This window comes from Mastigoproctus giganteus, chromosome 14 (assembly GCF_048544385.1).
Source record: "Mastigoproctus giganteus isolate SK-2022 chromosome 14, ASM4854438v1, whole genome shotgun sequence".
NCBI lineage: Eukaryota > Metazoa > Arthropoda > Arachnida > Uropygi > Thelyphonidae > Mastigoproctus > Mastigoproctus giganteus.
Genome location: NC_143588.1, coordinates 69804720 through 69926615, shown reverse-complemented (window position 1 = coordinate 69926615; position 121896 = coordinate 69804720). Strand labels below are relative to the sequence as shown.

The window sequence follows — 121896 nt, the reverse complement described above, 5'->3', positions numbered from 1 at the left end:
TTTTCTTTTTTTAAAAGGCTTAATTTTGTTTCATATATGTGATAGTTGCATTGTTTCTCGAAGTACAAATTCGTTTTTCTACATAAAAATGTAATCAATTGAACGAATATTTATTCAATTTTCGAACTGCTCACAATGTACAGTCTCTGGTCACTGCGCATGCTCATGATTTTGATAGTTCACCAGATGAGATGTTGTGGTTCAAAAGTTTAAAATTCACATTTAATGCACTTATAAAATTAGGATTAAATATTTATTAACTGCGATGTATTTATTTTTGTATAAAGTATAGCAATTAAAAATTGATCACTGGTAACTAATTAAAGCATAGTTGTTTAAAAGATGTTTTTTTATATATAACATAATAATAACTGATTTTATTTGTATAATTGGATAAAATTCGCCTATGTACTTCATTAAAATAAGTTTAAATGAATCAAGTGAAGCATTTAACTGTTTTCTGTCTCATAATGATGCCGTTATTTTATATTTACGCTATGAATGCTGTTTGCTCCTCATCAATAGCTGTCATCCATCTTTAAATATCAATAGCCTAATTCCTGTTTGGTACCATTCGTGATACTTTAATATAAACAGATTTAATAATTTAATGACTGGCACTGATAAATATTCGCTTCTCTCTGATGTAATAACAAACTGAGTTGCAAAGTTTTCAAATTAAAATGATTAACGTACGCCATTGATGTTTCCGTATAAGGGCAATTATTTATAACCCTCTGTGCTTTGGATGAAACCATTATTCCAATCGGGTCAATTCGTTGAATTGATCAAAACTTTGAGTTTATCAAAGGTTCAAAGTAACGCTTCAAATCGATCTGGGACCGCTGATAGATGTGAAGGGATAGTTCTATTGACACTTCAGTCACGTGGGTAGGCAGTTATCAACAGATGCTACTTGACGAAATAATTTGTTAAAGTTTTCGGAAATGCACGAAATATTAAGGGCACCTTCATCACCTGTTGAGGGATGAAAATTGCGTCAGAGCAGGTTACCACATCATCCATCTCTGTTTCTCTGACTCTTCACCCGTGTTTGTTCATCTATTTATTTACTGTGGGCACTCACCATTAGACTCCATAACATGTGTCATTATATATGATAAAAGACTAGGGTACCTCTCTAAATATTGAAAACGTGATATTTCTCATGCCTCTGGTTAATATTTGTCCATCAATAACACGCTCGATACAAACTAGCTGTGTGTTTCTCAAATGCCCATCAAAATGCCATCAAGAACGCAATCCAGTGATCAAAGAGTCCCCTAGAAATAACCTCGCTACCCATCCTTTAAATCAACTCTAATAACTGAACTTCAAAATCTTATCTTATATTTTAATAAGGCAAAAAATTACCACAAGCAGTCAGTTTAATCTAAAAGCACAGTATGTCTAATTCAAATAGACATTTTTAACCAATCGGTGCTCATTACTGGCGGATGTATACAACAAGGGTGAAATGGTTTGTTTATCTCACCTGGTATAGTTGTTCTGAGTAAGGGAATTTGTTCAATACAATTTTGGGATGGACGTGTATTTAACAGTTAATCCGGGGCTTTTGTCAAATACGGAAATGATCAGGGGATGCTAGTGAATTGGCAGCAACGTAGTTTGGGTCTCATATGGTTAACATAACGCCAGTAAATATAAATTGACAACGCAAACTTTAACAACTGAACCTTCGGATTAGAGAGAACATTAATAGAAGGTGCTAACGTACAGCACGCGAGATTAAGAACGTAATTAACTTAATGAGAAGCTGTCCTTTTGTGCGTGTGACGTCATTTGAAACAAATTAGGTTAGCTGTAGAATTTACCGTCCCTTGTATTGACTTAATTCATAACCACTGTTCAGCTACACCTGGAGATCAGGTGGGTGACTTCTGGAAGGAGGGCACCTAACAAAAAAAAAAAGGCAAACTCTCTTCAAATTGTGGGAGATGAATTTTCTTTCATGGAATGCGTGCATTCTTTTTAGTTCATTAAAAAGTCTTTACAGTGGAAAGTTGGAACACTAATTAAATTGCGCGCTGAATTAGTACAAATGATGGTCTTAATCCAATGCTACTTTAGGCTTGAGAAGTGGAACTCCATAAATTTTGTTAAGCATGAAATATGTCGTGTCCAAATAAAATTCATTTGTGTTTCGTTTATTGTTTTTCAGCAATTTTCTACCGAACGCAAAACACTAAATCTTTTTAGAATTACTACGTTTGACTACAAGTAATTTTTCTTACGTCCCCAAGGAGTAAACAAAACTGAAGCGAATTGCTGAAGAATATTTGTATTAAAATATGCGAGAATCATCAACATTTATTGGTTGGGAAACGTCCAATAAAATTAGGAACGGCTATGGAAATTTATTTACTTTTCTCATTTAATCACGATTTGTTTTGTCCCCTTAAATCCAATTGTGTGAGGTGCATTTTGAAAATCACGAGTTCATTTTTCACAGGGATTCGAATTGAGGTTAGTATTGAAGAGAAGGTACGTTAATGGTCACGGTGCTGTCGTGTAATATTCATAAACGACATGAATTATATGGTTTTTAATAGGGTGCAATAAAGTTCTGATATTTTCTTTTCCTGCTCAGTATTATGTTTCTTAATACATAATTTGGAGAAAGACAATTGGCGGCTACCACAATTTGGCGTATTACACAGAGATCAGAAATTAATAAAATCAGTGAAGTGAAAGGTTTATGAAACAAGAGAAGATTATTTATTAATTTTTTTAACATACCTACTTAGTTGAATCCTATGCTTTTCCACGAGCATCAACTGGTTGAGGGTTGGGAAGCTAGATAAAAATTATGGAAAACCCCTTAGCCCATAAGAACTTCGCCGGCCCTAGTGAAAACGCCTCACTGGTCCCAGAGCGTTTCTTCACGTAAGGGACTCGGCTCGAATTTCGATCCCAACACAATCTCCATTCTGGAGCTATTTCTTTGCGTAGAGCAGAAAGTAATAGGTAAAATCCAGATCGGGAATGTAGGGCGACTGTGGAGGAACAGGTACTTCAAGCTTTGCTGAAACTAAAATATTCTGGCCCTTTAGGGTGGGTCTGTGGATAGTGTTGCTGTTTTCGGGTTACTATCACTGTCGTTTACACAGTGTGGGAAAGGACTGGGTTCGTAAACGTGGGAGGAATCTTTATGGTTTTTTTTTTTTTTCACAGTGGCAGAGTTAGCTAGCCTGTCTCTGACAAGAGTTTGAGCATTTTTCATCCAGAAAAACAAGCATACCAATCACAGAATGCATGAAATTTACAGACGCAGCCTCAGTTGCCTTGGCGCTAATAGTTTTCTGAAGTTTTTCTCCAAGAACTCAGCTTTTTCATTTCGTAAAACATACAATCAAACAACAGAAAACAGTTTACTGATGTTACGTTGCCTCACGTCCTTAATTACTTTGGCGGAGATTATAAAGAGCCCGCATACTCAATGTGATGTAGTCTTTCGGGTACTGTAGGTCACTTCTCCAGAAGTGAACTCAGCAGTGGACGTTGTAGAAATATTTCCACGTCCAGCGCAACCTTGCCAAGGGACATGCGAGTTTAAGGTCGCTTAATCTGCAAGCTGGGTCTTTGTCTTTCACTGTATATCACTCATCTAGAGTGAACGACTAAGACTGAAATAAAATAGAGAAAAGACCCAGCAATGATCTGGGATTAGACATGCACCTTACCGAAAGAATCGATGTTTAAAAGGATTTAAGAAGAAAAATTTTATTAAGATATGGTTTTCTCAAAATCTTCAAAGACCTAAATTTATTAAGATCCACTCTCCCATCTTGCATTTGAGTGGTGGTGTTCAAAATTTCAACTCTTAGGAATCAATCAACCACGTTCACCGTGTCTTCCAAACAAGGATAATTTGTAATTCTCATATTTCAAATTCAATCACCTCTTTTAATAGAATTGGATTTTTATATCGATTTTCTAAAGGACTAAGCAATATTTGATGAAACGGACATTGCATCAGATCATTCAAATGCCATCTTCATTTTGTTTTCCAAAATCAATTGAGATATTAGTATACTAGCGATATAATCATGGTTTCTTTAATCTGTGCCTCTTTATATTAAAAAAAAGTTCATCGCTGAACGAAGAATCAAGATTATACGAAGCTCATGTGTAACTGGAGATAGCTTATCGAATTTTTCCATTACCTCTGCTCCATCACCGGCTGTCTCAACTACATTTTCTAATTCAAAATATACATTTTTTTTGTTTCAGCAGAAACAGCTTTTTGGCTTTGCATTAACCATAAATTCTTATCAGTCTTATATACTGTATATCCGACCTTTCAAAAACCATTAATCATTTGAAATACTAATTTCATGTTTTAGTGTACTTCTCTCAATACTTTCAAGTTTAATTTGCTCATATCTGTTCTAAAAAAAAATCTCTCTGATATCCATGATCAGAAAGAAGTTTTGGAAATTTGAAGTCTGTTTTCAATACATTTTCTTAGACAACTCACGATCGTGACTCTAAAATTATCATAAATGTTGAATTAATTTTGAAATTAAACCAATTTTCTGAGTACATACACATCCCTACCATAATATTAGAAAAGGTACTTAATAGGACCTATTTCCACCATTAGTGGAGATGTCAGTGGGAGAGTTTTTAAAGACTTTTTTTCAAACTGGTAGTTAGCGGGCCCCTGAGGGTAGTCCTCCCGAAACACACGGGCATTTCATCCAGCAAAGTATTCAATGCACTGACATCTCAACCTTGACGTAAAAGCAATAATCATAGCCACTGTCTGCATCGATACATGGGTGAACTCCGCTACTGATTATAAATAGAGACTGGGGGAATTCTTAAAAGCCTCTTCATTCGGGGCCAGCCAATCTCAGGTGGAGAGAATATAGTTCACCCCAATGAATTATTCTTGGTTTTTCGGCCAGCATAACACGCAGATCGATCTGTGTACACACCTTTTGTAAAACTCACACAGTGCAACATAGTCTTAGATGCTAATAAGCTATTTAAGCCAAAATAATAATCCCAAGACCGCCGTTTCTGTTGATATTATCTATTCTTCTGTTCTGAGTCTTTTCTGGCACTCCACACTGTGGTAATTAAGTCAGAACCTCGATTATATAGGACTGTACAGTAAAATCTTATATAAGATTATATTCTGACTGTACAAAATATCTAATAGGCCAACTTTTACAGTCCCTACTCGGCGTGGTATGAATTCTTCTAGGTGTCTGAGGAAGTTTAGCTTTACATTTGACCATCCTTCTATCAGGATAATTGTCAACTAGTGCAATGCGGGAAACCTTGGGAACATTCCTCGAACCATTCAGATACAATTCGAAAGAAGCCACAGCAATCCGAGATAAAATGGATGATTTCATGGTCCGATACGACAGAAAGATTCATTGGAGATAACACGGCCTTCTAAGGGTAGAGTGGACTCTGTCTGTATTAACAGAACTCCACTCCATCCGCTTGGATGGTAGACACGAGACAGTCTGGATGCGTGATTTTGAGGTTCATGCCACACTTCACTCCATCACTGGTACAAAAGGGTGGACCCGTTGTTTTTTTTCTGGTCAATGGATGGGTATAATAATTATAGAACTTTGGTACCCATATATTGAACATAATAAACAAAAGGTCAATGAACCATTAGACCTGGACCAGTGTTACTATTATTTTTTAGAGTCTAAATAAAAGCAACACTTTTCAAGCACCCGCTAGAAGCCCATGTTCTAATACAGCCTTCGCGATGTATCTATTGTATATTGAACATTGGATGTTGGTAAATACATTGACATCGTAAAACTAATCAATGCGTCAGGCGTTGATAGATGAGTTTAAGATAGCCCCAGGGACCGTTGCTTATTAAAGGTCATCGAACTGCGTTCTGCTACTCCGTCTACCGTTGAATCTGTCATTTAAGATCAGACAAGAATCCGTGGAGCTCTGTTGCCATACGAAAAACACGCTAAACTTCATTCTCTATTTCTGATGTTGTGCTCTTCCGGTCTATCAAAAGATGCCGTTATGGATCGCGTAAGATGGTACGGGATTAAGATTGTCTGCGAAGAGTTTCCACGGCAATCAAGATTTAATTAATGCAGCTCCCTGAGGAGAAGAGATGATGCACTGCTTCAACTATCATTAACCATTTTCATTATATAGATTCCACAAACATTAGCTTTAATATAGTCGTAGATGCAGACTGGAAGGATTTAACTCGACTTTCTGGTACAATTTAAAAAATGGGACTTCGTAATAATCGTTAGCCGTTGAGTTTGTCTCTCCAATATAAAGTTTAATCAACGCGATCGGCCAGTTCAAGTTTATGTTTCGTGTTAATTACGAAGTACGATTCATTAAGGTGTACGCTTTCAAATCGAAGTGTTTCCTAAATTATTCGGAAGATGTGTGGGACTTTGAAGATGGAAGACAGTAAGTGTAAGGTGGTCCCCGAAGGATTAAAGCAACACTGAGTTTCCTTAAAGAGAAAATTCGATCTTTCTCTGATATCATTAGCGAAGTGTCAAAGCCTAAGCTGTGCAGCATCGACTGCTGTGGAATCTAGTCCACAGGGTAAGTTGGTGAGAAAATGATAGCGAATAGTTTTCTTTTCCAGATAATGGGAAGACAATAAAAAAAAGTGAAGACTGAAGACGCGTTTGTAGATGAAAGATGGAGCCAAACATTGATATTGATTTCCAATGTCAATTCCCAGAAATCCTTTTTTGTAGACCGATAAAATCAATTTAATACTAATGTCAAGGAAAATACCGGCTGTTATTAGTCAATTCTTGATTAAAGAGGATGTTTTTCTGCTTTCTTCTTGAACTTGGAAACCCATATCGCTGTCTGTGCGATTTGTAGGCTGTTTCTGTTAGAACAAATTTTTATACCTGAACGGTCCTCCACACATTGGCTAACCTCAATCAATGATTACAACTGCAACTTTTCCCAAAGCTGGTTTTACGCATGGGCCTGTAAGGAACTTTCCAGGTACCTTGGTCTGATTAGAGGCCCCGTAAAAATAATGTTGTTGTAGTAGGGTTTTAGGGGCATCAGCGACTAAGGCCATATTGCTCCGTGTGTATTGTCTGTAAAATGCGTGTGTTCTAAGGTCGATTTTCTGTTTGCTGGATGAAAAACACGAGTTTCAAGGAGAAAAAAAACCATGCTACCCTCGCTTGAGACCGCAAACTCAGCCACGTTGTGAAAAAGATCAATAAAGATTCCTTCATCTCCGGGACTCGAACTCAGGTCTTTTCCACCTGGTGTCGGGAGGACAGCGATCCTACCAACTCGAGGGAAAAATCGTAATTAATAAGTTTCAAACATGTAGGGATACGAACGATGGTAACAATTGTAGTTTTATTATCCGAAAGGGGCCCCTATTGTGTACTATAGCCAAGGGCCCTCCATTAGTCTAAAGACAAACTTCCTTCACATCGCCGGTTTTTCATCCCGCAAAACAAAACTGACCACAGAATACGCATTTACAGACACTGATATTTTACTACCTTAGCTATCTGAGTACTTATTCTAAACCAACATTGTCCTTAGGTTTTTCTCAGTTCTGCGCTTCTTTCCTCTAACTCAAAACTTGGCATATTTCTGCTAAGAAATTTCCCTTTTGATCTTTTTCTTGGACTTTCATTTTCAAGTTGCTCCCACTTCTCCAGACATGGTTTTTGTCTACATTTCTTAGCTCTTTAATAATGTAGACGACGCATCTCACCAGGTCTGCAACTAATCAAAATTTAAAATATAAATTATTTAACTTAAAAGTGTTTTTAGTAATATTTAAGGACATTAAAAATTAGTCGAATCTACAACGTCTTTCCTAAAGGACACGAGTCGACCCATTATTAATGTTTTTTCTCTCTCCAAGCTTCTTAGATTCTTTTCTTGCAAACATAATTTAATTTATCTGAGTTTCTTAATAATTATTTTATGGGGTTATTAGTTAATGCTAACAGAACTTCCGAATTGAATTTTTCCACAAAAGAGCAGTTCTTTGTTCAAGTACCAACCATCTCCTTTGCTTGTTCGATTCTGTTGGCAACTTTTTTAAAATATAATCTAATCTAACGCTGTACATAACGCATATGATTAGGTTTTGGATTAGGGGAGAATGCAAGTGGATGTTAGAAATATTGTGATCCCAAAATAACAGTTCCCTGCTATCCTTTCAAAATTCTGCTTATTTTGGCGTCACACCAACTGCTTTTCCACACACTTTTCTTGCTTCTTCTCCTAATAAATGCTCCTTCTCCTACACGAACAAAAACCAGTGTCAGCAGCGAATAAAAATTAGAAATTATTCCCTGTCAGACTTCTTAAAAAAATAGAAGTAAAGAATGAGTCTCTTTTTGCACTCAGTCTTGGCTGCAGTGATGAATTAGTCCAGTTGGAACTCGCTCGTACTTGTAACGTATACTCTAGCTTAACCCAAGAACTACCAATCTTATTTTTAATAGCGAAAACCACCGAGGAAGAAGATTATAGAGAAGAAAGTGGATAATGGATGAATCAGTCATACTTTAACATAAAATACTCCTCAGTAGATGTATCACCGCTCCGACAAAATCCATCACGACTACAGTAGTCTCTTAGACACCCCTTTGTTTTGATTTCAGTCCTCGAAAACAAACAAGAGCGCATTCACACCGCTTGCGAAACACGATTTCCTTTCTTTTCTTCTCCAAGATAAACACGACTCATATAAGAGAGTGACAAGACAAAAATGGGTTCGTCGACCGAATTATCGATTTAATACTTATTATATTGGAGCGGCTGGTAACAAAATGGTAGAATTTATTGGGAATTTCAAAATCTTGAAGGAACCACATCGAGAAATACCTTTTTGTTGTGGCTACCACCACCAAACAGTCACATTATCTTTGTAGATGCGCAGTAAACATTATACACTCCCAGGAGTGTTAAGATAATCCTACGACCGACAGTAATTCCTATTGAAGACAAACCCTCCAGCGAAAACAGCAATTAAGGGTGGTATCAGCAGTTAGACAGTCGGTTTGCGAGAAACCATCAATAGAGAAAAGTGTGTGAACGTGGAGGTCCACTGGAAGTGTTATCTGGATACATTCTAATGGTGTTTTAGACACGCAATGATCAGATAAACGATCTACAGTAATGGAATCTTATTTGCTGGGACTTTATCAGTCAATTTAAGGAGGATTTGTAATTTCCTTTCAGCACGTCCATCTGGACATCAATTTTAATTAGACAAGAATTAATGAATTTCACAAATGAGGACTGTTCTTTTGAATGAACGACTTTATACAGAAGTTTAAAAGAAAGAAGAAATATTCCAGTAATTCTTTTGATATCTTATTAAATTTCAGTGTAATTTATTTAAAGTTCGTTGGGTTTTACTTAATTTTTTGAAATTTCTTTCGTAAAATTTTAACTTAAAGCAAAATAATCTGCATTTTTAGAGTAAATCATATGTAAAAGTAGCCATTGTCACTTCACTGGCTATTCTTTCAATTGCTTCCTTTCCCGGTAGCACGTATTTTACGTCACTTCCTGGCTATTTCTTCAATTGCTTCCATTCCCGGTTTGGTTTCTTTTCTTCTCGCTTGATCTGCTCATTAACAAGAAGGCTTTAAATATAATTAAATAAAAACTTACCCAGTTGTTTAATTTGCTATTTTAAATATTAATTAAATAGATTTTGTTTTAATTTTCACGTTTAAAAATGAATTTAAAATAAGCGTTTTAGTTTATAAAATTTCAAGGTTAATTTTTAAATTTAAAAATTTAAATATATAATTAAATTAAAAATGTTTAATTTTTAGGCAAAACTAGTTTGTTATTTTTATTATTGTTTATCATCCTGCGTCACAAACAAAGACCCCCCCCCCCCCCATCCCTTTTTGCTGAGTATCTGTTGGAATCACAGCTGGTATCAGCCATTATGAGCTTCTACCCTTTGGCTAATCAATATTGGCGATTTTTTTCCTCCAATCAGTGCACGCCAACAAACAATATCCAGTGCTTCACCTACATTTATACGCTATATGGATAGCCTATGATATGAATAAAATAATAATAATAATAATTGTCAGATTTCTATTGATTAAATTTTAATGAAATTTAGGCTACTAGACAAATATTTCTAAACTATTTAAATATAAGATTTCATGAAAATGCATCCATAGAGAGTAGAGTTATTACATGCGGATGAACGGACGGACATGATGAAAACAATAGGCTGTTTTTCATATATATGTGAAGAGTTCTAAAAAAACAGTTGTTGCGTGGAGATTAAAGGTGTTTTATTGTGAAGGGATCAATCAGATAGCATCAAATAATAAACAAATGTGGGATTCTACGTATTTTTCAGTGCAAGTTGTATGGAACTGGGATGGCTGTTTGGGCCAATAGATTACAGGCCAGCGATGAAGTTTTTTGTCTTTGTTCGTTAAAAAAAAATCTCGGTTTTCTTTTCTCACTTAAGACGTCTTCCACACCTAACAAGTGTTTACTGGTTGGTTCCTTGAAAAGCGTCTTATCAGGATGTAACTGTACATAATTAATATACAGCACCTTATGTTTAAAGAAAAGATTGAACTGTTTGCTTACCATTTCACAATATTTGGATCAACATTTACTCTCTTATCTCAACGGCATACCTTGACTTGAAAGCTAAGGACAGAAAAAGAACTCGTAAATATTTACAAGCTTCAGGTGTTGACGAACAGCTTATCTAACTGCTACAATTTGCGTTTAAAACGCAAGTAGCAATGTTTATTGATCAGACCATTAAATTGAAGTTCTTTGATGAAAAGAAAAATCATCCTTTACAGTTAGAGTCGTAACCACTCTTGGTTAGAACTGTCCGAAGCTCTACTACAGTCTCATAGGTTGAAGAGTGCTCAGAATATAAAACAAACATGAACTAACATGTCCAGACAACACTGCATTACCATTAATATCAGGACATTCTTCATTTCATACTTGGTCACGTTCTTCCCCAAGTACAACGTGCCAGACACAGCTATAAATGTACTCTTAGGTTTTAGAGGGGACAGTACTACGATTATGAATGCATGAGGCCGAGTCCTCGTGGACTAGTTGGTATAACCATCGTCCTTCCCACACAGGTTGGTAAAGACCAGAGTTCGAATTCTGTCAATGACAAAAGCAATTTTTATGGGCCTTTTTACGGTCTTATGCGAGGGCAACATTGTTTTTCATCCAGAAAACAGCAAATCGACCACAGAATACACGCAATTTACAGGCATAGTATATACGGCGCACTATGGCCTAAGTTTCTGATGCCCCAATAAGTTTCTGGAACTATTGGCAGACTTCTTCGACAATAATGCATTACCAACATTGTGGCAGCACGTTGGGGAAGATCCATTCCTATATCTGTAGGACATGCTTCATGGTCTGAGGCATCAGAAAGTTAGACTGGTCAACCTAGACCCTTGGCTTTAATCCTCCACCAGTGCAAATATCGAAGGATATTTGCGCTGGTGAAGTGTGTTCCATGGAGATTAGAGGTTGTCATAAAGTTTGAGCAGACGTTATTGGTTTTCCTGTAAATAAAGGTTATTTGTAGATATGCAAGCGTCCTGATATTAATGATAATGCAGTGCTTATTCAGCAAAGACATCTTTGCCCAACGTTCTGTATTACTGATCCACGTGTTCATATTGGAGCTTTCACTGTGTTATAAAGAATTAAAAATAGCCGCACTACACTAATTAAATATTAATCAAGTGTAATAAATCTCAAGAGTGGTTTAGAGAGACATAAATGTTGCGAAATTTTGAAAACAAGTCAACATTTCACTTTGAAGTGATTCTGTGTAATTTTAAGTGCATTAATGGTGTTGTTCCAAGTCCAGTTAAATACCACAGTTTTTTACAACCATTTTATTTTCTAGGAGTAATTTAAAAGGAGTCGAAAAGAAATACAACAGCTTTAGGATGGAATTGTATAAAGGCTGGGAATCATTGGACCAGCTTCATTAGGGCCATCATTAGAGCCCAGAAATTTTCTGAAAGATGAACCAGCCGTAATTAGCCTCTTAGATTAATTACTTGGGAATCATATTCTCGAAGAGAGCACGGAAAGCCGCTTTGTTAGATGCCACACTAAAAATGTAAGGGTGGTCTCAATTTTTTTATTTTATTTCCATGGTTCTATTGAAGTCTTAGAGGTGACCAACATCTTTCTCTTCTCTCTAATTTCGAGACTTGAACAAGATGGGATAATTGTTCTCAACTTGGTTTCCCACAACCTTCTCGATTCTAACTCTTATCATCTTACCAAGGCCTTTATACCCTGCCGCTCTTTTTGATGATCATTGTACGGAAACTGAGTGACCTCCGTAGCATCGAAATCTTCGACAAAAACTGTAATTAACACAAGTATTTGAAATCCAAGTTCCAGGCTGTCATTAAAGGGAAATGTCTGGAGTAGCTGACACTTCGAACTTAACTAAAACTCTTCTTCACCAGTAAGAGTCCTTAAGAAGTTAAGATTCGAATATGCTGTATATCTTAATGATAACGCAACAACAAGTCTTCAGTTTCTTTAAGAAAAATGTACTTAATCTTCAAAAAGTATTAGCAATTTACGAACTCTGTATCTCAGGAGTTTCTATCATATTTATGAAGTTTTTTTTGGGCCCCAGTGTACATATAGTGATTTATATTTCAAAAAACAACATTTCGAAGTGGTTTTGTTTCACATTCGTTCACTCGAAATGATTTCTTAATGTGGAACTCGCCAAGTGTTTTCCACCTAAGGAGGAAGGATAAACAATTTACCCACACATAAGGAATGTATTTTGAAACATCATTTTAGCTTCGGTTCGTGGGTTGGAAGGCGGACCTGTGACAATAAATAAAACATTACCAGGAATTCTTACAATCTTAAGAAAATATAATTTTCTTAGAAATATATTTTTTTATTTGTTGAAGAAGGCAAAAACTTGCCCAATAGTCCTCGAAATAGTTGTCTATTATACTGGAAGGTCAAAATCAATCCATCGTTCTGCGTGTTCTCGCTAGAAGGGTAGTTATAGCCACAAACATTACTCAGCACTTTCGAGAATCATCTAAATATCCAATAGCGTTCATGTGTGTAGAAGCATTCCACTATCAGCTGTTTAATGAACACCCCATGATTCATTGTCAATACTTGCAGTTGCCAGAGAAGTCAAGATATGTTCATCACACGCCAAAATACGTTTTCTAGTTTAATCCGAATACTGTTTGAAATTTCATCTGTGGATAGTTTCTGCCTTTAGAAGAATCTGACTGCACTCCCTAGCAAAAGAAAAGGAACACTCCGATTTTCCTATCTGTAATCAAGATTTATAAATAGCTTAACGTTTAAACCAAATTTTAATCAATTATTTATGAGCACTGAAAGCTTCTAAAACCCAACTACAAGCTTGTTGTAGTTGGGTTTTAGGAGCATCAGCAACTAAGACCATATTGCTCCGTGTATATAGTCTGTAAATTGCGTGTTCTGTGGTCGTTTTTCTATTTGTTGGATGAAAAACTCGAATTTTTGGGAGAAAAACCATGCTCCCTCCACCGAGACTGACTAACTCAGCCACGTTGTGAAAAAGACACATAAAAATCCTTCCCATCATCCACTGGTCTCGAACTGAGGTCTTTTTCAACCGGATGGGGAGGACAGCGAATTCTACAAGCTTTATTCCTATTGGGATATAAGCATAATGTGCATATTGTTGTCCTTTATGTCCGTTCGTCCGTCCTCATGTAACAATGGGACTCCTGGTGAAGGGATTTTCAAGAAATTTTATATTTTGGTCATTTCGAGCCATCTGAATTTAATTAAAGTCGAAGCAATAGAAATCGGACAATTATTGTTTCCTTCACCATCCGTCTGCCTGCAGTAACTGAACTCCTTGTGAATGGATTTTCATGAAATTTATATTTCCCTCTTTAGAACGATTTGTGGATTCTTCCCAAATTTCATTAAAATCGGATCAATAGAAATCCGGAAATTAGTCTCCGTTTATTGAAGCTGAAGTTCTGGATATTGTTTGTTGACATGCTTTGGTTGGAAGAGTGAATGGACAATGTGGCCGTTCTATCTCCTTCCTTTGTCTACCCCAGATCCTCCGTTCAATAGATTTATGCAGTCTGGACCAGAGAACCTGTGAATTTACGACACCTGTTCTGTGGAATTAGACTCGACTCCTTCCTTTAATTGGTCAAGATGACCTGCCACATCTGTCCGGCGTTTCTTCTTGCTAGCTGGACTGGAAGGTGGACTAATTACGGCAAGACATTAGTCACTTTCTTGACCTGATTTTCTTAAACAGCCCCTCTTCCTAGAATATAATATCCGCTTGTTAATTCCTCCCTAGTTTGCATATTAATCTTTTTCCTATTCATTCAGGTAGAGTGAACTCTTACAACTTCATTATGGACTCGTGGCTCATTATGTGGCAAACTGTTCGTCCTTTATGTGTCATCAATTTACCAAGCATGGCAAAGTAAACAAAATTTTAATTTCTTTACAAATATTTCTGCGGCTTTTGTTGAAACTCATTTTAATCTCAAAAGGTTTTCTCTTCGAATAATTTTTTTTTACTGACTGATGGACATGTAATTTTGCCACAAAAATTGGATATTTCTGTTTTTAATAAGTCTTGGCTTAACTCATTATCTGCCTTGTTTTCAGCGATCTTTTTTGTTTTGTTTTTCAATATACCGTATTTTTCGGACTACAAAACACACTCGCCTAAAATTGTCTTATGGTCCAAATATATATAAGGTGCACGCAGTACAGTTTTTTTGTTTTAATCAGGTTATATTTTTGTTACCTAACACATCCCACTTTTATTATTTAAAATTTAAAAAAAAAATCAGTAAAATAGTGCCACTTTCTAAAAATCTCAAGTCTTTCAAGAAATAGGCCATGTCCTACATAACACTGAACGCGATGAACTCTGAGAAAGATGGACGGCTTAGACTATAACATCTGTAATGAAGAGTGGGATTATACAGACTTTTTGAGACGCTAAGACAAATTAAATTGGTACTACACGGATATTTTGTTTAATAAACACTTTGATTTTGTGTTTCAGATATATTCAATAAAATATCCGTTCCCAAAATTCGCCTTCTACTTGGGTGAGTCTTATAATCCGAAAAATACGGTAATTCTAATCTCTCCTTGCGCTGATGTGTAAGTGTTTTTATTTTCTTCTAATAATTTAAATGATTTTTCACTGGTCAGCTATTTCTTTCTCAACTTCCTTTCATGCGTGTTTGTTTTGTTAAATCTTCACATGGTTCGAATTCTATACCTTCTGAATCTCCTGACTTTGAAGTTTCTTGATGAACATCTCGGTTACAAATTATCCATTGTAGATGATTCTGTACGGGGATATTCTTCTTTTTGTTTGGTACAAATGAAGGATTTCAACACTCAGGTGTTCTGAATTCTTAGTGGGCAATTTAATTTTCATCACCGTGTACATATCGTACTTTTTTAAAATATTGGCTTTGTCATTTAGAGTGCTGTAACTAATGTAAAATAATTTAATAACTTAATGCGATGCAAGCTGGTGCACTTTATGGTTTTACTTGGAATCCATCTTCCAAGGCCCAGTTGCTTTGTTAGCTTAATGCAAACCACTTATCTGATATAATACGTTTAGTCCGGTGTCGATACTTAATAAACTAGATTCGTTATGTTGAGAGAATAAATGTATTTTCTATCGCTCTTAAGGCAATCAGCTTTTAAATGAATTCGCACTTGTTGAAGAGAAACTTGGTTTCTCGACGTGTGCCACCAGTGTGGTAACTTCATAACCCCTCTTAAGTATGTGCAAAATGCATGGCTTATAGCCAGGCAGGGCCGTCCACTGCACCTTTGTGTCCTTCTATATTTTGTAGCAATAAACACAACTCATGTTTATGCATAATGATATGGAAATTTGGTTGTTTAGAATTGGCGACAAGGAAACTTAGGCCACGAGGTGTCGATATATAATATTTGTAAATTTATTTTATTCTGCGATCGGTTTGCTTGCTCTGCCGGATTTAATACCTGAGTTTCTGGGAGGAAGGGACCACCCAGCCCTTGTTTCAGACTAACTAACTCGGCCACGTGTTAAAGATTTCCATAGTGGCAGTTCACTTGATTGCTGTCAATGACGTGAGGATGAGGATTTTTATGGACCTTTTTCACAACGTGGCTGAGTTAGTTGGTGTCGAGCGAGGGTGGTATGGATTTTTCTCCCGGAAACTCGGGTTTTTTGTCCAGCAAACAGAAAATTGACATTATACACGAAGCAACATGGCCGATGCTCCTAAAACCCTACTACAGCAACAACAACAACAACTTGCTGCCACATGGCAAGGCATGGATGGGCTCTAAAAGCCTTCTGAATGTTGCAGGAGGTATGTTGTATCATTCGCTTAAGGATTAAAGAAACTATCACACCCTCTTTGATTGTGTTGATGGCTGCTCTGAAGTTGCGAGGAAAAATGTTACCCAATGGATTAAGCTGCTTCAGGTCTGCAAATTTCTTCCCACCTGGGAAGCGTGCGGCTGGAAGTTCTAAAGTTGAGCGGGTTAATGATCCAAAACTTAATTTTCGGAACTAGTCCTTGGGGTTATCGAGGTGTCATCAAAATAAATGTGAATTTTTGGCAATTACGCCAACAAAGGCTTTATTGTTGGATATTCCCTCAGTACATATTCGCCAATGTCCCTTGTTTCTGCCTGTACATCACTGATACTACGAGTCTGCTACTTCAATCCACGAAACTTGTTCTGGAGCTTCACGTATCCAAAAGAAAGGTCGAACACATTGTGTCAGTTGTCACGTATGTGGAATGATCTCGATCCGATTCTTCTGTCATTAGTTTGGGTGTACGTTAAGGGCCGAAGCAACTGATGCCGAGTTCTTTGGACTTGCCATCTGCCTAGAAAAGTCCAGTTATATTGTTGTTATGTAGTAAGGTTTTAGGAGCATCAGTGACCAAGGCCATATTGCTCCGTTTATATTATCTGGAAATTTCGGGTGTGTTCTGTGGTCGATTTTCTGTTTGGTGGATGAAAAACCAGAGTTTCCAGAAGAAAAAAACCATGCTATCCTCGCCTGAGACCGACTAACTCAACCACGTTGTAAAAAAGCCCCAAGAGACTCTTGAAGCTCACTGGTTAACACAGAGAAGTGTTGTATTTAAAATAAATAAAATGAAATAAACAAAATGAAATTAAAATATCTTTTTATCCACTACATCCTCTCTCCACTATCTTCTCTTTAACTTTCCCTTGTGGTCATGTATTTGGCAATTCTAATAGCGTGTAATTAAAAATATGTTTGTTGGGTTTTCCTTGGTTTATTGACTATTGGGGTAAGTTTAAGCCACCGATGAGTGCTGTCTGGAGAAGCCCACGCACAAACGCTCCACACTTCGCTGACCAACGTTTGATTAAGTTTGTTTAGCGGGCTGGAACGAAGGATTTTTTTTCTTCTGTCATCTTACTCTCAATGGCCTTTGGGCAAAACAAATAGAAAATGACTGCAGGAAGGACATTCACATTACTGCGCTTAGTAAAGTGATATATATATAAAAAAAGAAGCAATGCGTGGTCGAAAGGGCCGGGAGGTATTTATTACGTTTATAACTTCTGATAGTTTGTGATCGTGGCAATAATATTTAATCCCTTCTCTCTATCGAAGAGATTCGATAGCAAGTTCTCTGTTTAAACTAATATTCTACTAGTAATGAACAGAAACTTCAATTTCTGTTTATAGGTAGTGGAAGATTATTTGGTTTAGGGTCCTTATAACTTTTAGGGTGTTTTTATGGTTCAAAAGTTCCTGGGAGGGTAGCTCCATAAATATAAAATATGCTAATATGACGATTATCAGAAGTAAGTTGAAATTCGCCAATTCGGATAATCGAATTGTTCGGATAATCGGTTTATTCGTTGAAATACGAGGTCAGTTTTAAGTATTTGCGTATAAATGTAGCCATTATTATTCTCGATATTGAATAAATCGCGAGCTAAGTCCCTAGAATGAAATATTTTAACGAGTTTCACCCAAACAGAAATCCCACCATGATGGGTGTGATTTTTTTGGAATATAACCCACGCTTCTTTTTCGTATGATGGACCACGAGGCGTTAGAGTATCGTGTCTGTAAATCGCGTGTATTTTTCCTGTTTGGTGGATGAAAAACCTTCAGTTTCTAGGAGAACAAAACATGAATTCTCGCCCGAAACTGGCTAAGCTCAATGTGTAAAAGTCCATAAAGATTTCTTCCTGTCTAGAAAGGATCCGTACCTGGACCTTTTTCTTCTATCGCAAAATCAATTTGTGTCACCATTGCTTGACGCAACAGGTTATGGTGTCGTGGTTGGAAAAGTTTGGTTTTCTTCCTCTTTAAATGAATTCAGTCGAAATTTCCAATTAAAAATACCAAGAACGAACCCCCTAGGACCTTGAAAACAACACACAATTTTTAAATACTTATTTATTCTCCTGGAAAGAAAAAAAAGCGTCTTTTCATCTTATAACGACCAAATTTTTGAAATCTCTAACCACCTGAGAGATACATTCTCCATTTGAATAACAAAAACTTGACCATAAATCAAATAAATAACTCGCGAATGACCACCCTTACATCTCTAAACCAAAAGAATCCCCACCCTTTACTCTCTCAATAAATCTTGACAATACAGAATTTACTTTGGAGTGAAATGTTCAGGAAATCTTAAATTGTTAGCGAATCGCTTAAAATTCCAACCATCCTTATCCCGATATCAGTATTGAAGGCGTTTATCCACAATCGCTACTCCTCTGGAGTTTCCAGACGTTCCGTTGATGGAAAATTATTATCGTCATCTTCCCCGCGCGTTTATCATCGCCTCCATTTGTTTACATCCCATAAATATGGTAGTCCACCAACTGTCCACCGGAACCTAGCCCCACCGAGGAAGACGAGGCGGTTTGTCACGAACCAACGGCAATTTGAAGCCTAAACATTGGCAAAGAAAACGTCACGGCGGTTCTAATTTTGGACCGAAGGTTTGATAGGTAGTACGCATGCGTATGCGGACGTGCGGAAGCTATCAAAAACTACGGTGAACTAACAGAAGACCGTATATAATGAACAGAAGAATCTGGACTGATGGGAGAGAGCGACTGTCCAACGTAAGCTTATCCCACAATCGGAAACTCCTTTTTTCCACCATCCCCACGCTGTTGTACGGACCTCGGTCGTGACTGCCCCCGTAATGGATCTAAAGGTGTTAACGGACAAATCGATTTCGACTTTGCTCGCGATTGCCATGGCTACTGTGTCGTTGATGGCTCGTCACACACGCGGTCAAGGGTAAGTTTCGTTATTCACTTATGAATATTATAAATCGCTTGTTGCGACGGGATCGTGAGCGAGGAGAAGGGGCTGCGTCAGTAACCTCCGACTAGGCCTAACGTTTTGCCGTAGAAACTCTACCGGCGTCGCGAACGGCCGTAGAGAATCTACGATCCGATCCGCTTTTTTTCCCCGTGTGTTGTCTGTAGCAAACGTATGTGCGTGACGTAGTCGATGTTGTCCGCTGTTTCTTGGGTGGAAAGAGTTCAAATGTCGGCGTAAACGACCTGTAGATTCGCTCGTTTCGATCTCTTTCGCTGGTGAATTTTAAGATGACATGTATCTCAACAACTTCCCTTTTCTGTCTATTTTGAGGATTCATTTTTAATGTATATTCAAAGTTGCTCTAAAAGTATAGTAAAATAAAAATATTCTCCTAAAATGGTAGATATAAAAACATGCTCTGAAATGATAGTCAAATAAAATATGCTCTGAAATTTCAGTAAACATGAATTATGCTCTAAAATGATGTAAAATAAAATATACTCTGAAATGATGTAAAAATAAAATATACTCTGAAATGATGTAAAAATAAATTATGCTCTGAAATAATGTAAAATAAAATATACTCTGAAATTTCAGTAAACATAAATTATGTTCTGAAATAATGGTTAAAATAAAATATGCTCTGAACTAGGGGATTGTAGTTTTGCTTAGTAATGTGTTTTGCAAACTACGAAATTTCAGTAAACATAAATATACTCTGAAATAATAGTAAAATAAAATATGCTCTGAAATGATAGTAAAATAGAAATATAGTCTGAAATTTAAGTAAACATAAATTATGCTGTGAAATAATAGTAAAATAAAATATGTCTAAACTAGTGGACTGTAATTTTGCTCAGTAATGTATTTTACAAACTACGATTCAGTAAACAAATTATGCTGTGAAATAATAGTAAATAAAATATGCTGTGAAATAATAGTAAAATAAAATATGCTCTGAAGTAATAGTAAAATAAAATATGCTCTGAAGTAATAGTAAAATAAAATATGCTCTGAAATGATAGTAAAATAGAAATATAGTCTGAAATTTCAGTAAACATAAATTATGCTTCCAAACAATAGTAAAATAAATTATGCTCTGAAATAATAGTAAAATAAAGTATGCTCTGAACTAGTGGACTGTAGTTTTGTTTAGTAATGTATTTTCCAAGCTACGAAATTTCAGTAAACATAAATTATACTCTGAAAAAATAGTAAAATAAAATATGCTCTGAAATAAGAGTAAAGTGAAATATGCAAAAATGATATTAAAATAGAAATATAGTCTGAAATTGAAGTAAACATAAATTATGCTGTGAAATAATAGTAAAATAAAATATATGCTCTAAACTAGTGGACTGTAATTTTGCTCAGTAATGTATTTTACAAACTACGATTCAGTAGGCAAATTATGCTGTGAAATAATAGTAAAATAAAATATACTCTGAAATAATAGTAAAATAAAATATGCTCTGAAGTAATAGTAAAATAGAAATATACTCTGAAATTTCAGTAAACATAAATTATGCTCCGAAATAACAGTAAAATAAAATATACTCTGAAATGATAGTAAAATAGAATATAGTCTGAAATTTCAGTAAACAAATTATGCTTCCAAACAATAGTAAAATAAATTATGCTCTGAAATAATAGAAAAATAAAGTATGCTCTGAACTTAGTGAACTGTAGTTTTGTTTAGTAATGTATTTTCCAAGCTACGAAATTTCAGTAAACATAAATTATAATCTGAAATAATAGTAAAATAAAATATGCTCTGAAATAACAGTAAAATAAAATATGCAAAAATTATATTAAAATAGAAATATACTCTGAAATTTCAGTAAACATAAATTATGCTCCGAAACAATAGTAAAATAAAATATGCTCTGAAATGATAGTAAAATAGAAATGTACTCTGAAATTTCAGTAAACATAAATCATGCTTTGAAATTATAGTAAAATGATTATGTATATAGGTGGTGGTTGTGTTCATCTCACTCTTGAATAAGTAAAAAGATACGTGCGGAAATAAACACATCCAGCTGCTAATTGGGATCCATTATCTGACCTCATTTAATGGATCCCAGCCGAACAAGTTTAGGGTTTGTTTCTCTTCCACCTTTTCTTTGTCGCCCTTTAAGTTACGCACGTGTGCATGTGGTCTGTGCATGAACTGAAGCTGTTTTGCTTCCTTCATCAGATGTTCTTAACTCTCTACAAGCTAACTGCGTGGCTGATAGAATTTTCCCAACAAGAAACGACCTCATTGGTACAGTTCTTTTGAAAGGTTCTGATGGAATCCAATCGTTCAGAAACTTCCGAAGTTCGTATGGATATTCTCCAAGTATGTTGAACAATCTCAAAGTCTGTATCAAAGTTGGTAGAACTTGTATCTGCCCTTAATGAACTACAAGCGGGCTGTAGTTTTGCTTAGTAAAGTAGTTTACAAACTATAAGTTCATTTGGTGATTCTAGCGTTCTTGGGGAGAGTCTGAAGAAAGATTTGCCTTTTCGTTCATTATCAAAAGGCTTTAAAAGCTTCAGGCATTGCTGTTGATCCTCGAATGAATATCTTTTGATCTTGTAAGATATTAAGCAAGAAGGTTAAAAAGAAATGTTTGTGGAAATGAGTTGCGATGCAAGTATTGATAGTTTAAAATATCACATCTGATTCGGTCTGGTCACCATTTTGGAGAAGTTCTGTTGAAGGATGTAGTAACAAGTATTTGTGTTTTCCTTTTGACATTCTTCGAGTGCTATGAATCTGCAAGAGTTGCAAAGTGTACGAAAATCACTTCCCAATTTATGGGGAGTATTGAGGAAAAATATAATTTCCTAGCTTGTTGCATTGCTGGTCATCTTAACAGATTCAGAAAAAAATGTCTACGTATTTACTGCTAATCCGATTTTGTATTTCAGCCTTTGTTCCACATAAACGACTTTATGGGATGAAATTTGTTGGCAACCTAATTAGTGAGACAATATTTTCCACGTAACCTCCAAAAAAACTCCCCGGGAATTGCTAACAATTTTTAATTATACACGAATCTCTGACACTACTTTATATTGGAGGTTTACGTCGGATTATTTAATACAAAAAAAAGCTTAGAAGAGAGAGAGAAGCTCTTTTTTAAACATACCCAGTTTTTACGATTGGGCTGAGAGGAAACGGGTTTAATCTTTTCTTAAGCTCCGTTCAAATACATCTTAAAATGTCTTCGCAGATGGCTACTCTGGACAATGCTCTATTTTTACCCTTTGACAAGATGGATGGATCTACGCAGAGGTATTTCTTAATGCGGGTCATCCCTGAAAGAAGAGGAGGAGGACACTGGGGTAGATTATTTTGAGATCAACCTCACATTTGAAAGTTCCTGTAGGAGAACATATTAAAAAAACTCTTTGAAAGAGTGGACAAAGTTGGAAACAGTATCGATTTCCTTTCTTTTTGTACTCCAGCAAAGAATCCGATGCTGGACTTCAGAGATAAGAAGCAAAAACGGAACGAAATAAAGAACTTTGTCTACTTGAAGTCAGTAACCTTTCGCACCATAAAGACCGCTAATATCCAGTGTGGATAAGCAGACTACATTAGTTTCTCTAATAAGAACAGAATCTTTTCACCTGGTGGCAGGCTTCCTGTAGCGATTGGAGATTGCAAAAGACAATGGTCCGTTTACGAACAATCCAAGTTTATTGTCACTTAGAATTTACCCATTGGTGTCTCAGCACGATTCCACATAATTTGATTCTTGTATTTGTTTTTCCCAAGATTTAGTGATTTTTACGCTTTCCAATGTCGTTTTAAAGTACACGTGGGTTCCCTCCCTAAGGAATTTCTTCTTCATCTATCTTCAGTAAATTGCCCTAGACGTCATCTTGGAAACCTTGACCTTTCAGCCTCAAGGTTCCTAAGATTTTTCACGTTGATTCATTGAATCTACCAGATGAAAAAAGAAGGGGGCCTGTTAACTCGAACTGAGACTGTTGATTTTGGAAGAGAGAATTGAAACGTGTTCAAAAGACTATTTAGAGAAAAGCATCAACTTCTTGCGCTAATTTATTTTCCTTAAAACAAATAGGTAAAAATAAATACTTTAACTTATAAGAAAGAAAGGAAACCGGTTGTTAAACTTCCTCTGATCATATTGCTGTTTCAAAGTATGAAATAAAGTAATAAATAATATTAATAAAAGTTAAATATTTGTTTATTAATAATCGTTCTCGGACAGAGATCGGATATGTTCATCTCCGAACAGTAGGACTTTTCATCCAGCAAATTTAACTAATAGATCATAGAATCGAACAAAAACAAACAATAACAACAAAACCTCGTGGTCTTAGTTTTCTTGGAGTAAAATAGAGTAGAAATAGAACTTCGGTCAATTCTTTCTAATTTCGATTAATAAATAATACACAGGATAGGATTGGTACCTTTATAGATTATCTGCTGAATTCAAAGCACATGTGGTTAATGCTAATCTGTTTTCCTCAATGGAACCAACATTTTTCATTACTCAAATAAAGATCTTGGATTATCCAGACGAATTTCTGTGTCACCCCAATTACTGAAGCCTGAATAAACGAGCTGTTGTTAATAGAGAGCACTGTTTTAGTGTGAAGACAATCCACCAAATGCTTTCTCTAAATTGATAAAGCGATCAAGTACCATATATTCCACCAGGAAAGAGTTTTCCTCACTTCCAAGCAATAAAACACAGTTCAGAGCATTTGATATTAATATAATACAATCCGGTGTGTCAGCCAGTATGGGTATGAAAATCTTTGCTACAATTTCAGTTCGCTCTTAGATACATCCCACAAATTCCTCTTATCTAGACAACCATCCTTTAGCAGAAGCCCAAGAAGAAATAAATTATTATCATCTGTGATTTCACTACGTTCCAGACACTGCGTCGAGGATGGATATTGTCAGGATAGTCGTTGGAGAAAAAATACTTGGAATGTTAGGAATGTAATAAGAAATGGGTAACACCATTCACGGATATTAATACAAGAAAGTTTGTCCCGTGCTTAGGTCATAAACAGCGTCCATGATAATCACTAATCATGTGAAACAAGCTTGCCAATTACTGCATGTATTCAATTACAGAAAACAGATTTCTCAACTTGTTTGGGCTTTGTTGTGCATTGACCTTTCTTATTTTGGACAGTGATTTCAGAAAGGACCGACACCTTGCGGCGGAATGTACAACCACCAATAATTACCACACCAGGAATAGTTTAGATGTGGATAGAGTTACGAGTATGGTTATTTATCTGTATACTGCCATGGATTCTTATCTTATCGGCAAAACCGATAAATTTTGCGCGACTTGGCTATATCAGTTTTAGATGCAAGATTTTCAGCAACGTATTTCCTCAAACAATTCTTCTTTTTCACTCAATAGAAAGCTGGACACAAAACAAGCAGTTCCCTTTGCCTGCGTTGGTGGTGGTATATATCCCTTTTACGCTAACGTGTTTTGGCTCTGATGATACTGACTAGTGAGTGTACCAAAGAAAATAAATCCCGTACAATTTGGGTACCAAAATAGCCCCCAACGGCCTCGTATACTTGAAGCTTCACTCTGTTCAATGTTTACATATCAATCAAATAACTTACTTAACAAGATGTTGATGGAATTCCTTATAAACAGACTGGAACTTGCAACTCCTTGTTATTTATCGTATAAATTAGAACCACCTCTTCCTGCACAACGAGTGGTTTGGGTTTGTAGGAAGAGTTGGCGCTAATTTATACGATTTCTGCGATATTTTCATTGATTTTTCAGTAATGGTTGAAAGGAATATTTTCTTAACATGATCAAAAGCAAGTCTTTTTACATACGTTTCCACTCTGCACTTCATTTATTTTTCATAGATGTTTTTGCACATTCGCAGCCTTTTAAAAGAAGTTCTCAAATATTTAACAGAAGAATAAGAAAGAAATGACGCTTCCGAGAACATTAAAATGAAGATCCGGAGGTAGAGCGATGATTGAAATGAAGAACAGAGAAACAAATGAAGAAAGCAGGAAAAAGTTTTGTTTGTCTTGAAAATGACTGAGGGGAGCTGCCTGGTGTTACATCACATCGATTTTACATTTGGAAATGCTCAGATAAACATGGAAGTTCCATGGAAAAAGGGAAGGATTACCGGTAATAAGGAAAGACGGGTGGGAGGAAAGCAGATCGCATGGATAAATTAACTGGTGTAGGAAGGGAAGATAAACGATGCTAGTGTTGTCAGATAAGGGCGAAAGTTTGCAACTTATTTTTCAACTGAGAGTCCTCTACGTTTGTTTTTTTTTGCCAGTTAACTATCGAAATATTTGAATTCTCTTTTTAGCGGTTTTCTTTGGAGTTCAGGAGAAAGTAAAGGCGGATGAAAAGCATGAATCGATGATCGAGATATGAGTAAAGAAAAAATATAATTTACAACTGTACAAGCTCCATAATTAACCATTTTATTATAGGTGATTGGTAGGTGGGGTATTTACAAATATCTGACAAAGAGAACCCATTCCTGGACTTGGGCGTGGAGGGTTCAGAGAGGAGATTTTTCTTTTCTGACATTTTAGACACGTCTTTTCACATATTATCTACACTAAGCTATCGATGGCTGTTATTCAGGTATTCCAGGATTGGAGATTTGAGAAGAAAAAGAAGAGAGACAGATATGGCAGCAATCTAGGTTGACTGAAAGACAATGGGTTTGTTAAGATTAACCTCCATAAAATCAGCGATACTTTCCCATCAATACGATATGACCATTCAATTCCGCTTTGGGAAGTTCATTTATTTCAATGTCCTACCTACGACCCGCTACCTGTTGGTAAATTTCTCGAGATCCAGCCTTCTTTTACTTCCTAAACGTTTTATATTTGTGTCCCTTCCGGTTTTTGCTTCACCTAGTGAGAACGTACCCAGCACGGCCTTATACTCCTAACCCAGTCTTCTCCTTTAAGATGCAACATGCGTCACAGCAGTAAACTGTACGAAGAGTGAACCATCGTTCTATTACATGATTCTAATGAAGTCATCAGTCAGTATATACGTAAATGTGCAATGCGGCGTTTTTTCCAAATCAGTCTTAGTTATTTCTGGGCATTTTGTCACCACCAGGAAGGCGATCACCTGGGAACCCTGGTTCCCAGGTGATCGCCGTAATACGGCAATCATCCTGATTGTCTTATGCCAACCACCAAACATGATGGAGGATAAATAATGGATTGGGGAGCAGTATCTTGGTATTCTTTAGGTCCTATAATCACCTTGAAATGGCGAATTACTGCCACTGATTGTCTTGATATTCTGAGTTACTTGGTTCATCCCATGGTGCAAACATTGTTTCCCACAAGTGATGCCATATTTCAAGATGATAATGCTCCAATACCCACGGCCAGATGTGTCCACTCTTGGCTTGAGAAGCATGAATCTGAGGCTAAGCATATCCATGAATTGCACAATCACCAAACTTAAAACGTTATTGAGCTACTGCGGGCATATTTGGAGTTGAGAACCACATTTCGTCCACTTTCATCACTTATGGAAAGTTTAAACTTTCCTCCATGAAGAATGGTCCAATGTTCCTCTAAAGACAAGAAGATTTATTTGAATCTATCCCACGTAGAATACAAGCTGTTTTAATGGCGGTTCAACACCATATTAGTGCATATCTGCAAATCTTATCACGGATTTTTCCAATATTTTGTCCCTTACGTGACTGCCCGCATCGCTCAGTAACTCTGTGGTATTGGAATACTTTTGTGGGGATGGTCTACTAATGAATATGAACGCTTTCCCTAAATTAGTTTCGGCTGCAAGTTGTGTCGGAGTGGGTGAACTTTAATCGCCCTGTTTCTCCAGTTGGTTGACTAACATCGAATTTTTCCTCTCCAAATGAACTGATGAAGTCACCGTATCTGACACTGTAGGTGTAATACAAGGAAAACGATTCAGAGGGCGACACAGCTTATTTATTGGAGAAGGTCCAAGTCCAGTCTATTGAAATGTCTTTTAGCTTTTCCAGGCAAGGCTTTTCCTTCTTTCACTTGTAAGAAGAGAAAGAACTATATATGAAACAAATTTTACATCATTGAATAATGGTTCTGTTGACTTTCTGGCTTGTACCAATGCCTTCCCTGTCCAGAAACTGGATATTGGCGAAAAGGCGATATGCAAACTATCTTCAAATCTGATTCTACATTTAAAATCCCTCTAGCGAACACTCAGTTCGAACCCAGACTTTGGAACAACAGCGACATAGCCACTGAGAGAACTTGAAATGACCGCAAAGGTCATATACGATATCATGGACTATAGCTATGACACCCAGATCGATAATCCAAGACCACACTAGAATGAATACCGCGGCAATGTATTCCAACCTAACGATATTCAAATTCTGAAAGCGTTTGAAACCTGAGTAATGTAAACAACCCCTAATTTATCGCTAAAGTATAGTTGAAAAGCCAAACATGCATATAATTCTCTATATGCAAATCTTGTTGAGAAATGTGAACAAATGTTGTCGAGTTTGGCCTGGGAAGAAATATATTTTGAGCTGATTTAATGTTTTTGGTTTCGCAATTGTTTATCAAATAAATAGCAAAGGGAAAACTCCAGTAATTCTAACAAGTTTCTTTTATCCAGACACATAACAATATTCATCCTCTGTGACAATCAAATCTCGATAAAAGGGAGAAAAAACGAATTTGGTTGTACAATAGAGAGCCTGCAATGTTTGGCGTGCAAAAACGTGAGAAATGCTTGGTTGGTTGCTCAAAAGAAAAACAAAACGAAATTGCTCTTAGATGTATGACAGCGAAAGCAGGGAAGATGTCAAAAGGAGTCAGTTGAACTGAAAAACACCAAAACAGTGCATTTTAAAAGAAGGAGAATTCTTCTCTTTCATTGTGAGGAATCAAATGGTGGAGTGCGTCAGGAGCTTTATGATCTTGGCACAATTATGAAGATGGACACGGAAAAGAAGAGGATTTTTAAGAGTTCTAAATAGGGTTGGCAGCTTTAGCTGCTTAGAAAGACGCGAAGTTAATTGGATAAGAAAAATGTCACTGCTACAATTAATTATCCAAAATGGGCATTTTATAAGGATTCCCATCCCAATATTAATCTGGAGTGACGTAGTTAATCGCGTGTCTAATTTACTGAAATTACCCCAAAAATATAAAGGTTAGAGCATCTTTTGTCCATGTAAAGAAATGTAGCTTAACATCGCCTTTCTTATTGACATTCACTTATAGATGTGACCTCTTAATTAAGGGAACTTTCACGGGAAATGAAAGCCAAGATGTATTACGAACTTACCACCATGCACAGCTCACTATCCTTAATAAAACCCGACTTCCACTTCACTTCCAAACTATCTTGAGATTAATTTCAAGCGGCGATATTTTAGCTCTGATTAATGAGTATTTCTTCAATTACTCTGTATCTTGACACCCTTTTCTTAACCGAAATTTAGGTCAGCTCAAACTCTCGGATATTGACCTTTTTGGTTTGTCTTAATTTAATTAAACCTCTTTAAGCGATGCAGATATAATGGTGGTGTAGGACCTAAGAGAGACCATAAACACTGCTCAGCCACCGATGAGGATGTTCGAGTTGAAGTTTACACTCCATCACTGTTGCTTGATGAAATCGTAATTTTTACACCCCGCTGGCTTCTAACGTACTTCGAGCTTAGCTGTTCATCTTTGTTAATTAATTCAATGTTTCCCTTAAGAACTCTTTGCTTGGAAACAGCAATTAAACCTTCTTTGTGATCTATTGACAGTTCTCTTGCCCATTATTTTTGTCTTGTTGCTGGAGATCAATAACTTGGTGATGCTTACCTACTGAACTAGTTGAATCCAGTTCCAATATAGAATGTTTCTTTCTATATTGGAAGCGGATTCAACCAGTACGTGCTCTTTTAATCTGAACACGTTCTATTTTAATCTCATATGTATAGAAACCAACCTTAGATCTCAGATATAATGGAGAATTCAAACTAGAAAGCAGAAATCCTTATTTTAAAACTCGTTGGTAATGATTTCGAGTACTAGTTGGAGCTATTGAGGGATTTTAAATTAGATTTTTAAATAAATCAGCATCATTAAGGCAGACAAAGTCTGTTAAGGCACACAGAATCACCTAAGACAAGCAAGTCATCTGTAACTCGACTCTAAATCGATGTTTTCAAACTCAAAGTAACTTTGGACGTAAATTTCCCTTTGGTGTTCGCAACGTTTGCTGGCTATCGTGTTACTTTAAGAAAGACTTTACAAGCACGCGCACTAATGTTTAACTTACATTAATGTAGGGTTATAATCCCGTAGTCATGGTCTCCCGTTACTCTTGAGTTCCCGGAGCAATTAGCCGAAGAACATTGCTCCCTTCAGAATCCTTTTCTCTCTCCATCCTCATGGATTATGTACACAACAGATGGATCTAACACTATTTACTTCGACTAGCAAGAAAAACGTGGCTGGGGAACTTGCTTTCCCAACTACTGTCCAGGCAACCTCTAAGAGCTATCGCGAGGAGTTTATAAATATTTAATACACCTCCTGCGCAAGATTCTGACGTTTATCAGTTCATGAATATTTAACTTGGCCCTTGTAGCACTGATTTCTGAGCCATATCTCACTTTGGCATGTATCTGCTTTGTTGTAAATAAGTGCTCCATTTTTTTACTTTTATTTATTCACTCAATTGGTACAGAATACCTCCCTAGATGGCAAAATGTTAGTAGGATCAATAGAGGTCAATTATCAAAATTATCAATAAATATCAAGCAACAGCCACCTTCGATTTTTTAAGAGAATTATCGGGTAAATGCCGTAATTGTAATTTACCAACAAAAAAGGCACGTGACAGAATCCAGGAGACTTAAAATATTATAATAGTTCTTTGTTGTATACGTAGTCTGTTTATATTTAATACTAGCAAGTAACTATAGTCCGTGGCCAAAAAATTAGAAACTTTTATTCAGTATCTAGTAGGGCTACCTTTTTGCCCGATTACAGCCCGTGCTCGTGGTGGCATGGATTCCACTAGGTGTTTGAGGGAGTCTAGCTCCAGATTTGACCATTCTTCCATCAGGATATGGTATTTGTTAGTTGCTGTACCGTGGTCGGAAAAGAAAAGCGAAGCCCAACTGCTTTTTTCAGCATATACCAGATGTTCCCAATTGGATTCAGAGGCCTGAATTAGGCCAGGGTAGATGTTGGAAATCTTAGGAATGTTCCTCAACGCATTCAGATACAAATGTTTTCACGATGGATAGTTATAGTTGCGTTTGTCCTATTCATTGCCATCCGGGTAAAAATGAAGCACTGCAGGATAAAGTTGGTCTGATATGCCAGAAAGATATTCGCTGGCGGTAACACAACCTTCGCATGAGCGAACCCAGTCTATACCATGATACCACCTCCAGCCGCTTGAGTGATGGACACGAAAGAGTATCCATGCATGGCTTCATGAGATTGACGCCAACATTGATACCATTGGTGCAAAGATATGCAAATCGAGACTCGTCAGACCACATGATCCAACGAGTCTCGACTCCAAATCTCAGATTCTTTAACTCCCATTGCATAGCTATCTTCAGCGTGTATCTTCTCGATTTCGGTTGGAACTGGGTCTTTCTTTTCCTAAATTGAATTTTTCAGTCATTTGCTGGACATTGGACTATTGTGATGCACAATTCGCTTCTCCTGCGATCTAGTCCTGAATATGGACTTTCTGCCACATTTCTTTCTTTAGCGGAAGATAAAAGGAGAGTTGCTTTCTCCTTTAATCTTCCACCTATTGTACACTTTTAAGATGGCTGCTTACCAGTGATATTCTTTGCTTTTAATCTCTTGCAAAAGGTTTCTAATTTTTTGGCCAGTAAGTGTATTAAACACTAACAATAACCGGTTTCTCAGACAACGAAACCCTGCTCTGAATATCTGTCCTTTTGTATTTCACAGCTCAGTGTATATCACGAATAGATCTTACAAGAGACGTATTGTTAAAATACATTTTTCACTTTAAAATTTCTTCACATTTTTGCGCATTTGAGATGGAATAAGTTTCCCAACTTTACAGTTTCATAACGTTCAATCATTGTGACCATAGCAACTCACGCGAATTGTAGAGATGTACTTTATTCGTGTTTGCCATCGAAGTAATGTTTGATTCCAATGTCCTGCGTTTTATTTCCATGCGTTCGGGTTCATTCTACTGCTCCAAACTTCCCAGTTTACAAGAGGACGAATGGTATTCCCTGAAGAATGATAACTCCATCTTTCTCGGTTGTCATGGCAAAACCAGTTGGTAGTAACGAATCACAATTACCACCAATGGCTATGACACTGAATGTCAGAGGAGATAAACCAAGCAGAGGTAGATGGGGGGAACACCAGATATAACAAAAGGGATATCAGCATTCTGGAATTTATCACGTAGTAAAGTGGTTACGCTGGCAGGTTTTATTATAAGATTTTTTTGGTAAAGGCGGCAGCTCCTTTGAGAGATATGAAGGAGGCGTGCTCAGAGGAGAGGAAAACGATTTGTATGCCAGAGATCATCATCTCTTACGTTTCTCTGTAAGTTTTCGGATATTTTATTTTCAAGGATAATCGACAAATCAAAGAGTTGGTAGCATTATTCTGGTGCTGCTGAAGATCATTAGAAATTGAAATAAAACGCGAGCAAACGTGTAACAGTAATTTGTTTGAAAAAGAGGGTTGTTTACATTTCGAACTCGACAGTTTAAACTTTCGTGGAAAAGTTCAACTTGTTTGCGTTATTATAAAAGATTTTAAACGAAGTTACCATAGGATTATTACCATTAATCTCCAAAGTGATCCATTAGTACCAAAGCAAAACGTGTGTGCATATATATCACTGCTGAATTATTCGATTTGAGGGATGAAAAACTGTGATTTTCAACCTTTCATCCCGTAAATCGTCCATAGAGAATATGCAATTTTGTGATGCCATAACATATTCTTCAAGTCACTGATGGACTCAAACCCTGAATTTTATAGTCCGGGTGTCTTCGTGGGTAGTACAGTTGGTATAATCATCGTCCTCCCCATACCGGGGGGAATAAAGACTACTTCGAATTCCATCAATGACACGAGGAAGTTTTATGCCTTTTTCAGAACGTAGCAGAGTTAATCGGTCTCAGTTCCTGGAATCTTGGGGTGTTCGTCCAGCAAACAGACCAGAACAGACAAATTATTGTATATTCGGCGCAGTATGGCCTGGGTTTGAGCCCATTGATACAACCCATCTTTGTATTAGTCCAAAATAAAGTAGAATACACGATTGTCTACCTGAATCTTTCTTTTCTTCTTTTGAAAACTTCAGAAGAGCCATGGTAGTTTAACCAAACCATGCACCCTGGGTATGTTCCTCATTATAATTTCATATTAAACGTAGATCCGGCGTATTCAGCACATTAATTCAAACATCCCTAATTACATCCGCTACATTACTTCGATAAGTTCAGTTTATTTCACGGAGTTTCATCAAAGAACCAAAAGTTCACTCGCCACATTCTGCGGTCAGAATATCTCATTTCTCCTGGTTTGAAAGCAGTGATTACCAACTCGTTATATAATCACATCCCGGAACTAACGTTAAGATTAATGTTAATCTAGACGCCTGTGCTCATTATAAAGTACAAATCTTCAGAGAGTAGACCATTAACGTTGTGGAATTTGGTACTAGAAACAAAATACTCTACTTTTAAATTAGAGTTTTCTAATTTGACATTTTATCTATATTAGCTTTATTTCTCTTTCGTTTTTTGACTATCCCCAACATCTAAATATTAAACTGGATAATTTGTTTTAAAATTATATATAAATTGCAAAAGTTAGTGTAGTACTGTAGCTAATTATTAACATTTTCTAAGTGATGGTACAAGCAGGGATGCAATGCATATGACTGATTATTCAACTTCCATCACCATTCGAAATTATACTTCCAGTAGGAGCTGATTAACTGACTTCTTTTGTGTTTTTCATCCCATAATTAGCAAACCAAATTGCTCTGCTTAGACAGTATTATAATGTCCGTCCGTCCGTCCGTCTGCATGTAATAACTGTTCCCAATGGGTGGGTTTTAAGGAAATTTTATATTTTGGTCTCTAAGAAAGATTTGTTGACCCTTACTACGTTTCATTAAAATCACACGAATAGAATTCCAGCAATCTTTTTTCTTTTCTTTTTTTTTTTTTGGAATAAATATCACATGGGCTATCCATATACTGTAGCTGAAGCAGTGGATATTATGCTTGCTGACATGCGCAGAAACATTTTTTTCTGTTCGCATCTAGTGCTTTTTGCTGTAAATCGTGAATTATTAATGTTTTCTAGCGCCTGAGCACATTAACTACCTTTTTATTCTTTGTAACAAACTTATATTTTGCAGCAGGTGCAAACCCCAGCAATTGATTTTTGCTGAACATTTTAATCGAATAATTGAGCTGCAGCTGCATTCTTTTAAGGAGCAGAACATGTCTGTTAAATAGACTGCCTGCAACCCACCTTATGATGGTGGCGCGGCTACCCCACTAACCCCCTTCCCTCTTGAGGGAAGGGGGTTAGTGGGGTAGCCGCGCCACCATCATAAGGTGGGTTGATCATAGTTTATCTCTACTAACTGATCATAGTTTATCTCTACTATTCTGATCATAGTTTATCTCTACTAACCCCCTTCCCTCTTGAGGGAAAGGGGTTAGTAGAGATAAACTGCCCCACTAACCCCCTTCCCTCAAGAGGGAAGGGGGTTAGTGGGGCAGTTTATCTCTACACGTCCCTAGCCCTATCAAATTTTCGTGTATCCCTCGTCGCGAAGGGCGGTTTGTCTGTTGTGAGGGGAAAACCGGAGTCAATCCCGGTGAAAAACCTCACGACCACGGTTTGAGACCGCCAAACTCAATGCTGAATGCCCCTGGGAAAATTCCCATAAGGATAGTGCTGGAATCGAACCCCGATCAGCTGTTCAGCAAGCCGGCAACGTTGCCACAAGGCCACCGTGGTCCCGTATGCTATCGCTTGAATTTTAGTATTTCACATTTCTCACCAGTCACATGGGTAGTGTGACGTCATTGCTAAACTTGATAGCAACTATAAATAAAGCTTTTATAATGTACTGTGACATTCAGTTTTAAAATAATTTTTGTAGTTACTCCAGAAAGGAATCCATTATTTTAAATAATTTTCATTTTTTACAGGAACACAAGTGACACTACCTATGACCTCGATATGCTGGACCAGGTGTTAAAAGATTATGACAGGAGGGCCCTACCAAGTAGTCATTTGGGTAAGTGATCAACCATTTTTTTTTCTATTAATCGGGAAGTATTCAAAAAAAAAAAAAAATAATAATTAAAAGTTAATGGAACTTGGGAAATCACTAGTGGCAGAAATAAAGGAAATATGGGTGTTCCTTGTAGCGAAAATAGCCATGAGGGCAGCTAAGATTTATTTGAATGTTTGGCATTCAAATAAACCTTTCAACAGTATGCAAACAGGCCTATATACCCACATACAAGTCTTCCTTGTTGAAAGACTGCTTCTGCGCATGTGCAGTGGTGACGCTTAATGAATGTTTCAGTTTAAAGCTTAGTTTTCCAATATTAGTAATTGTAAAACAATCAGTAAATTAGAAAAATATTTTAAGTCATTTTAAGTAACTGTCATATAGACGTTATTCGATATTATATTATATTTTTATCTTAGTGTTATTCATATTTTTCATGACCATTATTAGAGGAATTATAAAAACATATTTAGCACAGTGGCGCCCCCTTGTTAAAACATCCAGTAAAGTATTCATAATTGGCTTTTTATTTTATGAAATCTTAGAGAACAGAAGTTAAGCTAAGAGAAAATAATTTAAATGATTTTGAATTTGTGATCAGCGCCAGATTATGCTCTTAACTGATTCGAAAGTAAATCTTGAGCGAAAGGTATAGCGTGGGTAGATAATTATCTTTAAATTAATGATAATACTTAACTATTTTAATAATTGTAATAGTTTATGTAACTTTTATTTAAAATTATTATATTTTTTAAATTTAAATAGCTGCGAGCAGTTTTAAGAGATATTTTTGAATGAAATAAACCAAAGACAGGGTTATGAGTTTCTCCTTCTTTGGAGTGTTCTATATGGTTGTCCTGGGAGAATTTTCGCTGATTTGTTGGATATTTTGTCTCCCGCTTCGCTGGAACTCTGGTTTTGTTTTTGATTAATCTGCTATAGAGGAGCTGAGTTTTAAATAAGTGAAGGTACTCTTGTCCTGGAGTTGACATCTTCTTTCGGATTGATAGCTTTTTCTCTACAGCTTCTGATCAAAAAAAGAATTCCTTGAATTTTATGGTATTGTTGAATCTATAGGCAGTAGGGAAATGGATCATAACCTGCAGTCTAAAGCATGCAGGGTGGGGTTGGACTTGTCTACCCTTCCATACTGTATGTTCTAACTTTGCCATGAATCTTCTGTACGATTCGCCTACATATATTTGGCCCCACCTTCATGTGATACTGGATCTGTAGGGTTAATGATGGTTTCTCTGAGTTGTTGGAATGTTATTTTTAGTGACTTTGGACGCGTAAAATTAATAGGATATAGAAATCTTGAGTCACTCGAGCTATGGTCCAGGTAATGACTGGAGCTTAGGGTATGGTGATAATTCCTAAGTTGATCGATTTTGGCGTTCTTTCTCTAAATCTGCTTCTTGTTTCTTCAATGATCTTCGATGCACTTTGTCAGGATACCTATTCTTTTTGGCTAACGATGTAATCCATCGTACCGTATCTTCTCTGTTAAGCTGCCATCGTGACACTTAATACTTTAAAGACAAATGACCAGATGATGGCTGCCTCCATTGAAATGAAAGAGATCCAGATTAAGATAGTAGAGACTTACCTCCTTTTGGGGAGGACGATAAGCCGTGGCGAAGGTGAGATGGCCTTCCCACCACGAGGTTAAATGGGCAATCGATAATTTTTTTTTTTTGTTTTTTGAGTTAACTCGAGTGGGGTTGCTGCTTGTTGTTTAACAGTATTAATGAGAGAAAATCTTTATTGCAACTAGATGAATACAATGTAGATAAATAAAGTTGAAACTATCCCTTCACGGCCAAAGGCCAGGGACTCACATCAGAATAAATAATTAATTATGTACACAACGATATAAAAATTAAGGAAAATGTAATATGTTATCATTATTCCTCACATAATGCAGTATTAACTGTACTTACACGCCACAGCATTACAGATTTAAACACGAATGGCCCTTCTCTATGGAGACGCATCGATGCGCTCTTGTTTAAAGACGTCTGGGTATGGTTGGACTTTACCCACACAGGAGAGCTTGGAAGATGGTGTGGAGAGAAACACAAACTTGTTCTTATTGGCTTCTAGGATTGGAGCGAGCTGCTAAAACGTCTTTCCTGTAGGTTTTATTGGTGCAAAACTTATTCAAGTCGGCATCGAGGTGCTGTACTTTTGTTAGCATTTGATTTGGGAGGAAGCGATCTGAGATATGAAGTCTCCGATGCTTTGAGCAGAGCATCGGGGTCGACTGAAATTTTGGCTAGGGTATTTGCCAGTAACACGAATCCCAAATGAACAGTGTTGAGATTTGGTCTGTGATCATCTTAACTGTGGCTGTATTTCAATAATATCAGGCAGTCGCTGTATTCCCAGTGACGTGACTAAGGTTGTAATTCTGATATGTAGTGGGAGACAAGCTTTCTGGTTGGCCTATTTAAGGAGCAAGAACTCTGCAACAAAGATTGACTTCTTTGTTGTAGTAGCTGCTGATGCCCATACTTCAACAGCATAGAGGAGTGGAGAATAAATTACTGTTCTAACGAATTTCCTAATTATTTGAGGATCCTTGACATAGATTAATTGTTGTTTAGCTGCCCATCAAAGAGACGCTGCTCTAGATGTGAGCTTGCCTACATGAGCAGAAAACCGAAGTTTTGGGTCAAATACTGTTCCCAAATCTGAGTGGGTAGGAGTAGCAGATATTACAATTCCACCGAATGTTGAGGCTATTAATGTAGAGGTAGATTCGAGGGAAGACACCGTTAGTTCTGTTTTTTTTTTTTGGTGACTGATTGAGAGTCCATACTGTTTGAGGTAAGAGGTGGACGTTGATGAGACATGCTGTAGCCTCAAGATCATTGTTGAAGGCAATGGACGTTTGAATTTTTATATAGTCTGCAGTGATGATTTTCTCGTTGTTACGGTCTAGAGGCGCGAGGATGGCTGTAAATGGCAAGCCAGACAGGACTCCTCCTTGTAGAACTCCAGCAGAGATCACCTTCTTGTGCGATTGTCCATAGGCATCAATCTGTAATACCCTATCATTGAGGTAACATGAGCGTGAAACCGAAGTTTTCACGATAATAAACCAGAAGATATTACGTTGGATTAGATAGTGGGCTTCAAGTAAGCAGGGGGAGTTCCCACACGTTGATGGCGTCAAAGGCAGCTTAAATATCTAGGTAACTGATTGCGAGTTCCTCGTGCAGTTCAAAAGCAGACAATATAGTATGTGTGGTTACAAGAAGGTTCGTCACTGTGGACTGGTTTCCGATGGCGGTTTATCTACAAGGATGTGATTCATTAAGATGGGCAGCGTATTTTTTTCCAGGAGTTTTAGGAGCGTTGATGAATTAGATATCGGCTGGAGGTGCTTCAGTAGAGTTTCAAACTTTTGGATGTGGTCTGACAAGGTAGCTGTTCCAAGCTTTAGGAAAGACTCTTGTGGTCAGAATTTCGCTGTTCAAGATGAACCTGAGCGGTTGAAGGATGAACAGGCTAAGGCTTTTCACCATGAATTGTGGCACTCTGTTGGCCCCGCAGTCGCTGGAAGCGAATTTATCGCTGATATTAGCTAGCGTGTAGAGATGGTGATGGAATGTAAGATGCTTTGTTGTAATTCATTTATGGTCGGGACATAGAAGAGGGTTTGGTTGTTCTGCGAGCATATTGAATCTGGTGATTTTATCTAGCCATTGAGCTGGGTCCAGCTAACTATGGAAGCTATGGGATGTTCCCTTTTTGAAGCTGGGAGCCCAGGTGTGCTGTTATTGCTCTTGATTTCTCCTAGATGCTCTGTTGCAATAGACAGATGAGAATAAGTCGCATATGGGCGAAAGCCCGGGAGGCAATTTGATGTTAGCTCACTGAGATGACATATACCTCCACAGAACTGTCTTCGCAGTAATTATAATCACCGTTCTCCTGGTGGAAAATATATATAACTTTGAGATTGTATAAATTGTGTGTTTAATAAATGAATGGTGGAAAATACCCAAGGGTTCTAATTCGATCAACGGCGCGAGGAATTATGGGCATTTTTAACAGCGTGGATGATTAGTTGGTCTTAGTCCAGAGTAGCATGGTGTTTTTCTCGTGGAAACTCGGGTTTTTCGTCCACAGATCCCACACAATTTCTTCTTCTTCTTTCAGTCACATAGCTCCCTGAGGAGGTATTCCAACAAATTCCTTCAACTGCATCGCAAAGTGTCATGCCCAGAAGTTCACTGATCCCATCCTTCCACCTGGTTGCAGGTTTCCTCTGCACCTCTTCTCCTTGATTTTTCCTTCCATTATATTCTTCAACAGAAAGTTTTCTTCTTACTATATGACTAAAAAACTTAAGTTTTCTTTTGTTGATGCTATGAAGAAGAATTTTAGGTCTGCCAATTTTATTCAATACTCACTCATATGTTCTTTGATCCAAGTAAGAAATACGCAGTATTCTACTGTAACGCCACATTTCAAATGCCTCAGATTCCATCCTTCACATCCATAAGTGGTAACTGGAAAATTTAACGAATCAATGATTCTCAGTTTCTTCTTTAGGGGCAGATCATGATCTCTCCATAATTTTATCAGATCAACGACAAACATTTTAGCAATTGCCTGTCATCTCTTTGCATCGTTTGAGCAGTCACTATTTTTATTTATTCTTGACCCTAAGTAGTCATTTCATCAACTTCTTCGATATCTCGCCCATTAACCTTCACTTTACTGGAACCGAGATTATCACCATAATTTTAGTTTTGCACACATTGAGAAACAATCCTTTTTTCTTACTTGCTTCACATACTCTCCTCAGAGTTTCTTTAAGATGAATTACAAATTAGCGCAGTATCATCTGCATAACGAAGGTTGTTTATCTTCAGTCCTCCATTTTGATGCCAGTCTCTAAATCTTCCAAAGCTTCCCGCATGATATCTTCGGTCTAAGTTGCTGATGCGTCTAAAACCCTATAATAAAAACAGGCCCGGTAACTACACCACTACATTGATTGGCCTTTATCGGTACGTTATTCCTATCCCGTTTAACCATACCTGAACATGTGGCTCAGGTCCTACAGGATCATTTAAATTTACAGAAACTGCATACTAGGAACCCCACTGCGAATCTTTCAAGATAGAATAGAATGTTTAATTGCAGCATGATATACATACAATTAGTCCCGTCACGGCATGGTGGTGCCAGGGATTCACAAAACATATTTACAAAAGAGATATACATGAGAAAAACATAAGTTACATCAGATTATTGGAAGGCAACAAAGCACAGTTCGACGAGGATTCCCTTTCTGTACTCTTTGTTGTTGACCACTTCTTGGAGGTCCCCGTCGATGGCTTGCAGTTAGGGAAGCATCTGTTTTGGCAGGAATCTGCGGGTTAGTACTAGCAGCTGTGCTGAAGACCGGAGATAAGGGGGGATGAATGCGTCAAGAGTAGTGATCCCAGAAATTCGGCTCTGTAATTTTACCGGTGGCCATCTTGATGGTGAACAGCAGCCTTCTTTCTCCAATGTAGGATCGGAGCATCCTACATCGGAGAAATATCATTGAAGGACATCTGCTGAGAGCTGGTGGAAGATGGAGTTTGCTGTTGGCCCATTTTAGAAGCCAGAATTCGGCAGAGAATATTCTTCTAATGTTGGATTCGGCAGCCGAGGCCCATATCTCTGAAGCATACAGTATTGTTGCGTATAGGTTTGATGTATCTTTTTTCCAGGTGTGGGTCGGTGGTGTGGAGCAACTGTTGTTTGGCGACCCAGCGTAGTGAATTCAGCTTAGACTGTATGAGATTTACGTGATCGTTGAAAGATAGTTTGGAGTCGAAAACAACACCCAGATCTTTGTGTGTTTGAACACTTGGAACTGAGGAGCCATTGAGCACAGGCTCCAACGTTGTTGGTCTGCCTTTTAATGAATAAATTATTTGTGCCGAATTTTTTATTTCAACCTCCAAATTTTGATTTGGAGGTTGAAAGTATTGAGGTAGTCAGCCATGTCCTGCAGTTTGCTATTGATTTGCTGAGTGGTTTCGGCTGCACAGTCGGCTGGCGATATCCTAGTAGGGAGCTTGACATCGTCAGCATATGTGATCCAATTGCATTTGTTGGCCACAAACGGCACCATGATTGCTGAGAAGAGAACGCCGGACAGGACATGTGCACGATACCTGTTTCATTTAATTGGCATTGAATCTAACTGGCCTATCTGCACGATCATTAGACCTTTCTATGAAAAGGAACCCTCCTCTCCATAACTGTGGTCATCCTACCAACCACAGTTCAATCACCTTCTCCGGGTAACTTCCAACAACTTCTGCAAGCGTTTGCTCCTTATAAGGTTGCGTACCAAAATCGAGCTGCTGTAATAGAGACTTCATGCTACAGCTACCAGAGGTCCCTAATAACGTAGCCCATCATTCAAGTCAACGTCACGTCGGACAGGCACACCCTTATGTTCTTCAACTCCAGTAATGAAGAGAAGTTCCGGTAAGGTTGAAAGTTCAAAGGACACCTTTTACAAGAGTGTATTTTCAAAATGTCAGTAACAAGTTAGATGCAACTGAACAGCAACTTCTGTCTTCAGCTGAAGACGTCATCTGTCTAGAAAGAATCAAGACTCTTTATTCTGCGTTGCTTCTGCCGATTTCCGCATATTATGCGCCTCCAGATGCGGTGAAGCAGCCACACTGTTTAACACCTCTCTTTTTTGTCCTGTGAACACTCAACTTCAATTATCTTGAACCACTCATAGTCTCGATTCAATTATCTTTAGCCACATTTATACCAGGGGACCAACCATCGAAGATTTAGCACACTGGCTTCTAAATCACCTTCATCCATCTTCTCAACATCTCGTTCGAGAGGACTTTAATTTACTACTTAATAGCGGTCACCTTTCTGCCAAGCTCTGCGAGTTCTTTCTGTCCATTGATGCGACACAAGTCAATAAACAACCCACCAGGAGATCCAACCATCTCGATCTCATCTTCATCTACTACGTGCGTAACCGATGAAGATCCCGTAGCTTTCTTTCAGTCCGATCACCAGCCAATAGTTTTGTCATGGTTACTAGAGATACCCAACTTCAATATCCCAAGGGACAAAACATCTCAACTCCCAGAAGCTGTGTAGAAGAAGCTTCCTGCATCCTCTTGCCTTAGCCTTGCAATGACACTTATGTCCAACTGGATCAAATCGCTCACTGACTTTGCTGCAACCGAACGTGGTGGAGATTCAGCCGCTAAGAGGATCAAGCACCTATTGCCTACACCACGCCACCCCTCCCCAGCTAGCATGCAACAACTCAACTCTCAGGGCGGATTTTCATTAAATTTATATTTGGACCTTTTAGAAAGATTTGTTGAGGATTCCAAATATCTTTAAAATCAGACTAATAGAAATGCTACCATTATTATTTCTTTGTCCGTCCGTTCATCCGCATGTAATAACTCTTCTCAGCGGATGGATATTAAGTAAATTTTATATTTCGCTCTGTAAGAAAGACCCTTCCTATGTTTCATTAAAATCACACCAACAGAATTCCAGAAATTATTATTATTTTCTTTTTTTGGAACATATATCACAGGGGCTATCCATATACTGTAGCTCTGGATATTATGCTTGCTGACATGCGCTGAAACGAAGTTTTCTCTGTTCGCTGTAAATTATTAACTTTTGCTATCGCGCCTGAAACTACTTTTTTTTTCTTTTTAATGAACTTATATTTTTCAGCAGGTGCAAACCCCAGCAATTGATTTTTTGCTGAACAGCATAATTATTCGCATTTTATTCGATGGATTCTAGCTACAATTAGCGCATGCAATGCATTCTTTTAAGGAGCAGAATATGTCTGTTAAATAGACTGCCCGCAACCCACCTTATGATGGTGGCGCGGCTGCCCCACTAACCCCCTTCCCTCAAGAGGAAAGTCCGCAGCGAAAACGCTGCGGAGTTTAACTCTACACGCGTCCCTAGCCCTATCAAATTTTCGTGTACCCCTCGTCGCGAAGGGCGGTTTGTCTGTTGTGAGGGGAAAACCGGAGTCAATCCCGGTGAAAAACCTCACGACCACGGTTTGAGACCGCCAAACTCAATGCTGAATGCCCCTGAGAAAATTCCCATGAGGGTAGTGCTGGAATCGAACCCCGATCAGCTATTCAGCAAGCCGGCAACGTTGCCTCAAGGCCACCGTGGCCCCGTATGCTCTCGCTTTAATTTCACTATTTCAAATCACACTTGTCGCGTGACGTCATTGCTAAACTTCCGTTACATTTCATTGTTAGGTGCCGCTGTAGATGTTTTCACATCAATAGATCACATAAAATGTAAGAAAAAATGTCTCTTCCTTGTAATGACTAGTGGACATGTGGACCAGTATGGTCCACATGTCCACCAGTATCCATGCCTATAGAAGCAGACACCATGCCGTGGCTACCTAACCGGTGTGTTGTGGGATGCTGACAATGGCCAGTGTGGGTCAAAGAACCACATAGGGATCCCTTTCCCTGTGATTCTTCACCCCTACCACCTGGGTTGGCTGTTCTCTCTCTGTCCCCCCTACCCGCTTCTCACAGCCTGAGTGAACCCCCTCCCTCTCCTGATGGATCATACCACTGCCAACTATCACCTCCCAACACAAGATCTACAGACCTGAGGGGGGGGGGTGTTCCCCTTCTGGTCCACTTTCAGTGCTTTAGTGGCGCTGGACAATAAACTAGAGGTTTCAGTGCAAAAACACAGGCCCCCTAGCTTAGAGGCACAATGAACATAACCTACATAAATCTGGCCTTTATAGAGTTTTGCATTCATCACATTGCTTGACGCGAGTTGGGGGCAACCCCCGGAGCCGCATTACAATTAACACTATACGCTATGTTCTAAAGAATTCCAGGACTAGGGGTCATAAATTCAAATTATCGGAAGTTTTCTTTCAGCGACTCTTTGGTAGCTGGAACAAGCTGCCCTCGTAGGTAGTTGAGGTTAATAATTTGAATAAATTCAAAAGTCAACTTACTTTCCGTGATGAGGAAAGCATATAATTTGTGTTTTCATATATACTTGGTTGGTATTTTTTTTTGCCAGTGACGAATACTATTGCTATCAATGCCCTTCCAGCAACTGCCACGAAGGATGGAATTCCTCAATTTATGGATAAATGTTTGAGCACATATATTACCAACCCACTTCTCTCGCTCAACAATCGGTGCTTTCTCACTTCCACCGGTATGGAACATGTACAGAGTTCAATCCATCTTAAAGAACCAATTTGGCACGCACGTCAGTTAGTTTAGACCGATCTCCGTTGCCCCCATTCTTCTAAAAATACACTTGAAAAGGCCTTACTACCTACAATAGCTCACTGAATCTTTCTACATCCACTACGCCATTCCAGGAAAAATCTCCAATCATTGAGTTGGCAGCTAAAATCCAAATGATTCTGTCAGCATTCGAACAAAGAGCCGAGCTCACGACCACGTACAGCCTAGATATCCATACTCCATTTGACGCTCTGCCCATTCTCTTCTTACTCCTCTACTCAAAGACCAATTTCACATCCGAATTGATATGCTTTATTGAATCTCTGCTACTGGAAAGGACGCTATTTTATACCGGAATCATTGAGTATAGCAGGGGAAAAATGTCCCTTGTGTCCTGTTCGCCGTTATCATCGTGCGTTATATTGTGTCCAGGGACGGACTATTGTGCAATGAAGACGACCTCAAAATGTTGGCATGAGTCAATCCAGAATACAGTCATCTCTGAAGGGAATAGATGACGACTTTGACGCCTTGATTAAGAACAAAATATACATATTGGAATGTATGAATGCTCTTCCCCTTCAAGATTCTCGACTTGATGAATCATTAGTTCGACGTGTTTCCCAGGTGGAATTCAAAGATGGCAGCCTTGCTGAATAGGATCACCACCCACTCCAACGTGGATCGTTAATGCTGTTTGTAGTGTACTACACCACAATAAAGATATATTTATATACGCAGCCGATTTGACAAAGGTTGGCTGCCCACGCACAATAAATACAAATCCTTATGACAGAACAAGTGAATGGCGTGAATCTTTGAAATGTAAAGTAACTCAATTATTTATTCCCAATGAAACTTATTAACAAGCCGGCCCTTTGTTGGTTTACTTCGAGTTTTTTCGCTACAAATATCCAAGAGGACACTGCTCAGCGAATCGTAAACTGGTGTACTTTAATCTTTCTCCTTCGGTTCTTGAAGATCAGACACATTTTGTATGATTGCCCAATCTGATCATTTCAGGAATTTCCACTGCAGGCCAGGGTACGGGATCTGCTAGCATCAACTGGTATTGCACTTCAACTAATGGATGCGGTATTCCTCCTATCTTCTACAGGACCGTACGAAATTATTTGAGGCCCGCATCCCCTTGGCATATACGGGTATTAGGTAGGCTTTTCTGGTAGCAAAATGGCCAGAAACAAATAAAAAAACCACAACTCACTAATTTGGGTTCTGAAACTTATTCTTATTTTCTTCTCTTCTTAATTTTTGACAGCAGAGGTTTAAGCTGGTTGTCTGAAGCTTGCGCCTTCTTACTTGCAGTAATGATCAGAAATCGCTAAATACATCAGAGTTTAGAGAGGAACGTTAAAATTAACAAGAAAGACGACGTACAAACAGAGATTTACAAATTTTACAGGAATTAAGTTACCCTAATTAGTGGGGGCTTTTAAAGTACATCCAGATTTTTTTTGTTTGGTAACATGTTTAAGAACTTTGGAGTCAGGAAAGGTTAATGAATCAGGGGGCACCCACGTATAGACAAAAAAAGTTAAATCAACTTTGTAGAGAGATTAGATCGACAAAAGAACACTTCTGAATAACATTGACGCATGCGCACTTAAGATATTTATATACTCCTAAACGTTAATTTAACTCGTAAGGGGTGTATTTCATTTGTAATTAACTTCTTGTTGAACATTTAGGAAAAAAACTAATGTAAATAAAATTTTTGATAATTAATTAATCTTTATAGCATTTTATTGGGTTTGATGTATATATTTTTTAAGAAATAAAGAATGACTTTGCTTGAATACCACTTTAAGTACTGAGACAAACCGGTGAGTGAGCGTTGCGCTTATTCATTGGTTGCAATATTTTATTTCTGTTTTTTAATTGATATTATACGATAAAATCGAATTATAATGGAAACAAATATTTATTGTACAAAAAGAAAATGAACGGTAGTGTTGTACAAGATTTCATTTTAAGAATTCACGATTTACAGCAAACAGCACTATTTATGCGCGAATAGAGAATTTCCTTTCTGCGCATGTCAGCAAGTCAATGCTTCAGCTACAGTATATGATAGCCCACGTGATATATTCCAAAAAGAAAATAATAATTGCTGGAATTCTATTGGTGTGATTTTAATGAAACATATGAAGGGTCGACAAAACCTTTCTCACAGAGCGAAATATAAAATTTCCTTAGAAGAGTTATTACATGCAGACGGACGGACAAAGAAATAATAATTGTTATAATTGCAGTTGTTTTGTTGCATCTGGCCACTTAGCTACTAGGGAGCAGCGATCACCAGGATGGCTGCTCCCAGTATCCGTCCATGCCACGAGGAGGCGGGCCACAACATTATGCGTACTGTCAAACGAAAGTGACAAGGTAAGAATCCCGCACCCACTGTAGGAAAAATCAATTCCAATGGATGACTTTAGATGGGGCTGGAAAGAGGTTTTTTTGAAGGCAATAGGCACATTATGCATATATGATGACGTTCTTAAAAACGGGGCCATATTTTACAAATTAATTGCGGTGTTAAGGTACGCCGGCTTACTTTTATTTATTTTTGTTGTGAAAACATCTACCTACCATTCCCAATACGCTCCATTCAATGCCTCATGTGGTCTTCCTTCAGAAGGATTTTGATGAATCTTGGTGCTAAGAAAGCTCCAAATTCTGATGGTATTTCTCCATTTGTTCTCAAAACCTGTGCCCCTGAACTTATTCCTGATTATATCTCGTATTGCCCATGCATAAACAACCTTTTTTATACTCTTAGACATTTAGTCAAGAAACAGTTTTAAATTAAACCATGCACACCATCACGCATCTCTCATATTGTGGAGTCATACTTCATAACTGGGTTGTCACTATTGCAACAACAGGGTACCTGCCCACCTAACGATGACTAAGCCAACAAGCAACATTAGTCTTCTCCACTGGTGAAGCATTACTTATTCATAGCAGTGCAATACCTCGGCAACTCGTTGTGAAGGTATTCACAGTATGAGATATAATCAAATGATGGATGTCTACTATGTGGGTAGCAGAAATGATGGAAGTGCAGTACCCATGCATAAACAACCTTTTTCATACTCTAGGACATTTAGTCAAGAAATAGTTTTAGATATTTATTTAACATGAGATAGTAAAGTAATTATAAGGAATTGTGGGAGATTCGGTTTCTTTCTTTGGCAATTCTTTACTTTTTTTTAATTTACTTTATTGTTTATTATTAGTTATATTTTGTAGTTTACGTTAATATATGTAAATCTAAGCAGACGCCATTGCAGAATTTTTAGTACGAACCCCCTGGATCATTCTCGCGAACCACCGGTTGGGAAACTCAATGTAGATCTTACTTTGATTGAAGAGTGTATCTGGGATGGCTGGTTCTGCAAAATCTGTCTGGTCTGACAATGAAGAGGTATCTCTCAAGAGATGGGGGGGTCTGAACATGCCGAGGGGGGTTTGGTAGATTTGTATTTGGGAAGAGGCCTGATTAAATATCTGCACCAGCTACTAACAAAGATCTTGTTGGATGAACGTCGAATTATGAAGGGGCCAAGTCATTTTAATAGAAACTGTGGTACTCCATCACTGCCAGTTACTGCGGAGGGTATCAGACTGTTAATAGCGTTTATCAACTGTTGTCTGGCGAGATAATAAGTAGGGCCATCAAACAGAAGAGTTTGCTGGGCGACTAGGAGACATAATCTTGAGCGGAGAATCTAGACACGTGATCCATCCATGTATTTGGGTTGAAGCCACTCATATCTTCAATGCCAAGCTTATTCCTTTAAAAAAACTCTTCCCTTACTGAGTATAGCAGCAATATTTGCTTCAAGAGCCGTTGATTTAAGTCTATTGAACAATTCCCTCTCTCCAGCTTTTACATTGGGTTGAAATTTGTTTTCGCAGCAGCGTGATCCTCAATAGATAGTATCCAGTGAGTGAGTAGGTCACAGGCAAGGTCAGTGTACGTACCAGGAGATTACAGAGGCAGCTTGAAGAAATAGGGAAGGGTCCAAAAATTTAGGAGAAATGATCTTTTCAATCCATTTGTATTCAGGGAAGTTAGGACCTGGTCAAAGTGGATAGAAACCTGCTCATGATTCCATCCCTGACAACTATCTAGCCATGGTAAGGCACAGGATATCGAGAGATTTTTTTTTTCCAGTGTTGAGTTTGTTCCCCAAACAGCTGACATTGTGTAGTCCTAATTTGATGACGTTTTTCCAAGGGACTCCAGCGAATGAAGGACGAATGTAATTGTGTCGAAAACCCCTCGACCCAGAGAGGCTATCGAAGCACTTCGCATGATTATTATTGTACATGTGGTCTTAGTTTTAGCGATTAACCCGATTACAAAGTGTGAATTAGATATTTAAATTTTGGGACTATTTAAAAAAAAACGACAAAGAAATCCTATACGAAGTTTTTATAGTGCTCTAACCTTCCATTAAGTGCCATCGCTTGCATGCTGCGACATATCTCCTTGAACTTTTGCTTTAATTCACAGTTAGGGTAATTTTTGGTTAAATGGAATATGCGTGTGGATGAAATACTGAATAATGTTGTGCAGCTCTTCCAGCTAAGAGTCAAGCAGCCTATCGTAATGTAGTAATAATTCACTTCCATCAAAGAGCCAACAAACTTAAAAGATAATGAACTCTTTTTGTTTTTCCCTAATCCTGGAAAACAAAGACAAAACTGTTTAGCAACCTGGCAAAACTAATCGATCAGACACCTAGGCCGATTGAGTGAAGAAGACGTGTACGTAACTTGTAACAGGTATTTAACCATAAAATATATTTTCTATTTTAATGTTTTTTTTCCCCTTTTCTATCGAGGAGAAATAAAATATTGGATGGGGTTTTATATTATGCAAAGTTCAAGAAATAATTATTCAAAACCCCTCTGATGTACAGACTCGTTATCCTGTATTAAAACCAACACGTCAAAATATTTTGTATATACACTGATGAGCCAAAACATTATGACCAGCGAGTCGTTTTGCAAGTGAACTACGGCGCGTGCGCGGATGTCTCTTTAATCTTTACCTGGTCTGACTCAATAAACAATATTCTTCAATATTCTTGATTCCATTTACCCTACTGAAGTTTCAGCGATGTCACTGGAGCAACAGCAGTTCATCGACAGTAATCAAGCTTATCAGCCAGAAGCTACGGAACCACCCTTCACTATGTTAGAGATGAATATGGCTCTGGCAAAACGCCAGGTGCTGACTTACTCGAAGTAGTCAAGAAATTCGCTGAAGGCTACCCCACCACACTCTTGAGCCTCCTCAACAGGTGCCTTGCTGAAGGAACTTTCCATGTACCCTGGAAGACTGCTACTCTCAAGCTGATCTCGAAAAATCTAGATAAACCGCCCCAACTTCCTGCCTCCTACCGACCAATTGCTCTGCTGTATCGCCTTTCCACCTGTTATACCGATAAGCAACTCACCTCATCTCACCATGTCAGTTTGGATTCAAGACAGGCTCCAGCACTGAAGACGCTATACACAACTTGAATACCCAGGCTACACATACAACTTCAAAGTATACTCTAGCCATCATGGTGGACTTTGCTGGTGCCGTCGATCGACTGTGGTGGCTCAGTGTCCTTCGGAGGCTTCGGCAGGCAAACACGTCCAAAAACTTATACAATAGTCTAAAATCCTATCTCAGCAATAGAAAATTACAAGTTGTAAACAAATACCAGACTATCACAAGATGCGTTCACCGAGGTTGCCCCCAGGGCTCTGTCCTCTGGACGAGTTCCTGGGGTTTGACCTGGGTGGGGCCTTAGCCTTCGCCGATGATCTTGTCCTGGTGGTTCAAGGTGACACAAGAGCGGCACTGGAAGCAAAAGCAAATACAGCTCTGAAAAAGCTCCAAAACTGGGCAGCACTCCACAACCTCTCAATTTCTGGTGAGAAAACAAAATCGATTCTCCTCAAGGGAAAGCTACAAATACGCAGGCCTCCAACAATGAAGTTAAATAACATCCCTATACGTCTCTACATATAAGTCAAATACCTTGGAATCTACATTGACACCGGTCTTGCCTGAAAAAAGAAAGAAAACGTATCTTCAAACACCTTCAAGGACTTTGGCAGCATTCATGGGAAACAGCAGGAGAAATTACCAGAAGATTCCTCCCATCCATTGACATGACTTTCCCAAAGTCTCCTTCCTGGTTTTCACCTGGTCTGCAAGTTACATTCCTAATCACAGGACATGGGCCCTTTCAACAGAAATTGACAGCAATCCATTCTGCCACTGTGGCGAAGAGGAGTCATGGGGGCATCTCATGTATGAGTGCCCTGCTTACTATGATTGTAGGCTCAAATTTTTTACTGAAATCCAGGGGAACCTTCGTAACTGAAACATACCTGCTTCAGAATGAAACAACATACAAAGCTTTAACGAGTTACGCGCAAGCTGTCTTTACCATCAGACGGGCAAAGTTTGCTGAACTTAGAGCTGCTCAGAACAACGACCCTCAAGTGCAAACACAAATTGGGGTCGGATAGCATTTTCCCTACTGATTAAAGAGTAAGACTGAAGATTAAAATACTATGCTGGCATCATCATGGTTGGCACTCCTTGGAAAGCTGACTCCCAGAGAGTGCTTGACCTTTGGCACTCGCACAGTGGCGCCTGTCCCTGTGCCTTTTGATCCCTCTCCCCATCCCCTATTTCTCCTTACTCGGGTGGACTGCCTTCTCTATCTGTCCACTTTAGCTTGTTCCTCGCATTCAGACCCCCCTTCCTCTTCTCTTCTCTTCCTTTTTTGTTTTAACTTGGTCTTCGTCCAGGACGCTCAGGCGACCCTGGCGGAGACCAGCCAGAGAATAAAGGGCAGCCTGGCTACCTCCTAGCGGTGTGTGCGGGCAACGTGAGGTCCCACCAGGGGCCCTGCGGCCAAATGACAGGACACCCAACAGAACCTAGCGCAATATGTCATATACAACAGACAACACTTTTCTGGCATTTACAGTAGTTCTGTATTTCTTCACAGCGTACATATGACGCAGATGTGAGAAATCACAGGTGGCGCTTGACCCTAACACTATGCACACTATGTTACTCTTGTTCTTCAGATGGGAACGGCAGCCGAATTAAGAGAGTTTGACAATGGCCAGACGACTGGTGGGATGCTCACGGTCAGCCGTGGTTAGTACCTACTGAAAGTGGTCCGAGGAGGGAAATCCCGCGAGGTGCGTGACTACCAGGGCTCATCGATGCTCGAGGTGGGCGAGGGCTCTCCCGGATGATACTTGGCAATAGAAGGGCGACTGTGATGGAATGCTGGTGACGGGAGTAATGGGTCAAAACACACAGTACATCGAACCCAGCTGAAAATGGGGCTGTGTAGCCGCCGGGCCCATGCTAACCATGGTTCACCGGCGACAGCGCCTACAGTGGGCACGCGAGCATCGAAACGGAACCTTGAGTGATTGGAAGAAGGTCGTCTGGTCTGATGAATCAAGTTTCTGTTGCACCATGTTGACAGCCGGGTACGTCGTTTACCAGGGGAAGTGATGGCGCCTAAATTCACCATGGGACGAAAACAAGCCGATGGCAGCGGTATCATGCATTAGGCGATGTTCTGCTGCGATACCCTGGGTCCAGTCATTCATATGCCAGGCACCCTGACGTCTACCACCTGCTCCATACTTCTTAAAGGAACGCTGGATATCCGGAGACCTTCCCAACTAAAAATAATCACATATGCAGCAGGAATCTGGTACACGAAGGCCATAACAGCAGACAACTACAGAAAACTTGAAACAATACAACGAGCAATGGTCCTCAGATGCTGGCCGGTGTGCTACCCCTGGACCTTGTGGTCGTCAGATGCGGGTTGTTATCTCACCACTCTAAGGGCAAAGCAGCATAATGGATTACACAACATACCCAGCTAAAGCAGAGAAAAAACGCTTAGGCCCATTACCTGCAACAAACCTGGCAATGCAGGTGGACCATCCTCTAAAGGAGAGATTACGAGAAAGTTCATTCCCGACACTACTAGGGTTTATCCGGAAATGGTTCTTCCCCGGCCTCCATGCCACGTTCTTCTTAACTGGCCATGGGCCCAACAGAAATTACAAGCACTAGGCATTATTGATGACTCCTCCCCCTAAACTGTGGTTCCTCTGAAAGCTGGAGCCATGTACGACTGTGAGCTCTATGAGGACTTAAGATGTACTCTTAACCAAAATCCACTATCTTCCAAAAGACCTGGAACAGCATATCCTTGAGAATGCCGAAGACTACATTGCCTTCACACACTTTGCTCAAGAATTGTTCACCCGACGTAAGGCACTTCCACGAACACAAACTTGAAAACTGTACAGTACCCACACAGTACCACCCACAACTCACGGCGCAGCTTTGAATAACTGACTGGAGCCTCGACTGAGAGAGAAGTTCCATTAATGCACAGCAGAAGATAAGGAAACTGACACACTCAAACCCCATCAAGTGCCATCTGGCGATTCTATGTGCCTAACCTAGTTCCCTATAAATACCCTTCCATAGGCCGGAGGGATACGGGTTTCTATCTCCTCCCCCCTTCTTCTCCTGCCCCACTGGCTTTTTGGGGTCCCCTCTATCGTCCCCATACTTCTGTCTTTTCCCCCAAGTCTTCACTTTGCCTAAACCTTCAGCGTACACCCCCCCCCCCCCCACACACACACGTAGTGCAAATTCATATTTATTGTTATTCAATATATCTTTGAATTGTGAATCACAAAAATGTACGAAGAAATTCATAATTTATTTTTCCATAGAAAAAGGAATCATGTATATATTTTTTAAGATTTACTCCATAAGGTTTTCAGCGTATATTTGCTGTCCTCCATGGGTTTAAGATCAAATTTCCAATTTAATAATCCCCAGGGCCCTCAGAACAGCGTAAATGAAAATTAAAAAAAAAAAAAAAAAAAGGTGCGTATGCTCTAATTTGATTACAAATATTTATATGATTCTTTTTCACTCTTTTAAGGAGCAGAACACGTCTGTTTAAAGAGACTGCCTGCAACCCACCTTATGATGGTGGCGCGGCTGCCCCACTAACCCCCTTCCCTCAAGAGTAAAGTCCGCAGCGAAAACGCTGCGGAGTTTAACTCTACACGCGTCCCTAGCCCTATGAAATTTTCGTGTACCCCTCGTCACGAAGGGCGGTTTGTCTGTTGTGAGGGGAAAACCGGAGTCAATCCCAGTGAAAAACCTCACGACCACGGTTTGAGACCGCCAAACTCAATGCTGAATGGAAAACCCCTGAGAAAATTCTCATAAGGGTAGTGCTGGAATCGAACCCCGATCAGCTATTCAGCAAGCCGGCAACGTTGCCTCAAGGCCACCGTGGCCCCCGTATGCTCTCGCTTTAATTTCACTATTTCACATTTCTCTCCAGTCTCTGGGTAGTTTGACGTCATTGCTAAACTTTCGATTTAAAAGAATAAGCGGTACAGAATCCAGTTGATTCGGTGTTGAAATTACAATGATTGCAGCCGAGAGAGAGAGAAAGTACATTAGCGTACAGATCGATAAATATTTATAGGTAACGGATTTTATAACGTAATTGAACAAGCACAAAAAGAATATCCACAATCGTGTGATTAAGACTGTTAAAAGAAAACTTTTGTATTCAAGGTACTGTAAACAAATAAATATATTTGTTTACAGTTTCTTAATTACCTCCTTCTGTCGTCCAATGAGATCTGTCAAATTCCTCCCTCCATCTTTCCGATAGCTTATTTTGGTCATCATTATTCTGGTTGGTTTAATCCACTTCTGTGTTTTCTAAAATCCCCTAAATGTTTTAATTTCGCTAGTAGTTCAATACCAGTGAAACGTGTTGTGCAGGCAAAGTTTTTACTGTTGTAGTAAAAAAGAATAAACTGTCTGGAGTTAAAAAAACTGTCCCACGTGTTTTATAGACATCAAAAAATGCTTCGTTATTATTTGGATAATCATGACAAAAATAAAATGGAAGTAAACAGTTTTTACAATGTTATTAAAACAATTTATACACATAGTATAACGAAATGTAAGCGAAGTGCACTTTTAACAGTTTTTGAAGAGTTTACAATATTTGACTTCCCTAGTATGATTCAGAAAAGTCAAAATACTATAAACTACATGTCTGACTCTGTATAATCTTTTACAAAACAAAAACTTGGTAAAGTAAATTATACAAAACTTCTTAAAAAGCAATTATTTAAATATTCACATGCATTTTTAAATCCTTTATCAATTTTAATTAATAAATAAAAATATTGAAACACCCTTTTATTTATACGATATATTTACAGGGTGTCCCAAAAGGGTGATTACATACAGGGTGTGTAATCTGTTAGATAGGGACTTTTGAATAAAACGAATTTCCCAAACAAACAAAAAATAAATTGGGTCTGGAAATTAAAAAAATAATTAATAAATTATGAAAAGTTGTAGAACAATGTAAACAACTATATTTTGTAGAAAAATATGCATGCAATCATGTCATTTGGACATTTTTTTAATGAAATTCGTTATTTAGCTAAATAGTTAGTGACTTTTGGGACACCCTGTATATTAATATTTTTTTTCATGATTGTTATTTTTGTAACTGTTTCGATAATGAATAATCACTTGGATCAGAAACACGGAATATTTGAATGTTTTTATTTCTTAGTTCAGTTTCCCTTTTTCTTTTTTCAATTCTCCTTTTTTGGAAACTCGTTAACACTCTGTCAGTAATACTTCGCTTTACAACACTCTCTGAAATTCGTGCGCAGTCACTTTTCTCAGAAACACTGACTCCTTTTTCACACAAATTCCAGGAGGTGACTCCTTTCAGATGACGTTCTGTTCATTTGAAACATGGCAAGAACTAAATTTAGGTACTTTATTAGTGTCATAGAATTTGAAACTTCGCAATAATAACTCCAATCATAATTCTCTAATTGTAACTGTTCGTTTATACATAAGTACCGAGTGTCTTAATGAGCAAATAGAATTCATTCGCTGTTGACATGCTAATGAAGAGAATGTTAGATGCAAACCGTCCTCGTTCCTGTTGGAAAACGTGCAGTTTTCGAATGAGAAAGATGGGCTACGTTCGTTGAAGATATTAACTTGACTTTAAAAGGAACACCATCAAAATACTCCTTAATTTCGCAGAAGTTTCGTGTTTATTGAATAACCTTCAGCCATGCTTAGAGATTGGATCAATTTAAACAGTCCCTTTTTGGATACTGTTCACTATCAGAAAAATACTTGTCATTAGCAACATAAACAAATTGAAATTGAGAAAGGATGGTTGTAGAAATATCTATTTAGCAATCCCTAGAAGTTTCCTGTCGATTATATCTTTAATAGAAAGTTGGACTGGAGAAAATTGTAGTTTTAGAGAAAGGAAGTCAAAGAGTTCCAAGTGTTTGGTGGAACCGACAGATCGATAGAGACAACAGATGAATCTGACAGAATGGAGTAGGCAGACTTTAAGCCAGAGAAGATCGAAATTACTATGTATTTCACAGGGAATATCAGAGCGGGCAGAAGTACCTCTTTGAAGCGAATAATTAGAACTGAAATGCAATTATCGGTTGAGTTAAGCAATAATCGGGACTGTGTTAGAAAAAGTAAATGAGGCTTGGCAGACTGGAAGTGGAAATGAGACCTATATTTTTGAAATGAAGGAGGAAGTGTTTGGGAGCTTTAGATCACTTCGCAGATAAGTTTGTTCCATTAGTTTGACTATTCATGATGTATTCGGTAGGAAAGAAAAGGTGAAGGAGGGACATGTTATATGAAATAACGAAATTTTGGACATGGCATCATCACAGCAAGTTTATACACTAGCTGATTCTGAAAGCCTTCTAGAGAGAGTTACCAACGGTTTTCCGGTGGACGATCCAGAGAGGATACAGCTGTATCCTCGCAATGTAAGGAAGATTGGATCTCGCCCTGATGCGCATCATGAACTAAAAAGTCATAAAAAACATACATGATTAATGGACACAACAACAGGAGCTTTATGGTGTTTTTTTAAAAGCTTCATTACTCACCTAATACAATAATATTTTGTTGAATATCCAAGAGAAGATGTAACGGCTATATAAAGTCTGAGCAGGGAGGATCCAAAATTTTCGTTTCTTTGATTTTCTTGCAGATCCTTTACAGTCTCTCTTCAGCATATAACAAGAGACAACCATCGTGTTGACATTCCACCTCCCCCTGGTACTTCATCTCCATGTCTTTAATGTCCTGGTGAAGTCTCTCACCATACATTTTCTTCACTAACACTTTAGATTTTCTGGGAAGAAGTTGATGAGGGAGTGTACCTTGATACTCATGTTGATTCTTGTAGTCTGGATCCTTGTTGTTCTCTGAGTATCTTGGTCACCGAGTTTCACTCCAAAATAAGCATTACACATTTTTTAAAACTTCTGTAATGTCTTGTCTTTGCTCGAGAACTACATAACTTCCACAAATATAAAAAAATAACTTCGGATTGTTCAAACACTTACATGAAGACATTTTACTCACTTTTCAGCACAAGCCTGAACTCAAACCTCAAAAATAAACTGAGCTCACACTGATAAATGCTGCCGCATGGAGCTCTTCAAGGTTAAGAAACAAATGACTGAGAGCAGTGTGAAGATTTAGTTTACAAATTACTCCTAACTTAATACATTCAATAATACAACTTATGACATCAACTTAAGTGATATGAAAAAACGAATAACATTTCTGAAATCAGCGTAAAAAAACTGAATTAAAAACAGCTATTAGCTTACAAACATCGCAAACCAGTCAGAGTGGTGTTACTTACAGGCTAATAATTTAATTTGCAGAATGACAGCGCCATCGTACAACTACTCAAGTTTCAGCAAACTGCCGGTGGGAGAGTAGTCCAAGAATAAGCTGAAAAATCTAACATTCGTGGTAGTTGCAAAGTAGACTTACGTTATGTGCTGTGCGAACTTGTTTGTGAGCTGCATATAATTCTGCACTCATATTTGTCTTTAGGAACCATACAAAAATGTGAAATTTCTTTCTCATAAGATACTTGAACTATCTTTTCCTTTAATCTCTTTTCGCGAGCTGCAGAAATAATAATGCAGCTTAAACTACTTTCAAACAGATGTCCTCTCCAAATGGTTATTTGTTTAAAGGATGAGGATGCTATTGCAGCCTGTTTAAGGACTAGCTGGCGCCTTAGTGATTAGTGCAATACCAGGGCAACTTGCTGAAAACGCAAGAACGTTGTGCAGTCAGAATGAAGCATTGCATTATTTACACAGTTTAAATCCTTTTTTTTTACCGTTATTTCCTTTGCGACACTGCAAGATTCGTAATTAGAAAAAATTGGCCCAGGTAAGCCAGATCATTGCTTGCCTTTACACACACAAAAAAAAAAAAAAAATCATTAGGAAAGCATTCAGTTACTTATATAATTCGAATAACTAATATGTAAAAAAAACTTTAAGTAGCTTGGTCTTTTATGATAATTTTTATAAAACAATATGGATAATGAAATTTATCTTTAAGTTTTTTAATTAAATATTAAAATCTATTAAGCTTTTATTACTTTAAACGAAAATTAATTCAGACATTACTTTGTGGAAGAGATAAAACAGTGAACTAAAAATGCTTTCCTTCAGAGAACTACTCTTAATAGTCATAATTCAGCATGATAGTTAATTTGAGTAAGATGTAATCGTACTGTATATTAATTACAATTGTTATTTATTCTCAGTGTTTGTAACAGTTTTTATCCTAATTATAGACATTGTTTTGAATTAATACACATAAAAATATTAAAATTAAACATTATCTGCAATGTTCCCTAACTGTTAAATTTTGGCAGTTCCAATGGAAAATATCGCCAAATTAATTACAAATTATGAGTCAGGTGTTCCATCATTTAATATAAAAAATAATAAAGTAATTACTGTTTACAAATATTGAGCACTAATTTATATTGGAATTGTAAAAATTATTTTGCGATACTGATGATAACATATGGCATAAGCTTGGGTTTAAAACGGCTGTACAGGGCCAGAGTGTTTAGTACAAATACTTAGAGCAGCCAATAGGCCATTTTTTAACTTGGCTTTTTGACATTAATAAAATTCATTTTTGGTTCTTAAATTTAGAGGAATAAAAAGTAATATTTGATTGCAATGTGCCATCACTCGCAATTTAATCGATCAAAATGAAGCGATAAAGAAATTGAATTATTTTCACTTTAGTACTCCAAGAATGGAAGGACCTATTTTATCCACTAGCATTTTTTTTTTTTTTCTTTTAACGCGCGGCTACCTTGAGCTGTTGGTGAGACTGCTGACCCCCAACACTTGACAGAGCTTGAGAGGTCAAAAAAAATAAACGCCAAATCAGCAGTGTTGAAACTAAAAAAGAAATGCAATTTTTTGGAAGCCATTTTTCAGCTGCATAGCCTAATGGCATGTTTCTTTAAGGATATTTCTGACAGCTTCACTTTTACACACCACCAGGCTTCGAAAGATAATCAATGTACAATCTTTGGAAGCCTCTTTCTTACTGGCTCGTTTGCACCACTCACAGATTGTTTTTTATTTAGAAACTCTAAAGAAGAGGGCATCCATTTTACGCCTCATGCCTTAATCATACCCTCCCGGAACAAATAACGTCATTTGAGCCTTTCAGTACACACAGACAAAATATACTCATTAACCTAAGCAGGATCACTCCAAAAATCTACAGGGGCACCTATCAATGGAACTTCACGCGACTACTGACAAATGTGAAATACTTTAATTAAAGCGAGAGCATACGGGGCCACGGTAGCCTTGAGGCAACGTAGCCGGCTTGCTGAATAGCTGATCAAGGTTCGATTCCAGCACTACCTTCATGGGAATTTTCCCAGAGGCATTCAGCATTGAGTTTGGCGGTCTCAAACCGTGGTCGTGAGGTTTTTCACCGGGATTGACTCCGGTTTTCCCCTCACAACAGACAAACCGCCCTTCGCGACGAGGGGTACACGAAAATTTCATAGGGCTAGGGACGCGTGTAGAGATAAACTCCGCAGCGTTTTCGCTGCGGACTTTCCTCTTGAGGGAAGGGGATTAGTGGGGCAGCCGCGCCACCATCATAAGGTGGGTTGCGGGCAGTCTATTTAACAGACACGTTCTGCATTGCATGCACTAATTTCAGCTGAAAAATCCATCGATTGAAATGCGAATAATTATGCTGTTCAACAAACATTTTGTAGCAGGGTTTGCAACTGCTGCAAAATAAATTTATTACAAAAAAAAAAAAAGTAGTTAATGTGCGCAGGACATTTCATTTCAGGCGCGTTAGCAAAAAGCACTATTTATGCTCGAACAGAGAAAACTTCCTTTTTGCGCATGTCAGTAAGCATAATATCCAGCGCTTCAGCATGGATATTCCAATAAAAAAAAAATAATTGCTGGAATTCTATTGGTGTGATTTTAATGAAACATAGGAAGGGTCCACAAATCTTCCTTACAAAGCGAAATATAAAATTTCGCTTAAAATCCGCCCACTGGGAAGAGTTATTACATGCGGACGGACGGACAGACAGACAGGCAGCGAAATAATAATTGCAGCATTTCTATTAGTCCGATTTTAATGATATTTAGAATGCTAAACAAATCTTTCTAAAAGGTCCAAATAAAAATTTAATAAAAATCCATCCTCAGTGTCGAGTTGTAACGTTCTAGCGTTGGTGTGGGGGGGGACAGGCGTGGTGAAGTCAATATCATTCTTAAAAATGTATTGAGTATTATTATTAGCCATATAGTGCAAGGAAGACAGGCTTCAGCTGCACCAACAATATATATATTTCCTCCTTGAGTAAGTAACTATCTAGTTGACCTTTTAATTTCTTCAAACTGTTAGCCTCAACTACCTGCAGAGGCAATTTGTTCCAGATCTTTCGGGCAGTCCCAATATGTTCCAGCTTGTAGAGCAACCTCTCATAAGGGAGAAGTTACTGTGTAATCTTGCTAAAATCGAAATAAATTATTTCGAAAATGTTTCCTACATCCACCTCACGACTAACTGTCAAAATAGCTTAACAGGTTAGTAAAACATGATTTTCCCTTAACAAAACCATGCCGCGTGTCCTTTAGAATGACATCTCTATCTAAATGTCCACGGCTTGCTCTCTTAATACAATATCCCTAGTTCCCTAATCTTTTCTGAGACTTCCCCCATACACAGTACACAAGGGGCAGATCTGATTCATTTTCTTCTTTGTATTCACATACCCGAAAAACACCTTGTCCCTATTCTTTGCAAAGTTAATAAGATTAGTATAGAATGAGTGAAGATAGAACAAAATGAAGTGAATGGTAATACTCCTTACATTATATACACTCATTGATCACTGAATTATGAACACCTATCTAATACCAAATTACCACAGCTCTAGTGTACAAAGCCTTTTTATACTGCGAGCCATGCGCCATAATTCAATGATCACTGAGTGTATATATCTTGCGGAAGTTGTTGGCGCATTTCTTTTTTGTAATACAAAGGCAGACTTGTAGTGTGTCTTATTAATAATCTAAAAAAAAAAAAAAAACAATTTAGGAAGGTCTAAGTTCGTTAAGGATTCTTCCCTTCTGTTTGTTATTCAGTCCGAGTTCTCTAGGGTTTCAATAATAAAATGTTTTTATACTCCTTTGTTTAATGCGCAGTTGTGTATGAAATTTAAGTGAACAACCCCCGGGTTTCAACTCAGGAATTATAGACGAAGGAAGTCCCCTAGGAGGAGTAAATGAGTTTGTTGTGGGTAATGGAAGTTGAAACGTCCTTCTTGGAATAATATTTTATTTTTAATGGGGAAAATATAATTTAAACCGTTGGAGTGTTGTACGTGCGAAATTACAACTTTTGCCTTAAGCAGAAACAAAAAAAAATTAAAATAAATAAGAAAGAAAGAAAAAGAAAAAAAAAGAATACCGGGGAGGTTTGAATAAATGTGTTTTATACCACTTACATGAACAAAAGAATATATCTGGAGATACATTAACACAAAAAATTAAAATCTATTTAAAAAAACCAAAAAAAAAAAAAAAAACAATTCAATTGCAAAAGGGTTTTTTTTTTTTTATGTTAGCTTTAAAAGGTTATTCACAAATTTCATTTTAAAAGCAGATGGAGGACGTAAAAAGAATCTAAAATTCTCTCATTGTATTTATTTTATATAAAATAACTATTATATACAAAATAATTAATAATTTATAAAATTTAAATAGAGTATTAGCAGTTTATTAATATAATCTGCTGCATTGTGATCATATACCTTTTCTTTTCCTACAGGCGTGCCCACAGTAGTTTCTTGCGAAGTCTACATACGTAGCATTGGTTCCATCAATCCTGCCACCATGGTAAGCAGATTATTTCAGATTGATTATCAATAACATCATAAAAATCTGGAGGGATGCTTTGCCGTATAGTAAACGACAAAGAATCCCGTGAAAAGGTTGCTATGGAAACGAGTACACAGCCACCATAACAACGAACCAAACTTGTTTTTCAGGACTACGAGGTGGATTTGTACCTCCGTCAAAGCTGGCACGACGAACGCTTAAAGAAATCAACGCTGTCCCGACCTCTTGACCTCAACGACCCGAAATTAGTTCAAAGGATCTGGAAACCGGAAGTGTTTTTCGCCAACGCTAAGCACGCTGAATTCCAATATGTCACCGTTCCTAATGTACTAGTAAGGATTAACCCATCAGGAGAAATCTTGTACATGTTGAGGTAAGACAATCAGGAATTCAAATGATCAATACGTAATCAATCAAATCAATAAACTACGTAGTCTGCTACAAGGGCCCATTCTCTGTTTTTGTTTTCTTTCACTCAGGTTGAAGCTACGATTTTCTTGCATGATGGATCTCTACAGATACCCCATGGATTCTCAAGTATGCACAATAGAGCTGGCATCTTGTAAGTATACCATTGGTCTTTTCGTACACAATTGTCATAGCAACCACCTGCCATAATAATCTATTATATGCATATATGCATAAAAAAGCTGGTTGTCATGCCGACCGTTGTCATCTTTGAACTGTCGCGTGAATCGATTGTAACAAGTGGTTGTCATGGAAACCGTTAGCACCTTGAGTAATGTTTTCTTCTTGTCGAAGATAACTGATTAAATCTCTTTTTTTTTGAAGACTTCAATTAGGACCGGAACCATTTCTTTCTTATCTCTTATAATTCTTAATAAATGTCGTCGACAAGATGAAGACCAACTCTTTAATTCGAACCAATCTTCTCACTTCGGTTATCTTTGTTTGCTATGAAGGATTAACCCTTAGAGATAAGATATTACTTATCTTTAAGGCTCTTAGATGGTTGCGCGCAAGAGCCCAAAACTGAAGGAGATAATTAATGGTCCTCACAGTAATTTGATTTTAACGGTGGTCACATGGAACCTCCGATTAATATTCGAGAGAGCTGCTCATTGCACATTCATTAGTAGACTAGAATTCCTCTAAATGTCCTTGAAGTATGAAAGGATAAATCGTTACGACAGCTCCCAGCCAGGGGGTTGTTCGGATACGAGATGATTTGAGTGCGTCTGTGTTTCTGGTTCCATTTAAATTCCAATATGTCTGGATAAAATTCGTCTCTTCAAAATATTAAGATTAGATCAGAGTAGAGTAGAATATCTTATCCTAATACCAAGATTTTAATCTAATAGTTCGTCCTAATACATCTATTCAATTAGAATTTCCTTATGCTACGATTATGCTCTAATCCTTTCACCATCATTAAATCCACGTATTAGAACTGTTCGTCTGTTAGAATCCATGTATTAGGACTGCCCATTTATTAGCTAAATTTGAATTTTAAATTAGCAGAGTAATTTACTGAGTGTGATTTAATTAATAATTTTTGTAGTGTAGCAACAGGAAAATGCTTTATATTTTCTACTTTTTTTTCCTCTTTTAGTTTCAAAAACCATTGATGAACTTCACTTAAAATGGACTGATGTTCAACCAGTAATGCTCTATGAAAATCTCAAACTTCCTCAGTTTGAGATTGAAAAGGTCAATACATCGCTCTGCAGAGAAAAATTCCATATAGGTAAGTGATAAAAAAAAAAAACTTTAGAATGTACCCTTCCATTTCTTTTTATATTCATTCAATCTACAAATACATTAGAATAATCACAATCCCCGACGGAATCTAAGCCTAAAGGTTAGGCTTAGCTATCGTCTAATTTTTTAGGCGGTAGCTAAGCTTAATCCTACGTAATCTTTAGGCTTAGCTAAGCCTAAAGAATTAGATAGCTTCAATTTTTTTTTTCCCTTTGAGAAAATTTCGGAATATTACAAAAAAACGAATTTTTAATCTTAAGATGGAAAGATTGCGTATAGGAAAAGAACTACCATTAATTTGTACGCGTTAATACAATATTAAGAAGTTTTAATTCTTTTCTTTTTTTAGGCGAGTACAGTTGTTTGACAGCGGAGATTTACCTTCGACGTTCGGTGGGTTATCATCTAGTTCAGTCTTATCTTCCGACTATTCTAATTGTAGTAATCTCTTGGGTGTCCTTCTGGCTAGACGTCAATGCTATTCCTGCAAGAATTACCCTCGGAGTTACTACACTACTGACGATATCTTCGAAGGGGGCAGGAATACAAAGCAATCTGCCTCCAGTCTCTTACGTGAAGGCCATGGATGTATGGATGGGAGCCTGCACAACCTTTGTATTCGCAGCGCTGCTGGAGTTCACTTTGGTCAACTACCTGTGGAGGAAGAAGACAGAAGATCCTTCGGCCAAAACTGGCCCCTCACTTAAATCAGTAAGTATGTTTGCGCTTTGGAAGTTGAGAGACTGCGGCATCATTAATGACGCAATCTATGTTTTATACAGTCCTCTTAATATCCGGGCACACTTCCATGGATGGGGAAACAGGTCCTATGCATGCAACACGTCACAGAACCTGCTATAAATATGCACACTGGGCTGTGGGCATGCAAGATGACACATTCAACCGAATTGATCACCTCAACAAATGCTAGACGCCGATGAACATGGTGTAAGGAGCACGAATCTTGGACTGTAGAGCAGTGGAAAACAGTCCTATAGACAGATGAGTCGAGGTTCGCACTCTACCAGTCTGATGGCCGTTCCTGGGTGTGGTGAATGCTAGGGGAACAGTTCCTTCCTGATCGTATCCTCCCAACAATGAAGTTTGGTGGAGGCAGTGTCATGGGGGCTCCTTTCATGGTTTGGCTTGGGCCCATTAGTCATTATCGACAAAACCATGAATGCTGTGCAATACCAGGACAGCCTGGACAATTATGCACTTCCAACATTATGGCAGTACTTCGGGGAAGGCCTATATCAGCAAGACAACGCGCCATTCCATACTGCTCGGGTCGTAGCAGAGTGGTTTGAGGACTTGGGTATGGAAAAGTTGGATTGGCCAGCCCAGAGTGCAGATCTAAACCCTCTCGAGCATCTCTGGGATGTATTGGATCGTCGAGTGCGTGCACTTCGAGCTCGTCCAAAGAACAAGGCCGAGTGGAGGAACATCACTTGACATTTATAAAAAGCTGGTTGAGAGTCTGCAGCGAAGATTGAAGGCCGTAATAAAAGTCAGAGGTTTCAGCACAAAATATTAAATGACACAATAAAAGCTCCTTTTTTGTCTAAAGGCAGGTGTCCGGATATTAATGGTAGGGCAGTGTATATGATACAGTGATTGCGTCATCCAGAATTTTTAGCTGGAAATGAAGCTATTTGCTGTTTCTTTTTTTTATTAATCTCTTTACGATGATGGATTGAAGGCATTTTAACAAATAACTGAAAAGTAGACCTTGCAAAGAGCGATAATTAACAGCAGGGCTTCAAGAGACTAAGTGAAAATCAATAATACTTCTGCATTCCTTATAATAAACACAAGTCGCTGTATTGGAAACAGCAACCACATTGCAGGGGCAATTTGCCCTTTGCGATCTTGAAAATGGTTAAGAGATGGGCCAAGGTTACCGACCTAAGAGAAAATGGCTAAAATATTTGTAAAATCTTTTAAATAACTTCTTTAAAACAAAAAAAGGAATCTTTGCTTCTATCACTCTGCATCAAAATAGCAATATTTACGTTATTAAACAAAGAGATGGATTAAACAAACATTTTATAAATAATAGAGTCGCGTCTTCATCACTTCTATTGTTTTTGATGACAGTAAGTGCTGGAAAAATATTTACTCGCGAATATATATCTACAAGACCCCAAAAAAAAGTTTCCTCTCTAAGATAAAGCTCGACTGTGCGTGTGTACCTTGTACAGGGAAGTTGATTGTAAAGTGAGTTTGCTAAGGTAAGCTTTATTATAGCGTGAAAAGTCATAAAAGGGAATTATTCTTCTAAAATGGTGAAGCTAAGAAGTAGCGCTTTTCTAGACTTGGTAATTAAACTTAGGGTTTCCCCACACACACTTTTAATATGAATATTCATTGTAATGGAGGACATGGCTGAAATATATGCGTAATTATCGGGCTGCAGGGAGAAATGTAGGAGACAAAGAGATGTATAATCTACATCAACCGAGTTGTATTGTTAAAGAGAACACTGGAGAGAAGTCTGAACCTTTCTGTTGCTATGGTTACGCGATTCTCTTAAAAAAAAGTGTGCTGCTTTAGCGAACTGTGCGCAATTCTTATAAACTTTGTCGAAATAAATACAAAATTGTTCCACTAATCTTACGCAGTGGTTAAAAGCACTCTTGTGTATTCCCCTTAACCCCCCCCTCCCCTTGTCTTTTGTACGGCCCTGAAAAGAAAACTCAGAAAAGTTTTACCTTTTGGGAAGTAGTGAAGCGCATCTGTGAATGAACATCTGCACTTAGGGATCCGGGGGGAGAGGAGGGGGGGGGTTGCCCACATGTTGCCCGTACACTTATAACTGTATCCACTGTTGCTTCATCATTAACAGGCGAGAAAATTAATTAATTTACCCAACTTGAAATATTAATTGGGCCTGATTCAATTAACCTCAAGAACTGGCCACGCAAATTTAGGGTTTTCCATTTAAATGAATTCAGTCGGCTAATCGCTTTTATTAGCGTGAAATTAAAACAATACCCGCAACTTTCTTACTATTTATCTATCTAATAACACGTAGGTCCATCCACCTATGGCCACACAGTGCCACCTGGCGTGAAAAAAAAACATACGCATGGATTTCCATATGTATGTGTACAGTAGGGACAAAAATAAAGTACTAAACATCGCTCTGCTTATTTTGATCTCATTTAAGGCTGTAAATTTGATTATTCTCGTTTAGCTTAGGTTAATTCTTTCATTGTTTATTGTGTATTATGGATGCAAACCCCCCTTAGGTTATTTTTCATCACATATTCATAAAGCGTGAAATATTTTGCTGTCAGAAACGACTTCCATCGATTCCAAAGATGTTACCTTTTCCAATACGCAAGCTTCGATTTAATAAGATGGAAAAGTCACGTATTTATGTACGTTCAATATAATATCTTTCCATATCTCCAACAATCTCATAAGATTTTTTTTTTTTACTTAACAGCCTTCTGTTGATACCGAAAAGGGAGAACTAGTGACTGCATCGCCTCCAGCTACAAAGACTCAAATCAACACAAAGATACAAGCGAAACGCATTGATCAGCTATGCCGCATCGTATTCCCTGCTCTCTTCTTTCTCTTTAACCTCGTTTATTGGCTCTACTTCATGACTTAGTCTGAAAAATAAGGTCAAGAAAAAACCCGGTGTAAAGTACAATTGTGTTGTAGAAACAGTGACGTAAGCATCACGTGATCATATAGTGACGTAAGCATCACGTGATCATATACGTATTGTAACTTCAGTATGATCAAAACTATTTTATTTTCATTAAAAGTTGCTTTCCTTGGTAAAAACTAAATAAAACAGATTGTAATGTGTAATATATCGAAATCTTAATTAAAACAATTAGTGATTCGTTCATTAGTCTGTAGATAAAATAGATGAGATGGTTTGTGTATTAAAATCCTCAATATTCATCGATATTTGCATGTTAGGTAGTTGAACAAATACCGAGAAAGTTTATATTTATTTTAAAATAATATTCTATGTAAATTATATTGATTATCAAGAGATATAACTACTATTTAGAATTGAATTTTATATTTGTATTTGTGATCGTTAAAGAGATATGAAAAGAATAATTAAATTTTTAATAAATTTTAATTTTTATTTAAAAAAAATAGATTCAGATTATAAAATACTGTGATAGTGTTTATTTATAGAAAAAAATAGAAAAAAGGGTTTTGTACAGAAGGCTTTCAGGGTGTTTATGGGCCAATATCTTAAAGATGGTGGGGTTATTATTGTAAATAAGAATTTCCTTGAATATTTACAGAGAAGAATTGATGAAAGATGTTTATTTAAATATTATTCGGGTTCTCGATGTAATTAGTTTATAAATAAAGAATGTTAAACTTGAGATGTTGTGAATGTTTTAATTATGGATATTTAATGTGGTTTGGAGTTTTCTTAAACATCTGTCGTTCTTGAAATCCATATATTAATACCTTCGTATCATTATTCGGAATTTTATCATCGATCAGAAGAATTTTTTCCCTCTTAGAAGACTAATGGTATGATCTATCAAAATAAAGGCAGATTCAGTTGAAAAAATCAAAAAGGTCTTCTTTTCAACGCCTTTCATTTGATTGATTATTTTATTTATTAATGTGATCGTTTGAAACACATTAAGGAAAACTCAAATCCTTTTAAACAATCACTAGGTGTCATTAAGGAAAAGGAGCTTAATTTTTCTCTTTAAAGATTTTATTTTTCCACCATTGGGTTTTTCTTAGTGTTGACATTTAAAATATTTACCGAAATAAATCAGTGGTAGCATTCGTAACAGTTATACGCTAACTTTTGATAAACCAGTGTATATTTAAGAGTTTAATATAGACATTTAATATAACCGGGTATAGAAAAATGTTCCTTTGATAACGGAATGAACTTGATTTAAGAAACGATTTAAAGTTTGTTTCAAGAAAAAGATTGGGAGAAAAGAACTGAGTTCTTAATCAAAAGAAAAGCTGGTAGAGAAGTAAAGAAAAAGAATCGAAATCCTGTGAAGCATCAAGTTTGATTTAATAATAAAAAAAAATAAAAAAATACGCGACTTTCCTTTTGAAGTTTTTTCATATACGTAAGAAGACCAACTTTCTGTTATTCCCGAAGACTTTTCAGATCATTACTTCATAGAAACTGAAGGTACGTTTTTCAGCATTTGATACAATTTTTAATCCTAATAGGGACCTCTAAAATAACACAAAAGCACAGACGTGCTTGTGATTTAGATTATATTACATTTCTCTTGGTTAGGAGAGGAGAATGAAGGATACAATATGTTTCCTAGCGCATCCTAGGCTTACTCTTTTGGATTTAGATCAGAAAAATTGCAGTTTAATCCATATATATCCTTAGGTATGAGAACAATGGGTCATATAACTCCAAATAAATTAAAATAATCACAATTTTATAGTTGCTATTAACAAGTCCATCTACGGACTCCTTCAAATGAAGAGCAACATTCATTCGTCGAATTTTCCATCAGAAAGAAAATAAACACAAACTGTCATATCGTATATTAATATCAGCATTTTTCAAATAAGAAAATTGATTAGGAGGAAGATGTGAGATTAAATGAAGCTTCGGGAAGTCAGTTATACTGGAAGCTTCTAAAGTGGGGAAGAGAGAGGGAGTGTTTAGTTCCGAAGAGGAAATTAACCTCAGCAGTGTCACTCTTCGATGGAGTTGACCCCATCTGTACTTCAGTCTTGGAAAGTGAGTTTAATTTTGAAATTGGACTGTCGAGACAGATAAAAACAGAGAAAGATCAAACCTTTAGTAACGGTAGATGCTAAAATAAACAACTTTTGCCATCTTTAAGAGCGAAGAGGCAATTTTATTAAATGGTACCGATCGGGTTGATAAAAGCCTGTCCTTCAGAGATAAGAAAAACAAAAAGTTGAACTTAAAGAAAATATTAAAGTTTAGTTCGAGAGGTTTCTTGAATTTTGTTGATGGAATTGGACCACAGTTTTATTATTTGTGCAGGGCTTACTGTACCAATTTGCACAGCCTTCAGTTGCCATACCAAGATCGAGTCGGTATCATACCAGCTGAGGATATCTCATCTTGATTCTCTTCGTACATCGTTGACAGTTTATAAGATAGTTGCCAACGACAACACGTTCGTCCCTATAATGAAAAGAATCCCTGACACTGTTGTGCAGCTAATAAAAATTCTAACTAGATGTTTAGCAATTCTAACAGACCTTAGGTTCGCTAGACTCATAGAAATGGCAGAAAATTTGATTTATCAGAAGGAAACACAAAAAAAAAAGAGACTATTTCTACGCAGTCTTGAATTACGCTAATACACAAACAAGGTTCAAAGCTCTCTGTTCAATAACATTGGCGTTAGACTAATAATTTACATATAGAGAACCCCTTTTATATCATATCTGATTTTCCCGAATACCTTTGGAGTTCTTTGCCCTCAAAAGAACACTTCTCTTGGCCTAACAAATCAATAATGTGTACCAGTGTTGATATTTTCCTTTCACATTCGAAAAATCTTTCCTTTTGCATTATTCATCGGTTATATTCAATTGCAGGCGAAAATATTCATTCAATATACACTGTGATATCAAAAGCATTGTAGCGCCACGCGACCTTCATAAAACTGATAATAAAATAGTGTTTTAATTGTAATGGAACTGCATTAAAAGATTAGTACAATTTCTGATCTAAATCCAAAAGAGTAAGCCTAGGATGCTCTAGGAAACGTATTGTATCCTTCATTAACGTAATGTATCCTCCATTAAAAGGAGTTGCATTAAAAGATTTCCTCCTTGAAGGAGAAAATCTTTTAATGCAGCTCCACCACAATTAAAACATTAAAAGATTAGTGCAATTTTTCTGATCTAAATCCAAAAGAGTAAGCCTAGGATGCTCTAAGAAACGTACTGTATCCTTTATTAACGTAATATATTCTCCATTAAAAGGAGCTTGAAGGAGGAAATCTTTTAATGCAGCTCCTGAAGTTGGCTTCTACAGTCTATTTCATACACGCCTCTACAATTTATCCCTCAGATACTCAAAGGGATTAAGAACAAGCGTATTCTAATATAAAATAAGACAATATGTAAAATCTAGTGCTCTATACTTTTGATAACATAGTGTATATGTAGGTTGTTATAAATAATCTTGTTATCAATAGTTAGTAAAAACCCACAACTTTTGGTAATGCACAGTATTTACAAAAACTCATTATTATTATTTTTTTAAATGAATACATTGTATTTATCAATACAATTCGTCAAAATCAACACTAATATTTCCCTAAATTTTTTTTTTCCTGTATTAGATATCTTTAATATCTTAAAAATATATTTTTTATCAAACAAATTATAACAGATTTTTTTTCCATGAAGTGCAGAGCATGCGCGTGAAAATATATCACGCGCATGCTCTGCACTTTAATTTTGTTTAAAAAAATTACAAAAAATTGTAAATTTCGTTTATAAAACTTGTTCGTTTCTGTTGAATAATGACTCAAGAATCATGAAGTCAAAAATGACGTCACAACATGACGTCACGCACCTCTCTAATTGGCTGTGTATCACGTGACTAGCTCTGCGTACATAACTGCGTATTCATTTATTACAAGTCCTTGATTTCATGATTTGAGATAAACGGACAAATTAATTTCTAAAATTAATAAATCAAGACAAATTAATTGATGCTTTTTGAAATTAAAAATGTTAAATGCCAACATTTTTAACTTTCGAAATGTTTTTTTGTTAATTAAAATTAGGAAAATAACAAACAAGAAAATACATCTAAAAAAATTTACCATAAAATATTACTTTTCGTATGGATTTGAGAACATTTCACACTTCTAATTACAAGAACAGTTCCAAGAAAATTCCTCCACAAAGGCTCTTAAAGTAAAATGGAAATATCGGATAAACAGATGGTAACAGGCGACTGATACAAAGAGTTTAATCCTTTTGAGTGCAGTTGCAAAACTTTGCAAGCTGACTTAAGAGAAAAAAAATATATAAATGATGGAATCAGAGAAAACAAAACTTTCTGAATCTTCATTGAATTCCAAATGCTACATTTGTTCGTGTGGGAAATGTTTTAAGTCCATAAACCACCCTGATTGTGTCTGTTAACGATTTTTTTTCTTAATGGCTGAACATTGGCTGCAGAAACCATAAAAATGGTCATTTCTTGGTTAGTTCAAATGACTCCTTGGAGGATGGCAGCAGTATAAAGCGACACATTATGGGATAAGAAAGGGCTTTCAAAAGTTGTTCAGAGCATCTCTGCTACTATTGATGAAATTAGAAAGACAATCTAACGGGTTTACCGTGAAAAGGGGAGGGTAAATAATAAAAATACTTCTGGATGCTGTGAACTTTGAATCGTAGGAAGAAAAGAAATACCAATGCTAGAAGAAACGAAAAGAGAAAGTCAGAATATGTTTAGAGAGAGGCGAGGATTTGTTGAAGAGATTCATTTCTATAATGCTCGGGACCCATTGTAGGAGATTTCAAGCTCTCTCTCTGGATAATCTCCAGCAAGGAGCATCAAATAAACTGCTGGATTTGGAAGAGACCTTTTGCTTTATTTTTTCCAATATCAATTTCGAAGTTTTATTTTCTTTTATCAGTTATTTGAGAAGGAGAAGTACCGCTCGAGGGCGCAACGAGTTTTTTTTTTTTTTCTCTCCCGGTTAATAAAAGATTTCTTATTTCGTAGATTATTCAATATCGCCTTTTGACTGTGTTATTTTAGGTCAGGGAATTTAAAAACGTTTTTAGGATCAATTATGAAGTATAATTAGTTTGTGAAGTTGAACTGTGGACATACTGTGACTTTAGTGTTTTGCACCAACCTTGCGTAGAAGTAGAAATAAAAACACCAGGGAAACTAAACTTTTGATAACTGTATTTATAATAAGTCAAAATAACCCGCACCTACAATAAATTTAACTTTACAATAAACTCTACATGTAAGATATTAAAATCTGCTACATTACAATCAATAAAATGTATAAATATACAGATTAAAACGATAAAAACCGTAGCTTTCAAAGGCTCAGCCTTCTTCTTCAGCGGTAACTCTTGCTATGCAGTACAACTTTAAATATCAGCAGGCTAACGGTACTCCTCACGTGTTTCCATTCTCGTGTGCCTCGTTCTCTCGCGTTGTGGAACTGGAACTGGTTCCACAACGCGAGAGAACGAGGCACACGAGAATGGAAACACGTGAGGAGTACCGTTAGCCTGCTGATATTTAAAGTTGTACTGCATAGCAAGAGTTACCGCTGAAGAAGAAGGCTGAGCCTTTGAAAGCTACGGTTTTTATCGTTTTAATCTGTATATTTATACATTTTATTGATTGTAATGTAGCAGATTTTAATATCTTACATGTAGAGTTTATTGTAAAGTTAAATTTATTGTAGGTGCGGGTTATTTTGACTTATTATAAATACAGTTATCAAAAGTTTAGTTTCCCTGGTGTTTTTATTTCTACTTCTACGCAAGGTTGGTGCAAAACACTAAAGTCACAGTATGGATATACCCAACCTCAGAGGCCTGTTTGATGAACTGTGGACGTTGACCAGGCTGGTATTGGATGAAAGATTTGGAATGGCAGATTCCATCTCAGAAGGACATGCGCCTCGATGTATCCATAGAAATCACGAAGGCTAAATGGGACGCGTGTGTGATGATAGTGTAGTGAGTTTGTCGAAGAGGGACCATGTCACCTGAACAAATGACTGCTCTTTTTGGTAGAATCAGGGAATTTTAGAATGATTTTGGGTTGTGTGTGCAGAGCAGGATTTGTCGAACTGGAAAATGAAATGCAGTACGCTACCATCAGCAGAAATATGACTACGATTTTCAGTCAAAGCTGAGGTCAAAGAAATAAAATAATGGGCAGCAAAAGAGAATTTGCCACTACCTAAAATTTGACCATTACCCTGTGTGAACGCTGTTCTCTCAACTTCTACCTGTATTGATTTACACCTGGTTGGTCAACTCCATTTCAAGTGACATCTATATCACCTTGAAAAAGCGAAAATGCTTTCATAAAGTTTCTCTGGTCAATGACGGAAATCGAACTGTGACTTTTCATAGGTCTTACAAGTGACAAATGATCTCCATCTGGACTTATAGTAAAACAATTCAAGGTGCTCAACCGTACAAATGTCTTTGGAAGTCTTTTTTGTTTAGAGATATTTTTCATTGCGATTGCCTTCTCCAGAATTCGACGCGAGCGCCCAGACGAAGTCACTTAGCAGCACAAGAAAATGATAATGGAATGTTAATTTAACGAATAAATATAAAATATTAATGCCAGAACATTTATATACACCTTTCATAGTTTGGTTAGATGTTACCACTTCTTGATCAAACCTTTAAAAATACACCTCGAAATTCTGGAAATAAGTGACCAACCACGTTGAAAGAAACCTTAAAATGGAATGAAAGATTTTCCCTTCACCAAAGTATTGAGAGTAATGATCAGCCAAACATTTCATCTTCCAAAACGACGTCCCTTCCTAAATACATTCCTAAATCGAGGATTATGAACACGTGGCTTTAAGAGAATAACATCAGCCCAATGCAGTGGCCAGCACAGACCTCACAACTCGAATATCTTGTGAAGAAGTGGAACACAGAATTAGGGCAAAGCTAAGACGCCCCTCTTCGAAAGATTTAGAGATGGAGTGGAGCACAATGCCACCAACTTTCTATCAGTAGAGTCTTCCACGGCAACTGAAACAGTTAAGGCCAACATTCTATAAATTTATTTGAATAAATACGTCTTTTATTCTTAAATACATAAGTGTCCCCTGACTTTTTGATAGGATAGCAGTGGAAAAGCTATAAGTCCGCCACCTCAAGGGGCCCGATGGCTGTTGTATAGTTTTTAAAGCGCATAGGCGATCCATTAGCGAAGAGACCTACAATTTTTAGTTTAGTAATACTGATTACGGGCTGAGAAAACAAATATAAATCTCCTTTTTTGATATTTGTGGGGTGATTGGACAGGCACTGTCTCGTTGGAATATGATGTCTAGGGTAGAGCATATACACTGAAAGTGCAGAATTCATGGAATACCTGGTTCCTGGGCAATGCGACGCTGTCACCCCTCTCGGCTAGTGGACGAACCCACAGCTTGGCAGGTATATAGGTACACTGCATTCACGTAGACGGTAATTCGATGTCAGTATGGATATACGTCGTGAGTTAACTGACTTTGAAAGAGGGACGATAGGGGTGCCCGATTCATGGGTCACTCTATCGTGGAGATGGTACAGAAATTGCAGTGTCCCCGTTCAACAGTGTCAAGAGTGTATCGGGAATACCATTTCCGGAATAACATCTCATCGTGGACAGCGCTGTGGGCGGAGAAAGGTGTTGGATGAACGTGGCCGTTGACGTCTGTCTCGCATCCTTTCAGCCAACCGGAGAGCGACAGTGGCACAAATCACAGCCGACTTCAACGAGGGAGGTGCCAGAAACGTCTCCACCAAGACCATGAGGCGATCACTAGCCGCAATAGGTTATGGAACCCACCAGTCTCATGGCTAACACCACGACACAGGACTCTGCCCCTCAACTGGGCGAAAGAACATCGGCACTAGACCTTAGATGATTGGAGACGGGTCTCCTGGTCCAGTGAGTCCCATTTTCAGTTATTTCGAGCGGACGGGAGGCTGCGTATCTGGAGGAAACCGCACGAAGCTATTCGCCCATCATGTTAACAAGGAGCTGTTCAGGCAGGTGGATAGTCAGTAATGGTCTGGGGAGTGTTCAACTGGCACACGTTGGGACCTCTGGTACGTCTAGACGCATCTCTGAACGGTCCAGGTTACGTGTCCGTCCTTGCAAACCATCTGCATCCCTTCACGGTCATCGTGCACCCACAGGGCAATGGACTCTTCCAGCAGGACAATGCGCCTCCCCACAGAGCCATGGTGACTTGAACATGGTTCTAAGGGCATTCCGCAGATTTTACTACCATGGAATGGCCTCCCCGTTCACCGGACATGAACCCTGTGGAACATCTTTGGGATGCTGTGGAAAAGTCCGTTCGAGCTTTGGATCCTGCACCCAGGAATTTGACGGAATTATGGACATATGGATGTAGAAGCATGGATGGAAATACCTGTGGAACGCTCTCGTGAAATGGTGGACTCAATGCCTCGCCTTGTGACTGCCTTTATTCGGGCGAAAAGGGGCCTACCCATTACTAGGTAGGTATCCCATGATTTCTGTCCACTCAGTGTATATAACTAAAGCATAAATCCCAGGACGAAATCAGCAGAGCTTTGGACCATCAAAGTCCCTTGAATAATGAATCATAAATTTCTTTTCATACTCACCGCAAGCATTCACGACTAGAAGCGCTTACCATTTAATTAAAACTGCTTAAGGAAGTCGCTAAGACAGCGCGAAAATTAGCAATCAAATAAACAATGTCTGATGCAGGGTGTTCAGTCTGACTACAACTCATATTAGAACGAAGTCATTTTTCCTTATGTGGTAAAAGTATGAGTTTTTTCTTAATGAAAATACAACTTTGTCAAGCCTAGAGGCCAATAATATTGGAGATTTCTTATTAATACTTTGTCGAGAGTATCTTTTGCGAACAACCTGCAGAACCAACTTTTCGAAAGTTTTAAAGTTGCATTTCCTTCAAAGAAAAACCTTTAAGAGTTTGCTTTTTATTTCCTACAAATAAAAAGAGAAGCCAGAAATGAAAGCACCGATGCATTTGTGTATAAGACAGTTTGTCTGTCTGTTTCTTCCCTTAAACTGGCCACCAGATAACCACAGTCTTGAGAACACGAAATGCCACACCAAGAAATGCTAAGAGGAGTTAGCAAAGCCATCGATTTTGCGGCAGAACACTGGCCACGATGTTTTCAGTTTTTCTCCGGGGGTGTGCAGGAATATGGATGTAGTCTAAGCAGACGAGGTACATTGTCTGACACTCTGTTGTGCCACGTTCAACTCCCTACCCGATATCTTTTTCCTTCTCTCAACTTCCGCCGGTACTGCACCTTCCCTTACAGCTGCATCCGAACAGAATTTCTCATTCCAATCGATTTTCTGCTGCAGTTGGAATTGTAAAGATGCGAATAACTTAAAGAACGTAAGAAGAAGTGGTGTAAGGACGTATTCTTGGATACGATTTCATATCCAACCATTTTAGTGCTAATATCGAAGTTTTTTCCAATAGTTCTTTTTGTTTCTTTCTTGTTTCTCGTGTCTTCGCATAGTTTTAATTTATTATGATGAAAAGGGGCCTTCCTAAGTTGCAAATTCTAATAAAAGATGACATTGAAAATTGCACATTTATGGTATATGAAATGATTGAATCCCTCTTTATTATGTTGAGTGAAAACCCTTTGAAAAATGTAGAAAATTCAAAGAGTTATATCATCACTGATCCATTTCAATCCGGATTAGTAGATGAAGTGATTCATTTTCATTTTTTAACTCTGGTAAAGTGGATCATTTGTATTTTGTTGTTGGTGTAGGGTTTTAGGAGCATCAGCCACTAAGGTCATATTTCTCTGTGTGTTGTCTGTAAATTGTGTGTTCTGGGGACGATTTTCTGTTTGCTGGATGAAAAACCATTCTACCCTAGGCTGAGACCGGGTGGAAAAGGTCCAAAAAATTCCTCCAGTCATCAACGGGACTCGAACTCAGGCCATATCCATTCGGTGTGGGCGGTGGATGGCGATCTTACCACCTGAGTTACCCACGAGGCGCATTTTGTCGCTCTGGTAAACGGATTTCGGGTGAAGTGGATCATTTTCATTTTGCCACTCTGGTAAAGTGGATCGATTTCGGCTGAAGTGGATTATTTGCATCTGGTAGAGTGGATCGATTTCTGGTAAAGTCGCATGATCTACTTTACCAGTTTTTCACTTTGGTAAAGTGGATCAATTTCGGGTGAAGTGGATCATTTGCATCTTGTAACTTGAGAAAAGTAGATCACTTACCTTTCATGACATGGGTGAGGTGAATACGAGTCAAATGTGATTATTGATCACTTTTTAGATTAATTTAAAAATTATTTGGTGTCGAATATTGTTCTAACTTTGTTTCTGACTGGATAAATTCTGGAATAAGTTAGAGCTGACTCTAATTGTTGTAGATCCAGATAGTCTTCAATTCTTTTATGATTAAATTACCAGTCGTAAACATGTTTAGCACCACACAGTGAGTAGCTGGGGGCCAAGGTCTCCCTCACCTATTTAACAAATTCAATTTATGAACTATAGCCAATTGTACGCTAAAATCTTAATGTGATCCACCTGTAATCTACTTCATCTTTTTATATCTTATACAAGAATTTAAACTATTCTAAATTTATTCTATTATAAATTGCGTTCGCTAATAGCCTGGATCCTATCAATCTCTTTAAGGACTCTCTCTGATTTTAAGCGATAAACAATTTTTTAATATGGATGAAAAGCCTCGATTCCCGTCTCTCAGTCATTTCACTATCTTCCCTTTTGCTGCCCTTATTTTAATTTTTAGGCCTGTAAAAATACAATTTAGGCTGTGCTCTCGAATTCCATCCGTCTTCGCAGATGTTTGAATTAAGAGTCACCAAATATAAAGTCGTAGAGTAGGTTTCTTTCTTGCAACTGCTGGCGAATCATTTGAAAAGAAGTTTCTCCACCGTATCCTGAATCAATTTCGTATCTGCCTCTATAAAATGATGTGGCAGCAGCGAAGAATCGAGAACGTTGGCCTTTTCAAAAGAACTCTCTCGTGATGAGATCTTAGATAGCGCATATTGAATTTCTTATTCTAGCAATAAGCTAGAGATAAGAAAACGAAAACATGGCTCCTGATGTTTCTCTCTGGAACGGATTGTTTGATGACACTCTCTAAACTTGTACTAAAACATCTTTGGACTTTCATTTCACCCATTTTGATGAAATATTTCTTTGCGCTATCAGCTTGGCTCTTTTTTATATTACGTGATCCCAGTCGTAATCTTTAAACCAACTTGAACATCTTCCTGGGAATTGGATCACATCATCTGAAAGATGGGAGGTGTGGTGTTTTGTCAACATTCTCAAGAGAGAATAACTGTTCGAAATTCGCACTATTTTTCTTGAAATTATTGGTCTCTTAAAGAAGAATATTTGGTGACCATTGTGGAGCGGTCGATCTCTTATAACCATCCATCTTCGTGTTCCACGTGCCTCTAGAAATTTAAATCGTTGGATGTCAAGACGAAAACAAACTTAACTGTTCTGAATTCCACGGATTTTCTCAATTTGAAAAACTTTCAACCAATCATGAAGCATTTCGAATGTTTACAGAAGTGTCCGAGAAAGATAAACACGCCCCCGCGTTTTATTTGCCCTTAAGGACAGTTCTCTGTTTAGTTTGCAGGTGAGCGAACCCATCTCGATCAACAAATACAGATATGGGAGAAGTAGCTCTGAGAAGTTTCTGGTTAGATTAAATGGTGTTCTAAGCACGAATATGGCGCATGCTGGCTTCTGTTTATAACCACTACGTTAGCAGTGAGGATTTCAGGAACCGGAAGTTTGTTTTTTCTTTTATACAAAAGACGCTGGCAGAACTAATTTTATAAAGGGTTTTCACGTCATTATCCAAATGGAAATGATTAAATCTGGAACTAGATTCCCTCAGGGACTTGTAATTCGCACAAAATGTGGTCCTACTAGATGAATAAAGTTTTCTAATTTTTTGCCCACTGAGTGTAGCTGCTTGATGATTTGTTTTTTGTACTGTTGCATCTTTTGTTTAGCATTTTATTTCTTGGTTTCTGTCTATCACTTGACGATCGATCGCGTTCTTCAACGTGGTGTCAAAGAAGGATAAAAAGGACTCGGGGCTCTGTCGAGTATTTTGAAATCTGTTGGAGGATCAGTCAGTCGACAGTCAGGACCGGACCCTTGTAGTCTGGTAGGCTTTTTCTGGTATTATTTTAGCATTGTTTAGATTGCAGAGCAACTCAGAAGAATGGCAGAGAATTTATTTCTGTTTGTTGTTGACATTTTAAAACTTGGACGCTGTTTTTAAAGACATTTCAATGACATTCTGAGTTATTTCTTCCGCTCTACGCGCATCTTTAACGAACAGTGGCGATAAAGGTCTTCCGAAACGGTGTTTGAAAAGTGTCGCGGATTTATTTTGTGACATCAGGCAGCGTCTTTTCTCCTGGGACAATTCGATATTTTTCTCTCCAACGCAGAATTTCTTCCGTGTTTTGCACTACACCGGAAGTCTTCCAAACTCTTTCATCGTGAACATGCGTGGATCTTTTCCGAATATATTGTCGAGCTGTTATTGGAGTCTGTTTCTGATGGATTGAGCATGAATCTTTGTACTTAATGTATGGCGTTATTTTAATTGAGAGTTTCAATTCGGCCTCTCTGTCAAGGGCCGAAGTTACTACCAGGCCTTTCCCCCTCTTTCAGTCATCACCTGTCCTAAATCTAGATGCATTTCACATGAACAGAAGGAACAGAGTAAGAAGATTAGGGTGGACGTTAGGAAGACAGTTCATCTACAGATAGAAGGGTACTCCAGTGGAATAAGCCCATCCTCCACGGGGGGCACTGTCAAGAGAAGTGAAAGGTTTGTGGTGGTAGGGTCAACCAGGCAAAAGGTGAGGGAAAGGAGGGTGGGTATTTGGGGAGATTAAAAGCATATGGCCAGGGTGTTCTATGTGGAGCAAGATCGCACTGAGGACAGTGGTTCTCTGTGTATATTCCCATATGGAGACCAGCTGTAGCCGGTGTCTAACTGCCCATTGTTTGGATATGGGCAGTAATGCATGTACTCACACCACTCTTTTGCTGAACGGATAAGTTCACAGAGTGAATATAGCTATTTGGCAATGGCCAGATCTCCAGACCTAGGATGCTCTAGGTAGAAGACTACCAAATCACAAGGTACTCTGCCACAAACATCAGTGAGCCTGTGTCTCGTTATGCAAAACGAGTAGTGCCCTTTTGTGGTCCCTGGAACAACGAAAATAGATTTGATGGATTTAAGCCTAAAGTAGTGGAGTGCCCTAAGTTCCGATGAGTAGTTGTAAACTCCTTTGACCTACTGGTCGCGCAAAACTTTCGAGACTTCGAGTCTCGAGAGTTTTTCCTGAAAAGTACATACCACAGTGCCTTGTCCCAATAATGAAGATGGCTTGGAGCTCCTTCTGGTGGCTCTGATCTTGATCGTTAGCCTACTCCCGGAATTGATCCACGCAGCGTTGTAAGCGACATTTTGAACGACTACTCGGTGACATCTTCCAATTCTATAGAACGGTGTCTTTAATGTTCTTCCAGTACGATACTGAAAAATAAGAAAAACATGAACATTAACAACGTTATTTAATAACTATGATTAAAAAATTGCAATATTTTTTTTTGACACTTAATGAATCCTTTCCAATCATATCCTAATCTATTCTGTCTGTACTTAAGTAATGATATAAGCGTTTCATTAATTTTTAGGGGTATTCGCAAAGGGCTAAAGCACCCAACTTCCAGCGACCATCTGTCAGTCCTGGTCAGATGAGTCCAAATACTTGGGGCAACACGCAGATGGACGACTTCAGTTTGGCGCAAGCGAGAGACCATGGACCCATCATGCATGGTTGGTTCAGGAAAGTGGCGGTTGTTGTTTAATATGGGGCATGTTTTTCTGGCGAGAACTAGGGCCCCTGATGTGTATGGACAGTTACTCACAAATCACACCGGAAGTGGCCATTTTCGGGTTGAATTGAACTGATGACAGATGAAAACAATGCAAACGAGAATTAGGCAATAATAACTCCAAGAGTCACTACCAGGGGGCGCGCATGAAAGCCGCGATGGGAGATTAAGTTGGGAATTCTACACTTTCTGAAGAAAAATCGAGATCGCTTGTCAACCACATCTTAAAATATCGATCACCATGGCAACAGAGAAAAACTGAGCCTTCGGAAATTCAAGTTTTTTCGAGGTACGCGTTCCTTAGATCAAAAGGTTTAATATCTCAGCGTTTTAACTGGACTCAGCCAAGCGAAATACTTCATAAGAAACTGCAGAGAAGATTTAAAGACATGTATTACAGAAAACTTTGGGTTACGTGGGTGTTTCTTAGAATAAAAGCGCACAAAGTTTTTGAAAGATTAATATCTGCAACTGTAGCTTTGAGTTCCCCGAAAAGCCAAACGCAGAGCCTGTTCACACGAAGTGAAAGTAAACAGGCTCGAGGAGTTGTATTTCCCCAGCCGGGTTTAAATATGTAGCAGAGGCAGATATATGAGGGGAATACGTAAGGCATAAATCAGCAGAAGTGATTTCGGTTTGTAGATCTCGTTATGATATTGCATTACTTCGCTGAGAACTGGAACCACATTCGGATTATTCTCGTGGAAGATTCTCCATCAGAAACCTTTTTGAAAAAAAAAAACCCTTTTCTATCTATCTATCTTTATGTCTTTTTAACTGCATCCGTTTATTGTCCCTTGTCTTTATTATTCTGTCATTTCCTTTGTTTTTCTTCAATCCCATCTATCCATATCGTCTCCATCCTCTTCTTTATCCTTCTGTTCTCCATCTATCATTTTAACGAGAGGAGACCGTTTGGAGAAACATTACTCTAGCGGCTCTAATAGAAAATTATGGCAGTGGATGCACGTGGCATCACCAATTCCAAGAACGCATCCCACACCAAACACATTTTCCACGTAATCGCATCCTCATGGGAAACGCGGGAGATTTGGAGGCTGCAGATTTAGTCACAATGACAGAATGTGAGGGAATCACATTAGCCAACCAGTGAATTATCACTCTTGTTCTATAACTGATTCCGAGCACTGATAAATCTTACGAATCCAATCTACTGTGACATACACTTCCCTGCCATTAATATCCGGAGCACCTGCAAATCACCTTTATGACAGCCTCCATTCTCCACAAGATTTTGTAACTGGTGGAGACTACATCATGCAGCATCTTATGCACTCTTCCGGTGTTGACATCTGTCCCAATCGTCTCATTGAGGGCATTTATGTGCCGCGACAATGTCGACTCGTGTTCCGAGCGGATGATTCTTTGCAAAAGGCTTTTCCATCACGTTTCTTCAGCTTCGGAGGTTGCAATCACGTCTTAACGTTTGAGAGGATGGAGGGTGGATTTCTTTTGAGATACAATCTAAAAAGGTTTTAGATATGAAATATTCAATATCATATTATTTTTATGATAACATAATAAACATTAAGTTCAATTGATATTTGCCAATGCATAATTTATTTACTAGAAGGTTTTTTTGATATATTTTTTCGGAATAGAACGATAAACTGAAATTCTCTGCAACTATCTTAAACCCAAACAAAGATTATTCCATCACTAACCCTGGAGTGAGATAGAAAACATTGCTTTGTTGTATCTCTCTGTCTGATTGCTGTGCATACAGAAAACCGATTTGTGGTGGCGGTTAAATGTAGTTGTGATGAGTTCACGTTGGGGTTAATGAGCTGAGTCCCAGATTCCACTGACAGTTTATCTAAATGATTACGAACTCGTTCAATACAACAGTTAATGATTCCTTTAACTTTAAACGGTCATTTAGAAGTAGAAGTCACTTTTCGCTGTAAATATGACCATATCAGTTTTATAAATTGCTTGTGCTATCAATCACCTTCATTACTTTGTTGCAAGGTGCAGATAGCGCCCTCTATGAACAGTTAGTAATTTATTTTAAGGAAAGAATGCAAGATTAACTTATTTTCAATTCAATCATCGACAAAGTCGACCAACTTCTCAATGGTGAAGCTGACAGCCTCCATATTGAACGAAAACCTTTCCATAGCGTCACACATAACGGGAGTTAATTCGCGCAAATCATTAAATACTGGCACTGGCGCACAAAACGGGAACGTAGTCTATTTAATGATGCAGGACCCTTTTAGATTCTTGCCGTGGCCGCGAAATTAGCAACGTCCCCTGTCCCGTATCGAGTGCCTCACTCCTTCGACTGATTAAGTGCAAAGATAATCTTCTAAGACAGATGGTAGAACCCCGAAAAGCGAGTAATCCGTCTTCCGTTACTCAGCCTAAGAAGATTTATGGAGGGAGGAGGCCGAATGTAAGAGGAGAAGGAGACGCAATCCATCCGAATGCCGAAACACAAGAGCCACGTAAAAAGTCATTTCTCACGTGCTTCTTCCACGACCTTTGTTTTCTCCGTTTTTCGCAATGAACCCGTCCCGGCTTTCTCCTTTGCAGAACTGCACGTGACCAACCTCCATCCATCACGCTTCTTTGGAAACCCGCTGTTTACCCGCAACCCCCCGGGGTTACTTCTGCCATAGACCCGTCCCTTGCGGTGTGTAAGTAATGAGATCTTTGGCCATTAAGCCTTCTTTCGTGTGTCCCACGTGCAGATCGTTATTTCTTCTTTCTGTCTTTGTCTAGCCTACGTTCGCTGCCCTTGTCTTCTTTTTATCCATCTGTCTATTTTAAAATTTTTTTTTTCTCCTTTAAGTTCCCTCTAATTACTTAGGTGGATCACGAATAATGTTAGAAAACAGATAAACAGAAAGTGAGAATACAAATCAGTTGACTGTTGAATCCTTCAGGATTTTTGTTGGGTTGTTTCCTCGTGTACACCATAAAGCATAATTTATTAATAATCCATCAGAAATCCTAATATTATCCTCGGACAAAGGATGCTGTGGTGAATGCGAAGGATTATCAGCAGACAGCATTGCATTTGTTTAATAATGGAAGAAGTTATGGTCCTGGTTCAACAAAGGAGACTCATATCCGTTGTCGGTTCAATGGAGAATACGATGGAATGTTGCAGCAACTCTGCCTCTTTAAAGAAACACCAGATTAGAAGTGAGCAGGGAATTATGGGGCTCTTTAATGATTCTTCATTCACCTGTACACCGATCCATCGTGCTGTCTCCTGTACAGACAATGTCTGGGAGTTGAGCGTAACTTTTGATTTATTATAAATCACATTTATTGATGACGAGGTAAGGGAACTGTGCTTGTGAACCAGAGAACTGTGAAATCATCCATATGGAAATTATAGAAGATTATTTATCAGAAATATTGTCACCCTCGTGACAAGGTCTCTAGATTCTATATATTGTGATGAATACAGAACTCTGTAAGAAAAGGATGGCTTCTCCTTAGTACCCGTCCATGCCATGAAGAGGCGGGCCAGAACAATACTGTTCCTGTAACCATCAAGGTGGGTGTGGTTTTGGTGGTCAAGAACTTCTTCCTTATTGATCTAGATATGGTTTTCTGAACTATCTTTTGAATGAGAAGTGCTAATTCCTCAGGATTAAAGTGGGAAATAGCTTTAATATCATCTGAAGGAAAATCCTGGATTACAGATTTTTAATAGTTGCTCCAACGAATGTTAAGAAGTGAATACCTCATAAGGTCCCTTGGATCGAAACTTTAACTGTTTCTAAAAGGAAAGAGATGACCCTATAGCATCTGTGGATTTGCTGTACCATAGGGAAGACCTCATAGAATTCATGATTAGGTTGAATTATTCTAGAGCTCATGGGGTAATCCATGACTTTGCCACTGGAATGAAATGGATCCTGTAGGCAAATCAGATCAAAAGGCAATGCATCTACTAAATGGCGAACCACATTGGCAACCAATCTTGCCCTTTGAGCATGAGCAGACGGATGGGTCTTCCTTGTGAGGACATTCATTAAATATGTTAGGTAACAATGGAACGAATCCGAGGAGATAATTCCAGCATCCAGTTTGATGAATTTTTCGATCTAGCTTTTGTCTTTAAACGAAAGCTAATTTCTTTTCCTATTTCTTCTCTCGTGATAGCAAAGTCTTTCATTTTTTATGAAAGATATTCAGAATGTCTTCTTTAGTTAAATATTAGGATTGTATTGTGATGGAAGCGGCAAGGGAATGCATCAAAATGTTGAGTTTAATTATGAGAGCATTATCGGACTCAAATGTGATTCCTAAGATTTGGAAAAGCACTACTGTATCTCTAATCCATAACGGTAGTTCTAAGAACGAAGTGGATAACTATAGACCGGTTGTCTAAATTCACTGGTAGGGAAAATCAAGGAAGCAAAGATTAAGAATACAATACAGGGTCATATAAATAAGTTTTTAAACGTCTGTTGATAAAATAAATCGAAGGCGTCAAGACGTCACGTAAACTGTTTTCAAAAATGCCTTCTTCGAAAAAACAACCCAATTGCCCGCGCCTATCTATTCTCGTTTCCTATTTTCACTTCTGATCTAACCGTCGATCTCGCAAAAGAAATTCCTCCTCCTCTTCACTAAAACTACGAAGAAGAGCTCTTCGAGTAACTACACGTACAGGGGACTTTGAACGTGTCCTTTCTTCTCTAGCGAAAAATGCTATACGTGTCCAGTGAGAGTTCCCCTGCTGTTGGACTTCAATTTCCACAGATGTGCCACACAGAATTATTTAAGTTGGAGCAAGCAACTCCAAGCAGATATTGAATATTTTCTGACTCTAAAGATATATACACGTGGCGCGTTTTTATGAAATGTCTGTAATGGAGTTTTGATATTCGAATAGGGTTTCAGTAGAGAAGAATCTGCCGCGATATGATCATAAAAGATGCACTTTTAAATTTCTTACCCATCTTTAATATTTATTTTCATAAAATTCCAAGACACGTGTGGGCAAGCTGTAGGTCGATGGCTGACTGATAATACAGAGCCAAAATGTTGGTTCGTTTGTCAATGTTTATTTCAGTACACGGTGAACTGGATGGCAGGTTGAGTTATTGGAACTTACAGGACCCTAGTACCATAAGTGGGTTGAAAGTTCAGAAGATTTAAAAATCAGAGTATATGATTTTAAAAGGATTCAAATTACCCACATCAGTATTTAAGAAACTGGAGGGAGATATTGGAGAAGTTTTAACTGTTTGTCGAACAAGAATAGAGGAAGGTTAAACTCAATAAAAGACAGGGTAAAAGAACAGAACCTTGGGGAATACCAGCATCAGCTTAGGTGTTAGAAAACAGAACATCCACCATTACACGCAATGAGCGTTAAGGGATGAATCCATTTACTGATTTGCAAAACACAGAAAGAAGTTCCATGTTTTTTTAGGATATCTTTATGATGAACATGTCACCAGTGGATCAATACTGACGGATTCCATAATGGCGAACATTGATCGCATGTCAATGTAAAGGTTGGCCATTGGTGGATTTCTCCATTACTTTGGAAATTGCTGAGATAAGTGCAGTAGGATGATAAATTTCCGTCTTTTTCTAGGATTCTTCTAATGTCGGAATATCATGGAAGGCATTCAGTAGATGTGTTTGGTGTGGTAGGAGGTGATTTACCAAGATCACTGATGGAAGAGTTGGAGGAAAAGTGGGATATTAATAAGCGAGCTTTATTTTTAGATGAGGATCCAACAGAACCATCAGATCCATAGCCCAGAAGGCGCAACAACCACTTAGACAATAAGAAAAGTTTCTACTTTGTCTTTTAAAAATCCAGTTTATTGGGTATATTGCACCGTATATAACATGCCTGTAAATTGCTTATGTTCTGTTGCTGGTTTGCTGTTTACTGGACTTAAAACCAGAGTTTTCGGGAGTAAAAACCATGCTACCCTTGCCTGAGACCGACTAACTCATCCATGTAGTGAAAAAGACCCATAAAAATTTCTGAAGTCATCGACTTGATTCCAACTCAGGTCTTTTCCACCAGGTGTTGGAAGGACAGCGATTCTACCAAGAGCTTATGATTGGTCAATAACTATTTTACAATCGTCTCTGATAATTCAATTAATAAAAATCCAACTTCATATTGCCCAAAGGCATTGATCTCGATACAAAGGTTAGGAATCTCAGAGTTCAGATGGTCGACGCTGTAACCCAATAAACTCCAGTTCGCATCTTACAAAAAATATACAATTCCTTCTTCAATAGCTGTTTGTTTGGGAAACCTTCGCAAAATGAACCCACCTCAGATGTCTACAGGTCAGAAGCGGGTTTTTATTCATTTATATCTATCGACACGCTTTTTACTCACAAAAGGAGGAGCCGAAGACGCACGTGCATAGATAAAGAACGCATACATTTTACATGAACCTCGGCTATGTTCGGCGACTATGCATCTTAATAAGGGTGAAGTTGCGGTACATAAAAATCCACAATTGTTATGGAAACTGGATGAAAAGGCCGCAGAGCTTTGGAACGCTACTAAATTTTATTCCGAGTTTCGAAGAGTTCATCTCTTACAGCTCAATGCCCGAAGGCGGTGTTTTAGGGGTGAGGGCTGGTAATGATGTAGGGACTATACTTTATTTTCGAGTCTTTTCCATAATAATTCAGATTTTGTAATGAGCGCGATAAAGGATCAAAACAACAGAGCCGATAGCAAGTCATGGTGAATGCAGTATTTGCAAAGGATGCTGGATGGAGTTTGGCGAACATTGAACATCAACAAAACGCTATAAAATTTCCACATAAATGACGCCGCGTTATGAATGATTACAAATGGTTTTATATCTCCAGAAATTATGGGTTTTTCATCCATCAAACCGACAGTAGAAACAGAAAATTGCATTTATTATTTTCGAAACTTAATAACAGCTTTGAGAATTTGTTGCAATTTCCCCTTTAATATTTGCTTTAAACAAAACTCGTGTCCGGCAAACACACCAGGGGGAGCCATTATCTACCCAATGAACAAATATGGACACCTGCTTGCAACTCGCATTAACCTAGTTTTAATAAAAAAAAACACGTTTAATAAATATCTTGATTGGCTGATAAGACCGAGGGGGGATGCATCTGAAAAAGCCTTGAAAACAAAGACAAAAACTGAAGGAGATTAGATGTATAATTAATGATCGCTGGCTAAATTAGAAAATTGTTGCCAAATGACCAGCGTTGCATGTGCGCGTGCAACTGGCAGGTCACGAGACAGAACCTACACTCTTATGTTGTTAATTGAACAGTGAAGGTCCAAACTACCACTGTTTTCTTTAGCGCTCACTTTTTATGGTTTCTTTATTATGTCAAGACAACAGAGGCTCGCTACACAATCGCGCTTAATTATTTCCTTATCAGGTCGGGGTTAATTCAGGCCTAAAAATGGCGATTTTTAAGCAAACTATCGATAACCTTTAAGAAATACACTACCCTCAAAAAAGTATCCGAAAATACCGCTTTCACAGTTCACTAGACCTCCCCGATAGTTCGTGTCATGACATGTAGGCCGAGTTGACTGATTGCGGCGGCGCATAAGCCAAACATCATCAACCGCAATCAGCGCTCTTGCTTTGTATAGTGCAAACTCTGCAATTGATACATAGAGCAGTGGAAATGGGATCTGGGGATTGACGAATCTCGCTACACCCTGTTCAGATCAGGCGAATGATGCCTAAAAAATGTCTGCAGTTGACTGCACTGTGCCAATTAAGATCTTATCTTTAAAGACTACTTCAAAGTATCTGACTCCTTAGTCCACATTACGAAACCTATTTCAGCCAAGAGCTTGTTATTTCCCATGGAACCTAGTGGACAACTGTTCATGCTAGGAAAGGTGTATCTCAAGGAAGGTTAAATCATTAACCCTCTTTGTTCAAAAATGGTTCATGGGCACGAATGTACAGAAGTTGGAACGGCCTACGTACAGTGCGATTTGAATCCTATGGTACACCAATGAGATGAAGTGGAACGTCTGATGAAGTCCTGACCAACAACACGTCTCAGGTCGGTAGTCACTGTGAACGAACCAGATGCTGGAATTTATTACTTGACATTTGGCAGAATAGATGGAATTCTTCAGAAAAAGGAGCCCATATACTAACTGGACATTGCTTAATGCGAATGTCCAGTTAGTATATGGGACAGTTTAGACTTTGTAATACTGTCTCCTATCGAAACGGGTTACCTGAAGACTCTTCTCACGTCCTTTTTGAATGTCATCTTTGCGAGGACCTAATCCTTCGCAACTCAATCCTTTCTCTGTATAGTAATACAATTATCAACTAGCGACCTCCGATACCACTCCAGATTAACATTTTGAACTTGTTTCTGCCTTGCTGGACTTGCTTTTGGACAACTTTACTGCAGTTATTTAATCGAAGACTTTTACCTTTGGACTACTTTGGTCAGCACTGGACAAATACATGGTCGTATTCCGCTTTTTTTGTGCCAGCCTGCCGGAAAGGGATTCTTTTGAATGGTTCCAAACTCCCTTTGGGCATTCAGTGCGTGATAATCGACGTTGCCCACAGTACATGCGTAGTTGTGGTCCACCACCTCGTGGTACAGATGGATACTAAGCAGGCTTTCCAAGTGATCGCCTTTCTGGTGGCAAAGTGATCATAAAAAACGAATATATTTCTGACCTTTTACTCTTTGTGTTCATTTGATGGTCATCAGATGCTGCTGTTGGAATTCTATCAGCGCTGGCCTCTAAATCCCACTCGATTTAAAGTAGATTCCCTTAACTTAGCAAAGACTTCTGACTCTGACCTCTTAATACACCACCCTATCAAAAGTATTCGGACAACTTATGTATATTAGAAGGGATGATCCATAATCTTGGGAGATTGAGGTAATTTAATCCTGGTGAAGTTTATGTTCATAATTAGGTTGCGATTAACCACGATAATTTTGTTAATCCCTATAAGCGGAGCCTCGTTATATCCGTGTACAATTTAATCCGAATAATAGAGCGACAACAAGAATCGAAGAGAGGTAAGGGTGCTCTTAATTTTGATCATTCTGTACATTCAACTGTATGGAGAGTTCGCTCTGATGGAACTTTGACAGCGCGCCCATCGTCTGCGGAGATTAATCTTCTCTTGACAAGGGACTCGCAATTGCGTTTGACATAAGAAACAAAACTTAACGCCTGCCATTCGCTCGATGTCAAAGGGAACAAAGAAAGAAATGTTTGTCCGCTGATCCCCATCTTACGCTACTCAACTGCGGCAGAAGTGGCCAATCAAAGAAGGGATCTTCGTTCGCATTGATGACCCACCGAGACAGGCGGCACATAATGTTCTCCTCGACACACCTCATAGTTTTATGATCGTAGAAGCAGCCGAGCGGTTCCACTCCGTAAATGAGCAGTGACCTGTAACTGTCGCAGACATTCCGCTCGCTCTTTGGAAGCAACTGTGCCGCCTATCTTGGCCTTCCATGAACTCTCCCGCTTCGAGAACTATCCGGGGAGAAATGTCGTCAGAATTATTTGACCTCGTGGAATGATCCGTAGTCGTACAGCAGCAGACGTTGCTTTGTCGCAGTGCCCATGAAATTTCTGACGGAACCCCCCCCCCCTCCACCGGAGGATTTAATTGAAACTCGATGGAATGAACTCTTCCTCGGTTATGGTGAGTGGGAAAGACGATGGTAGTGAGCTTATCTTCAACTGAGGTGTATTACTGCGCATTTTGTGCATAAGATACTGTTGTCTGCGTCGCCATTTTCAAACACGTTATTGGAACTATTGGTGCTGCCATCTGGTGATTGAACACACAAATTGATATTTTACAGGTAGCAGTAGGAAGAAATAACTGTAGCGTTTGTAAAGTAATGGAATAATTTGTGACCTACTGTACATACCACGCATTTTTCGAAATAATGATATCTAGGAAAATATATATATGCGCAATAAATTGTATTTTCACGCGCAATGCAGTTGTTTATCTATTTCTTAGTAAAGGGATAAAAAAAAAAAAAAAATACGCAGCCGGTAGGATTCGAACCTACGCGGGAATATCCCAATGGATTTCAAGTCCATCGCCTTAACCACTCGGCCACGACTGCTCGATGGTCCAACTTCTCCTACATCGCTTGTTATTGATATATGACGCCCCTCATTGACTTCCCCCCCAAAAATAATGAGGAATTCTCCCGGGCAAAATTGGAAAATATTAACAACCCGAACGCCAAGATTAATTTTTTTTTTTTTTTTTTTTTTTTTATCCAACACATTCATTTATTATACAATTCTGGTTTGTTCTGTCAGTTGATGTCCCAATGAATGACAACCACCACCTTTTCACATTCTCAAGAATTTTTGTTTGCAAATTTAACAATCGGAACGCTTTGAATTAAAAATAAACAAATAAATAAACTTATCAACGGAAGCGGCGTTCCAGTATGTTCCGAAATAGAAAGAGGGATGGGAGTGGGGGAGGGAGAAGAAAGAAAGTGAAAAATCGAGAGAGAAAAAGTCTGAAAATGAAAGAGTTGACGAAACAAAGAATGAAAGAAAGAAATAGGATAAAGAGGGAGAGAGAAAACGCAAAGAACAAAGACAGCGAAGAGGTCCAAAAAGAAAAGAGAAACAAAGGAAGAGAGGAGAGAATAAAGAGACAGCCTAAAGGAAGAGCGCAATTGAAAGAATAAAGAGAGAGAGAAAGAAAGAAAAAGACAAGGGACAAGAGAAAGAACAAGAAAACAAGAAAGGAAAGAGAGAGAGAGAAAGAAAGAAAGAGACGCGACGCGGGAAGAAGAGAGAGAGAGAGAGAGAGAGAGAATGACAAGGGACAAGAAAACAAGAAAGGAAAGAGAGAAAGAAAGAGACACGACACGGGAAAAGAGAGAGAAAGAAAAGAAAGCAAGAAACACTGGAAAAGAGAGAGAGAGAGAAAAGAAAGACACGGGAAAAGAGAGAGAAAAAAAGAGAGAAAGACACGGGAAAAGAGAGAGAGAGAGAGAGAGAGAGAGAGAGAGAGAGAGAGAGAGAGAGAAGAGAGAGAAGAGAAATACACGGGAAAAGAGCGAAAGAGAAAGCAAGAATGAGACACTGGAAAGAAGAAAGAAGAGAGGGAAGAAAGAAAGAAAGAAAAGAGAGGGAAAAGAAAAAGACACAAGGGAAGAGAGACAGGAGAAAGGAAAGAGAAAGGAAGAGAAAAAAAGAGAAAGAACAAGAAAATAAAAAAGAAGGAAAGGAGAAACGGTGAGAGAGAGAGAGAGAGAGAGAGAGAGAGAGAGAAGGAAGGAGGGAAAACAGAAAAAATATGTAACAGTTAATTAACAGGCTGTGAAGGCAATCGAGTAGTAATTGAGCGAAGCAGTGCTTTCATGGAGTGATTGTGGTTGCTCCCAGTGTCGCATCATCCGCTCTGATGAATCCACTCCCTGTGAATCTCGCCGGATCCCGGCCATTGTTTAATCGCACCTTCATCCCATCAAAGTTCAACCTTCTCGGGGCTTCCTCGAGGCCTTTGTGCGGACGCCCATAAACCACGCAACTTTTTCTCGGCTCGTGTAAATTTTCAAAAGATCCGCGAGACACTTACGGGATGGTTTAAGATTTTTGTAGCCGCTACAAACAACGCTTTACGAGCTCCAACAATCTGCTCACTCCGTGCGCGTTAAAAAATACAAGCGAAGCCCATCAGGGCGTTGATAAGATGAGCAACTTCGCTCTTAAGTTTTGACTACAAATTATCGTATTACAGTTTTGCTCGCGGCCAGAACGTGGTCCCGGACCCATCACCATGGCAACGAACCGTACAAACTCTTCCGCATTGTTACACGTTAAACATTACGAAGGAGGCAGATTGCAAGGGCCCCTAAAAAAGGGCAAAAAAACCGGAAATTATTTTATAGTATTTTAAAGATGGATGTCCATTGAGGCTTCCTTCACCCAACATTTACTCCTCAAAAGGAATTCAGTGCGTATTTCCTTAACTACTGCGCACCGCTTTTGCGGGTTGGACCGCCATTATCAATTACAACCATTCGCAATAATTTCAAAGCTTTAGAACTATCGGGAAACTTCCAAAGGAAGAGATTCTATTCCAAGAAATCCATTCTACTTAATGCGTCTTGAAGGTCGGTTGGGCTGAACAGCCCCCACCTCCTTTCTAATCCGTTAATAGGAAATTGCAATTCGCAGTAATACCCCTTGATTAATTCATTTCCAATATTGATCTCGTAAGTGTTTTATCCTCAAATACCCTTATAATTCTCAAATTAAAGAAAATGTTATCGTATTTTAAGGATCAATGCCAAGATATTCCAGCTGACGAGTAGCAAAAATGATTTCAATATCATATCGACATTCTTATCAGAGAAGTACGCAATTAAATTTGTTAAATCCAACAAAAATAATATTTATGACGTCATAAGTGCAATTTTCACTTGTCTATCAGGTGGCAGCACGGTATACATAAAGTCTAATTGCAGATTGATTCTACATTTAATATTATTTCTTTAAATAATATTGATGACGTCATAAGTGCAGTTTTCACTTGTCCATCAGGTGGCAGCACGGTATATATAAAGTCTAATTGCAGATTGATTCTACATTTAATATTATTTCTTTAAATAATATTTATGACGTCATAAGTGCAGTTTTCACTTGTCCGTCCGGTGGCAGCACTGTATAAATATATATAAAGTAATTGCAGATTGATTGTACATTAAAATAATTGTATATTTTACAGTATAAGACGCGCTTTTTAAATGGAAGAAAAACAATGAAAGACAGGCTCTTCTATTGAATAGAAACGCAAAGACTGGACCCATAAATTAATTGTAATATCTCTTCCACTAATGAGATCGCTGTCCATCTGCTTACATTTACTATTTCAATATAAATGAATCTGTGTCATAACCAGTGTGGGAAGCATCAGTGACTAACTGGTTGGTGATTATGCTAGATGGTCTGGCCGGGACTAAATGATCCGGTAATGAGCTTTCTGTCCACTAGACCAACACCTGACTAATCAATCTCTGTTCTCCTCTGTATGAGGCTTTGTTAGACATCACTATAAATGAATGGGCTGACAAACGAAACACAAGATTGCTGCTAGCACTCCTGCTCAGTGTTTGATGACATTCTGATCTTTGGTATCTTCATTAGAGGTTTGTAGGTGTGCAAAGGAGGCGTATAACAACGAACGGCTATTTTTGGGGGGTGGCAGGGGCTCTCTTTACCGCACGAAACTAACTGTTCTGTTCTTTCGCCCTTACACAAGGAGGCACATATTACAGAGTTAACAAGAGACTATAAATCAACTCAATACCCTCGAGACGACCCGTCGGCTCCTTTCGAAGCGTCTTCTGCGTGTTGGATGTTGAGGAATGAAGGAAAGACAAGGCCAGAATGCCTGAACAAACACAGGGGGCATCCGATTGCAGAAAAAACAAAAAAACTAAAGTCCGTGATAGGACTAGCAAAAGGAAAGAATCCGGGACCAGCTCGGAAGACGATATTAAGTACATCCGTCCATTTGACCTCTAAGGGTGACCTCGATCGTTAAAAAGAAGAAAGGCTTAAGTAAAAGAAAGTAGAAAGTTAAAGTTTTAATGAAATGAATGACCATTGAAAGTTTATTTAAAGTGTGACATCCACGCCACGTCATATTTAAGACAGTCATACGTCAAAGACTACACGTCAAACGTAATGCGTCAGATAATATACGTCAAACCACGATATTTACAATATGACGTCACGTGTGACGTAGTACGCACGACGTAACGTCATAATATAATGCGTAACCACATTTAACGCCAAACACTCAAATAATTACACAATAATGTAATATTACGTATTTTTAATATTATGTACATATTTATGTAAAACGTCATACGTCATAGAATGACGTGTCATTTATAAAATATGGCACACGTCATAGAATGACGTGTGCCATTTATAAAATATGGCATACGTCAGGACACCATTATTTGCTTAATGACGTTAGACGTCTTGGCTTTATATCTAATGTTATGTTATTGTGAAGATAAGAGGTTATTGGAAGGCTAAAAAAAAGTTCAGATATTGCTGCAAGGCTTTTTTCAAAACATTACGAAATTCAATGTTTATCTTACAGCGTATTTTGTGCACATTTTAATTATTTTTCTTAAACAAAAAAGTCAGGTTTTTTTTAATTAATTACACGTCATTAATTTTTTTTTATTTAGAATTAAAAATAGCTTTTTATAACTTAATGTATCCTTACATGCGAATAAAGCGCAAGTATTATAATGAACAGACAATGATAAACTTCCTCCTTTTTAAAAAAAAGTTTTCAGTTAATGAATATGGCTCGAAGGGGATTAAATCCAGCGATTTCTTTTCATAAATTCCTCATACCCCTCCACATACACTGATTTTCACTAAATATTACAGCTGGCAGGTAAAAATCCTTCGGATCACACAGAATACATCTAATTGACTGAAGTTCCATAAACGCCAACGCCCTCTAGCGGGAGCTATCAAGTTCCTTTGTTAGAGATGATTAAACTAGTTGAATGGAGGGTGAAAATGAAGTACTGTGTGTTCTCCAGCCAGGCGTTCTTAACTAGATAAATGCCTCGTGATTGTACCAACTCAAATAGACCGGACAGCAGGAGCTAATTATTTTGATGTCTGGTGGTTTTTTTTGGGTTAGATCATCACTCTAGAATTCCAAAAGAAGCAACAAACCAACCATTATTTTGAGTGTTTGAAAAGAATCCTTTTTTATGTCATGATCTCTTAAAAAAAGAAGGTCTTAACCATATCAATCGAAGAACGTTTCTTTATCTATCGTGTTTTCTCAAACGCTTTAGCTTTAATACTTCAATTAGGCTTCATGATTCATTGCACATGAACAAGGTGATCAAAGATGGCAGCTGATTTGATTTCTTTACTTTAAACAAAAAATAAACAAGAAATTGCTTTCATCACAGTGCCATCCTTGTTGGAAAGTTCTGTTTATGATTTTTAATAGCGAATGGAAACTTAGGGCCTAACAGTAATAATTAATGCGTAATAGTTCAATTTTCATTCACTCATTGGGGCGTTGGGTTACATTAATGAGCCTTCATAGAAGCAGCTCAAGAAGATGTAATTGCAGCTTGATTGCAAATATTTGCACATTAATTAGCTAACTTTGCATGATTAGGAGTGAAAAGAGAGCTATAATATTTAAAATATATAAAAAAAAGCAAGTTATTTTATTAAAAGTATATTTAAAAACATTCCCTTCAAAATACACGTAAAAAAAATTTAGACCAAACGGTCACGTGACACGTGACGTATTAGATTTCAAGCGTAAAATGATTCCCGCATAAATCAGCCAATAAACACTTTGCTATACACGTGGTACAATACGTAATTAGCAACAATTCAGCTGGCTACTTAACAGTTTCCATGGTGAGAACTTCGTATCACGTGGTTGTCTCCTAGCAACACTATAGAGAAGTGGATAATTATTCGCATATTCCAGTTTAAATTGTAAATGGAGTAAAAATGTAGAAATAAAGTGGAAAAAGGTCATTTTATGATATGTTTTACAAAATATTGACGCCTACGCATGTACATTAGCGCGTGTACACATACAGGGCGGATTTTAATTTATTTTTGAGAAACGATTAAATATAGTTCGTTCCTAGATGTTGAATGGGTTATGAATTATGGTTGTTTGGAGAATGGATTAAGCGAAGGGATGGGGGCCCTTGCACATCTTTTAAAATATTGTTAATATGATGAATAGAGAGTGGTCTGTTGGGTATATATGCACCTGTGTTTCTGAGAAAGCTGCATCTGACTAAGAGCTGCTTTTTTTTTTTTTTTTTGCTTTTTCCAGTTTCCATAAATCAGTCGGGGTTGATGTATGGAGTCTGAAAGGGAATGCTAGAAGAGATTCGGCTGTGTTGAGTATTGTATACTACCCTGCCATAATATTAGGGAGTGTTGTTAATAGGTAGTTAATATTCGTTGAGGCACCGATGATTTTGCTTACTGGTGAAAAGCAGACGATTATGTCTAAAATCGTCTGCTTTTTTATTGTTTCAATGACGAGTCGAATGTATCTGTTTCTGTAACTATGGCAACGGACATTCCGATGTTTGGAAGTGTTGTTTCTCGATCTGCAACCATTTAAAAAGTTTTTATCGTGGTATATTGGAAACTGTTGGAGTTTCGTGGCAGAACTAATTCCTGTATCGAGAGTTTTTGACGAAGAGTGGTTTGTGGGTGGTCAACAGAAACGTGATCGTGTATTTGCTGTACGTGTGCTTATTTTATAGGTCCCACTACTTGGGTAAACTCCTCCACAGGTTTACTCTGGTGCTTCGCAATTGAATTAGTTTCCGAGAACGCGGTCAAGAAAATCCCTTGTCCGTTTTTAATCTGTTCAAAGAAATCCCTCGTTGCTTGATTCCACCTCCTTGAAAATTCATAAGGAGGTCTCAGCTGTGGTGAAAAGAGCGATCTAATTTCTTTTCTCGAATCCAGTCTTTGCTCATACCAACGTACGTGATATCAACTTAAATGCTTTTTTAACATCTGACATTGCGCATGCGTAGTTGTCATACATTGCGCACTTCACAAACTAAAGAAACAACAGAAATCGGACACATTTATCCCAATTGCATTGATCAGAATATTTCTCACCTTCTTTTGGTTTCTGCGAGAGAGAGATAAAAAGGAAAACAGAGAATTAAAAAAGAAACTTGAGACGGAGAGCGCGAAAGAGAGAACAGTTAAAAAAAATGGAGAAAAATAAAGAGAAAGGCAGCGAAGGAAAGAGAGAAGATCAATAAACAATGGAAACGTAAAAAAGATAGTAAGAAAGAAAGAAAGGAAATGAAAGAGAAAGAAAAAAATGGAGAAAAAGAAGGGATATCAAGATAATGGGAGAAAGACAAAAAAGAGAGACGGATAAGAGAGAAAAAACAGAGGGAAAAATAAAAGACAAGAAGGAAAAGGAGAAAATGAGGGGGGAGAGAGAGGGAGAGAGAGAGAGAGAGAGAAGAAAAAAATCAGATAGAGAGAAAAGGAGAGAAGAAAATAAAAGAGAAATAAAGGGCAAAGATAAAGAATGATATGAGAAAGAGAGAACAGTAATAAAAAAGATAAAGAGAGAAAAGGAAGGTAATAGAGAGACGGAGAGAGAGAAAAGAAAGAGTAAATGATATAGAAAAGATAGCAGCGAGAGAGACAGTAGGGTAAAGAGAGAGAAAGACAGAAAAGAAAAGGAAAAATATAAAAGACAAGATGAAAGAGGATAAAATGAGCGAGAAAGAGTAAAGAACAAAAATAAAGGGAAAATGGATAAAAGAACGGAAAAAAAGAGAAAAATAAAGGGTAAAAAAGAGAGAGAAAAAAGAGAAAGAGAGAAAAAAGAGAGAGAAAAGGAGTAAAAGAAAGGGAAAACGACAGAAAAAGGAGTAAAGGAAAGAGAGAAAAAAGAGAAAGAGAGAAAAAAAAGAAAGGGAAAAAAGAGAGAGAAAAGGAGTGAAAGAAATGTAAAACGAGAGAAAAAGGAGTAAAGGAAAGGGAAAAGAGAGAAAAAGGGAGTAAAAGAAAAAAAAAAACAAAATAGGAAAACCAGAAGAAAGAAAGGATGCTAGCCATACAGGGGGGAAACGTGGGAGAGAGAGAGAGAGAGAGAGAGAGAGAGAGAGAGATTTTAAAGCAGCAGAAAGGGCGAGTTCGTCGATTTTTATTTCTGCGCGTCGCTTCGAGTTCTTCCTGATTACGACGTGGGTGGCATAATGAAAGCGCACCTGTCCCGCAGGGTGGACATCGTTTGTTTCGTTACGCAAGAAAAGTCGTGTCGACATTAAGAAGTAAGCCAAGAATGCAATCACGAGAAGACCCTCGAGTCAGAGGACCGCTGTACGTCGTCTAATATTGAGCTCGAGGACGTTTTCACCTCCTCCCGATGTCTCGTTCAGATCGTGCGCACTGCTGGGAACAAAACGAACAGCGGGTGAAATGAAGCGACGGGGTTGTCATCGGGGGAAAGTTCGGACGGAAGAAATGGATACGGAATGGAAGGATTAAGACACTTTGGAGAGCCGGCCCTGTTTATCTAAAGGCGAAGTAATCGGCTCTGGCGCTGCTGGACCGTTATGGAGTCTCTCGGCAGCGACGGTGCTCTGTGGGTCGGAAACAATTACGCGAAGGGCATTGTGGGACACGCGGATGATTTTTATTTGGAATCTCCAAGTCCAGCTCAATTTGAACTATCGGATGACGTCTCTGAGCTTATTTTGGACCCATTAAGAGTTTCAATATCATTTATTACCTCGAACCAACCATTACACATAATCCGAGCAGCAGTGAGAATAAAAGCGTCTGCTTCAAGGTTAATTTAGCTCAACAATCGTCCTTCACTTCTGCACTCGCAACAATCGTTTGCAACTGTAAAAAAAAAAAAAAGTGTCCGTGTCTCAATTTATTCTATAACGCACGCGCAATCCTTATTTTCCAAAATACTAATTTTCGATTACAAAAAGACTTTTCAAATTATCGTAATCGTTGCGGAAAATTCTACGACGAAACAACCCGCGCAATCGCAACAAACCGTAAAAGGGGCGTCAACATCGCCAGCTACTCGAGAGACAAACGATCCGGTTACATAAGATTGCACTAATGGGCTCCAGCAGCAGATCAACTCCGAAGAAAGAGAAGCACTTTACGAAACTTTAAAAGAAATTCAATTTTCTAAGAAGGACGTTTGTTCAGAATCTTGTTTCTTTAAGTGTCAGACGCACGTGGGGATATTCGCACAAGTACAGAAACAGCGACCAATAATACACTGTTTGCTCACACACGACGAATCTCCGAGCACTCACTCGTTGATTGAATCTTTCCCACCGTCCCAATAATCATCAGTAATTTGTCGTCTGCACTCAAACGTGTATCGGTTGGCGCAAAACTAACGGGTCAAGAGCCACCCATCGGTAGTTTAAAGAAACATCGGCGTGTTCTTGGCAGCAACGAAATCTTCTCTATCGTGGGATCGACTGAAAAGTTCCAATTGAAAACATTCAAGTGTCCGTTTACTTTTGGCAGGGTAGTGTAGTAATAAATTCGGAATTTCAGCGTTACATTACCGCTTAGTAATCACCCTGGACGTATTTATGTATCCAAGACTTCTTCTTATCACAAAGGAAGTGACGTCCACAAAGGAAATGACGTCATCGGCATGATAATGATCCTTGTCAAAGAATTTATTGCTACTCCTGCGCTCAGTCTTCGAGGTCATCTGCCTCTCAAGTGGGTTAAAAAAGTTTTCCTCCCGAACATTGTAAGGCTGCTGTTTGCGTATCCATCTTCAGAGATTTTTTCCAGATCCTCAGTTTGAGTGATCGTTTCTATTGATTTTTCCTGGCCTGTACTCATAGCAGAAGACGTTAACCTATCTCTCACATCTCAGAAGTGATTTTATGGATTTCTTCGCTGAAATCAATGTCAAGAAAATTATTAATGTTCCAACCAGAGGTGGAAGAAAGTCTCGATGGCCAATATTTCGTACTCCAACAATTTCAAATATAATTCAAGACGACATCGTCAAATTTTTCTTCTGAAGTCCATCTTTATTGCGAAAACGATGACGAACTCCAGCTGTCAGGATGAAGGACCAAAATAAATGTCTTCAGCAGCTGGACTTCTTCCTAAATGGCGTCTATCAACTTTCAACCTCCTTCCAGCTCAGCACAGATGCTTGAAGCCTTCGTCACGTCCATCCTCACCACATCATGAACATCACGTGATGAATCTTTAGTAAACCCTCCTTGAGTACAGTTGAAAAAAACAAGTTTGATAACAGAACATTGGTGAAATTTAACGCAATACCCACATAATTCGAAGAGGTACCGGAAGAGGGCGCTGTCCCATGAGAATTCCACGAATGTGTGATGCAGGTGATGCATTAACGTTGTTGGTTGCTATTTGAGTGCATCGACCTGGCATTGTGGCCAAAGATTGCACTCGTGTTCAGCCGGGATGTTGCTTCTCTATTGGAAACTCCAAGAGAGCAGGAGGATCGTCCCTTCTCGCGCGCGGATATTTAACGAGAGAAATAAAAGACGTTAAGGTCATCGGCGCGTGAAACGATACCGAGTCGGGAGTGACGTGGGGCAGCCAGAAGAAAGACTTGGCAAAGAGTCAAAGGACACCATCCGTAAGACATCCACCGCTGATAAGGAGAAATATCTTTCGCTCGCAACATCTTCGCATCGGGCGATGCTTTCTGGGCCGTAAGAGGGGGGGGGGATTTCCTTCTCTCCGGAGTGAACTCTTCATCCGCATCCTCGGTTCCGTAGCTTTAGTGTCGTCGCGGGAACGGCTGATCGTGAGTCTCGATGACCTCTCTAAACAGCCGATCCAACCTTCCATCATCGAAACTTGTATCCGTAAGACAGAAGTCCGCAGAGGTGTGCGTTTTTTTGGCGATCGCGCCGCGGAAATAGATTTAGGGCACCTTTGTGCCTCTCCGCCGATGACCCAGCTGCGTTAATAGCACTTTGGGGAAGCCCTAGCAGACGATATTTCGCCTTTAAGAATTCTAACTTTTCCGCGCATCCCTCCATTGCCGATGTGACCTCAGAAGTTCGGTGATTTCAGAACATCGTTGGGTGAACACTTGAAGCAGTAATATTACAAAAGAATTCCCCTTTCCCAAGACATCACAGTTTCTTCATCTCTTTTAGCCACCTGTTTTCTCCCACTCATTTTCTCTATTTTTCACAACATTGTGTCTATCGTTTTATTTTTTTTTACTACTCTGGCCCTCGTGGGTAACACAAGCATAAAAGACCCGAGTTCGAATCCCTTCGTCACGACTTAAAGCATTTTGCCCAAAAAATGAGTCCATTTCGGAAAAGTTTTGATACACAGAAAAAGAAAGAACTCAGTTGGAGCCATATCTGCTGTATAAGGAGGATTATCCTTCTGTAGAATCAGTCTTTTCGTCAGAAATTTATGACAAACCACTTTCAGAAAGATCATCCTCCCTACACTGCGCATATGGCTCCTCCTAGCTCATTTCTCTTCCAAAGTATGAAAACTTGCTGAAATCAGTTGAATTTAATTATGCCATTTTCTGTAACTTTCTAACCAACTGCCTCTTTTATTCACCATTCTACTTTCTGTTGTTTTTCTGTGTCCTCTCTATCTATCAAAAATCCGACTCTCCTTTGTGTACTCAATTAATGTAATTTATACTCTCCTCCACTCTATCGCTTGTCCTTTATCTCCTAATACAATTTGTTTCTATTCTTTCTTTCCAATGGATCTACCACTCTCTCTCTCTCCTTGATTTATAGCTTTCCTTTCTGGCTTATTTCTCTTTTGCCACTCGAATTGTTCTGCACATCTCTGCCATCTTTTACGTTCACATCCGTTGTTGTTTAGCAGCGTTTGCGATCTTTACTTTTCGGTGTTTCTTAATTTCTTCGCTACATTAATCACGGGGTCGTTAAAATGTATCAGCGAACGCTACGCTCCCACAAAACGAACATAAATCAAGCCCTTTTTCGCCCTCCCACCAAACAGGACTTCATCCATGACGTCACACATTCCCCTGTAGAGGATGCTTCACAGTATAACGCATCTTCTCCTTTGATTGAATGTTGAAAAGTTTCACGCAAACCTAACTCGGAAAGTTGGTCATTATTCACCTCATAAAACGCGCTACGTGAACCTTGAACTCTTCCCGTACAGAAGTGTCTTTCCGAGTTCTTCGGGCACTCCGTTATCTCACCTCATTAGCGAAAGACAAACCGGAATTTGGATGATAAGTCGGCAACATCTTCGAAGTGAGAGCTCTGTTTTTTTTGCCTTCAGCCTACCCCAATGAGGTGAGACAAATTTCTCGTGGCCCTCTTTGGATGCTGCACCTTCCCTGTCAGCAGCGTCTCGCGGACTGAAATTACCTTTGACGTGTGACGCAGTTGGATAAACGGATGCGATCGCCTGTCCATCCTTTTCAACAAACAACGTTTGCTCTTTTCTTTTAACAAGTTTTCTGAAGTGATGGTGTACAAACAGCTCCTGTTTAGGGATTGATGGTGAAAATTCGCCAGCATTTTTGTTCATTTCTTTCTTTCTTTCTTTTGTAAGGAGGTGTTTTGGACACTTTCTGAGATAAAAGGGGTTGCTCAAGTGAAAATAGGGATTCAATTAGTTGAGAAAGCGATCTTAATCATTTGATGGTAAAAACAAATATGGAGTTGCGTATTATGGTAAGGTGAAATGATCCCATGCTCACTTTGTTGAGATCAACAGGTCCCAATTAAGGTATATATACCGCGTGGCCACTTTATTAAGACCATGGAGGTTTGGACCACAGAAAATGGGACATTTAAATTGAATACTTTTCACATTCCAACTCTAATAGAAAGAATCTACAGTCAAACTGTAAATTGGACACGAAGAATTAAAAATTTCTACCATTCAGGATGGAGGGATACCCAAATCCAAGAAAGATTTTTGATTGTCTTCAGCATTCCCTTGATGTAACAAGACTGGACTTTATTTTTGAGTTATAAAAGAGCAATTTAAAGCTCATCTTCGTGAGTATTGATTGGAAACCAGTTGGCTGTCCAAGATTGAGTTCTTTTGACTAGAAATTGGACACGAATCAATAAAATCTTTCTCCCGTTGAAGATGGATGGAGAGACAGATCCAAGAAAGATTTTGATTGCCTTCAGCATTCTGTTGATCTAACAATACTGGATTTTAATTTCTTGGAGCGATGAAAGAGCAATTTAAATCTCATCCTAATACATTTTGATTGGAAACCAAGGTTGAGTTTTTCAGCTAGAAATTGGACACGAATCAATAAAAATTTCTCACTATTGAGGATGGATGGATACACAGATGCAAGAAAGATTTTTGATTGTCTTCAGCATTCCCTTGACCTAAGAAGACTGGATTTTATTTTCTTAGAGTGATAAAAGACCAATTTAAAGCTGATCTTCTTAAGTGGAAACCTGTTGGTTGTTCAAGATTGAGTTCTTTCGACAAGATTGCATCCGGATGACTTCATTAACGCTTTCTATTAAGCCTCGGATTGTTTTTCTTCCAACCTCAGAGAAGAAAATCGAAGTAGAAATCAAGGAAATTTATAAAGCTCAACGCACCCACCTAATGGACCTTTAAGTGTTTAAATAAGACCTTGTAACCAAGGTCGGTAATCAAAGAGAGATTTCCACCTAATTTTATTGTTCAACGTTATGGTTATTTGTCGTCCATCTAAGTGGGTTATTTCGGCGCTCAAACACTAGGTGTCGCTGCTCTACCACTACCTCACATTTTGGCGAGTAGTTAAAAGTTCCACATCGCAAATACACTTTTAAGGGGCTCGTGAGTTGGTGACTTAAAGTGCTTTGTAATTCTTAAAAAGGTACTTCCTTGCGAGGCAGGGAAGTCCAAGGAGAGTCGTTTGCTTCAGATCAAGGTAGACAGAGAGAGAGAAGAGGATACGAAACAACAAAAGAGCGGCCTACTTTAACAGCAAGATAATGCTGTTAGACGCTGTCGAAATGAAGATCTTTATCGAGGACGATCGTCAAGGTCAGAAGATAAAAGGTTATGTTCGGATGTACTTCGGAAAAAGTTTGAGAATCCGTTGGGAGTGCTTCGCGGCGTTATGGTATAGAGAAAAGAGAAAGATTTTCTTCTTTATGGAGTTGGATCATCCTCGATTCGCGCCCAGGTAATCAAGGCCACGAGGCTCCGTCGTGTTCTTCGATGGCATTGCGTGTTTTGTGGATGGAAAGCCGCATAACTTGCCCAAGACCAATTTACCTTGGCCACAGCTTGAATAAAAGCCTCTAAACAAAATCGTTAATAACGTAAAGTGAACCGAACTAGGACCCTCTCCTACATAATAGGAAAAACAGATGTCACAGAAACATCTTTTTTAAATAACAGAAGAGGTAAAAGACGCAATACACAATTAAATAACCCAAGAGAAGCCGGACTATTTGTCCTCACGCATACAGATTGTTTGTACTTTAAACAAAGCACGAAGAAAAAGAAAGAAAGTCAAAGAAAATAAAATAAAATCAAAGCGATGCTTGTTAAGTACCTCCGAAAAAAACAGAACAAGGGACTGGCTGCTAAATAATTGGCAGGAAGAAAACTAAACGAAATAGGAAAGACAAAAGGACATTGACACTTAGAGCTAATTAGGAATGTTGGAATCGATGACGTCATAAGAGGTGCCATTTTGCTAGAACGAAGAAAATGTCAGAAACGTACACAAAAAGGTCTTATTGCGCAGAAGCATACAACCCTAATAAGTTTAATGCGAATGTGTGGGAGAAATCTCGTTTAGATATAAGATGAGCAAAAATTGGGCCTGAATGGGAGCCTTGCGGGACACCGTGCCATAGAAACGGCGCAATTTCGCATTATACGACAACTGTTGAATAAAGGCTCGTTAGGAGGGTGTTCAATCAGATCGAAGAAGATGAAAATGGATGGATAGATAGAGATGATGGAAAGGAAATGGGGAAAAAAAGCATAAAATGAGGCAAAATAAGCCGGGCATACTTTCTCAAGAAATAGCAATACGCAGTTAGTGGGGGATGATTTGCGCTAAGGATGTCGAGTTGACACAAACTGCACCAAATACGTCGACCGAGGGATCTTTTGCGTCCTTAATTTATGGTTATTAAATTGTGTCGGAACTATCGGCCGTCTCTTCTCACTTCAACGCCGGAATTTTTCGATCTGGTTTTCCATTCGGGGCTCTAATTCTGCGCGCGAGGGCGGTCTGCAAATTCCGAACACACCCCCGACACGCGTTAGTTACACCAGACGCCCGGAGAATCGGCGTCCGTGTCTATCGGAAACCGTTCCCGAGTGGTCGGATATTGAGAATTGTTCGCTGCACGCACGATTCTGTTGTCGGCTCCGTCAGCAATTAAAGGACGCGAGAATGTCCGCTGATGCTTTGCCGACACGAAGAAGTTGCCGTCCGCACCGGGGTCGATATCGGGGGAACGGCTCGCAACTCGTCGGTTAACATAACGGGGGAGGGAATTACGAACACTCCACTTCATTAAGATCGGCCTGTTGAGAGAGAGAGAGAGAGAGAGAGAGAGAGAGAGAGAGAGAGAGAAGCACTTCGTGAGGGGAATCATAGCAAGGTGAAAGCAAGGGCATGCGCACAACAAAGCATCTGAACACACCAGCACGTGTTTACATCTAAAGCAAGTGTACGTTATCCAAGCATCCATTAAGAGGTGTCTATGTCCCCCCCCCCCCAATCCACGCTACACTTTCAGAAGCTGCACAAATCCTAAACAGATTTGTACTAGCAGGCCCACATTTTGATTTCTTATTGCATTTTCCTCACAGTTTCTATCATCCCCCCCCTTTTTCATATCAATCATACTCACTCTCTTTATCATCCCTCTCTCTGTTTGCTCCTCTTTCTCCTCTCTGCGTGTGCTTCTCTCCCTCTTCTCTGTCCGTGTGTCTCTCTGAGTTCTCTCCCCTCTCTGCATCATGTGCTTCTCTCCCTCTGTTTCTCTCTTTCTCTGTGTTTTTCTCTGTGTGTCTCTTTCTCTGTGTAGCTGTTTCTCTCTATTTCTCTATATGTGTTGTGTCTTTCTGTGTTTCTCTGCAGCTGTGTGCTCTGTTTCTCTGTGCGTTTCTCTTTTCCTGTCTGTCTCTCTCTCTCTCTGTCCCCCTTTTGTGTGTGTCTTTCTCTCTCTGTGTGTGTGTGTGTGCTTCTCTCCCTCTGTTACTCTCTTTCTGTGTGTCTGTTTCTGTGTGTGTGTTTGTTTCTATCTGCCTCTGTTTTCTCTCTCTCTCTCTCTCTCTCTCTCTGCTTCTCTCCCTCTGTGTTTGTGCTTCTCTCTCTTTCTTTCATTCATTCACTCACTCTCCCCACCATCTCTTCCCTTCTGTAAATCTTATTCCTCGTTTTTCTGTTCTGTCTGCCACCCTTAATTTTTCATTTCTTTTTCTACCCCACCCTCCCAATCTTATTTCTCTTCTGTTCACGTGCTGTCTGAATACTTAACTTGACGAGGGATTCATTAGATGCACGTGTATAAAAATGTTTACAATTCCACCCTAAAAAATGCTCATCCCGTTTATCTCGGACGTGGCACTCGGGGACAGGGAGGGGGAGGAGGGAGGGTCTCGTGCCGAACTGGAAATATTTCACAATTACATCGACGACAGTTGTTAAGATGCGTTTAGGAGAAACAGCGCACTTTTAACAGAAGCAATCAGAGAAACAGTTTTTGTTTTCTTCTTCTTCATAATGCTCGAATAGATGAGGAAATTACAACGTAATTTGTCTTCTTAAACTTTCTCCCATTTTGAATTTCCTTCAAACGCATTTACAGACGTTAAATAAGCCTCCCAAACTTGGCAACTTCCACGAAATAAGGCGTTGATTAGAAGCACGCGTCCTTTTAAATACCTCGTTGCCACCGCCCGGATGAACTTTGATCTAGCGCAGCACACTCGATTTCATTAATTTCTTCCATCACTCATCCACGCCATTTAGCAACAAAAACTCTTTTTCAGTTATGAGCATTTTTCAATAAAAAAAAATGATTTAAAATTTCGGTTTTAATTTCTCGTTTCAAAATTTAAATATTTTGATAAGTGAAAGCGTCGCTTAATTTCTAAAAGGAAGTTAATTTTCTTCCCAAAATCGTAAAATGTCTTAAGTGTATAATAAAAGAATGTCATCATCGACTACGAAACTAACTGTGTGTATCATTTAATATGTTTATGACCAGCAATTAAGGGGGGAAGAGTCAATAAATCACGTGGATGCACAGCCATTAGAGGAGGGCTAACTCACTGCAACCTTTATTATCGTATTAGAGGTTAATTTAGAGCTGTCTGACAGGAATTAGTTTTTTTAAAAGTAAAGAAGTCATGATTCTTAAGTATTTTCCTTTTATAAACAAGGTTTCAGCACCCTTGTCTCAGTTATATGATCACGTGTGTCTTCTCAATACGAGAAGTTGGATCACAGTAAATGTACGCAAATTTGATGGCTCGAAAATAATTATGGCCTCGAGGGCTGTTTGAAAGGTAAGGCGAGAGAAAGGCGAAAATCCCATACATAAAGGTGTTAAATATTTCGATATAAAAGATGTTTACAAAAATTGTAATATAAGTATAGATTAAATGAAAAGATTTGATGTATTTAGAAATATAAGAAAGATGTAGAAAATGTCAAAAGACGAATATCTTTTGTATCTTTTATCGTGGCTGTTATGATGTAGAACTCGTATGAAAATGTCCCAGTAGGACATTTTCCCAGCAAATCTGATAGAAAGAGAGAAATTAAAATTTTTCTTTCTGCCAAATAAATCCCTTACATCCGCCTCTGTGCTTAATTTCATCGAGTCCAATTAATCATGTATAATAATTAAGCTGCTCTTTCATAATGTTGTTGTTTTGCTGTTCGTGTTGAGTTAGGTGATGTTCCACTCTATCAAATCTCCTCCGGTAATCTGTCACACCATAAGCACAAGATGAGAACAAGTGAGACTGTCAGCTACCCAGCTGGGTTAATTAAAACAGCGTTGTAAATCCTCCAAATACCATGTTCAACCCCCTCTAAACATATTTCCATGGATATTAGATTAGAAATACTCAAAAACGAAATATTTAAATATATCTGGGCGTTTAAAAAAACAGTTTAATAGATGGATTGTTTAATAACGATACAAGTTCTTTGGTTAGTAGAGAAGCACGCAATTTTCTTTTACCATCCCCTTGGGTAGTATCATTGTTAAGCTCCCCAACCTTCCCGAAGATATTTATTCTCCATTTTTCTTCGGGCGAGTCCTATAAGGAAATGCATTCTTACGTGCGATGTCTTGTGTTGCCCTTCTTGTCTGCTATAGCTTACACCTAGAGATGAGGAAAAATAAAAGCTCTTAGAAGCGAAAGAAACCATTAGAGATGGACCAAGGTGGCTTCGTTTATTCATCCAGGAAAACATTAAAATCCGAAGCCAGCGTTTAAGTATCCCATTTATCACTGACTGGAGAATCAAGCGGGGTCCGTTGGTGAAATAAATATAGAAGGTACTGCTCACGGGCATCTTCTTGCAATTTTAATGCGACCTTGAGCTCCCAAACCCTCATGGAAAAGAATTAGTGGGAGATACTTGACTTTCGATTTTAAACGTAGTTTATTTCCACAGGGTTGTTAAAGAAAATGCCCGTGGCAATCAGATGAGGATGCTGATCTTGCGATGCGATAATTGATCTTCCAAAATCATGGACTCTTATTTAATTTTTAATCGTCTTTTTAAGATTACAGATTATAAATAACAACGCATTTATATTATTATTATTAATAATATAGCCAAATTATAAATCTTAGAAGAAGAGAAAAAGAAAAGGTGTGTATAAATACATTTTTATCGTATATTTATTAGTGTAATTCGGTCCATTAATCATTCTATCCATTCACCCATGTATCTGTTTTTTTTGACAGTCTCCTTAAAAATATTCCGGGTCTCTCCATCTAATAGACTCTGCCCAAACATCCCAACATTATTAAAAACAAAAAAGGAGTTCTGTAACTCGATATTTTCTTCCATTACTCATTTCTGTTGGGAAAATTTAAACACGAAATTTCCAAACTAATATCTCGGATTACAAAGATATGCAAAATGCTAGACACTTACTGAGAAGCTGATATTCTTTTGGAATTTGGTTGCTCACAGAAGGAGAGACCCAAATGCTTTCATATTTACATAACAAAAATAAAAAGGGAGTTTTAAGGGGGGAGGGAGAACAGAGTTTGACCTTTTCCTCACACTTCGATCTCTTTCTTAAAAAAAATTAAATTCCTTCCTGCTGTTCCTGCAAACTTCCTTCGAGACATTATAACGTCTTAAAGAAAGTTGTACGCCACCTTCAATTGAATAATTAGTTTATTAAATGCCAAATAAAATAATTAATTGCAAGTATATACGAAATCTAGTACATTAAATTGGTTAAAAGAATTACTTCTTAGGTCTACGTTTCTGCGCTTCTTTAGAACTTCGTCATCAGGTACACGACTCGAGTGATGACACTATAATTATTCAATCCCAGGTGGTATATACAGTTTTATTTATTTATTAATTATTAAACACTTCTCGATAGAGCCTATAACTCAACAAATAGGACATTTTTAATAGTTCCTGCCAGAACGAAACTCTAGAATCGTCTCGATAGAAATCCAACCTCCAGCTGATACTATAATTAACATCGTGACGTCAGTAACTTCCTCGCACATGCGCAGTTAACGTTGTTTTCGCAGAAACCTTCGTACATCTCTAAAGAGGCCCGTGAATATTTAAAATACAATCTATTGAGTTATGATTAGTCCACGGATGGCTGGAACATCCAAAAAGCAAATTTATTTCAACTCAGATGTAACGGCTGATTCAGGGAGCCTCAGGCATTGGATTCTTTCGATGTTAACAATATTAACTGATTATTTATTCAATAGAAAACTTTGCTTGGTGCAGCTGTTATTGTATTACAATCTTTAGAACGAGCTAAACCCAGCTGTACCATCTGTTGTCCCTTGTGACTGCCAGGTGTCTCTGAAACACGTCAATAGCATTCCGTATTAATAAGTATTCCTTAATGAGCGTTAGTAGCTACCATTGTGGAGATTGTTTCAAGATTCTCCGAATGTGTATGTGAGGATTTCAATAGACCACTGTCCATAAGAACTGTTTCCATCATTCTATCCGGTTTTAATTGAATAGCTTCCTCTCTTTGTGCCCTTATCGCTCGAATGGCTAATGTCTCTCCACTCGATGGTGCTCATTAATAGCGCGTGCTTGCCACAATGGCTCAATCGCAAGAGGAAGTGTTTGTAATATTAAAGAAAAGTGCTCGCAAAAGTTTGCAACATCACGTGTAATTCTAGATTAAAGATGCTAATGACTAACAGGGTGGAAAAGAAGAAGAAAAAAACAACTCTCTATTCAAAATGCTATTCTCCTTGGGATTAAATTCATTAATGAACAGAAAAATGTAAAAGTTTTCCAAGGAATTAAAATTGTTTACACTTTGTGGAAAGAAATCCATCTCTTGTGGGAAGCGCTTTAGGAAATGTATCTTTAAGCATGTTGGAAGTTGCAGAGCGAAGATGCAAAAAAGAGTGTTGGAAGTTGCACAGCGTATTCATTGAAGAGGTCAACCATTGTTGATTGAACTCTTCAATCGATTCAAGAGGTCGATGGCTAGTTGACCATGGTATCGATTGAAGAGGTTGACCTCTTCAATCGATACCTACTTCAATAAGATAGAACGTTTAAAGTTCTGCAAGGGCAGTGTAGGTTTTCCCCCTGTCCTCGTAATTCATTTATTTAAATAAAGGTTAAACTCTTGCCTCGTTAAGATATACTGCCTCAGATGAATTATTACGCTGACAGAAAATTAAAATTGGACTCCACAAAGCGAATCTCTGATGAGGATCCTTGGACCCAAAGTTTCGCAGGTTAATTTTAAATCGTGTGGGGTGTAAATCTGGCAGTCAACGTCTGCAGCAGTCAGTGTGATGGAAAATACCGAGTTCAACCAAGAAAAAGAATAATTAAACGAGTTTTAGTAATCAGTGGAAAAGTGGTCACGTTCACAAATCTCGGTTGGAAATAGAAAGGTAGGTTATTGAACTTAGCTGGATAATAAATCACTCAATGCGTTGTAGTGACAGGTTGTGCGAAACTTTCTGACAGGCCACTGTCGTGGTGAGATAGTTTGGGCCACCAACGATTCGCTGCAACCACAGAATGCGGAAATGGCATCTCATATGTCAACAACACCACCAGTGATTTACATATACAATCTAAAACACTTTATATATGTAAATTAGTGCTTGGAGGTTCAAAAAATTCTGAATTGCTAAACATGGTAAGTTCTCTGACTGTCCTTTAATATTCTTTTACATTTAATTAGTTTAAATTTCGATATAATTCAGCTGTTTTAATCTGACATCTTTTTTGCTTTTTTTACTTAGCATTTTCAATTAAAGTTTAAATTTTACAATGTCGTTTTGAAAGCTTAGAGTTTTCAAAGGAATTTATAATTTAATTGAAGCTTTTCAACCTAAATAACCGATGCAATCAGTCACGTGGTTTGTTCCTATTTCACAAGGTGGAAGCAAGCGCGGTGAATGTGTCTGCTTTTCATCCCGTGAAAGAGGATTTGATTATGTTCGCTTAAATCGAAGTTGATTAAAGAATTTGGCTTACAAGAATCTTCGGGATTCTTGTATTTGGATATTGGACGCACGTATGGTGTATTTTGTTGTGATAAAATACGATTGGTATGAAAAAGATATAACCATAAAGAAATCTAATGACGTATAAACAGGTCTTCAGAGTTTGATGACAAAGACGTCACGCTGCTTTGATTTCTCGTGCATAAAGGGTCAGGGACAACTTTTGGTGGATTAGAAGGAAGCGACATTATTGGCATCCCCGCATTCATATTATGATGATCCGAAATGCGCAATAAGAAGGGCAGTACTGTTATTACATCATTATAATTGAAGTGACTGCCTTCTGCTTGTACCCAACACAAATTACAATACGTTAATTATTCAGTTAATTATCTCTCACTTTGTGGATTTATCTTAATACCATGCATGAGCTCGTAACCGTCTACTACGACAAAAGTGACCTCCAGCCACACCGAGTAATTTCTGCCCAGCAAAATTTTACAAACTTAAAATGATGCAATCAAAATCCATAATGATGCAATCAGATGCTAAAATGAAGCAATCAAAGTCCATAATGATGACAACAGATGCTAAAAGGATTCATTCAATATCCATAACGATGCGATCAGATGCTAAAATTACGCAAACAAATACCAAAATAACAAAGTGACCTCCAGCCACAAAATGATGCAAACAATATCCATAATGATGCAATAAATGCTAAAATTACGCAATCAAAATCCACAACGATGCAATCAAATGCTAAAATGATGCAATCAAATAGCAAAATGATCTCCAGCCACAAAATGTCTCAATAAAAATCGACAATGATGCAATCAAATGCTAAAATGACAAAGTGACCCCCAGCCATACTGAATAATTTCTGCCCAGCCAAATTTTACAATCAAAATCCATAATGATGCAATCAAAATCAATAATGAAATCAGATGCTAAAATGAATGAAAGTCCATATTGATGACAACAAATGATAAAAGGACTCATTCAATATCCATAACGATGCGATCAGATGCTAAAATGACGCAATCAAAATCCACAACAATGCAATCAAATACCAAAATGACAAAGTGATCTCCAGTCACAAAATTATGCAAAAAATCCATAATGATGCAATAAAATGCTAAAATGACGCAATCAAAATCTATAATGTGATCAAACGCTAAAATTACGCAATCAAAATCTATAATGATGCGATGAAATGCTAAAATTACGCAATCAAAATCTACAACGAGGAAATCAAATGCTAAAATGATGCAATCAAAATCCATAATGATGATGTAATCAAATACTAAAATGACGCAATCGAAATCTATAATGATGCGATGAAATGCTAAAATTACGCAATAAAAATCTACAACGAGGAAATCAAATGCTAAAATGATGCAATCAAAATCCATAATGATGATGCAATCAAAATCCATAATGACGCAATCAAATACCAAAATGATCTCCATCCAAAAAATGACCCAATTAAAATCGACGATGCAATGAAATGCTAAAATGACAAAGTGACCTCCAGCCACACTGAATAATTTCTGTCCAGCCAAATTTTACAATCAAAATCCATAATGATGCAATCAAATACTAAAATGATGTAATTGAGCCTAATACTAAATTAGCATTCCAGTTTGCATTTTTAAGCGTACTTTATTTATCAACAACATCTATGGTTCTATTTTCTCTTTCTTCCCGTCTAGGAGTATTCCTACCTCTCTTTTTCTATTTGCTCTGTTTTCAGCACAAATCCATTAAGGTCAGAATGCATACGTGAAAACAAAGCAGCACTCCTTGAGGTGGAGTACGTTTCTTTCATGCGAATGGGGATTTCTACAAAGCCGATATTTACATGCGCGCTGTAAATCTCTAAAGGGTCCCGGGTATAAAATCTTTATCTTGTGTACGGAAAAGGTCATTACATGTTGAGGGAAATTCCGCGCAGATGCATGTGTTCGTGCTATGAAAGTTCCATTATTGAAGGAAACCTTCTTAGGCGGCTCGTAAACGTGTGCGTGCGGAACGGTCTGTGGCCAGAAAGATGAAGACAAACCCATTCTTAAAAGTTCCATGTAACTTCAGAAACTTTCCAATCATCATAAAGTGGAATCCACGCGCATCGGGTTCACCAAACTAGTTGGTGATTAACGATTTCGATCTGGACTTGTTGTAATTGAAGGTTAAGGTCAGAAATTCCGTTGTAAATAATGGCAGACACCCTGCGGACTGTTTATACTTTCAGGTGATGTCAAAACACCACTATTGGGATTCAGGGCCTTGATTTTCTTTTACAAAAAAAAAAAACTTTAATCAGCGTCAGTCGTCCTTTGAAATTCTGTGTCAAAACCGTTTAAATTAATAGCTTAAGACCATTCAAAAACAAAACGAAGAGCCTAAATTGTTCTTGAGAGCAACGCTAACTCAAAAATGTTGTAACTCCAAGGACATGACCTCTGCAATTTAAAGCGAATTGTGTGTCAGAACAGGAGGTCCAGTGTGCAGAAAATTACTGAAAAAAAAATTCATTCAAATTAGGCAAAGAAACACCCATTTCCAACTTAAGTATGTGGGAGTTGAAGAAGCTGGGACTTGATAGCCTTGTGCCCATAAGAAACCACTTCTTTCTGTAAAAAATCGAAAGATTCGACGACTGGAGTGCTGTCACCAATGCCAAGACGGACTGTGAATAAAGATCATGTGCAAATCAAGTCTCGATTTGCACAATTGGTAGCAGGGTGAGAGTGTTCTCACGAAACCATGCATCCAGAATGCCTCCTGTCCACCACGCAAGTGGCTGATGGTGGTATTGTAGTATGAAGCGACTTGAGTTGGTGAAGATGGATTCGGTTATATCCTTAGAAGGTCGTGTTACTTCCAATGAATATCTTTGGATATTCATTGGAGGTAACGGTCACTGTTCAATTTCAAGAAGACAATGCAACTATCTGTCGTACAGAAATTACGTTTGAATGGTCTGATGAACATTCCAAAGATTACCAACGTCTTGGACAACGTCTGACACATCACAGCATACTAGGATGTGTCATTAGCAGTAGTTCGCCCTCGCAATTCTCCACCGACCACAATGCAGCATTTGGAAAATATCCTGATGGAAGAATGGTTAAATCTACAGTAAACTCCCTCAGATGTGCTGAAACCCCTTCTAGCATGGGCTAATTCGGGCAAACGACTGAAAAAAGATGGCTTTATTTTGCCAGTGAGTGTACTTAATATTTTAGGTCAGACAAGACATTCAAAACACCTCCTGCTCTCTTAGGGCAAATTAGAAGAACGAAATGAATAAACTGTAAAAGGTTTTGTTGCGAAGTAAACATTAGTAATCCACAGAAAAGAACTGTCGCGAGCTTTAATCCAACCTTTAAATGGAGAATTAACAAAATCCTCCGTGTCGGTATTGCTTAGGGAAACGCTACCGACACGGAAACATTTTGCCAGTTCCACCTTCGTTAAATATTAGGACAGTTCTTAAAAAGAGCTATCTTAATACGTTAGAAGGTGTAATCATGGAAATGTTCAATCGAAAGATAAAAAGAAGTCTTAGATGACTAAGTCTTCTATTGTTCATTATCTAAATCCTAACAACACATTGCGATGATGCTCAATTCTTAGCAATTTATTTGTTCCTTTTCTTCGAGTCTTCTCGAAGTTTAATTTTGTCCGTGTTTGGTAGGAGGAAAGTTGAATAATTCGTATCTACCAAGAATAATTAACTTTTCTGTTCCAGTGCTAAAGATATCGTGCTCAGAAACACGCCAGTATGTTTCCATGGTGTTACGTGTCTTCACGAATAAACGTTCTGTTCGTGAGGACACGTAGCAACTCCATTGATCAGGTGTTCTTAATGAACTTCATAATGGCTTCCCTCAATTTTAGAACACTGTACGGACTGTCTCTTTAGACATTTTTCATTGCCTCCCATAAATCGGTGGGGAGGTTGGAAGACAAGATCAAAGTGGGTCGAAATGACCTTTGGAATTATTGCTAAACAGGTTGGCCAGCCGGGTAAAGGACAGAACACAAAGCTGTGTACTGTAAAGTGAACGGTGCTCAAATGAAAATGGTGCACCATAAACTGATCCCACACAAAAAATCATGCGAAATATACGATGCCCAGAACACTCACTATCAGCACCAAGTTGGCCCTCCATTTATGAATTCATACGTCAATATCCCTGCCCACATGTTGCAGTCTGTCTGGAAAAATAGACAGATCCATCCCAATCACGTTGTTGTTTTCCAAATGCTTGTTACAATGACTGGCCAAAAAATTAGAAACTTTTATTCAAGCGCCACGCCGGAATTGTAGCATTTATACTTCATGGAATGGATTCCACTAGCTGTCTGACACCATTTAGATACGGTTTTTGAATGGTGGTTAGTTGCATTGTTGTCTTGAAAGTTGTTGTGTTAGCCGTAGAATCCCGTTGCTGGGCAAAGGCCTCCCCTGACTTTCTCCATTCTTCAATGCCAGTCTTGTCCATGGTGGGGCCCATAAGGGATGTTAACTCATCTCTCCACGTGGTTTTCTGCCTTCATCTATTTCCTGGATGTTCTTCTGGCAGAAGAACATCCCAGATGTCAACGTCTTGAAAGAATTCATCGCAATCCAGGTAAAAATGAAGCATTGCCGAGTGCAGTTGGCCCAGTGCGACCGAAAGATATTCACTGGTGGCGAACATGGTAAAATCGAAAAGAACCTGTCTTCTCCATGAGGGGATCGTCGTAGAAGCCCCGGGAAAGCGTATAGTATTCATCTGGTATCAAAGAATTTGTACTCATATCATGTGACAACTTAAATTTGCATACCGTAGTTTAATTATCTGTTGGCACCAACTGCATAAAGTTTATTTTTTTGGCCAGTGAGTGTACAACGATGTACACATTTTACAGTTTTTGTCTCTTTGTGGAGGGCGATCACAGGACACTCCGACATCATAAATATCCAAGGACATTGCATTCAACAAATATTTACCATAAATTCGGTTCATTGACACCCAAAGCTATTTTCTGACGTATTTTTATGTTCTGATGTGTTCTTAAAAAGATTTACGTCGTTTATTACGAACATTAATAAATTGTGGGATGTTAGGCATCCAGATAATCTTTCATTACCGAGTGCTTTTGATGGATGATTCCACGGGTGTCTTTGAAAGTCGTATTTATCAAAAATACAATAAAAAGACAGATCTAATAATCTCTGTAAGATTAACAGAACGTAACGTTAAAATCTTTTCATGAAAAGCACAATGATGGAATGCGAGTTACTTCTAAATGGGTGGTCTTATTGGGGACGCAAAAATGGAAGGAATTTTAATTAGAGATTTACAAAGTGGCTCACTAGAGGGACGTGCTGGTGGTTGTGCTGTGACTATATGGACACAGCGGAATGATATTGGCAGAAATTAATTCTGAATTAGTGTCCTCAATGTTCTGGTGATAGTGGCACATAATTTGTTCAATTCTTCCTTGAATTTGTTCAAACCATCCACTTCCACAACAACAGATGGAAATTTCATTAGTCCACAAAGAGGACTAATGAAATCTCCCACTCAACCATCCCCTTATCCCTATCAGTAACTTGCCCTTAATGGTACATTGCTCGTTTGTACAGCAGTGCGCAATGGTATCAAAAGCCTTCCTGAAATCCGAGTTTGATATATCAAAAATATTTTTCATCCATTTTCTTGGACACTGCATCATAATAGTAACCTATAAGATTGGTTAGAAGTCTGCCCCGTAACAAATCCATGGGGTAACTGCAATAAAATTGCATTCCTGTGGAGATGGTCCTGCATTACTTCTTTAGCCAGTGACTCCATTGTTTTTCCGTCAAGCAGATGTTAACAACTTATCACAAAGTAATTTGTGATAAGTGAAAGGAAAGTGGAAGAGGAACTGTTGAAGTTGGACATAAAAAAGGCATCTGGGGTGATGGAATCTATCCAGTTATATTAAGGGAGGCAGCAAAGGAGGTAAGCCAACCCTTAGCATCTTTGGATTCAGGGAATGCCCCTCTGTACTGGAGATATGCGAACATATCCATATTCGCATATTGGGAGTATTGTTTCAAAGTTATAGAAGGTTTTTCCAGGATGTTTTTCAATAATATAAACTGAGGGGTGAGAGCTGTAACTTATAAAATCTAACGCCCGTCATTCAGAAAGAGTGTTTGGTGTAAGTTTTGCTTGTTTCGTTATAAACATTACAAGAAATAAGGAATTGAGTACTGAAAAAAGAAGTGATATTATAACTCTGTATAAAAGAAAGTTATTCCATGAGAAGTACTGGCAAAAACCTAGGTGTGTCGTTCAAAGGAGGACAAACTACCATTCGGCGATTCAGCAATCTAAACGCAATCCACGATTTACTGCTCTTGAAATCCGAGCTGAGTTCAATAGGAACAGAGAAACTCCCGTGTCTGCATTCACTCTAAAACTTCGTCTTGAATAAGCAGGACTTCATGAGCGTGTAGGGGTCCGAAAACCCTTATTAAAACCAGAAAATCGAAAGAAACAGTTGGCTTGGACTAAGGGTTATCAACATTGGATAACTGAAGACGGTTGACTCGAAATTTGAAATTTTGGGATCCAAGCGTCCAGTTTATGTGAGACGATCAACTGAAAAAGAAAAAAAATGGTGTCGCATTGTTTAGTGGCTACAGTCGAGGACCGTGGAGGTTCCATCATGATCTTGGTTGCTTCTGTTTTGCTGGAGTGGACGATATTTCAGAATTGAAGGAATTTTAAGAAGAGAAGTCTATAAAAGCATTCTTGAATATAATACAATATCCTCTGGACTTCGACTTTGTGGGAGAAATTTTATATTACAAAAAGATAATGACCCAAAGCGCAGCTCTAAGCTGCCCAAGGATTTAACAAATAAACAAGAGGAGGCAGTATTGCAATTTATGGGGTGGCCACCCAAATCTCTTGACTTCAAACCAATTTATGGAATCATCCACATCGTAAAGTCTGAGGTCTGTCCATCTTCATAAAATTTATGGTAAACTTCGCAGATCGCTTGGAATAATGTCAGTCAAGACTATTATAGGCACTATTTTAAAATTAATCGCCAGTTCATCTGACATCTATTTAGGTCTAAATCTTGAACAATATTTCTTAGTTGAGATGAAAAGCCTAGTAACTTTTACGATTACTCTCCTGAATGCTTCCCACTTATAATTCGCTGTTGGTAACATCATCAGTTGATCCCACTGTATAGAATTTAAGAACTGTCTGACCACTATAGTAATCTTTATGAAAGCAAAGCCCTTTCCTTGACAGTAGCTATGTCTTTAAGTAACTCCCACATCAATATACTTTGGTCACTGCCACCCAGCCACCCGCAGATTCTTAATTCATGAAGAATATGGCTTCCTCCTATTACCTCTCTAATGTGCTTCTGTAGAAAACAGTCCAATAAATCCACAAGTCTTGCCAGTGTGACAGACCAACCCGCAAGTTCCAGTCAATATCTGGAAAGTTAAAATCCTCCATTACAAGACATTCTGATTTACTGTCCAGCTGTATTTCTCTGGATATGGTTGTTCGTTATACTCACCTTAGTACTAGGCCTACAACACACACCCTTTTCAATGTCACTGGCCACCTATGGCCACTGAGTGCACTGCCTTAGATTTAACATGCTTTTTAACTAATAGCAGTGCACCAAGTGGCCATGGGTTCACTACTATTTTACAATACTCCTAGCATTAGTATGCATGCACAAAGTTACCCAAACATTCCATGGTGATCCACAGCAGGATTGAAATCCTTGACAACTTGCTTTTCAAACTGCTGCACGTTCCAATAGAAACAGTGCAAGAATCTCCACCTCTTCTGTAGCTATTGTTAATCTATTAGTCTGTTTTATCCACCTAGATTAGGTGGATAAAACACAATCTAGGACAACGCAAATATTCTTCCCCTTTCTATTTAAGTGTATCCCATTCCTATAAAAACAGTCTCCTGTTAATAATCACAGACCACGTTGAGAATAATTCTACCCAGTGAGCCTTGCACATTCTCTCCAGAGTAGAATTGACTGACCAGGCCCTCAACATCGCTCAAACTTCAGATTTTAAATTAAATTTGGGTTGGGTTGGGTTGTTTAAACTAATTACCATGGTAGCTAATGACACAAGTTTTGAATATAGTGTGTCTATAAACTCCGTGTATTCTGTAGTGACACTTTTGGGATGAAAAACTCAATTTGGGAGTATCTGTCGCTTTTTAATTCGGCCTCGAAAGAAAAGTCCAGGAAACAGTCCCTAGCTTTTGTATGAGCTTCTTTACTGCAGATTTGAATAAAGAACTGTTTAATTTTTGTTGTTTTCATTTCATTCGCTCTCAGTGGTTTTGGAGAGTTTTTTCTTCTTTGTAATTAAACTGAGTCAGAATTTTACAATTCTTCTACAGCAAAAATGCAAGTGAATGTCAAATTATGGTACGTATTTGGACATTGAAGCTAAAGCACAAAGCTTCAAAATGGGAGTGCAGCACATCTCATTCACGAGGTTAGCAAATAGAAATTGTGAACACAAAGAAGACCACTCAGTTCGCGAGAATCGAGGCAATTTGGGAGTTAACTCGGCGTTAATCTAAGCCATGTCTGGAAATTTGCATCGTTTCTGTGGCTCTTTCAGAAGCGCGGTGAATAGTTCATGGGAAACACTCAGGGATTCCTTCATTTTCATTTCGGTAACTCCTCATTCCCACGTGTTGCATGAAAGAAAATTGTAATAAAACTCAGCGAGTGTGAAAAATTTAATAGGTGGTAGACGATGCCCCTGCATCTTCACAATGTTTGGTTATAACAGAGCATTGCATTAATGTCCGCTTTGTGTATATTTGCTCTAAACTATCTGGCTTCAAGGAAAGATCTCGATGAATAATAGATATACGCACAAAATTAAGAACGGAATGTTTTTTCTTTTAATACATATTTGGAAAATGTCACGGGTCACCTGAGTGAGCGGTGTCGTGTGTGATTGGAAGGTTCACTGTGCGTGCAGACATCATTAGAAGCAACGACACAAGAGAATTCTTTAATGTAATTTGATATATTTCAAAATCACAAAGCGCTGCTCGTGATGATGCCATCCTATAAAGATTTATGAGGGCGATTTAGACTTACGTGGTATTTTATGAAAGCAATAATCCATTGAGAACCTCATAAAACGCTGTGGTATTTTTTAAACCTCTTATTTTTTTAATTATACTTCGGCTTATGGAGAGATTTCGTAGTCATAATTCAAAGATTATCGTAATGTATAATTTAAAAGGTTGGTATGTATAAATCGAAGATGGCTACTTTGTTCAATTCGATTCTTAATATCTTAAACAAAATGTTAGAATATTCCTTGGAATCCTCCCCCTCTCTAGGACCCATCGGGCTCCTGAAAAAAAGCTAGGGAGGCGTCCTCGTACGTTGGACACATTGATCTATGTCATTAGTTTAAAGGGATCCAGTGGTCATAAACCAAACATTGGTTTATGACCACTTAACGTCAGCTTAAATAATGCTGCTGTATTCTTAATTCTAAACTACAAGATCTTAATTCATTCACAATTTCTATAAACTTAGAGAAAGATTGTGTTCATAAATCAAAGTGGCTTCGTGTTTTTTTCATTTTATATGCCATAAAATTAAGGACATTCAAGGAAAACCTCATCTTAATGGATTATTTATCAAGATCAAGTCATTAATATATTCCAGTAACCCAAAAAC

At 38.2% G+C, this 121896-nt stretch overlaps 1 protein-coding gene and 1 non-coding gene across 2 annotated transcripts; one reads left to right on the top strand and one right to left on the bottom strand.

Moving 5' to 3' along the window:
* The first annotated feature begins 19152 nt into the window (after positions 1 to 19152).
* Positions 19153 to 66867, top strand: LOC150075214 (glycine receptor subunit alpha-2-like). Its single transcript, XM_090389227.1, has 8 exons — positions 19153 to 19396; positions 34667 to 34755; positions 61393 to 61460; positions 61613 to 61836; positions 61943 to 62025; positions 63037 to 63171; positions 63535 to 63896; positions 66640 to 66867. The coding sequence occupies exons 1-8, from the start codon at positions 19299 to 19301 to the stop codon at positions 66808 to 66810; spliced, it is 1230 nt and encodes a 409-aa protein (XP_090245353.1). The 5' UTR covers positions 19153 to 19298; the 3' UTR covers positions 66811 to 66867.
* Positions 66868 to 90919: 24052 nt separating this feature from the next.
* Positions 90920 to 91001, bottom strand: TRNAS-UGA (transfer RNA serine (anticodon UGA)). The gene has a single exon. It is a non-coding gene; the product is annotated as a tRNA-Ser (tRNA).
* Positions 91002 to 121896: the final 30895 nt, after the last annotated feature.

Bases quoted from the DNA above. Each gene is read 5' to 3' on its own strand.
- LOC150075214 (XM_090389227.1), top strand. From the start codon at position 19,299: ATGGATCTAAAGGTGTTAACGGACAAATCGATTTCGACTTTGCTCGCG. The intron at 61,837-61,942 runs GTAAGACAATCA...TCTTTCACTCAG, and splicing joins GAAATCTTGTACATGTTGAG to GTTGAAGCTACGATTTTCTT. The intron at 63,172-63,534 runs GTAAGTGATAAA...TTCTTTTTTTAG, and splicing joins CAGAGAAAAATTCCATATAG to GCGAGTACAGTTGTTTGACA.